The sequence below is a fragment of the Microcebus murinus genome, chromosome 9, assembly GCF_040939455.1.
Source record: "Microcebus murinus isolate Inina chromosome 9, M.murinus_Inina_mat1.0, whole genome shotgun sequence".
NCBI classification, from domain to species: Eukaryota; Metazoa; Chordata; class Mammalia; order Primates; family Cheirogaleidae; genus Microcebus; species Microcebus murinus.
The window spans coordinates 27,953,696-28,075,755 of record NC_134112.1 but is presented as its reverse complement, the minus strand read 5'-3'; the positions used below and the strand labels follow the sequence as shown (position 1 = coordinate 28,075,755).

General features: G+C 35.5%; 2 protein-coding genes and 1 pseudogene across 5 annotated transcripts; 2 read left to right on the top strand and 1 right to left on the bottom strand.

Annotated features, from left to right (window-relative positions):
• The first annotated feature begins 5,657 nt into the window (after positions 1-5,657).
• On the top strand, positions 5,658-98,110 carry STK31 (serine/threonine kinase 31). 3 transcript variants are annotated; one of them, XM_012773323.2, is made up of 24 exons: positions 5,658-5,765; positions 7,652-7,698; positions 7,788-7,840; positions 16,532-16,630; positions 21,749-21,823; positions 23,271-23,429; positions 28,892-29,250; positions 30,213-30,387; positions 44,981-45,096; positions 46,870-47,029; positions 52,406-52,528; positions 57,525-57,704; positions 58,158-58,274; positions 59,302-59,421; positions 60,476-60,607; positions 62,096-62,197; positions 63,872-63,952; positions 68,581-68,706; positions 69,296-69,421; positions 69,606-69,692; positions 70,397-70,546; positions 74,237-74,359; positions 86,916-86,984; positions 97,733-98,110. In XM_012773323.2, the coding sequence occupies exons 1-24, from the start codon at positions 5,716-5,718 to the stop codon at positions 97,958-97,960; spliced, it is 3,057 nt and encodes a 1,018-aa protein (XP_012628777.1). In that variant the 5' UTR covers positions 5,658-5,715; the 3' UTR covers positions 97,961-98,110. The 3 variants fall into 3 exon arrangements, with proteins under 3 accessions (XP_012628777.1, XP_075862289.1, XP_012628776.2); XM_076006174.1 differs by lacking the exon at positions 86,916-86,984 and having other exon boundaries at positions 97,733-97,981; XM_012773322.2 differs by lacking the exon at positions 5,658-5,765 and having other exon boundaries at positions 7,643-7,698.
• LOC105875896 (elongation factor 1-alpha 1 pseudogene) lies at positions 9,252-10,865 on the top strand (annotated as a pseudogene).
• Positions 98,111-117,842: 19,732 nt separating the features above from the next.
• LOC105875944 (PRELI domain containing protein 3B-like) lies at positions 117,843-118,427 on the bottom strand. 2 transcript variants are annotated; one of them, XM_076006172.1, is made up of 2 exons: positions 118,228-118,427; positions 117,843-118,137 (listed from the first exon to the last, which is right to left on the bottom strand). In XM_076006172.1, exons 1-2 carry the CDS (start codon positions 118,425-118,427, stop codon positions 117,843-117,845), a joined length of 495 nt encoding a protein of 164 aa, XP_075862287.1. The 2 variants fall into 2 exon arrangements, with proteins under 2 accessions (XP_075862287.1, XP_075862286.1); XM_076006171.1 differs by having other exon boundaries at positions 117,843-118,427.
• Positions 118,428-122,060: the final 3,633 nt, after the last annotated feature.

Here is a 122,060-nt window from a genome sequence, read left to right as displayed (position 1 = left end):
CATCATGGGTCACTTGTTAGAGTAAGGTTTTATGGAAGCCCAGTGATAAATGGAGTCCTGGCCAAAGGCCATCTCACAGTGGGTAAAATGGGTCCTGTCTCATGCTTTATTTCTATAGTCCCTAAGTATATATAATTGGGATAGATACACTCTGAAGCTGGCAGAACCCTTGGACCTATACTGATAGCTTTTGCTTCTTGCCCCATGCCTTCTTAGATGCTGTAGGACAGAGTTAGTGACCTAGGGGCCTTCTTTGATCAATAGGTTCTGTAGAAGACTTGAACCACACTATTAATCAACTTGAACTAATTGACATTTATAGAACACTCAAACCAATAATGAGAATACATATTATTTTTATTAGTACAAATGGAATGTTTACTAAGATTCACCATATTTTAGGTCATAAGACAAATCTCAATACTTTTAAAATGATTCAGATCATAAAGTATATCCCCTGACCACAATGGAATTAAATTTCAGTAACATATCTCAAAATCTCCAAATATTTGAAAAGTATATAATACATGCAAATATTTCATAGTTCAAAGAAAAAAAAAGGAATAAAAGTATATTTAATTGAATGACAATGAAAACACAATATTTGTGAGATGCAATTAAAGCAGTACTCAGAAATTTACAGCACCAAATGCCTATATCAGTAAAGAAGATTTCAAATCAGTGACCCCAGCCTTTACCTTAAAGAACTAGAAAAACAAGAGTAAGTGAAAACTAAAATAAATGGAAAAAGGAAAATAAAGACCAGAGCATAAATTGAAATAGCAAAGCAACAGAAGAAATCAACAAAACCAAAGCTGTTTTTTTTTGAGAAAACCAATAAAATTGATAAACCTGTAGCCTGACTATTCAGCGAGAGAGAGCAAGAGAGAGAGAGAGAGACCAGATTACCCATTTTAGGAATGAGAGTGGTGACATTACTATAGGTTCTACAGATATTAAAAGGATACTAAGGGAATATTATAAACAGATTTATGCCAATTATTTTAACAATTTACATGAGATGGACAAATTCCTTGAAAAACACTGTGTTGTAAACATGGAAGTCAGTCCCCCTTGTGAGATCAAGGATCATTCATTCCAACATGGCAGTGGAAATTACAGAGAAGCATATGAAATTAAAGGATTATACTCATAGGTCCTAGAGAAAGGAGGGATGACAAGCCACACGGGGCTATTTGGGAGGAGTGAAAGCCAGGGGAGCAGGCTCAGTCAAGTAGGTGGAGAGCTGAGAGTGAGGACCCTGAAGGAGAGCCTTTACTGGGGTTAGAGCAGAGTACACAAGCTAAAGATGTGAGGAGATTTCATTGGTGCTTTTGAATGTTACTAGGTCACAAACAGGGTAGGGCAAGAAGGGGTACCTGTGGCAGGAACTAGCCTTATCACATTGGTATACCTGGTTTTTGGGCAGGGTGCTCATAGCCTGTGGAGATGTTGAGGTATCAGGAAAACATTAAGTTAAAAAATTTTACAATACAGACAAAAACTATCAAGCTCACTCAACAATATTAATAAATAGATAAACTGATTCACCCTATATGACTTTGCTGTTAAAAACCTTACCACAAAGAAAAATTCCAGGGTGAGATGGCTACAGCATGAATTTTACTAAATATTAAAGGAACAAAGAATATCAATTCTATAAGACTTTTCCAGAAAATTGAAGGTGGGAATTCTTTACAACTTACTCTATGTGGAAAGCATTACTCTGATATAAAAACCAGCCAAGGACATTACAAGAAAAGAAAATTTCAGACAAATATTCCTCTTGAACATAAGTGCAAAAATTCTTAACAATTTTAGCAAATCTAATACAAGAACATATCCAAAGAATAATACATCATGACCAATTAGGTTTTATCTCAGAAATGTAGGCTGGTTTAACATTTGAAAATCAAAGTAATCCATCACATTGACAAGCTAAAAAAGAACCACATGATCATCTTAATAGATGTAAAAGAAGTATTTGACAAAATTCAACATACATTCATGATAAAAACTCTCAGCAAGCTAGGAATAAAGGGTAATTTCTTCATTCTGTTACAGGGGATCTACTAAAAACCCACAGCTAACATACTTAATGGTGAAAGGAAAATGCTTTCCTCCTGAGATCAGGAACATGGGAAGGGTATCTGCTCTGGGCACCTCTACTCAATATTATACTTGAGGTTCTAGCCATTTTAATAAGGAAAGATACAAAAGAAAAAAAAAGATTGGAAAGGAGAAAGTAAAACAGTTTTTATTTACATATGACATGATCATCTATGTAGATAATTCTGTTCAATGTATTAAAAAAGCTATCACTAGAAATAGGTGAATTTTTGAAACATTTAAACATGACCAATATTTAAAAAGTATATTTCTATTACACTGATACCTAGTACTAAAAAAAAAAAAAAAACAAAAACAAAAAGTATATTTCTATATATTAGCAACTAAACAACCAGAAATTGAAATTAAGAAAACAATACCATTTACAATAGCATAAAAAAATGAAACCCTTGGGGATAAATCAGAGAAAGATGTGTAAAACTTTTTTATTAAAAAGCACAAAACATTGCTCAGGGAAATAAAAGAAGACATAAATAAGCAGAGATATATGTTGTGTTCATGAATAAGACTCAATATAATTAAGATGTCAATTCTTCTCAAGTTGATGTATAGATTCAATGTAATCCCAATCAAAATCTCAGCAGGCTGTGTATGTGTGTGTGTGTGTGTGTGTATGTGTGTGTAGTCATTGACCAATTGATTCTATAATTCACATAGAACTTCAAAGCTAATACAACATTTAAAAAGAACAATGCTGGAAGGCTTATAGCATCTGTCTTTAAGACTTAACAGTAATGAATGTAGTGTGATATTAGTCTAAAGAAAACAGATCAGGCCGGGCGCTGTGGCTCACGCCTGTAATCCTAGCTCTTGGGAGGCCGAGGCGGGCGGATTGCTCAAGGTCAGGAGTTCAAAACCAGCCTGAGCAAGAGCGAGACCCCGTCTCTACTATAAATAGAAAGAAATTAATTGGCCAACTGATATATATATATATAAATTAGCCGGGCATGGTGGCACATGCCTGTAGTCCCAGCTACCCGGGAGGCTGAGGCAGAAGGATCACTCGAGCCCAGGAGTTTGAGGTTGCTGTGAGCTAGGCTGACGCCACGGCACTCACTCTAGCCTGGGCAATAAAGTGAGACTCTGTCTCAAAAAAAAAGAAAACAGATCAATGTAATGGAATCTAGAAATAGACTTGCACATATATGGTCAATTAATCTTTGAAAATGGTGTAAAGACAATTCAATAAAGAAATGATAATGTTTTCAAATGGTGCTGGAAAAATGGGATATCCATATGTAAAAAAAAATGAACTTTGACTCATGTTTCACATCTTTTAAGAAATTAATTCAAAAGAATTATAAATATAAATATAGAGCCCAAATATGTAAAACTTCTAGAAGAAAATGTAGAAGAAAATTTTTGTGTAGTAGGTTAGAGATTTCTTAGATACTACACAAAAGCAAAATCCAGCTGGGTGCAGTGCCTCATGCTTGTAATCCTAGCACTCTGGAAAGCCAAGGTGGAAGGATCACTTGAGCTCAGGAGTTTGAGACCAGCCTGAATCCTGAGCAAAAGCAAGACCCTGTGTCTACTAAAAACAAAAAAATTAATGGGGCATGGTGTTGTGTTTCTGTAGTCCCAGCTACTCTGGAGGCTGAGGCAGGAAGATCGCTTGAGCTCAGGAGTTTGAGCTTGCAGTGAGCTATGATCATGCCACTGCACCCTAGCGCTGGGGTGCTGGCATGACAGAACAAAAATGTCAAAAAGAAATTCATAATCCATAAGGCAAAACTGATAAATTGGACTCCACTGAAATTAAGAACGTTTGCTCTTTGAAATGCCCTTTTTAGAGAAGCAAAAAACAGCTATAGACTGGGAGACAATATTTGCAAATCTAAAGGAGTTGTATCCATAACATATAAAGAACTGTCAAAACTCAAGAAAACAATCCAGTTAGAAAATGGAAAAAGTTTGAGCAGATACCTCCCCTAAGAAGATATACGGGTGAAAAATAAACATGAAAAGATGCTCAACATTTTTAGTCAATAAGGAAATAAATGCAAATTAAAACCACAAGGAGATACCACTATACATAATATCTAAACACTGGCCATATTAAGTGAGGGTGAGGATATAGAACAACTCTAACTCTTAAACACTAGTGGTGAGAATATATTAATACAATAGCACAGTTACTTTGTAAACAGTCTGGCAGTTTCATAAACACACACAACTCTGTGATCTAGCCATTCCACTCCTAGGTATTAACTCAAGAGAAATGAAACATGTCCATACAAAGACTTGCACACAATAGCAGTTTTAACTGAAACAACTGCAAACTAGAAACAATCCAAATGTCTATCAAAAGATAGATTAAAAAATTGTGTTATATTCATGCAATGGAATAGTAACAGCAATAAAAAGCAATAAACTATTGATATATGGGACAAAATGGATGAATCTCAAAATACTCTATTTAAAATAAACCAGGTAAAAGGCTCACACAGTTTAATTCTATTAATGTTGAAATCTAGAAATGCAAACGAACAGATGGTGACCGAAAGCAGAAAGGTTAGGGAAGGGAGGGGGGAACCAGATATTGTGTTTTTTTTTCTTTTTCCTTCTTTCTTTTTTCTTCTCTTCACAAATACTGTCTTCTCTGGGGCATCAGGTATTATAAATGGGCATAAGGAAACTTTTTAGGGGTGATGGAAAACTTCACCTTGATTGTGGGAGTGATTTCAATGGTGTTATATACATATGTTGACTCAAATATTGCGCACTTTTGATATCTGCAGTTTATTGTATATTAATCATACCTCAGTCAAGCTGTTAAAAATTAACTCGAGGCAATTTTCAATTGTGCAAGTTTTGCCACACAGTGTAGTATCTAGATATAACCTACAGCAAAACTACATTAAGGACTTGCACACAATAGCAGCGTTATCTGAAACAACTGCAAACTAGAAACAATCCAAATGTCTATCAAAAGATAGATAAACAAATTGTGTTATGTTCATGCTTAATGTGAAAAAAGCTGCAACACTAGAGAGATCCACGGATGCTAAGGTGGGTTAAGAAAAGCTACTAATCTGAAAAACGCATTCTTTGTTTACCAAAGTCATTTTCTCCTTTCCGTGGTGCAAAAAGAATGTTGAGATTCTTCTAATTTGTACGTTTTAAAAATTTAAATCTGCGCGAACAAATTAGTAAAGACCAATAAACCTCACGTCGCCATCTTACGTCATTGCTTGAAGCTTTGTTTTTTTTTCTTTTTTTTTTTTATTTTTAGACTGCAGAGTTACATGGTAAAAGCTTTGAAGAACCACCTGTCACTGGCCTGCAGGTGTGGAGAAGTCCCCTTCCCATAAATCCCCAGCGCGCAGCCTCAGTGCGCTGCTCCCCCTGCGTGAGGGTCGGTAGCGCCGAGCGCGCGCCCTCCTGGCCTCTTCCTAGGCCCGAGGCCTTGGCAACCACGTGACTTGGGTGCGGCTCCCGCCAAACCCGGATGATGGCGGAACGCCATGTGCGCAAGCGCAGTGAGGCGCCCCAGCAGGCGAAGCACGCACGGTAAGCTTCTGCACGTGCGCGACGGCGGGCGGAGGGCGAGCCACGGTGGCGGGCGGAGGGCTGAGGCCTGCCATGTGGGGCCAGGGTCACTTTTCTAAAGAGTCTGTGGCGGAAAGTGTGAGGTCAGTAGTAGTCCTTGTAGTAGGTGAGATGGTGGCAGCTTCAAGGACTGTATTTTTGTCGCTGTTTGCGTTTAGGTCTTCAAGCCTGGGATGAGGCCCGTTTCCTGGCCTTCCACCGTCTTTGAGCCGCCACTACCTGCCAGGAGGCAAAACTGGCTTGCAAATAACTCAGGCCTGAGTGATTTTTGGTGAAGACACACAGGCCTGCTCTGGGTTGGAAATCTCTCCTCTCCTTCCTGCAAATTCTGTGCTATTTAGACTTCAAAATCCCCCATAAAGCAAGAAGTGTCAAGGAGCTCCCTTACTTGTTATTTTACAAATTCTCTTCTTGAAGTGGAGATTTAGTCGTTCCATTTGGTGATCCAGGTTTGCAGAAAGTGGGTACGGCATCGATTCCTTCATAATCATCAGGGCCAGTCATTTAAAAATAAGATCTTAAAACTATTGAAGTAGCTTCTTGAAATGTGTGGAGGGATTTCCAAAGTAAACATTTTCATTTCTACTAAGTTTAAGACTTACAATGTCTTCCAGAGAAATATATAATTTCCTTAAACAGATTTAAACTTGTTTTTACAACTTTTTGGTCGATTGAATTTAAAAGGTACTTTTGACTAGTATTAAAGAATCCTTGTTTTGAAGATGTTTTGATGCCACTTAATGTATTTGAATTTTTTTTCTTTTTTCTTTCCTTTCTAAAATTTTAATAGATTTAGGGGGTACAAATTGAATTCTGTTGCATGTATATATTGTGTAGTGGTGAGTGGAGTCTGGGCTTTGGTATACGAAAAAAAATTTTAAGCTGTAACTAAAGAATGAAGTTTTAAAATTTTAGGAATTTTTTTTTCTGTGATGAAGAGTTAATAACTTTTCGTAGTTGAGTGAGTATTTGGAACTTTGGTATAGTGGTGTTTTTGAAGGTCTTTAACACATTGCCACACTAGAAAGAAAATTTTTTCCTTAGGGCTTCAGTGTTTTATTACAAAAACAGAATAAAAACTTCAAAAATAAAATGATCCTTTCTAGTTTAATGAAAAATTTGTTATTTTTTTTATTGTTTTCTGTGCATGAGTTATATGCAACTTGAAAAATAGTTCAGTTAGTAACTAGTTCCCAAGGTAAAGAGACGTGTGAGTCACATGTGTTTCACGAGGCCTGGGGCTCACAACTAGTGTGAGTTAAATACAACTCAAATGGCAGTTATGTCTAAAAAAAATCTATATTTTAATTTTCCTTCAACTTTATGAATGGAAGGTGCAATATTCTAGTGTATTGAGGATAAAATTATATAGTAGTAGACATTTCTTTTGAAATAATTTGTAGTTGGTAAAGTATGATATTATATAATGAAAATTATATTTGAAGTAACGGGCAAAATTGATTTATTTTGCAGTCTTTAATCCCCAGGGTTTCTTCAAAAGTAGTAACCATGGTGCCTTGTATGTAATATTGATTACCAGTCTGAAGCCTTTGTTCTGTTACTTGAAGTGTTTCTCTTTGTTTACATTGTAGAAGTCCTACTCTTGTTTTGGGAGGACGTTAATTTTTTTTAAAAGAATTTGCACATTGTTCCAAAGTATTGATTTATGTAACTGATCAAAATGTATACGAATTATCCATTTCAGTGTGAATTCATAAAAGTTTGGCTAAAGAGATAATTTTAAGGATAGAGATTATATGTGATGAAATTGCATACTACAGTATACTCAAAACAAAAGAATTAATTATTGAAGGAAATATCTTCGAGGTCGTTTTTAAAATAGAGTTTGAATTTTGATAATTTAGGACAAAACATACATGTAAGCATTTGAACATTATGTGGTTTAATGTTTATTCATTATTAGTGGATGGATTATTATAACCTAATTCAAGTTACTGAATTGTTTTAGTTCTTCAGGAGTTGTCAAAATGGATGAAGATACACATTACAATAAAGGTACTGACACTAAAAATTATTTTGGGGTGTAAAAAGCTAGATGATACTGATTAATTTCTAATTTTCTTTGCACTGTGATTTGGTTTTAGTTGAAGATGTGGTTGGAAGTCACGTAGAAGATGCGGTAACATTTTGGGCCCAGGTAAATAGCAGCCAGGTTGATTTCTTCTTCTCCTCTAACCTATGCTAACCCAGGTCCTCCCCACCAAAACCAAAAACACCCCAGGAATAAATATATTTATCAGTATTATTCTCAGTGTCTAATTTTAATTTAATAATTTAGCACAAGGCATTATTACAAGACAAATGGCTACACCTTGGATTTTACCTGAGTTATGAGTAGTATATTCATAATATACCAAGTTAAAAAATTTAAAAAAATCATCAAGATCATGATTTCAGAATTACACACAATTTAATGCCAAGAATGGCTATGTAAATTGCTGACAATCCTGAGAGCTTGTATCTGTGAAGTTACAGCCCCATCTAGGGGTCTTTTATAAGATTGTTTTTTGAAAAATAGTAAAATTTAAAATCTTAGTCATTTTTTTCTGATGGCTTAAATATGAATTTGAAATATAGTACTTTTCTTATTGTAAAGTTGAAAGCACTACTGAAACATTTCTACTTTTCTATGGAAGGCTGCAAGTCAAATAAGTTTATTTAATTTTAAATATAAAGCAAAGCACCAATGTACTTGTGTTCCAGAATTGAAGATCAATCCCTCTAATGAACACAATTACCCACTAATTTTTGATTTTTTGAACTATACATGATATGGGAAGGAGGGGAATTACATTTATCTATACTTCCTATAGCATTGGAATTCCTTTTTGTGGGAGTAGGGTGAATTGGAAATGTCGGAAATACAAGAATTTATGAGCCTAGTGGCTCACACCTATAATCCTAGCACTTTGGGAGGCTGAGGCAGGAGGATCACTGGAGGCTAGGAGTTTGTGACCAGCCTGAGCAATATAATAAGACCCTGTCTCTACAAAAAATAGAAAAGTTAGCTATGTATGGTGGCATGTGCTTGTAGTCCCAGATGCTCAGGGGACTCAGGTAGGAGGATTGCTTGAGCCCCGGATTTTGAAGTTGCAGTGAGCTATGATGATGCCACTGCACTCTAGCCTGGGCAACAGAGCAAGATCCTGTCTCAAAAAAAAATATGAGAAAAAAGTTGTAGAATAATATGATTAACCAAAAGTTTTTAAATACATAGTCATGCTTTGCTTGATGACTGTGTTCTGAGAAATGCATCATTAGGTGATCTTGTCTTTGAGCAAACATCATAGAGTATACTTATGCAAACTGAGATGGTATAGCCTACTATATACCTAGGATATGTGCAATAGCCTATTGCTTCTAAGCTATACACCTGTGCACCATATTACTGGATTGAATACTGTAGGCAGTTACAGCACACTGCTAAGTGTTTGTGTATCTAAAGATGTCTAAACATAGAAAAGTTACAGTAAAAATACAGTATAAAAGATAAAAAATGGCTTTTTCGCAACGGGCTTGCCGCCAGAACACAGGTGCTGTGAAAATCACCCATAAAAGCCAAAATGGGGAAGGAAAAGACTTACATCAACATCGTCGTCATTGGACATGTAGATTCGGGCAAGTCCACCGCTACTGGGCATCTGATCTACAAATGTGGTGGGATCGACAAAAGAACCATCGAAAAATTTGAGGAGGCGGCTGAAATGGGAAAGGGCTCCTTCAGGTATGCGTGGGTCTTGGATAAACTGGAAGCTGAGCGTGAGCATGGTATCACCATTGATATCTCCCTGTGGAAATTTGAGACCAGCAAATACTATATGACTATTATTGATGCCCCAGGACACAGAGACTTCATCAAAAACATGATTACAGGCACATCTCAGGCTGACCGTGCTGTCCTGATTGTTGCTGCTGGTGTCGGTGAATCTGAAGCTGGTATTTCAAAGAATGGGCAGACCCGTGAGCATGCCCTTCTGGCTTACACACTAGGTGTGAAACAACTAATTGTTGGTGTTAACAAAATGGATTCCACTGAGCCGCCCTACAGCCAGAAGAGATACAAGGAAATTGTTAAAGAAGTCAGCACTTACATTAAGAAAATGGGATATAACCCTGACATAGTAGCATTTGTGCCAGTTTCAGGCTGGAATGGTGACAACATGTTGGAGCCAAGTGCTAACGAGCCTTGGTTCAAGAGATAGAAAGTCACCCGTAAAGATGGCAATGCCAGTGGAACCACACTGCTTGAAGCTTTGGATTGCATCCTGCCACCAACTCGTCCAACTGACAAGCCCTTGCGTCTGCCTCTCCAGGATGCCTACAAAATTGGTGGTATTGGCACTGTCCCTGTGGGCCAAGTGGAGACTGGTGTTCTCAAACCCGGCATGGTGGTCACCTTTGCTCCAGTCAATGTTACAACTGAAGTAAAGTCTGTTGAAATGCACCATGAAGCTTTGAGCGAAGCTCTTCCAGGGGACAACGTAGGCTTCAGCGTAAATAATGTGTCTGTGAAAGATGTTCGTTGTGGCAACGTTGCTGGTGACAGCAAAAATGACCCACCAGTGGAAGCAGCAGGCTTCACTGCTCAGGTGATTATCCTGAACCATCCAGGCCAAATTAGCGCTGGCTATGCTCCTGTACTGGATTGTCACACTGCTCACATTGCCTGCAAGTTTGCCGGGCTAAAGGAAAAGATTGATCGCTGCTCTGGAAAGGAGCTGGAGGATGGTCCTAAATTCTTGAAATCTGGTGATGCTGCCATATGGTTCCTGGCAAGCCCATGCGTGTCGAGAGTTTCTCAGACTATCCTCTGGGTCATTTTGCTGTTCGTGATATGAGACAGACAGTTGCTGTGGGTGTCATCAAAGCAGTGGACAAGAAGGCTGCTGGAGCTGGCAAGGTCACCAAATCTTTCCAGAAAACTCAGAAGGCTAAATGAATATTATCCCTAATACCTGCCACCCCACTCTTAATCAGTGGTCTCAGAACTGTTTGTTTCAATTGGCCATTTAAGTTTAATAGTAAAAGACTGGTTGTTAATAACAACGCATCGTAAAACCTTCAGAAGGAAAGGAGAATGTTTTGTGGACCACTTTTGTTTCTTTTTGTGTGGCAGTTTTAAGTTATTAGTTTTTAAAATCAGTACTTTTTAATGGAAACAACTTGACCAAAAATCTGTCACAGAATTTTGAGACCCATTACAACAAAGTTTAATAATAAGAAAAAAAAAAAGATAAATGGTACACCCTTGTAGGGCACTTACCATGAGTGGAGCTTGGAGGCCTAGAACTGCTCTGGGTGAGTCAGTGAGTGAGTGGTGAATGAATGTTGAAGGCCTAGGACATTACTGTGTACCACTGTAGACTTTACAAACACTGTCTATTAAAAAAGTTTTGCTTGATTAGTAAATTAACCTTACTGTAACTTTTTTACTTTATAAAGTTTTAAATTATTTTAACTTTTTGACTCATTTGTAATAACTCAGCTTAAATAATGTACAGCTGTACAAAAATATTTTCTTTATATCCTTATTCTATAAACTTTTTTTTTTTTAAATTTAAATTTTTTACTGTTACAACTTTTTTTGTTAAAAACTAAGACACAAATACGCACATTAGGCTAGGCTTACCCAGAGTCAGGATCATCAACATCAGTTTTCTACCTCCACATCTTGTCCCTTTGGGAGGTCTTCAGGGGCAGTAGCACACATGGAGCTATGATCTTCTGTGATAACAATGTCTTCTTCTGGATACCTCCTGAAGCACCTGCTTGAGGCTCTTTTACAGTTAACTCTTTTTTAATAAGTAGGAGGACTACACTAAGGAAAAAAGTATAGTAAACATATAAGTAAATAGTAAATACATAGTTTTTTATTATTAAGTATTATGTACTGTACATAATTGTGTATGCTATACTTTTATTCAGCTGGTAGCACAGTTGGTTTATTTACAGCAGCATCAAAACACGTGAGTACGGCCGGGCGCTGTGGCTCACGCCTGTAATCCTAGCTCTTGGGAGGCCGAGGCGGGCGGATTGCTCAAGGTCAGGAGTTCAAAACCAGCCTGAGCAAGAGTGAGACCCCGTCTCTACTATAAATACAAAGAAATTAATTGGCCAACTGATATATATATAAAAAATTAGCCGGGCATGGTGGCGCATGCCTGTAGTCCCAGCTACCGGGGAGGCTGAGGCAGAAGGATCACTCGAGCCCAGGAGTTTGAGGTTGCTGTGAGCTAGGCTGACGCCACGGCACTCACTCTAGCCTGGGCAACAAAGTGAGACTCTGTCTCAAAAAAAAAAAAAAAAAAAAAAAAAACACGTGAGTAATGTGTTGTGCTAGGATGTTATGATGGCTACAACATCATGACATCATGAGGCAAGAGGAATTTTTCAGCTTCAGTATAATCTTATGGGACCACTGTTGGATATGCAGTCTGTCACTGACTAAAACATTATAATGTGGCACGTGACTGCATGTAGAAAACATATTGTACAAGGGTGATATTATAGAAAACTTGAAGTAAATTTGTTTCTGCTTATGCACATTTTCTAAAGGGTGCCCACATGTTCTGGTTCTATGTTCGTTTTACTAATAGCACCTGTATTACTCTCGTGTCCCAGGTTGGATGATAAATTTTATGTTTAAGTTCATTTTATAGGAACATAATTTTTAAGCTTGAAGATTTTCTAGACCAGTACTGTATAGTAGAAATATGTGAGTCATATAAGTAATTTTTAATTATTTTTAGCAGCCTCATTGAAGAAAGTAAAAAACAGGTGAAATTATTTTAATATATTTTGTTTAATCCAGTATATCCAACGTATTGTTTCAAAATGTAATCAGCATAAAAATATGAACAGGATATTTTATTTTTCTTTGTTTTAATATTAAGTCTTTGAAATCCACTGTATTAGACTTACATCATATCTCAAATCAGACTGGTCACATTTTAAGTGGATATTGGCTATTGTATTGGTTACTGCCGCTTTGGACTTTGATTTGTTGTTCTTATTTGTGAAACTGTTGACTGAATTTGGAGCTATAATTTAAACCAAGAGTCAGCAAATTTTTTCTGTAAAGGATCAGAGAGTAAATACTGATAACTGTGGGCCATATGGTCTCTGTTGCAACTATTGCACTCTGCCATTTCTGCTGTTGTAGTGCAAAAGCAGCACTAGCAAAAGTGCAAAAGCATGCATAATATATGAACAAATGTGTGTAGCTGTGGTCTAGTAAATTTTATTTGCTAGAACAGGTGGCTGTAATTTGCTAACTTCTGATTTCAATAATGAAATTGAGGCCGCTATAGAAATTTAAACATATTTTAAAAAGGAAACATGCTTGTAATGCATGGAAAGATTAAAAATTAAAATTTCTAATGATATACTAATGAATGTAATGCTTATTTCAAGAAGCAAATTGTAAAATTTGATTGGAGATGGAGTGGGATGTATGTGTGGAGAACAGTAAATAGAGATTTAGAAATATGTGGAGGCAAGTCAGGATAAAGATCACATATATTCTGTTTTCCTGCCACTTGGATTTCTGCTATATAAGCCACTTATAAGAGAACACTTGACAATTATTGGTATGCCCAGACTAATGAGTAGTAGCTGAAGGCATCTGCAGTATTTGACTCCACCTGCTTCTTTCTTTGAAAGAAAGAGCTTCCATTTGTTTTAGTCCATATAGAGTATGATTATGTGGAATATTTTGATGTGTTCTGAACTTCACTTAGAGCACTGATTAGAGAGGGGTTTAGTCACAAGGGCTGCTTCTGATGTTTCTTGGGGTCAGTGTAAATTCAGTTACTGTTCTTTCTATACAGTGACATTCTTATCATGATGTCCTTGGAACTGCTCTTTCAATATTTCTTTTCAGTCATCACAGATAACCAGCCTTGTTGAATATTTTGTTAGTGTATTTCTTTAGGATAGACACATATATGTATGTATATTAACTTTTTATTTCGGAAGAACTTTAGATTTACAGGAAAGTTGCAAAGTTAGTACAAAGGCTTTCTGTATGCTCTTCACCCAATCTCCCTTAAAGCTAACATGTTATATAACCATAGTATAATTCTCAAAGCCAGGAAATTAACATTGGGACAATGCTGTTAACTGAACTATAGCCCCTATTCAAAGTTTAGTGGTTTTTTTTGTCTTTTCTCTGTTTGAGGTTCCAATCCAGGATCCCACATTGTATTTAATTGTGTATCCTTCGTTTCCTTTAACCTTTTTTTTTTTTTTTTGAGACAGAGTCTCACTTTGTTGCCCAGGCTAGAGTGAGTGCCGTGGTGTCAGCCTAGCTCAAAGCAACCTCAAACTCCTGGGCTCAAGCAATCCTACTGCCTCAGCCTCCCTAGTAGCTGGGACTACAGGCATGCGCCACCATGCCCGGCTAAGTTTTTCTATATATATTAGTTGGCCAATTAATTTCTTTCTATTTTTAGTAGAGACAGGTCTCACTCTTGCTCAGGCTGGTTTCAAACTCCTGACCTTGAGCTAACTGCCTGCCTCAGCCTCCTAGAGTGCTAGGATTACAGGCGTGAGCCATCGTGCCTGGCCTTCCTTTAACCTTTTGATAGTTTCTTTGTATTTCATTATTTTTGACACTTTTGATGAGTATTAGTTATTTTTTAGAGTAACCCTTAATTTGGGTTTGTTTGATGATTTCTCATAGATTGGCAAAAATATCACAGAAGTGATACTGTGTCTTTCTCAGCATATAATCTTGGGTTCATGGTGTGATATATCTTATTATTGATGATGTTAACCTTGATCCACTTGGTTAAGTTGCCAACTTCTGGGTGTTTCACTGTAAAGTTATTTTTTATTTTGTAGTTTATAAATATTTTAGGGGGATACATACTGAGACTGTCTAATCTCATTTCTCCTCAACTTTTCACCCATGAATTTTATTATTTATTACTATAGTGCTTGCATAATGATGATTTTGTATTCTCCTCATTCCTCCAACATTTATTTTTTTAATTTTTAATTTTTTAAATTTTTTATTGTTTTTGAGACAGAGTCTCGCTTTGTTGCCCAGGCTAGAGTGCCGTGGCGTCAGCCTAGCTCACAGCAACCTCAAACTCCTGGGCTTAAGCAATCCTGCCTCAGCCTCCCGAGTAGCTGGGACTACAGGCATATATCACCATTCCTGGCTAATTTTTTCCATATTATATTAGTTGGCCAATTAATTTCTTTCTATTTTATAGTAGAGACGGGGTCTCGCTCTTGGTCAGGCTGGTTTCGAACTCCTGACCTCGAGTAATCCTCCTGCCTCGGCCTCCCAGAGTGCTAGGATTACAGGCGTGAGCCACTGCACCCGGCCTCCAACATTTATTAATTGGAATTCTTCTATAAGGAAGAGCTGTCTCTTCTCTGCCATTTATTCATTCATTTATTTATAAGACTCATGGATATTTATTCCATAGCTTATAATTCCAGGTTGTCATTATTAGATAATTATCTAAGTTATTCAACTTTGGTCATTGAGACAAAGTTGGCCAAAGAACACAGGTCGGCTACTTGTCCTTAAACATGCCTCATGCTTTTTTGAGCACTTCTTTCTTTTTATAGATAGGGAGTCTCACTTGTTTCCCAGGCTAGAGTGCAGTGATATCATAGTTTACTGCAGCCTCAATCTTCTGGGCTCAAGTGATTCTCTGGCCTCAGCCACCTGAGTAGCTGGGATGTAGGTGCATACCATTGCACTTGGCTGTTCTTGAAAGAGTACTTCTTTACTTTCTGGCACCATCAGATGTTCTTTTATTAAATATTTCATCTTTTTTTTTTTTTTTTTTTTGTGACAGAGTCTCACTCTGTTGCCCGGGCTAGAGTGCCGTGGCATCAGCCTAGCTCACAGCTTCACAGCAACCTCAAACTCCTGGCCTCAAGCTATCCTCCTGCCTCAGCCTCCCGAGTAGCTGGGACTACAGGCATGCACCACCATGCCCAGTTAATATATGTATATGTATATGTATATGTATATGTATATGTATATGTATATGTATATGTTGTCTAGCCAGTTTCTTTCTATTTTTTTTAGTAGAGATGGGGTCTTGCTCTGCTCAGGCTGGTCTTGAACTCCTGAGCTCAAATGATTCTCCCACCTCGGCCTCCCAGAGTGCTAGGATTACAGGAGTGAGCCACCATGCCTGGCCTCATTTTTTATTATATCTTTTATTAAATATTTTCCAGTCCTAGCTCTGGGATCAGCAGGTCTTTAAGGAATTCTCTCCATATGATTTAATAATATTTGGTATTAATATCTTGTTTGAATTCCAAGTAATTTGAACTCATTGGGAAGTAAACTTTTTCTGTAACCTAGTCTCATTTCTTATAAATAATCTATTTCAATTATGAAAAAATAATGATACAAGAATTTGATTTAGGCCAGGTGCAGTGGCTCATGCCTGTAATCCTAGCACTCTGGGAGGCCGAGGCAGGCGGATAGCTCGAGGTCAGGAGTTTGAAACCAGCCTGAGCAAGAGCAAGACCCCATCTCTACTATAAATAGAAAGAAATTAATTGGCCAACTAGTATATATAGAAAAAATTAGCTGGGCATGGTGGTGCATGCCTGTAGTCCCAGCTACTCGGGAGGCTGAGGCAGGAGGATAGCTTGAGGCCAGGAGTTTGAGGTTGCTGTGAGCTAGGCTGACACCACGGTACTCACTCTAGCCTGGGCAACAAAAGCGAGACTCTGTCTTAAAAAAGAATTTGATTTAATTTTAAATCTCTAAATCTTTTCAGTGTCATGCTTAGTAGAACCCTCAAGTGTTAAATAATATTTTACTGAATCTTATATCCGTTCTTTCTAGAATATCAATAGAAATAAGGAGATCATGACAATTGGTTGTTCACTGTCTGAAGTTTGTCCCCTTGCCAATTCAGTTTTTGGTAATCTTGATCCAAAGAAGGTGAGTCATTCTTGAATATAATTATTTCCTCCCTCTTGTTACTGTTCTGTATCTTAGATTTTATAGTTTTTGGAATTTTTGGTATATTTGAAAGGAAGAGGCTGATTTTTAGAATTTGTATGAGCTACTGTCATAGTAAATTTATTGATTCCAAAATATTTATGGACTGAATATCATTCAGTCTTAAAGAGGAAAGAAATTCTGACAAAAACTACAATATATATATATATGAATCTTGAGGATGTTATGCTGAATAAAATAAGCCAGTCACAAAATTACAAATACGGTATGATTCCACATATATCAGGAATCATATAAGGTTTGTAAAAGTGTTGAACCAGTTTACATCCTTAACATCAATTTGTGAAAATTCTAGTTTCTCCATCTTCACCAAACCATTGTATTGTTGGTCTGCTGAGGTTAACATGTTTTAATATTCTTGTTAGCCATTTGAATATTTTCTTTTGTGACATGTCTATTCAAATATTTTTTCCATTTGTAAACTAGATTATTTGTCTTGATTGATTTGTAGGAATTCTATATGTATTCTTGAGTCTTTTATATGTATTGGTAATGTCTTAGTCTGTGGCTTACCTACCCACTTTGCTGATACCATTTGAAATCTATTAATTTTTCCTTTTTTTGGTATATGCTTTGTTTCCTACTTAAAACCTTTTTACTTCAAGATCATAGATATATCCCGTGTGTGTGTGTGTGTGTGTGTGTGTGTGTGTGTGTGTGTGTGTGTGTTTCTCTAGAAGCTTTTACCTTTTGCATCAAAGGCTGTGGTTATCCCCAGTAAATTATTTGGTTATGATGTGAGGTAGAGATGCAGTTTAGTTTTAGTCCATGTGCATGTCCAGTTATGCCAACACTGTTTATTGAGAAGACCATATTTCCTTTACTCAGTTGTATTGGCATCTTGTTTTAAATCAAATGACTGTATATGAGTATTAACTATCTTTTTCAAAATAATAGATACCTATAATCTTGGATGCGCAGGAATTTACTCTTTGGACATTTCTATAAGTACACAAAGATAATTATTGCAGCATTATTTGTAATAGGCAAAACCAGAGGTTAATTCAGTGTCTTCAATATGTTACAATAGTAGTGGTAATAATAATAGTATTTACTTCCTTCATGAGATAGTATTCTAAGCACTCTGCATATGCTAATTTAATACTCATAGCAACTCTATGAAGCAAGTGTTATCATAGTTTTTTTGGGGAAATTGAGGCACAGCCAGGATAACTTTATGAAAGTCTCTAGCTAGTTAATGTTTGATCAAGTATTAAAACCTACAGAGGCCAGGCGTGGTGGCTCACCTCCTGTAATCTTAGCTCTCTGGGAGGCCGAGGTGGGCGGATTGCTCAAGGTCAGGAGTTCGAAACCAGCCTGAGCAAGAGTGAGACCCCTGTCTCTACTATAAATAGAAAGAAATTAATTGACCAACTAATATATATAGAAAAAATTAGCTGGGCATGGTGGCACATGACTGTAGTCCCAGCTACTTGGGAGGCTGAGGCAGTAGGATTGCTTGAGCCCAGGAGTTTGAGGTTGCTGTGAGCTAGGGTGATGTCATAGCACTCACTCTAGCTTGGGCAACAAAGCGAGACTCTGTCTCAAGAACAAACAAACAAAAAAACAAAAAACCCTACAGAGCTCATCATCTTAACTGTTACCCTGCATTGGAAAAATTAAGGAATTATGTTAGATCCTTATTTTGGAATACTAAGTAATTATTTTTGAGGGTTGGTTCTAGAGTGAGGCAAGTCCAGAATTTAAGGAGGCAGTCTTCTCCTTTACACTTAAGTAAGTGCAGGGTTGGTAACTGAAAGTGAATACTTCCTTAAATTTTGTTCCCTGGGCACCTAGGTTGCCTTAACTTGCTCTAGGCCCTGGTTATTTAAACAAGGGAGGAGATTGCTTTGGTTTGAATGTTTCTGTTCCCATAAAATTCATATGTTGCAACCCTAACCCCTAAGGTGCATCACCTAACCCCTAAGGTGATGGTGATTAGGGATTTGGGAGGTGATTAGGTTAAGAAAATGGAGTCCTCATGAGTAGGATTTGTACCCTTATAAAAGAGACCTCATTACATGCAGAAACTTTACTAGGAAAAAAAAAGAGACCTCAAATAAAAGAGGCCCAAGGGAGCTTGTTTGTTCCTTCCACTATATGAGGACACATGAAGCAGCAAGAAGGCACCATCTGTAAGGAGCAGGCCCTCGTTAGACACCAAATCTGCTGGAGCATTGCTTTTGTACTTCTCAGACTGCAGACATATGACAAATAAATTGTTTATAAGGCACTGAGTCTAAGGTGTTTTGTTATAGCAGCTCAAACAGACTATGACAGAGGTAGATCTCTGTATTCTGATATGGAATAAGGTGCAGAATAGTGTATATAAAATGAGCCCATATGACTAAATAAAAAACAAAGCATAAACATATGTACTAGTGTACTTATATATGTGGAATTAGTATAAATGTAAAATTATTTTCTGGCAGCCCATATTGGAGAGTGATGAGAAGGAAGTCTTATTCTTTATCTCTTTTGATATCTTTTATTTTCTTTTTAATAACTTTTATTGGTTTTGTTTAAAAATAATTAAAATCCAATAAAAATGTAGAATAAAAATTTAGAAGGGAGGAAGGAATGTAGCTTGGAGCTAAGTGTCAAATGGATAAGGTAATGCAATTTGTAAAGTTTTTAGGTTTATTATTATTATTTTTTTGAGACAGAGTCTCACTTTGTTGCCCAGGCTAGAGTGCCATGGTGTCAGCCTAGCTCACAGCAACCTCAAACTCCTGGGCTCAAGCAATCCTTCTGCCTCAGCCTCCCGAGTAGCTGGGACTACAGGCATGCACCACCATGCCCGGCTAATTTTTTCTATATATATTAGTTGGTCAATTAATATTTTTGTTGGCCATTTAATTTCTTGCTCTTACTCAGGCTGGTTTCGAACTCCTGACCTCGAGCAATCCACCCGCCTCGGCCTCCCAGAGTGCTAGGATTACAGGCGTGAACCACTATGCCTGGCCAAGTTTTTAGGTTTTTAGCCTCCCTGTACTCTATGACTATGTTTAATATTGTTATACATTGATTGAGACATAATCCTCTTTTCCTTTGTTGAATATGAAATAAATTACTTATATTATCAAAATTTAAACTAGCAACAATAATAGGCATCTGATTATAAATTATTAATCAGCCTCCTCTGATTATTCATAAATGGATTATACTTTGTAAATTTTCTTTAGGGGTCCAAGTGTTCTGTCCCTCTCACCATGTAAGCTGGTCATAGGCTATGAGTAGTGGAGTTGTGCGAGGAGGAGTTTGGGCCCAGGCACAATGGGAGTGAATGTATAGTTCTGACTATGTTCTAAAGACAAATAGTTCTATTTGGGGTAGACTTGTATGCTATGGTGGTAGTTGTGGTTATTCACAATAATGGGGCCAAGAACTTCAGATTCCTCAGCTTGATTGGGTCCCAGCTCTATTCCTGGAGACAAGCATCCCCAACCCTGCCTCAACTGGGTTGCGATAAACCATTACATTTCTGTCCCTTATCTCATACCAAATTGTTAATCATATTGGTATATTATTACAAAGCCTTGATTAAAGATAATATGATCTTTTGCAGAGTTTGAAATTGTAATAGAACTGTTTTATATCAGCTATTTTTGTTATTCTAATCCTGTTTGCTTACAAATAAATAAGAGGATTAGGAGAGAGTACCATGCCAGTAATGCTCTCTTTTGTTCTCCAGTTGAATGTTAGCTGAAGGAACTAGAATTAAGTACTAATTGAATGTATCTATCCTTTGTAGCATTTGATTTGTTAGATATTCATTTGTGTGTCTAAATTTAGTTGTACTTTGTTGTTTTGGTGAATTGAGTGTTTTTAGGTTGCACATTTTGTATTATTTTTGCTTTAAAATAAATCTGTAAATTATTTTCCTTGTTCAGTGATACATTTTAAATTAATTTTATACTCTATTACCTAATGCAGTGTTTCTCAAACTTTTTTTCATTATTCCCTCTTAGGAAGCATTTTTAGTCTTGTTTTTTTCCTAGTGGGCTTTCTCCCTCAAGATATTTTAATACCACAGATATTCTGTGTATCTATCTATGTTGTCAAGTAGAGTTTAACTTTGGAGAGCTACAGCCATTGTAATATCTAAGATTCTTTCTCTCCAAAAGAACCACTTTTCATCTCTTTAGGAATGATATTGCCCAAATTGAGAATGTGTGATTTAAAGTGGTTATCAACCTGGAGGATTTTGTATCCCCCCTGCCCCCATTCCTACCCCCTGGAGACATTTGGTAATTTTGGGAGACGTTTTTTGGTTGTTACAACTAGAAGTTATGCTACTGGCATCTAGTGGGTAGATGCCAGGGGAAATGCTGGTAAACCTCCTGTAATGCACAGGACAGAGGACGGCCTCCCCTTCTGCCCCAAAGACTCATCCAGTCCCAAATGTCAGTAGTGCTGAGGCTGAGAAAATGATTGAAAGTATATAAATTTTCTCTGCTCTTTTATTAAACATCATTAAACTAAAGTATAAATTTGAAATAAATGAAAGTTCAGTATTAAGAATATTATCTAATTTAATTTTATCCACTTAAAAGCCAATGACCCTTAAATATAAAGTATAAAATCAGGCTGGGTGTGGTGGCTCACACCTGTAATCCCACTATTTTGGGAGGTCGAAGTGGAGCGAGAATCGCTTGAGGCTAAGAGTTTATGACCAGCCTGGGCAGCATAGTGAGACTCCATCTCTACAAAAAAATTAAAAAAAAAATCTAGTTGGGCATGGTGGCACTTGCCTATAGTCCCAGCTGGTTGGTAGGCTGAGGAAGGGGATCCCTTAAAGCCTAGCAGTTCATAGCAGGAGCTGTTACCATGCCACTGCACTCCAGCCTGGGTGACAGAGTACTCACTTAGTACTTACTTGATAGGGTTGTTGTGAAAATTAAATAAGTTATTAATATAAAGTGCTTATTGACACATAGTAAGTGCTTAATAAATGCTAACCTTCATTCCGATCTACTTCACATGCTTTACTTCATTAAAATGCCAAATAATTTTGCTTTCTTTTTCTCTTTGTAGATTTATGGTGGATTATTTTCTGAAGATAAGTGTTGGTACAGATGCAAAGTGCTGAAAATCATCAGTGATGAAAAGGCAGGAAATAAGTGTTCAGTTTTTTTGCTTTAAAGAATATTTATTTTGGTTCCAAAATTTGATGCTTATTTAGCTCTTCATTGCTTATTCATAATCATAATAAGATGTGGTTCATTGAAGTTGTAAATTAATTAAACATACTTTTTCCCTCTAATGAGCACAAAAGAAATTAATTGTTTAAAAACAATTGAGATTTGGGAATATTTCTCTGAATTTAAATTTGAATATAATCACCTGAGATTGTCCAAAAATAGATTATATAATTTGTAGATTATTTTTGGTGACTGGTTGGTTCTTTATATCTTAGTTCTTAATAATTATGCTTGGTTCTTGCTCATAAATAACTTTTACAAGTTCATTCTATTGTGATTGATGAGTAGGAAAACTCGATTGGTCCTGAAGTTAGGTGTATCTTTTATTTAGTTGATATGAGTATAGTTAATAATAAAGATTGGCTTGCTATTTTCTCATGCCTGGGTTAGATGTGATAAATTTTCTTTGTGTTAAGCCATTTTATTTTTTGACATTGTGAATATTTTACATGGGAAGATTTTTTTAAGGAGATTTGGGGAAATGGGATTCTGAATAGCTGTTTGATGGCAATTGCACACTGCAGGCTATGTAAAAGCATCTCTATACAATTGCCTTTAGTGTTTTTTCTGTGTCTGCTTTCTGGATTTAAAATATGTTACATGTGTTTTGTAAAATTATTTTTGGTATAATGTGAGGGGTGAAACAATTTGATTAATGCTCTGAATATCTTTTTGTTTTTAAAACTCATTATTTATTACTATGATAGGTAATGGTTTTATCTTAGTGGGATAGACCTTACCAATAGACCTTTTCCCCATGATTTGACAACTGGAGATCATATTTTGCTTTTGCTTTTGGATTGGCTTTAACTTATAAATTAAAGGATAGAATGACATTTGAGCTTGTAATGAACTATTTTTCTTTTTTAATCTTTTAAACAGATACAGAACTGGAGGTAAGGGTGAATTTGATTAGTTTCCAAGGTTTTGCTGGAATGGATTTAATTTTATAAAAGCTAGTTTGATAACTTTGCCTTTCTTTTCAGATTTTATTGTTTCCAACTTGAACTTAAGAATGTTGATTGATTTTTAACATTAGGAGAGATAGGAGAGGGCCATAATATTCAGAGGTTCATGTTTATTTAAAATACCAATTGTTTAAAAAACCAAAATGAGAAAAGATACTGTTGGAATTTCGCTAGTACCAAATATAGAGATCACTATAATTTCATGGACTATGGATTTTCTTTATTTTGAGGTTATTACTAGAGATTGGATTCTGAATGCATTTTGTCAACTTGAGGTAAAATGCTATCTTGATATACAGGTAATTAACAGAAAGCAGCAAATTGGTGGTTTCTTTGGAGATATTTAATGTAGGTTCAGTATTGGTATTTATCTCTTATTTTTTCCAGTGTCTGGTGAGGTACATTGACTATGGAAATACCGAAATTCTAAATCGGTCTGATATAGTTGAAATTCCTTTGGAGCTGCAATTTTCTAGTGTTGCCAAGAAGTATAGACTTTGGGGACTACAAATTCCTTCTGGTCAAGAAGTTACCCAGTTTGATCAGGCAAGTCAGATTTTAAATATTTTTGTTAATGAAAGTATAACTATATGTTTGAAACAAAATAGAAGTGTAGTTATGTCTCACTGACTTTAACATAAAAGTCTGTACAAATTTGTGAAAAATATGAATTATAAAATAACTCAGAAGCAATTATATAATATTTTAGTACTTATCATTGCTAGGTAAACATTCTTGAATAGAGAAGAGTGATATGTGTGTGTGTGTGTATATATATAGAATAAATGTAAATAGTTTTTTCTGATGTAAAAGATTAAAAGGATAATCTCATATAGTGGAGGAAATATGAATGCAGTTATTCTGTTATTGTTTGTTTTTGAGAAAGTATTTACTACATAAAAGTGATTGTTAATCTAGTCTTGGCTATAAGTATTACACATTTGAAATTGGGGTCATTTAATCAGATTTTGTCATTTTGACAGAGGCTCATACTGTTTGATGTAGTAATTGGCAGTGATCTGCTAATCTGAATTCTAGTTTACATTCACTTCCATTGAATTTTGAAATAGTAACCTAATTCTGGAAGACATCTGATAATTTCAAAAGTAGTCTTATAGAAGTCGTACCTCTTTTTAAATCTTCTGTGCAATAATGGTGGTTCTTTTGGTGAGTTGTAGTGCTGGTGAGGGATATTACATTGCAAAGTAATCAGGTTTGTAATTATTTTAGCAGCTCAGGTGGCTTATGTGAAAAATGGTTTAATCAGTATTATAAGAAATAGTAATTAAGTTTTGGAATATTTTTAATAAAACCTAAATTACAATTTAGGTATTAAGATGAGTATGCAGTTTATTTAGCATTTGAGAAAATGCATGAATAGTAGGGATTCAGAAACATCATATTTGCCTCTTTATTTCTTGTTTTGAGAATCTTGTAGGTGTGTTGGTGCAGTTTTGATTGCACTATAATTACTTATAAAAAACATTTCTACATATAAAACCCAGACTTTTATAAACATAAAGTGTAGATATTAATGTAAAATTTAAGTTTTTGGTTTAAAATCTAAAATTTATTACTTCCTTCTTTAATATAAATGCTTTGACCAAGGTAGAGGCTTGTTTTGAATTTTCTGCATGCTTGGAACCCTAATACCTTAAATTCACAGACCTTTGAATTTGTTTGCTCTTGCCTTATTTTACATGTAAAGAGATTGTGGTCTAGAATAATTAAATGACTTATTTAGTCATAAAGCTAATTAGGGAAAAACTAGGGCTAGAGCTCAAGTCCATGCTATCTTCATAGTAGGAAGATACACAGATTTATGTTGATTGAAACAAACAAGAATCAAGGGGGAAAAAGTTATAGTTCTAGAACTGAAGGAAGAAACTTCAATTAAGAATTTTTTTTTTTTTTTTTTTTTTTTTTTTGAGGCAGAGTCTCACTTTGTTGCCCAGGCTAGAGTGAGTGCCCTGGCATCAGCCTAGCTCACAGCAACCTCAAACTCCTGGGCTCAAGCGATCCTCCTGCCTCAGCCTCCCGAGTAGCTGGGACTACAGGCATGCACCACCATGCCCTGCTAATTTTTGTGTATATTTTTAGTTGGCCAATTAATTTCTTTCCATTTATAGTAGAGACGGGGTCTCGCTCTTGCTCAGGCTGGTTTCGAACTCCTGAACTCAAGCAATCTGCCTGCCTTGGCCTCCCAGAGTGCTAGGATTACAGGCATGAACCACCGCACCCAGCCTAAGAATGTTTTTGTATGCTTCATAGATTCTTTGTAGGTGTACTATATATAAACATTTGTATTTGGATGCTTAATTCTGTAAAAAGATCATTTATTTGAGTTTAGCTAATTGGCAAACTGGATGTTTTCTGGAAAAAAATAGTAATTCTTGATATCTCTGCTTAGAAAGCCACATTTAGTTGTTAATTTTCAGCTCAAAGCTCAAATGTAATCTTCTAAGTGAAGTCTTTGCTAATACCCACCATCCACTCCCTTGCGGCTATTTTAGTCACTCAGTATATAAAGCATGTAGACTTGTAATTTTTTTCTCCCCCATGGGCTAGTGAGTTTGGTAGAGACAAAACTGTTTTGGTTGGAACAAATATTCATTTTTCTGTGTCTAGTCTTTCTGCCTGTTAGATGTTAGATGAGCATCCAGTTTATTTAGCATTTGAGTAAATGGATGAATAGTAGGCATTCAGTAAAAACAAAAACGAGCAAAAATCCTGCACACTTCCAGAAGATGTCCTAGGCACTGAAAATTCCTTCAGCATATTTGTTTAACCAGCAGTTTCACGCCCATGCTGCACACAGTTGAAATTGATAGACTGGTGATTACAAACTGCTGAAGATCAAATGAAGATTAAATTACTATTCTTATATGCCTTTATTTAAAATTTATATGTAGAATAGGGGAATGAAAACTAGAGATTAGAATTTGAGTTTAACAATTTAAAGAACTTTTAGCTTATTTTCTAATATATACAGATAAGATTAGGTAGAATAAATTAGAAATCAAGTGATGCTTTCTGGTTTCTGAATAAAGCTTACCGGTTTGGAAAACAGAATGAAATATATGTTAGGAAAGTAACATAAATCTTTTTTAAATGATTTTGATAGCTCTGTATCCTACATGAATGACTAGATTTATTTGAAAGGTTAAGTTTATGCCTTTTAAATACCTAAATATGTTTTAAAAGTACATGTATGCATCTATCTCCAGTTCACAAGAATTTAGCAGAAAATATAACGCATTTCTCATGATAAAAATTAAATGTTTGATATTTATAAAAGTATATAGCATATATGTTTATGGTAAAGTGTAGTATTAAAACATCCATGTATCATCTCTGCCATGTCATTCTTTTTGTTTCAACTGGAGAGAACACAGAATTTGTTTCAAGTTCAAGGTTCAGTCTTTGTGATTAGATATACTTAAGAGACAATCTGATTTTAAAACTTTATATTGATTGTGATTAGTGAGTATAACCAAAAAGCATTTTACTTAAGAGAGAAGTCTAAAAATCACATTTCTGCATTAAAAAATTCTAAGCAAGGAGTACTGGACCTTTAGGTCCTTCAGCTTTAAGTCAATTAGAACTTTTGTAGAAAGTAGATTATTTCCATTTGCATTCATATGTTGCCCGAAGACAGAGTTTCTTTCTTTTTTTTTTGACAGTTTCTTCAAATATTAATAATTTTTCATATTCCAGCAGTAGTTTTCAAACATTACTTAGGGGTGGAAGTTGTTCTTGAATTTTAGATAGATTTTCGATAATAAGGGTTGAAACCAAGGGTTTTTGTATGAAAGAGGTTAACTAGAAAACTGTATCTGATTGATTAAAATCTTAATGTGATATATTTCAATGAATTACATTTTGAGTTTGTTGGCTTTGCCTGCCTGATCCCATTTGATTGGTAATGAATTCTGGACCATATTTGCTGTTTATATTGGTATTCTTTGTGAATTCAAGCCTCTTGATACAGTGTGTGTATTTCCAAATTTTATGCTTTGAAAAATTTACAAAACCTGTATTTGTTAACCTAAAAAACTTTCTTATTTTGCCTTGTGGATCAAAAAAATTCTTTTTTCTTTTTTTTTGGTAGTGATTGTTGGTGATCCTTGAGCATATATAGTTTGAATTTCCTTCTTTGTCTGTTGAGATGCATTCTTCTAGGCCCAGAGGTTCTTAACCTGGTATTAAATTGTATCACAGTGAAATAACTTCTTTTGTAATCATGTTATGCATTTAACAACATTCTGAGAGGTATCTAAAGATTTCTGTTTTTCTTTCTTTCTTTTTATTTTTCATTTATTTTATTTTTTTTGAGACAAAGTCTCGCTTTGTTGCCCAGGCTAGAGTGAATGCCGTAGCGTCAGCCTAGCTCACAGCAACCTCAAACTCCTGGGCTCAAGCAATCCTTTTGCCTCAGCCTCCTGAGTAGCTGGGACCACAGGCATGCACCACCATGCCTGGCTAATTTTTTCTATATATATTAGTTGGCCAATTAATTTCTTTCTATTTATAGTAGAGACAGGGTCTCGCTCTTGCTCAGCTGGTTTTGAACTCCTGACCTCGAGCAATCTGCCCGCCTCAGCCTCCCAGAGTGTTAGGATTACAGGCGTGAGCCACGGCACCCTGCCTATTTTTCATTTTTGAGTACAAAGATTTTACCAGACTGATAAAGGAGCCCATGACACAAAAAAGATTAAGAGCTCTTGCATAGGTCTGTCTTCTACCCTCTATATTGCTGTATAGCTAAAAAAGATACAGAAAATAGTTAGTCCCTGCTAATATTATTTAGTTTCTTGGACTTTGAATTTTTAAAAAATGTGGCCACCTAGTATTTTCTTGTTTTTAGTTTGGTCTTTGCACACTTGTTTCTCTGATTATTATTGATATGATTTCCTATTTGGTTTGTTTTATTTGTGGGAACTATATTGTTTTTATTTTTATCTTTTTTACTGTGTTGCTTTTGTATTTATCTAGTGGGAATATAACTAAGAATAAAGCTTTTTCCTCTAATAGAGATATAATTCATCAGATTAATTATGTCTTATTTCAAAGAAGATGTGAACCAGTAAATTTGAACAGTACTCACCCATTTTATGTTTTTAAGTTTATGCATTATATATTCTGAAAAATGAGTAATTTCCTTTATATAGTTTACATAGGCTGAAAATCAGGAAAAGAACCTAGAGAAATTTGGGAAGAGTAATTAGATCATATCAAAGTAATTTTAAGAATTATGGCTTTCTAGAGGAGTAGACAAGTTCTTATTAAGTCTCAAGATATTATCTAATCCCAAATATATTTTGGGTATAGTTGTGTTCGGTTCTGTGGATGAGTAATCAACAGTTAAAAGTTAGCAAACACGTAATTTATCATATGGCTTCTCATATACTAGTTGTACAGGTATGGCATCCTTAAAAATCTATTTAAGAGAATTTTGAATATAAGAATTTTTAACATTTCACATTTCATAATTTCAATTTGTTGATTTTTTAAAGAAATTACATTTTGTACTTTGAGTTTCTATTTTTTTGCTCCTATTTTTTGTCTTTAAAACCAGAGTACCTGACTTTGCCTTAAAACTATTTTTAAAATTTTCTTGAAATTGAGTACCTTTTCTAGATAATAAATTCATTTTTATGGGCTATTCCTCCTCAGGATACCATTACATTTAGTTGGGGCTGAAATAATCAATACAATCTGCTGGGTTTAAAAAAAATAGAATATTTAATTAGTATATATTTAAAAATTTATGAACATGACTGTACAAATATTAGCTGTACTTCTGAAAGGGAAGATTTTAACAAGTGTGTAATCAGAATACAGTCATGCACATGCAGAAGTATATTTGCATATAGCCAACAACCAGGTAAGACCACTTATATATAGAATGAAGAAATACGATGCTTGGAAAAGAATGGGAAGAAACAAAGTAAGTGTGGAGAAACATGTTGATATAGCTGGTTTGTCTTCTTTCCTATCTTTCATAGGGCAGAACCTTTTTGGGGAGCTTGATTTTTGAAAAGGAAATAAAAATGAGAATTAAAGCAACCTATCAAGATGGAACAGTTATTGCTCAGGCTGAGTATGGCAGTGTGGATATAGGGGAAGAGGTGGCTAAGAAAGGATTTGCAGAAAAATGCAAACTCACTTCCACTACTAACGTCTGTGAGGAAAAAAAATCGGATCCTGGTCAGTTTGCTCTCAGAAACCTCAAAAGCCCCATTCCCTTGTGGGGACATAGATCAAATCAGTCAACTTTCAGCAGACCGAAGGGGCGCTTAAGTGGGAGGCTGGCTCTTGACTTGAAGAATGAAAATGATGCAGGAAATCATGTGACATTTCCAAAGTAAGAATGTGGTAGGATTTTTAGTTTTAACTAATTTCTAATTCATGGTAGGTATCCTTGTCGTCATAGTGGAGTAGAAGTTAAGGCTTATGCTGTTGGAACCCCTAACTATGTCAGTGATTTTGAGGATGATATTATTTGTTTTTCTCAAACATGTGTTCATCTCTGTTTTAGCAGAATATTTTTATTAAAAGCCATTTTCAAAGAAAAATCATTCCTGAATTGTTTAGTTTACATACCAGCTTCTCAAGCCAACTGTTTTGAATATATTTGTCAAAAATAAAAATGTCTCTAAATCTGAATTATTCAGGCACAGCCAAAATTTCAAATGAGATTTCAAGTTTTTTTCTCTGGCTTCCAGAAAATTTTAGTAAGTTTCAGGGAATTGCCTTTTCTTTTTTAACAAAAGAGCCTCTTTTCTTCTTCCCGTGAAAACTTGTGATGAAATTTGATTATTCCAAAAGAAGTTTACTTTTTAGATCATTTTAAATTATCAACTTAAAGCAGAAAGTCATGTTTGTTATTTATATATGCTAAAACATGATTCTGTATTATGATCCAAGCCTTGGTGATACTGTGTCTTGGATGATGTAGCTGTTTGGTGGGATCTCATCAGTGCCTTAGGTACTAAACTGTCAAATGGGGTGGAGGGTCATGGGGAGGAGGAATTGGAAGAAACTGAAAAAGAAATGCTTTTTACTTTGTTCTTTAGAGTTGATAGTGTTTTGAGGAAGTTGAAATATATTTTCTTTGAGAGTTAGAGGCATTGTTTTAGAAGTATTTAGTTTAAAATCTCATTAGCAATAAGTTATTTTTAAATGTTGAACTAGGTAAAGGTTTTAGTTTCTAAAATTAACTTTAAGATATGGTATAGAAAGCCCAAGATAATTTAGTTTTGATTTATGATCTCTGTCAGCCTTACACAGTTTGTTTTTTAAAATGAGTGAATTTGTTTTTAATAGGGAAAGTTTGGCTGCTGGTGACTTTAATTTAGGGTCCAATGTCAGCCTGGCAAAAATTAAACAGGACCAGAAACTGATTGAAGAAAATGAAAAGCTTAAAACAGAGAAGGATGCTCTTTTTGAAAGTTACAAGGCATTAGAATTGAAAGTAGAACAGACTCTCCAGGAGCTGCAGGTATGTTCAATGGCTTAAGGTAAAGAATATCCAACTGGGAAATCTGTATACTCATATGCTCTTATTTACTTAATTTTCTCACTTTCCTTTTTCTCCACCCCACCCCTCAGTTTTCTCCTTCTTTGCTTATACCTGTATATTTATAGATGAAATTTGTTCTTAAACTCTGAGCCAGTCATCTTTGGATTCCATTGGATGTGTTGGAAAGTTTAATAATTTCTTGTTTACATTTCCCTTTGTGTTCTTAAAAATACTTAACTATGGAAATTTTCAAACATTCCAAAAAGAGAGAGACCTGAATAATTAATTCTCATGTGCCCATCACCCAGTTTTTATAATTATTAAATAATAGCCAATCTTTTTTAAAATTTATACTTCCTGGTTATTTTAAAACAAATCCTGTATGTATTTGGCAAAGGAGGAAAAAACCCATAATCATAATACTATTTCCACTTAAAAATAAGCAATAATGCATTAATATTATTTAATATCCAGGCAGTGTTCAAATTTCCCATATTATACCATGAATGCCCTTTTACAGTTGGTTTCGTGTAATCAGATCCAAGTTAGGCCCATATGTTGCATTTTGGTTGATATATCTTTTACATTGCTTTTATCTGCATCCTTGTGTTGCTTAAGAGGGTTCTTTATTTCCATGTATGTTTGCTTTTATGGCAGTTAAGTCTACAGATTTGCTCAGATTCATGTTCAAATTTTTTTTCCCCCAAGAATACTGTGTGGTTTTCAAATGTGTATTTTTTACTGACACCAAATGTGTTATTCCAACACCAATGTTCTAACATTGACTAGGTGGCTAATAATTCAGTTCAGTTCTGACACTAACTGCTTGTGTTAGTGCAGAACCTACAAGTTAAGGACTCAGTTTCACAAGACTACTGCCACTTCTAGCACCAGCTACAAATCAGGTCCCTAGATTACTTGTACTTCTGCCCACCCACTATAAATTTGGGTGATCCTCCCTAAGGTTAAATAATCGCTAGAACCACTCACAGAACTCAGGAAAGTGCTACACTTACAGTTTTATTATAAAGCATATAACTCAGAAACAGCCAAATAAATCACAGATATGCACAGGGCAAGGCATTGGGGCAGGAGGTACAGAGCTTTCATGCCCTTTCCTGGTGTGTCACCCTCACAGCACATGGATGTATTTACCAACCTAGAAGCTCCCCCAATCTCATTCTGAGAGTTAAAAGTTGAGGTTTCATTATAAAGGCTCAATTTATTAAATCATTGGCCATTGGTAATTAAACTCATTCTCCAGCTCCTCCTCTCTTCCTGGAGGTGGGGGATGGTAGGGCTGAAAGTTTTTATTTTTAATTTCAGTAGATTTTTTTTATTATATGGATGAATTGTATGGTGGTGAAGTCTGGGCTTTTATCTATCACCCAAATAGTATACATTGTACCCAATAGGTAATTTTTCATTCCTCACTCTTTTTTCCATCTTTCCCCTTCTGAGTCTCCACTGTTCATTGTCCCTCTGTATGACTATGCATACCCATAGCTTACTTCCCACTTATAAGTGAGGACATATGGTACTTGGTTTTCCATTGCTGAACTACTTCCCTTTAAAATGTTGAACTAGGTAAAGGTTTTAGTTTCCAGAATTAACTTTTAAGATATGGTATAGAAAACCTAAGATAATTTAGTTTTGATTTGTGATCTCTGTCAGCCTTACACAGTTTGTTTTTTAAAATGAGTGAATTTGTTTTTAATAGGGATAGTTTGGCTATTGGTGACTTTAATTTAGGGTCTAATGTCAGCCTGGCAAAAATTAAACAGGACCAGAAACTGAAGAAAATGAAAAGCTTAGGATCCCTTAGGATGATGGCCTCCAGTATCATACAAGTTGCTGCGAAAGACATTATTTCATTCTTTTTTATGGCTGAGTAGTGCTCCATGGTGTGGAATACTTTTTCTTTATCCACTCATTGGTTTATGAGCACTTAGATTGATTCTATATCTTTGCAATTTGTGAATTGTGCTGCAATGAACATTTAAGTACAGGTGACTTTTTTGATAAAATGATTTCTTTTCCTTTGGATATGTCCCCAGTAGTGAGGTTGTTGGATTGAATGGTAAATATACTTCTAGTTCTTTGAGAAATTTCTATACTGTCATCCATAGAGGTTGTGCTAATCACATTCCCACCAACAGTGTATAATCATTCCTTTTTCATGGTATCCATACCAGCTTCTATTTTTTATTGACTTTTTAATAGTAGCCATTCTGTGGTAAGGTAGTATCTTATTGTGGTTTTAATTTGCATTTCCCTGATGATTAGCGATGTTGAGCATTTTAATGTATTTGTATTTTTTTTTGTCATTTGTGTCTCTTCTTTTGAAAACTGTTTATGTCTTTTGCTCACTTTTTATGTTTTTTTTTTTGTTGTTTGTTTGCTTTTTTTTTTTAATTATTTTTTTTATTTTGGTATATTATGGGGGTACAGATTTTAAGGTTTCAATAAATGCCCATTTCCCCCCCTCCCCCCAAAAGTCTGAGTCTCCATAATGACCATCCCCCAGATGGTGCACATCTCACTCACTATGTATGTATATACCCGCCCCCCTCCCCCCTCCCACCTGCCCAATACCCTATTACTGTAGCACCTATGTGTCCACTTAGGTGCTACTCAGTTAATACCAGTTTGCTGGAGAATATATCTGGTGCTTGTTTTTCCATTCTTGGGATACTTCACTTAGTAGTATGGGTTCCAGCTCTAACCAGGAAAATATAAGGTGTGCTATATCACCATTGTTTCTTAGAGCTGAATAGTACTCCATGGTGTACATATACCACATTTTATTAATCCATTCTTGGATTGATGGGCACTTGGGCTGTTTCCACAGCCTTGCAATTATGAATTGTGCTGCTATAAACATTCGAGTGCAGGTGTCTTTTTTGTAGAGTGTCACTGGATCATTTGGGTAGATGCCCAGCAATGGGATTGCTGGATCAAATGGTAGATTCACTTGTATCGCTTTAAGGTATCTCCATATTGCTTTCCACAGAGGTTGAACTAGTTTGCAGTCCCACCAGCAGTGTAGGAGTGTTCCTCTCTCTCCGCAACCACGCCAGCATTTATTGTTTGGAGATTTTTTGATAAAGGCCATTCTCACTGGGGTTAAGTGATATCTCATTGTGGTTTTGATTTGCATTTCCCTGATGATTAGAGATGTTGAGCATTTCTTCGTATGTTTGTTGGCCATTCTTCTGTCTTCTTTAGAAAAATTTCTGTTCAAGTCCTTTGCCCATTTTTTAATGGGGTTATTTGATTTTTTCTTCCTAATTTTCGTGAGTTCTAAGTATATTCTAGTTATCAGTCCCTTATCGGATGCATAGGATGCAAAAATTTTCTCCCATTCTGTAGGTTGTCTGTTTACTTTCATGACTATTTCTTTGGCTGTGCAGAAGCTTTGTAGTTTGATCATGTCCCATTTATTTATTTTTGTTGCTGCTGTGATTGCCTTTGGGGACTTCTTCATAAACTCTTTGCCCAGGCCGATGTCTAGGAGAGTGTTTCCAACTTTTTCCTCTAGAGTTCTAATAGTTTCATATCTTAGGTTTAAGTCTGTTATCCAGCGTGAGTTGGTTTTTGTGAGATTTTTATGTTTTTTTTCTTGCTTATTTGTTTGAGTTCCTTGTAGATTCTGAATAATAGTCCTTTGTTGGATGTATAGTTTGCGAATATTTCTTCCCATTCTGTAGGTTGTTTATTTACTCTCTTGGTTATTTCTTCTGCTTTGCAGAAACTTTTTAGTTTAAGTCCCACATTTATTTTTGTTACTGTTGCATTTGCTTTTGGGGTCTTAGTCTTAAATTATTTGCCTAGGACAATATCAAGATTAGTTTTTCCTAGGTTTTCTTCTAGAATTTTCATGGTTTCAGGTCTTAATGTATCTTGAGTTAATTTTTGTCTATTGTGAGACACAGGGATCCAGTTTCATTCTTCTGCATGTGGCTATCCAGTTTTCCCAGCACCATTTATTTAATAAGGTGTCCTTTTGCCAGTGTATGTTTTTGTCTGCTTTGTCAAAGATTAGTTGTAGGTATATGGTTTTATTTCTGGGTTCTCTGTTCTGTTTCATCAATCTGTGTGTCTACTTTTATACCAGTAACATGCTGTTTGGGTAATTATAGCCTTGTAGTATAATTGGAAATTGGGTAATGTGATGCCTCCAGCTTTATACTTTTTGCTTAGTGTAGCTTTGGTTATTCAGGGCTTTTTTTTTTTTGTTCCACATGAAATTTAAGATTGGTTTTTCTACTTCTGTGGGAAATGATGTTGACATTTTGATAGTAATTGCATTGAATCCATAGATTACTTTGGGAAGTACAGTCATTTTAACAATATTGATTCTTTCAATCCATAAGCATGGGATGTTTTTATATTTGTTTGTGTCATCCACAGTTTCTTTCATTAGTGTTTTATACTTCACCTTGTAGAGATATTTCACCTCCTTTGTTAAGTATATTCCTAGGTATTTTATTTTATTTTTTACAGCTATTGTAAATGGGATTGAGTTTTGATTTGACAGAGCAGCTAATCTAAAGAGACTTTAGGGCCAGGCACCATGGTGCATACATGTAATCCTAGCACTTTGGGAGGCCAAGGTGGGAGGATCACTTGAGGCCAGGAGTTCAAGACTCAGCTTGGTTGTTATTGGTGTATAGAAATGCTACTGATTTGTGTACATTGATTTTGTAACCTCAGACTTTACTGAATTCACTTTTCAAAACTAGGAATCTTTTGGAGTTTTTAGGGTTTTCTGAGTATATGATCATATCATTGACAAACAGAGATAATCCAACTTCCTCTTTTCCCATTTGGATGCCCTTTTTTTCTTTTTCTTGCCTGATTGCTGTGGCAAGGACTTCTAGTACTATGTTAAATAGAAGACTAGCTAGCAGTTTATTGATTCTGTTCATGTTTTCAAAATCCTAACTTTTTGTTTCTTTGATCCTTTGTATTTTTTAAAATCTCTATTTCATTTAGTTATGCTCATTATTTCTCTTACTAATTTTTGTTTTTCTCCTTTTCTAGTTTCTTGAAGTGAATAATTAGGCTATTTATTTGAAATCTTTCTAATTTTTTGATGTGAGAATTGATTGCTATAACCTTCCTTCTTAAATGCTTTTGTTATCTCATAGGGTTTATATGGTATGTTTTGATTTTCATTTGTTTCAGGAAATTTTAAAATTTCCTCTGGGAGAATATTTAATTTCCATGTGTTTGTACAGTTTCCAAAGTTTCTCTTGTTATTAACTTCTAGTTTTATTCCATTATGGTCTGAGAAGAGACTGGATTCGATTGTTAAAATTTGTTGAGACTTGTTTTGTGTTCTGACATATGGTCTGTCCTGGAGAATGTGCCATGTGCTGATGAGAAGAATGTGTATTCTGTAGCTGTTGAATAAAAAATAAAAAAAAACCAAGGTCCCTTTGGTTTTAATTGCAGATTAAATCCAATGTTTCTTTGTTAATTTTCTGTCTAGATCTGCCTAATATTGACAGAGGGTGTTGAAGTTCTCAACTGTTCTTATATTAGAGTCTGTCTCTCCCTTTAGATCTAATAACTACTTTATATACCTGGGTGCTTTGGTGTTGGGTGCACATGACATTATGAAATATATATTTGGTATTTTCACTGTTTCCTGGCATACAACACCTGAAATCTTTGGAATCTCCAAAGTGCTGTCTGTGTTATGCTAATATTTACTGATAGTTTCAGGTTTGGGCTAGTCAGACAAAGGCATGATTAGAGGGTTGGGACTTTCAGCCTTGCTCACCAACCTATATGGAATGGAGAGGGGCTATAGGTCAAGTCTTCACCAATGGCCAGTGATTTAATCAATCATGCCTGTCATGAAGCCTCCATAAAAACCAAAGAGGACAGGGATCTGAGTGCTTCCAGAGGGCTGATGATGTGGAGATTCCCGAAGGGTGGTGCACCCACAGAGGGCATGGAACCCGTGTGTCCTTTCCCCCATACCTCACCTCACACATCTCTGCATCTCTATCCTTTATAAAAAACCTTAAATGTAAGTAAGTGTTTCCCTCAGTGTTCCACCAAATTAATTGAACCCAAAGAGGTGGTTATGGGCACCCCAACTTGAAGCTGGTTGGTGAGACATGAAAGAGGCCCAGACCTGTGAGTGATGTCTGAAGGAGACTGAGCCCTCACTTTGTGGGATCTTAACACTGTCTCCAGGTAAATAGTGTCTGAATTGAATTAGTGGATACCTAGATGGTGGCCATTTCTTGGTGTGTGGGGAAGAACCCACACTTTTGCTTACAGAAGTCTTCTTTTGTGTTGATGATTGTTGTGTGAAAGCAGAGGAAAACAGTGCATATATATTTGGAATTCCTCTTGCTGAATTGATTCCTTTATTATTATATAATGACCTTCTTTATCTATTTTTACTGTTTCGGACTTAAAGTCTGTGTTACCTGATATAAATATAACTAGTCCTGCTTGCTTTTCATTTCTGTTTGCATGGAATATCTTTTTTTTTGTCCCTTTAATTTCAGTTTAGGTGTTTTTACAGGTGAGTTTCTTGTAGGCAACATATATTTGGGTCATTAAAAAATATCTGTTTAGCCAGTATATATCTTTTATGTGTAAAGTTTGTTCCCCTTACATTCTAGATTATTATTGATATGTGTGGGCTTATTCCTGTCATTTTATTAATTGATTTATTTTGTACATGCTTTACTCCTTTCTTTTTCTGTCTCTCTTTTTTTGTTCCAGACAGAGTCTCACTCTCTTACCTGGGCTAGAGTGCTGTGGTGTCAGCCTAGCTCACAGCAACCTCAAACTTCTGGGCTTAAGTGATCCTTCTGTCTCAGCCTCCCGAGTAGCTGGGACTACAGGCATGTGCCACCATACCCAGCTAATTTTTTCAATATATTTTTTAGTTGGCCAATTAATTTATTTATATTTATAGTAGAGATGGGATCTCGATCTTGCTCAGACTGGTTTCGAACTCCTCAGCTTGAGCTATCTGCCCGCCTCAGCGTCCCAGACTGCTAGGATTACAGGTGTGAGCCACCACGCCCCGCCTCCTTTGTTTTTCTCTAATTGTTCATTACTGTGTTTTAGTGGTTTTCTGTAGGGGTGATATTTGACTCCTTTCTTTTCCTTCTTAACATGTTTACTCTTACAGTAGGTTTTATATTTTTATGTGTTTTTATGATGGTCGATATCATCCTTTTACTTTCAGGTGTAGGACTCCCTTAAGCATTTCTTGTAGGGCCATTCTAGTGGTGTTGAATTTCATTATCTTTTGCTTATCTGGGAAAGACTTTATTTCCCTTTGATAGGTGAAGGTTAACTTGTCTGGCAGTTTTCTTCTTTTGACACTTTGAATATATCATCCTGTTCTCTCCTGGTCTGTAAAGTTTCTACTGAGAAATTCATTGTTATTCTTTTTTTTTTTTTTTTTTTTTTTTTTTTTTTTTTTTTTTTAACCCGCACTACCTGTTGGATCATTGTTATTCTTATTGGAGTTCCTTTACAAATGACCTGACAGATGCCTTTCTCATGCTGTTTTTAGAATTCTCTCTTTGTCTTTGACTTTTGACAGTTTTGTCTTTGACTTCTGATTACAGTATGCAGTGGAGAAAACTTTTTTGAATTGTACCTGTTTGGAGATCTCTGAGCTTCCTGTATTTGAATGTTTGTATCTTTTGCTAGACTTGAGAAATTTTCAGCTATTATTTTGTTAAATAGGTTATCTATTTCTTTTGTTTTCTCTTCACTTTCTGGAATGTTGATAATCAGAATATTTGGTCACTTTATGGTGTCCCATATATCTTGTAGCTTTTGTATATTGTTTTTCATTCTTTTTTCTTTATGTTTTTTCCTGACTGGTATTTCAAAAGACCTGTCTTTAAGTTCTGTAATTCTTTCTTCAGCTTGATCTAGTCTGTTGTTGAAGCTTTTGAATGTATTTTATATTCTATTCAGTGAATTCTTCAGTTCTAGGATCTTTTTGGTTCATTTTTTATGACGTATATTTATTAGTAAATTTTTCATTCACATTCTGTTTTGTGTTTCTGATTTTTTTTTTTTACTGTGTTCTCTTGTATTGTACTGAATTTCTTTAATATCAGTAGTTTGAATTCTTTTTCTCAGATTTGGTAAATTTCTTTTTGAATGGAATCTGTGGCTGGAGAATTATTTTTTTCCTTTGGAGGTGTCATATTTTCTTTTCTTTTGTCCTTACAATTGATATCTGCTTCTGGTGTAATAGTCTCTTCTTCCAGTTTTTTGAATTTGCTTTTGTAGCGGAGGACTTTTTCTTGAAGATGTTTCTATGGTATTGGTTGGATTTGATTCTGGGTGCATGGAGTAGTGGCGTCTCCATATGATTTCTTCGGCTGTAATCAGTGTTGTGGTGTCTGTGCTTTCCTCAGTGGCTTAGGATGAGGTTTTTAGTGGAGGCTGTGGTGAAGTTTTGCCAGGGATAAGGACACCAGATAGTACAGTCCATGGGCCCCAGTGTGGCCAGTGGCAGGCCGAGTGTATGTGTGTTTGGGTCCTAGGGCAGCATACACTGGCACTGCTCTTACTAGGTCCAACTGGGTCATTTCTTTGGTCTCCAGGACGCTTACTTGGATGCCAGTAGTGACAGTAGTGGGCCAGGAGGGCGGGTGGGTCCTCTGGCCTCTGGGCAGCAGGCATGGTATAAATGATAAAAGTAGCTTTGGCTAGGATATTGTATGGCTCTCAAGCATTCAGTGCTGGTGTTAGTGGGTGGCTGTGATGGGCTGGATTGGCTAGTCCTCATGCGTGCAGTTGCCATGTGAGTGGTTGCCAGCTTCAGTGGTAGTGGTAGGTTGGGTGTTCCTGACCTTAGGCCACTGAGAGGAGTACTCAGGTGCCAGTGATTGTGGACTGAATTAGGTTATCCCCAGGCTCCTGGATGGCATGCTCAGGTACTGGGGCTGGGGACAGATCTGGGTTGGGCAGACTTGTCCTCAGGCCCTCTGGTGATTTGGGCAGGTGCTGGCTGTGGTAAGCAGAGGCAGAGTGGTCCCCAGGGCCTGGTGGAATGCTTGGGTGGAGGTAGCACTGGCTGCCCTATAACCCTGCTATGGAGAGGGCGGGGTTCCTTTTAGTGGCAGAAGCTGTATGGAGGCAGCTGATAAATTTATGCTTTGCTTGCATTTGGCCCTGGTAGTGGTAGTTTGCAATGGTGATGGCTGTGGGCAATGGAATTTGTCCTCGGGGTGGATGAAAATGTGTGGCCACCTTTCTTCTAGGGGTGTTGGGATTACTAGCAGTAGTTCCTACCTCTGTCCTAGTGGCAGCAGCTAGCAGCAGTGGTGGCTGTAGGCAGGGGATGTCACTGTGGCTCCAGGGATGTGGAAATATAGGGACTGTTGGGCACCACACTAGGATGCAGTGTGATGAGGCCTGGGGTCTCAAAATAGCACTGTGCTGTGGCTGCTTAGGCCTCATGGGTGTGTGGGACCCAGTGCGAGTTCCTTCTCTGGAGCAGTGGTCTCCACGTAGCTCTCTATTTTAGTCTCTGGGCCCAGAAGGATCCATTGTCTCTCGGATGTCTAGGATTGCAGAAGTTCATGGTGGGAATGTGAGTTACGGGGGGTCTTTTTTTTTTTTTTTTTTTTTGAGACAGAGTCTCGCTTTCTTGCCTAGGCTAGTGTGAGTGCCGTGGCGTCAGCCTAGCTCACAGCAACCTCAAACTCCTGGGCTCAAGCAATCCTACTGCCTCAGCCTCCCGAGTTGCTGGGACTACAGGCACGAGCCACCATGCCCGGCTAATTTTTTATATATATATATTAGTTGGCCAATTGATTTCTTTCTATTTTTATAGTAGAGACGGGGTCTCGCTCAGGCTGGTTTTGAACTCCTGACCTTGAGCAATCCGCCCGCCTCGGCCTCCCAGAGTGCTAGGATTACAAGCGTGAGCCACCGCGCCCGGCCTACGGGGGTCTTTTGCACTGCCTTTCTCTCCACATGATCCTGGCCAAGCTGGCTGCTTTACTTCCCTCTCCAGCTATAGTAGTGGATTTACCTATTCTCCTTGCAGTTTTGTTAGTTTTGACTCATATTTTGATGCTATCTTATTAGTCACATACAGAGAATCAACCCATTTGTCAATATGTAATGTCCGCCTGTCTTTGTCCCTGAAAACTTTTCTTGCTTTGAAATCTGTTGTGTCCAAAATTTGTGTAGCTAACTTTGTTTTCTTTTGATTCTTTCTTAGTGTATCAGTTAATACTTACTTTTTTTTTTTTTTTACCATTTTTAGTGATTGCTCTAAGTTTGCAAGATACATTTACAACTAATTCAAGCCCACTTTCAAGTAACACTATACCACTTCACAGAAGGTACCATGAGCACCTTATTATAATAATGATCCTATCCTATCCTTTAATAGCACCTTATTATAACACCTTATTATAACAATGATCCCTACTGTCCCTTGTATCATTGATGTCCTTCATTTCACTTATATATAAGCATACATAAGCACATATGTTATACATAAGTGTACATAATAAAATACATTGTTGCTATTATTATTTTGAACAAACTGTTATATGTTAGATCAATTGAGAATTAAATAATTTTTTTATTTTACATTCATTTTTTCCTTCTTTGATACTCTTCCTTTTTGTAATGTAGATATGAGTTTCTGACCTATATTATTTTTCTTCTCTTTAAAGAATTTAACATTTCTTGCAAGAAAGGTTTACTGGTACTACATTCCCTCAATTTTTGTTTATCTTAAAAAATCTTTGTTTCATCTTCAGTTTTGAAGGATAATTTTGTAGGGTACAGAATTCTAGGTGGGTGTTTTTTTTCACAACACATTAATATTTCATACCACTCTTTACTTGCTTGTGTGGTTTCTGAGGAGATCTTGAATGCAATCCTTATCTTTACTCCTTTATAGGTAAGGTGTTTTTTCCCCCTCTGGCTTATTTTAGGATTTTTCTTTATCTTTGATTTTCTGTAGCTTAGAAATAATATGCCTGGGTATAATTTTTTTTTTTTTTTGGCATTTATTCTTGCTGTTCTTTGCATTATCTGGATCTGTGGTTTGGTGTCTGACATTAATTTGGGAAAATTCTCAGTTATTCTAGTTTGAGATATTTTTTTTGTTCCCCTCTCTTTTTATCTTTCTAGCATTCTCATTATAGATATGTTATGTCTTTTGTAGTTGTCCCATAATTCTTGGATCTTTTGTTGTTTTTTTAAGTCTTTATTTTCTTTGTTTCTCAATATTGAGCTTTCTGTTGAGGTACCCTGAAGTTCAAAGATATCTTTTCTCAGCCATGTCTAGTCTACTAGTAAGCCCATCAAAGGCATTCTTTATTTCTGTTACAGTGTTTTTGATCTCTAGCATTTCTTTCTGTTTTTCTTAGGATTTCCATGTCTCTGCTTACATTGCCCATCTTGCATGCTATCTGCTTTCTCCTTTAGAACCCTTAGCATATCAACCATAATTATTTTGAATTCCCTCTCTGATAATTCCAACATCCTTTCCACATCTGATTCTGATGTATTCTCTCTTTAAACTATTTTTTTGCCCTCTAGTATGCCTTGTAATTTTTTCCTGATAGCTGATTTATTGGGTGACAGGAAATGCTGTAAATAGGTCTTTAATAATGTAAGGTGTAGGGGGTGTTGTATAGTGCTATAATTAGGTGTTGTATAGTGCTATAATTAGGTCTCAGTCTTTTAGTGAGCCTATGCCTTTGGCCTGTGAATTCATGTATTTCCCAGTTTTTTTCTCCTTTCTTAGGCTAGAGTGGGATGGAATTTTGGGTATTTACCATCTCTCATGTGGCAGGCTAGAGCTGGATAGAGTTGGATGTTTTCTTTCCCCCAGGTCAGTTAGGCTCTGATAAAACCTTAGCAGAGGCCGGGCGCGGTGGCTCACGCTTGTAATCCTAGCACTCTGGGAGGCCGAGGCGGGTGGATTGTTTAAGGTCAGGAGTTCAAAACCAGCCTGAGTGAGACCCTGCCTCTACTATAAAAATAGAAAGAAATTAATTGGCCAGTTAATATATATATATATATAAATTAGCCGGGCATGGTGGCTCGTGCCTGTAGTCCCAGCAACTCAGGAGGCTGAGGCAGTAGGATTGCTTGAGCCCAGGAGTTTGAGGTTGCTGTGAGCTAGGCTGACGCCACGGCACTCACTCTAGCTTAGGCAAGAAAGCGAGACTCTGTCTCAAAAAAAAAAAAACCTTAGCAGATTAAGCTCTGGTTAACTGTTAGGTCATTAAATATGAAATGTCTGATTTCAAATCAAAAGTTTAGTTTATTATACAGTTTATTATCAAGCAGAAAGCAATGTAATTAATCAAAGTATGCGCCTAAACTGTCGACACAGTTTTGCCATTTTAATGGTAGATTGCTTATGCTAGCAGTGAAGAAGCCTGGAGAGCACGTGGCAATGAAATCATGAAAGGCATTTTCCACAGCTTGTTGAGAATTGAATATTTTTCTTTGCAAGAAGTGGTCCAAAGCCTGGAAGAAGTAGTCAGTTGGTGTAAGGTCTGGTGAATATGGTGGATGACAGAGTTTCCAAGTCCAGCCTCTGTAGTTTGAGCAGCATTGTTTTTTGCGACATGTAGTCTTGCAAGAGGATTGGCCTGTCTCTATTGACCAGTATCAGGGGCTTAATCACAAGTATCCTCCTTATTTCATTCAGTTGGTTGCAGTAGACATCCACTGTAATCAATTGACCAGGTTTCATGAAGCTGTATTGGATAAGACCAGCTCTGGACCACCAAACAGACACCATTAACTTTTTTTGATGAATATTTGGTTTTGGACTATGTTTTGGCACTTTATCTTTATCCAATCATTGTGGCAAATGCTTGTGATTGTCAAAAAGAATCCATTTTTCATCACACATAACAATATGATGTAGAAATGGTTTGCCTCATTACAGCAAAGAAAGGCAAGGTTCGAGATGATTTCTCTTCTGATGCTTGTTTAATTCATGTGGTACTCATCTGTCCAGCTTCTTTACCATACCCATTTGTTTCAAATGGTCCAGTATTGTTGGAATAGTAATGTCAAACCTTCCTGTTAATTCACATGTAGGTTGAGATGCATTTATTTCCACTACAGCTTTTAGCTCATCATTATCCACCGTGGTCTCAGGTCACCCACATGGTTCATTTTCAAGATTAAAATCACCAGAATGGACCTTCTCAAACCATGGACATACTGTGCATTCATTAGCCACATCCTTCCCAAACACTTCGTTGATATTTTGAGGTCTCTGCACTGTATTGGTTCCACAATACAACTCATGTTCAAAAATAACATGAATTAGCCATAGTTTCACAAAAATTGCTCTACAAAAAAATTTGAAAGATAATCACAAGCCAAAACGTGCATTTGAAAGAATGAGGATGTGCCTTCACAATAAAAATAAAACAAGAAGTGTCAAAGTGAAATGTCAGAGATATCAACTGTCAAACATACTACTTAAGGAAATCGGACCTTCTATACTTAATAATTTAATATACTTAATTATTGATGTGCTTGTGTTTAAGTCTGCCATCTTTTCTTTTTGTTTTATTTGTTGTTTTAAACACAGTACTCATTATTTATCATCTGATTCCTAGTTTTTTTTATAGAAATGGATTAATAAACTCAAGACATTTGAGAAACAATTTGAGTTAATACTTCTTTTAGGTTTAAATGATTATTTTCTTTAATATGTTACAGTTCTCATTCACATATAATTCATTAGAAACTTCTGTTACAATTTGCTTTTATGGAGTCTTAGCCAAGTATTAAACACAGTTTTCAAAGATTCAAAAACTTCTTGTTTTCTATTTCATAGATTTATATATTTTTGAGCAATTGTTATAATTACAATTATAATTATATAATAATATATGTAATATTATATGTAATTATAATTACAGTGGATATAACAGTTTTAGGAAGAAATATAACTTATAATTTATTTGTCATGATCATTATGCTCAGCAAATGGGAGCAGAAGGCAATGAGCACATGTGAGCATAGCCTACTATTAATAGGCATTCAGTGTACCCTGTTCCTCTCATCTTATTTTACTAAAGTATTGGAGAGAATGTGAGGACTGGAGAGTATGTTGTTTAAATATTAAGTAAAAGTTCTGTGTTTAACTATATAATAATTTGGTGTAGTATAATTAAAATAAAATTTCCAGGTCTTTATCTGTATTACTGATCCATGTGTTATTTGGATAATCATGTAGACATGTATTTGATATATTACTTAGAATCAGAGAGTTTAATCTACCTTTCATAAGGAATTTTTTTTTTACTCCTTTATAATGGCAGAATGACATAATACTTCATCAGAAAAGAAATTGTCATTGATAATCATTTGGAGTCTCTGGTTTTTATGGGACTCTTTTATTTTTTTCAGGTCCCACCTAGAAGGGAAATCAGTGTTTGTTATCCTGCAGCCTAACATTTTTTAACTTTAAAACATTTTTAAAATTATACCTAAAAATCATTTAAATTATAATAGAAGTACAGTTTCCTATTTGGGTCTTACTAGGATGTGTTTGTTTCAGCAAGAGAAAGCAGCTGCTGTGGATTTGACCAAACATTTAGAAAGCACTCTGAAGACTCGTGTAGGTACAAGAATGAAAAATCTGGCAGCTAAGGTGGAAATATTGAAAGAAATCAGGTAGGTAAAAGTAAATTTTTGAGAAGGACATTTTAAAATAATTGCTAATTGGTGCTTTTTAAATATTGCATGCCCACTATTTTTGCTTTGAAATTTAATCTTTATCTTTTTATGACTTTAAAGGGAGAAACTAAAGACAGTTATTTCTGAGATGAGTTTTATATTGTTTTTATCAGTTTTCTCTTGTCATTACCTGGAGCTATAGTGTCCTATGGTCATCTCTGATAGTGAAATTAAAAAACCAACACAATTTAAGTGGTAGTTTGATGAGAAACTACCATGTTGAACTTGGGGTTATTTTCAGGAATACAGCAGGTCCTTGAGTAGTATCGTTTCATTCAATGTCATTTCATATAAAAGCCAATTCCTTGCTGGGGCCACTATTTGTGGAGTTAGTATGTTTTGTCCATGTCTGTGTATGTTTTCTTGCAGTACTGCAATTTCCTTCCATGTCCCAAAGATGTGCATGTTAGGTGAATTGGTGTGTTTAAATTGTCCCAGTATGAGTAAGTGTGGGTAAATTGTGAGTGAGCCCTGTGATGAAATGGTGTGTGTTGTTCAGGGTGGGCTGTCTTTGTGCCCTGAGCTGCCAAGGTAGGCAAGGTAGGCTACCTGCAATGCTGAACTGGAATAGTTGGGTTGGAAAATTAATGAATGAATGAGTACAAATTGTTATAAAAAAATTTATAAAGTATACAGTAATGATACAATATGCACAATAAACAATTCAGTATGAAAGCAGTCAGCAAGCCCACCATATTTATTACTGTTTTTGAACTGCGTGGTGGTAGGAGGTGCTTCTTAAAATTTTTGCTTCTATCACATTTATTCCTTGATTTAATTTACCACCACTATGACTGTTGTCACTCGCTGATTGACCAAAATTCGGGTAAATAATTATGTTGCTTTTATTAATCTTTTAAAAATGTGTGTATAGCACACACACATTTATTTCAGTGTTTAATGTTGGAAGTGTTTTGGGTCTTTATTTAGAAGTTGGTGATTTTTTGTGACCAGAAATATGCCATATGAACTTAACTGTTGTTTATATCAATTAGCTGATGGTAAAATTGGTTTTATTATGAGTCTTTCATTTAAAGATATGTTTACAAATCTAATTATAGACCAAAAGTTGAAGGTCCCTTTGATGTCATTTTAAATTTTTCAGACTTTTGAAGTTGTCTTTTTATAGACTTAAACATTTTTTGGGGGAGCTGGGTATGGTGGCTCACGCCTGTAATCCTAGCACTGTGAGATGGGCAGATTGTTTGAGCTCAGAGTTAGAGACCAGCCTGAGCAAGAGTGAGACCCCATCTCTACTAAAAAATAGAAAGAAATTAGCTGGACAATTAAAAATATGTAGAAAAATTAGCCGGACATAGTGGTGCTTGACTGTAATCCCAGCTACTCGGGAGGCTGATGCAGTAGGATCGCTTAAGCCCAGGAGTTTGAGGTTGCTGTGAGCTAGGCTGACGCCATGGCACTCTAGCCTGGGCAACAGAGTGAGACTCTGTATCAAAAACAAAACAAAGCAAAAAAAATTTTTTTTTCCACAAATATTTTCCTTCTCCACAGTATTTTTTTGTCATAAAGTTAGAACCCTATCCATAACATGTTTTTTAATTAATGATTTTATATAAAGTTTTAAAAGTATATATTCATAGCCACTATTGTAAGTAGTAACTTTTAGATCATTACTATTTATGTATAACTTTTTCTCACACCAGCTTTCTAATTTATTGACCTTTTCCTTTTTGCTGTTTTTTAAAATAGGCGTGTGAGCATCAATGTTCGTTTTGGAAATGACCTTTCGGATGCTATACAAGTATTGGATGAAGGGTGCTTTACTACCCCAGCTTCTTTGAATGAATTAGAGATAATCTGGGCAGAATACAATCAGGCTCAGGAGAAGATTCAAACTTGTCAAAATGCGGTGAGTTGAGAATTTTTCTCTATTACGGTTTTTATCTGTTGAACATAAGGAAATATTATCTTTGGAGAGGCGGAGAACTGCAGATATAATGATACTTTATTTGCATGAAATTTTTTTTTTTTTTGAAACAGAGTCTTATTCTGTTGTCTGGGCTAGAGTGCCATGGGGTCAGCTTAGCTCACAGCAGCCTCACACTTCTGGGCTTAAGCAATCCTTCTGCTTCAGCCTCCCGAGTTGCTGGGACTACAGGCATGTGCCACCATGCCTGGCTAATTTTTTTCTATATATTTTTAGTTGGCCAATTAATTTGTTGCTATTTATAGTAGAGACGGTCTTGCTCTTGCTCAGGCTGGTTTCGAACTCCTGACCTTGAGCGATACACCCGCCTTGGGCTCCCAGAGTGCTAGGATTATAGGCATGAGCCACCGTGCCCGGCCTGCATGAAATCTTTAACTTTTATAGTATCTTCATATTAATAATTGGATTCCTTTATTGCCTTATAAGAAAGATGTGATAGGCAATTGGTGATTGTGGGTAGAGGGTTAACAAAGTCTTTTCCCCTTTCACATGTGAATTTGACCTTTGCTTAACTCCCTCTCTTTATTCTCTTGATAATCTGATAAAATATTTCAAGTCTGTTACTAGACAACATTATTTATGGTAAATATAATTCTTGATTAGCCAATTGCATCTGTACTGGAGGAACTTGTACTACAGGCAGTTGATGGGAACTCTTAAAACTGGGCATGCCCCTTGAGGGACCCTGGAAATATGCTCATGGAGTTGTTATAAGAGGTACTGGTTTTTGGGGAGTGTTTAATATTAAGCTTGTAAAACAGGGTGGTTACTATGCTTGCTAATGTGGACCTTGTCTTCTGGTCTGAGTGGTGTATTTTATGTGGCAGTATTGGGCTCTGCCTTACTACTAAATGTAGCCTTGGCCACCTATTGCTAAGAGGTTGTGTGTGTGTGTTGGGGAGGGATATGAAAATGAAATACTTCATATGATTCTTTATTAGATAAGGTACAAATATGTTTATTTTCTGTTGGATTTTTCTTTAGTTTATTATACTGAGCTGAACAGAACTCCTTGTTTACTTTAAGAAACACCCACAACCATTTTAGCTTTTTGTAGTGCCTGTGAGCTCTATACTTGTGTGTTTGAACTTGTCCCATCATAAGTATTGGTTGTTTCTGCCTCTGTGGATTATATCCTAAAAATCTTACTCCCTATTCATACCTAGATTGGTCAGTTGGCAACCTAACTGGCTCTCAATGAGAAGTGTGAGGAGGATAACTAGGCCTTTGGAAATGCCAGGAATGTTTAGTTAGGAGAAAGGATTAGATTTTGGTTATTTTACATATTAGATACTAACTGGTTGCTTCTGATTGTGAAAGAAAAAAGTGATAGCAGAATTAATAATTTTTAATTTATTTTAAAATTTTAACTATTTAATTAATTTGCTTTTGCAACAGGGTCTTACTCTAATTGTCCAGGCTAGAGTGCAGTGGCATCATCATAGCTAACCCAGCCTCGCATTGTGGGTAGAATGTGGGTAGAGCTACTCATGCTTCAGTCTCCTGATTTAGCTGGGGCTACTGGCACCTGACACCATGCCTGGCTAATTTTTCTATTTTTTGTAGAGACAGAGTCTTGCTGTATTGCGCAGGCTGGTCTCAAACTCCTGGCCTGAAGTGATCATCCATCATGGCCTCACACAGTGCTACGAATACAGGCGTGCACCACTGTGCCCGGCCAGAATTAATAATTTTTTTGCATATCAGTTCAACAGACTTTAATGAGCATCTAATATGTGCCAGGTGCTATGGATAATTTTTTAATCCCTATGAAACACAGGCAATGTTATAGGTACTTTTATTATTTTTTTCTTAACAATAACTTTAAAAATGGGTATTTTTTCTCCCATTGTATAAGTGAGGAAACAAACTCACAAAAGTTAAGGAAATTGCTCAAGATTACATAGTTCTAAATGTTAATATGGAATTTGAACCCAGGCATATCTGACTGGAAAGTATATTCTCTTTCCATTTAAACCACACTGTCAGTATTAAAATACTTCTTCATATATTTTCATGTAATAAAATGAAAAAGAACTGCATTTTTAGTTTTGTTTTTATGGTTTGAGCATAGGAAAGTGATTCAGGATGGAGAGGTAGAGGGCTTAATATGTATTAATACCTTTAGGACTTCATATTCTAGTGTACAAATAGGACGTTTTTTTCTAAGGCAAATATTTGTTTCTAGTACTCATGTTTAGGAATTAAAAGTTCATTTGATAGATTGCAGAGTAGACTGTTGGATAAATACAGAGTAATAACTGCTACTCCAAATGAAGTTGCCATTTATTTTCCTAATTGTACTTAATTTGGGTTTTGGAATACCTACTTTCATTTATGTGTTTTGCATAGTTCCTTAACTTGACTGCCATGTGTTTTTGTTTCTCGACAAAAGAAATAAGCTTGACTTGAGGTTTTTTTTTTTTCATTTATAGTTATAAAATAGTCTGAGCTTAGTCAAGAAAAGATATTGTAAAATTCAGGCTTTTAAGTGCATGTGTTAGACACTGTTATAGGTAATGGAGATACGAATTTCGAAAGACATCCTTTCTATCTTTCTTGGGTACAGGATGAATATATTAATGGATAGTTTCAATACAGAGTGGTAAATACTATAAAGAGATATAATGCATAGGGTTCTTGGATGTCTTTCACATACATGTTTCCAAACATAGCCTCTTGGGCCAATTGGAGGTATTTTTAAAAAAAATTTTCAGTTATATATAGTTACGGAAAAATTTATTTTAAGGTAAGATTTTAATTTTAATTGAAGCGTAATACATAGAAAGGTGCACAGATCATAAGTGTACAATCATTAATCCCTACTCAAAGATAACCTATATTCCAATTTCTAATACTGTGAATTAAGTTTGACTATTTTCAAACTTCATACTCAAGGAATCGTACAGTATATAGTATTTTGTGAATGACTCATTTCAATCAACAGTATGTATGTGAAATTCCTCCATGTTATGACATACAGCAATAATTCATTTTCATGCCTGTATAGTATTCATTCTACTGTTTATAGTTTTGATCTATTAACAATCACGCTGATATAAAGATTGTTGTACATGCCTTTTGGTGCGTATTATGTGTGCATTTCTGTTGGTATACTCTCATAGTAGAATTGTTGCCTTATAAAAAACATACATGGTCTGCTTAGGTAGATGCCCTAAGTGGATATGAGCATCCCCACTGTTCCATATTATATATTTGGTATTCCCTGTACCTCTACTTTAGCCATTCAGAAATGGGGGAATGGGAGGTGTGTGATTTTATTTTCCATTTTCTCAATTAATAATGATGAGCTGTTTGATATCATATTTTGTGAAGTATCTATTGAAGTTTTGGGCTCATTTTTCAATTGAGTTGTATATCTTTTTCTTAATGATTTGTAGGAATTTCTTTTTATTCCTTGACTTTTTGGTTTTTCTTATTTTATTTCATTTTATTTTAATTTTTTAAAAAATTTCATAGTATTACGGGGATACAAATGCTTTGGTTACATAAATTGCCTTTGCACTACCTGAGTCAGAGATACAAGTGTGCCTATCCCCTAGAGAGCACACTGCATCTGTTAGGTGTGAATTTATCCATCCCCTCCTACCCCCTCTCTCTCCCCTCTGCCCCCCTCCCGTCTGAACCCTATGAATGTTACTTCCCATATGTGCACAGTAGTGTTGATCAGTTAGATCAGTTAGTACCAATTTAATGGTGGATACATGTGGTGTTTGTTTTTCTATTCTTTTGATATTTCACTGAGAAGAATGGGCTTCAGCTCCAACCAGGGTAATACAAGGGGTAGTTCACCACTTCTTTATGGCTGAGTAGTATTCCATGGTATATGTATACCACATTTTATTAATCCACTCATTTATTGATGGGCACTTGGGTTGTTTTCACATCTTTGCAATTGTGAATTGTGCTGGTATAAACATTCAAATACAGATGTCTTTTTTATAGAATGTCTTTTTTTCCTTTGGGTAGATACTCAGTAGTGGGATTGCTGGATCAAATGGTAGTTGTACTTCTAGTTCCTTGAGGTATCTCCATACTACTTTTCATAGAGGTTATACTAGTTTGCAGTCCCACCAGCAATGTATGAGTGTTCCTGTCTCTCCGCATCCACACCAACATTTGTTGATTTGGGATTTTTTGATAAAAGCCATCTCAGTAGAGTTAAGTGATAGCTCATTGTGGTTTTGATTTTCATTTCCTTCATGATTAGAGATGTTGATTTTTTTTTTATGTTTCTTTGCCATTAGTCTGTCTTCTTTAGAAAGTTTCTGTTGATGTCGTCTGCCCACATTTTAATGGGGTTGTTTTTTTCTTGCTGATTTTCCTAAGTTCTATATAGATTCTAGTTATCAGCCCTTTATTGGATGTATAGCATGCAAATATTTTCTCCCATTCTGTAGGTTGTGCATCTCTCTAATGATAGTTTCCTTGGCTGTGCAGAAGCTTTTTAATTTGATCAGGTCTCATTTATTTATATTTGTTGTTGCTGTGATTACCGTTGGGGTCTTCTTCATAAATTCTTTGCCTAGGCTGATGTCTATAGAGTTTTTCCAATATTTTCTTTTAGAATTCTTATGGTTTCATGCCTTAGGTTTAAGTCTGTTATCCACTGTGAGTTGATTTTTGTGAGAGGTGAGAGGTGTGGATCCTGTTTTAGTCTTCTACATGTGGCTATCTAATTTTCCCAGCACCATTTATTGAATAGGGATTCTTTTCCCAGTGTATGTTTTTGTCTGCTTTGTCAAAGATCAGATGGCTATATGAGGATGGTTTTATATCTGGGTTTTCAGTCCTGTTCCATTGGTCAGTGTCTTTGTTCTTGTGCCAATATCATGCTGTTTTAGTTACTACAGCCTTGTAGTATTAGCTTGAAGTGGGAGGTTTTATCTTGGTGTTTAACTGTATCTTGAAGGATGAGTAGATGCAGTTGAGTGTGGGATGGGGATAAGAGGAGAAGGCAATGTGTAAGTGATAGGAACTTGTATAATTTTCTCAAAGAAAAACAAAAACTTCATTGTTGTAGAAATAATGGGAAAAATAAAGATTAGTAGAGCAGGATTGTTGAACTTAAATGTTTTATTTTTAATTGAAGGAAAGGAAATTCTTTGTCATTTTGGTGATCTAAGGAGAGAACTATTTGTACTGAATTTTACTATATTTGGAAAATGTAATGTTAAATTTTAGTTCACTTTTTCATGCAGGTGAATGTGTAAAAATATTATATATCATATTATATATGATATATTAATTATGGTTGTTCTTTTTTTCTTTCTCCAGAGTGAAGGGAATATTTTGATTGCCCAAAGAAATGAAGTGCAACAGAAGCTGTGCATGGCAGTTGAAGTTTTTATTCTGGATGTAGATGAGTTACCTCTTAATAAACGCTTAAAAACATTGCAGGTTAGAATTTTAAAACTATATTAAATATATATTAAATATAAGTTTATTATTTAAGAGATAAGATTAGCATATACCTTTAGATTTCAGATAGTACTGTAATGGTGGCAAAAGTTTTTCTTTGCTGAATTCTAATTTCTTTTTAATGGAATTAAAAGTTGATAGTAATATATTTAGTATTTATGTATACATATGTGTTTCTATCCTGCAAATAAGGTAAAATGGCCATGCACTCCAGGTTGCTAGAGCAGTATTCATTGGGGAAACTCATAGAGATAGAAGCAGTAGCAGGCATGTGGGTCACTGTTGCCCATTGCATTTTAGCAAAAAATCTAGTGTGGCTATATACCAGTGTTAGGGGGAGAAGGGACCCTGATCCTTGAGTTATAGGGCTTTTAGGCTGCATGATCAGGGAAATTTCTCTCCTGGTGTGATTACAGGCTAAAATACAATAGCTATATGATGCCCTGTTCTGCTGGCTCAGCAATTACATTAATTTGGGGTGAATGAGCATGACAGTGTTATGTCGTCTAATACCATAGTATTTCTCTCTACTTATTCAGATCTTTTTTTGTCCTTTAATATTTAAAATTTCTTCTAAGAGTCCTAATGCATTATCTTCTTCATTTAATTCCTAGATATTTATACTTTTGATTGCTTTTGTGAATATTATCTTTCCATTTCCATTTTTTGATGGAATAAAAGAACTATTATTGGTTTTTATATATTTATGTCTCTCTGGCAACTCTGCTCAACTCTTTTAGTTCTCATTTGTCTCTTGATACTTTTTGAACTTTTATGTGGTCTTGCCATTTGGAAACAATAAACCTTTCTCTTCTAATCATTTACTTTTTATGTATCTTTGAATTTTTACTGCTTTTGTCAGTAACTCTAGCGCTAAGTTGGCCAGTACCTGTTATCCATTTTGTTTTGGACTGCGGGGAATTAACTTGCTAGAAATTTGGAGAAGAGGATATTTTGGGATATCTGGGCACTGTCTCTTTTTGTACCCTTGGGTAAAGCTGGATTTTTCAGGACACTGTATATGGTTTAGGAACCATTGGAACCCTGGTTTGAAATATTTTCTTAAATGGAATGGCATAAATATACTATAAGTTCTTCCAGCGTGGTGAAGTTAAGCCTTACATATAAAGGGCAGTAATGTAGAAAGAATTTACCTTTCTACAGTGCAACTTCTACCTTACTCTTAAAAGGCCTATTTGTTCTCACTGTTAGTAAATATAGGTTGAGGGTCTGCAACCAAGATTATCTTTAAAGCTCTTTTATTTTTAAAATTTAGTGTTAGAAGAATTTTTGCCTTATCTGTCTTTCCTCCATTTCTAGTATTTCCCCAGGTTACCAAAATATTCATTAAACTTTTCTTTATTTTGCAGAGAAATAATTTGTATTTTTCAAGTACTTAAGAAATATAATGAAGGTCAGTAAAAGAAATTAAGGTTCATGATTTCTGACTTCCTCAGCATTTATTAAGACTTCTTTTGTGGATTACAGTATGTGGTTGTGCCTCCTAAGTTCAAAAAGAAAAAGTATTCTAGGTTTTCTTGGTGGGTAGTTATGAATATATATATATATATCTTTAATTTTTTTTATCTTTGCATAGTTTTTGCTCTGATCAATAGTTCAGTCTTTGAGATATTTTTGTTATATATATATGTTTGTTCCTGTAGTTCTTTCAGTTCAGAGTATTTACTTGCTGTATTATTGGGTGTTAATGTATTCATGATTGTAGTATATTTTAAAATATGCTTTCTTTTTAACTACTGTGTAACCTTATTTTTTCACTTAAGTTGTTTTGGGATAAAATTTTATTTTGTTTCCTTTTTAAATTTCTATCCCACCTTTCTTTTTGGTTAAAATTTGTTTTATGTATCTTTTTTTTCTTTCAACCTTTATTTTAACCTTTTGTATCCAATTTTTAGAGACATTTCTGTACTGGTTATCAAAGACCCCAATCTCTAAATCTGTCTGTTGATTGGTAACTTAATTAATTTACATAAATATACTGTTTCATTAGAACTTATTTCTTAGATCTTATTTTTATGTTTCTGTTTATCATGTTTTTTTTTCTCCTTCCACCTGTGATACTTTAGAACATTCTCATTTGCCTTTAGTGTCTTCCCTCTCTGTCTCTACCTCCCTCTCAAAAACCAACCAACTACAATTGTTGTGTAGGATTTTAGTTACAAGTTGTTGTGAATATTGTGTATGATAGCTTAATTTAATAAACTTTACAGTTATTTTCTCATTCTTATTTCATGGTAAGATATCTTGTTTTATCAAACAAGATATCTTGGCTTTATGTGTTGGAGTATTTTCTCTGAGAATGCTTTCAAAGAAGTCTTTGTGTAGTTGACTTTGTGAGGCAATATAGTTTCAGGATATATTTTATTTGAATCTCACATATAAATACTTTTTAGCTGGCTATAAAATAAGGCCATTTTTCCTTTAGGTCTTTGACAGTAATAATTCATTGTCTTCTTTATTTCCGTAATTGTTGATATCAGTCTAATCTTTGTTCTTCTGTGATTTTTTTTACCCCCTACAAGCTTTAAAATTTTCTCTTGACTTTGTTCTTAAATTGCACCAAAACATATTTAAGTTTGATTTAATCTGAGCCAATTAAGTTTGAGGTTTTAAATATTTCTAGGAAATATTTGATAATTCTTTCTTTCTTTTTTTTTGAAGCAGAGTCTCACTCTGTTGTCTTGGCTAGAGTGCCATGGCATCAACCTAGCTCACAGCAACTTCAAACTCCTGGGCTCAAGCAATCCATCCGCTTCACCCTCCCGAGTAGCTGGGACTACAGGCATGTGTCACCATGCCCGGCTAATTTTTTCTATGTATTTTTCGTTGGCCAATTAATTTCTTTCTATTTTTAGTAGAGATAGGGTATCTTGCTCTTGCTCACGCTGGTTTCGAACTCCTGAGTTTGAGCAATCCACCTGCCTCAGCCTCCTAGAGTGCTAGGATTACAGGCGTGAGCCACCGCACCAGGTCAGATAATTATTTCTTAAGATAGTCCCCACATTTAATTTTTCTCTCATTCTGAGACTTCTGTTTGATAGATATTTAAACCTCTACTTTTTCATCTACATATTCTATTAAACTGGTTTTTTAAAATAATTTTTTCCCTATCTGTGTATTTTTAGAGGGATTCTTGACTTAATTGGTTCTCTAGCTGTATCCCTTCTGCCATTTGGCCAATCCATTATGCTCTTTGTTTCAAAGGTTATTTCTTTCATACCTAATATGTTCAATTGGTTGTTACTTGTAAGTACTTGACTTTATGTTTCCAGTATGCTTTCTTTTTGTTGAGAGCATTTGTTATGCTTATTTTTGAGTTCTCACTGTTATCTGGGCTACTGATTTTTGCTTCCTTTTTGTAAGGTAGCTTAGTTTGTTATACTTTCAAGTTGTTTGTGTTATTTACACATTTCATTCTCCTCTTTACCTCTCCTTAAGATCTCATATTCCCTTAGAACTATAAGCTACCTCAGTCTGTGTTGTTGTGTAGTTGTGTGAAGGACCTGGAGAGGAGTAAAAGCCTGGATCACAACTTTTAAGACTTCAGCTGGGTTTTGGGAGTAAAATGGGTTTGTTCTTGGGGTGCTGAGCTTCTGGTGTTGCAATCTGGGCTTAACTACTCCCTCTTTGCTTCTCTTCTGGATGGTCCAACTCTGTAGTGGCCCACCTACTTCCTCTACGTCAGCCACTGCTGTTTTCCAGGAGCTATCACCCTTAGGTGTAAATGCTACCAGGTACTCAGGGGAAAAGGGAAATAAAGAGAATGCTCAGGGACTGGCCACCTCTTCTGTACTAGTTATCAGTTTTTACATCATCTGTGTTCTTCTGCTGTACTTGTATAAACTGTTGCCTCTTGCTGGTACTGCTACTTTTCTTCCCAATGTGAGGGAGAGAGAAGGGCCTAGGAAGAAGGTTCTCTTTACCCATAGGTTATTCTATGTCGTGGTATAGGCCGCCTCCCACTTGAAGGGAATATATTAATTCAGTGCTGAGCACCAACCATCCAGTACCTTTCCAAGAGTTTCTCAGAGTTTCGTGGTAAAAATTTCTGGAATCTATAGAAGCTTTACTTTAGTCTCTGTAGCATTTCTAGGGTGTAATTCCTAGAGAGATTCAGCAGGTTGTGCTGGCTGCTTCTCTTGTATTTTCCAGGTCATTAAAAAGTACTTTTAAGTGCAGTCATGTGCCACATAATCTCATTTTGGTTAACAACGGACTACATATATGATGGTGTTCCTATAAAATTATAATACCATATTTTTACTATGTTTAGATATACAAATACTTACCAACGTGTTACAGTTACCTACAGTATTCAGTACAGTACCATGCTGTAAAGGTTTGTAGCCTAGCAACCATAGGGTATACCAGATAGCCTAGGTGTGTAGTAGGTTATACCAGATAGCCTAGGTATGTAGTAGGCTATACCATCTAGGTTTGTGTAGGTATACTCTGTGATGTTCACATGACAGCAAAATTGCCTAACAATGCATTTTTTATCCAGAACATTGCCCTATTGTTTAGTGACATGTGACTATACAAATATATGTTTAATGTCTTTACTTGATTGGCATTATTTTATAATTTTGGTGTATGTTTTATTTTTATCTAGCAGTAAGTCTTGGAAACTTTCATGTCAGGACAAACAATAGTGATTTCTTATTTAAAGTTAGGGAAAAGAGGGCAATTTCTAGTTAATTAAAAACTTAAGACTTCAAAGTTTTCTATTTGTAACTAATTCATTAAATAAATTTTTATTATTATGATCCAAATAAATCACTTTCTAGGTAGTTTTGTGTTTTCATCTCTATGTAATGATTCTAAGTTTTACTATAAAATTCTCAAGAATGGGGATTCAGCATACTGCTTTTCTGCCTCGTGGATCCTAGCACAGTGCTTCAATCCTAAGATGCAGTTAATAAACTTTAGTAAACAGAAGTATATCTCTCTGCAGGATTTGTCAACCTCTTTAGAAGCAGTGTATGGACAGGCCAAAGAAGGAACAAATTCTGAAGAAATACTTAAGGAATTTTATGACTGGAAATGTGAAAAAAGACAGGAGTTCACCAATGTTAGAAGTGAAACAGAGGCTTCCTTAAAGCGTCTTGTGGCATGGTTCCAGAGAACCTTAAAGGTAATAAGAGCTCTTGCTCAGGGGGTATTTGTAGCACAGACCAGGGAATATATGTATTTTAAATCATCTCTCTTCCTTGTTCGAGAGCTGACATTGTCTACCTCCTACATATCAGATTTAAACTTGCCACTTAAGCAGTCAGGTTTCTTTATTAGCTTTTATTCAGACTGCTTCTGTTATTAGTCTCGAAAAACACCATCTTGGTCTTGTCCTTGTTTTTTCTCATATTTTTCCTCTGGATTGTCCTTTCAACCTCTCTTAACCACTCATGTATATGTACTTTTTTTCTTCTGGTATATAAGTTTAGGAGGCACTGTATCTTTTTTCTGCATTCTTATTTCCCCTACATTACCCAGGGTATAGCGTAATGCTCTGCTTCAGGTATAAAGGAACAGTGAATCCTAATTGAATTAACCAAATGAGATACTTCATGTTTTTATTTTTCCAAATGAGGTTTTTGATCTATCTGTGGAAGAATCACTGAACTCTGAAGACACAATTAGTAATATTGATGAAATCCTAGAGAAGACTGAGTCAAGTGTCTGCAAAGAGCTAGAAGTATCTCTGATTGTAAGTACTGATATCCTTTATTATTACTTTTTTGTTGACGCAATATGACTTCTCTTGCTAGTTAGTGTTAAGCAATAATATGGTTTCTCTTGCTAGTTAGTAGTAAGACTGGTTTTAGCTTTCCTGATATGTCTGTTTGAAAGAGTAACACGGTCAAGTTCTAATCCAAACCCAATGCAGTTTTATTCTTCCATAAGGTGGTGTTTTCATTTTAATAGGACATTTCACATTAAAAATATAAAATCTTATGTTTAATTCCAGGAAAACTCCTCTTAATTAGAGTGGATCAGCTTTCTATATCACTTAATTCTTGAGTTCATCAATGACTATAAGAAACAACTCCTTAGAGTTTGTGAAAACTTGAAATAAAATCTGGGAAAGCTCTGAAAGTGAACGCACAAGATTGATTAGTAGTCCCCTTCCTCTATTGTGTATATTCTGTGTTGCTGTGTCAAAGTAAAAGTTAGTGTAGCTCCTCCAAAGAGTATTTTGTAATTTTAACATTTCTCATTGGGACTCTTTCCCAGTTATTCAGGCTGCTTTCCAGTGTCTCAGTGGTTATACTTGTCATTTTATGTGTTTGCTTTTTACTTCTTAGAATTTTATTCATATTGGCATTAAAAATACATTATGCATTTTCATATTGTTAAATAGTACTGATTTATATGGTTTTGTCAGATATGATTTTAGAAGTGGTTGTTAACAGATCATTTTTAAACAATAAAATGTTCAAGTTCTGTATATTGTTTAGTTTCTATATTTAGCACATTAATATCCCTGGTTTCCGTTAACACTCTACTTCAGACAGCTTTGGGAATGATAATGGAATAGGGGTAAAATTTCCCATATGAACATGTTTGATATCAATCTCTCTCCTGTCTAGAAAAATTTGTATTTAAGAAATATTCTCAAATGAATATAGAAATTTGTCAAAGGCATAATTTTGAAGTTTAGCCATTGTTATTGAAGGTTTTAACTATTTTGGATACTCCTTTGTGTATAATTCCATGTGTGTGATTTAATTTAGGAGCACGGTGATGCAGACAAGGAGATCATTTTAAATACATATAGTCAAGTACTGCAAAAGATCCGTTCAGAGGAAAGGCTCATTGCCACAGTACAATCTAAGTACAAGGACAGTGTTGAGGTTGGATTATGCTTTCTGTTATTGGTCTTATAAATTGATGCTTTGAATTTTTTAGTACTTAAATTTTTCTCACATAGTTTAATACTCATGAAATTATTTCTTGTTGCTAGAATTTACTATCAGGAAATAAACTGGAAATGGTGATTTTTGTTGATGTAAATGTTGTTTCTTATTGTCTTAAATCTTTGATTTTCTTATGTTAAGAACATAACCTTTATTATTTTCTTTCTGTCTATACAAGTTTACTGTAGAAAATTTGATATGTACAGAAAGATAATAAGAAATAAAAACATTGCTTATAATCCTCTTAGCCTAAGAGATAGTTTCAGAGTATTTCCTTTCTGGGTGATGACATACATGCATACATACATACATATACACACACATGTATAAAATGTGCACTGGATTATATTATAAGCTATTTTGAAGATATTTTCTTTAATATAGTTCATTCATATATTATGAATGTTTTCTAAAACAATGATTTTTCTATACTGTCATTTTTGAGTTACTAAATCACCATCACTATATAATGTACAACATTATCTAACCTCTCATCTGTTTTGCACATTAAGGTTACTTCCAACTTTTTCTTTCATAAACACTATACATATCTTGGCACATAATTTTTTATATATATTTTCTCAGATTTCTAAAATTATAATTAATAACTTAAAAGGAACAGACATTATTAAAACTTGATGTGTAATTGTCAAACTACTTTTGGGAAAGATAATTTCAGTTTACACTCTCACTGGAAATTCTCTTTTCCTCCACACTAATAGCGTGTGTCTCACAGTATGTCTCAGTTTGAAATATTACTTCTGTCTTTGCTAATTTGAGTGCTGGAACTAATATTCTTCTAAACAGAAACACATATAATTAGGAAATCAGTTGGTTGAATTGTCGTGTTGAAAATTATGGTATTTCTTAGTGTCTCAATCTGAACTCAGTAAATACTAGTTGAATCTTTATAGAGAAATAATAAATGGTTAGTAAGTGTTTAATAAATGTCATCTGATGTATTTGAAAATATAGTCACTCTTTCTCTCAGTTTAAAAAGCAGATTACTGAATGTTTAAATAAGAGCCCCAGTGTGGATCATTTGCTGTCCATTAAGAAGACATTGAAAAGCTTAAAAGCTCGACTGAGATGGAAATTGGTTGAAAGGAATAATTTGGAAGAAGTAAGGAAATAGTTGTTTCTTAGTGAACTCTATGTGTACCTAATTTTACTCGGTCTCTGCTTCATAAAAGTATTACATAAATACATTCTTTTAAAAAAGAGAGCCATTACATTCACATTTTATTTTATATACTTAATCTTTTTTCTGTTTATGTAAATAAAAATGAGATTACATTCATAGTATAAACATTTTCCCATGTCATTAAATGTTCTTTAAAAACATTTTATATGTGTGCCTTGGTTTTTAGTAATATGAACATTTTACAATAATTTTTAATATTCTTTTGGTTTGGGCTCTTATAATGTCTATTGTAATACAGACTTACTACATGAAGGTGATAGGGTACTCCTCTGAAGGCAGAATTTTATCATAAAGTATTTTTAAGATCATAGTGTCTTTTTATGGCCAGACATATTTTTTTGCAAGTATTTTAAGTTGTTTTCTTATCATAGTAGAACTGGAAGGATTAGGATGCTCTAATCTGTGCTTACCTTCTCCTTTAGGATTGAAATTTTGTGAATAAGATGGTAATTCTTTATGTTCCCTTGAGGATTCAATTTATGTACATAAGAGATCTATATTATGTATTAATTCACCTTGAATTATCTTCCTGTTATGAGCGCTTAATTGGAATGGAGTGGGGACTATTCTAGAACTAATTTCATAGTTGAAGAATTTTTCAGTTCTGTTCTTGGCTATGGGGAAGTTGATTTTTTTTGTCTAATTTTTCACCTTTTGGATAAATCTAACTTTTAAAATATTGTATACCTTTTAAGTTGGCTTATTTATTATCACTGGAATTTTACTGTGAGTCCTGCATCATCTTTCCTCTAGTACGTGTCACACGTTTACTCATCCTTTTTTTGTTTTGTTTTGTTTTTAACCAAATCTATGTAGAAAACAATTTCAGGGTATTCAGTTGTATTCTGGTTGCTATTTTTTTATTTCAGAATATTATAGGAGTACAAACACTTTGGTTACATAAATTGGCTTTGCACTGTCCTGTCAGAGTTACAAGCGTGCCCATCCCCCAGACAGCGTGCACTGCATCCATTAGTTGTGAATTTACCCATCCCTTCTTCCTTCCTCCCACCTGCCCAACACCTACGAATGTTACTTTCTATGTATGTGCACATAAGTGTTGATTGATTCTGGTTGCTGTTCTTAACATTTATTTTATGATAGTGGTTGGCCATCTTTATAATAAAAAAAATCTACAGTAAGTTAAGAGACAAGAAAAATCTAATTGATTTTATGTCTTTATTTTCTATTCCTTTTGGTAGGTTTTAGAAAAGTCATTGTTAGAATAAACTGATCTAAGTTAATTCAACAAATGTCAGAAGAGTCTGTTGTGGTCTGCTAGGCACTAAAGGACACATAGAAACCAAAGAGTAATTTTCTTTAGAAGTTGCATTAATTCTTAAAGGAAGATTTATTTGTAGTCTACTTTAATAAGCCTGTAAAACTACTTTTTCTTTCTGATTAAAGTCTGACGACCATGATGGATCTGAAATTGAAAAAATAAAACAAGAAATAACTCAGTTACGCAATAGTGTCTTCCAGGAAATTTATCATGAGAGAGAAGAATATGTGAGTAGTTGATTCTTTAAAGTTTAAATTAGATTTTAAAAGTTTTAAAAATTAGATTCTTTAAAGTTTAAATTAGATTTTACTCTAAAAATTGAATTCAAATACCCATTCTATGAAGTAGATTATAAACATAGGCTAGAGGTGATATATTGGCATAATAATGTTTATGTGAATTTAGAAATTAATTTCTGATGACAAAATTTTTCATGATCATTGTACCAATGTGGAAATTACAGAAAATTATAAAGAAAAAAAGATCAGTGTAATTTTCCTACTCAGTGGTAACAGTAGTAATCACCATTAACTTTTTTACTTCCTTTTTGTCTTTTTTTCAACTTCTTTTTAGAATTAAGATTATAGCATAAACTTTTGCATATTGATTTTTTTTCTGTTTAACATAAAACCTAAAGACTTTTTTCTTTCTTACTTTTATTGAGACAGAGTCTCACTCTCTTGCCTGGGCTAGAATGCCATGGCATCAGCCTAGCTCACAGCAAACTCAAACTCCTAGGCTCAAGTGATCCCTCTGCCTCAGCCTCCCGGGTAGCTGGGACTACAAGCACGTGCCACCGTGCCTAGCTAATTTTTTTTTCTATTTTTAGTTGTTTGGCTAATTTCCTTCTATTTATAGTAGAGATGGGGTCTCACTCTTGCTCAGGCTGGTCTCAAACTTCTGAGCTCAAGCATTCCTCCCACCTTGGCCTCCCAGAGTACTAGGATTATAAGTGTAAGCCACTCCACCGGCCTAGACTTTTTTCTTATGCAAAATCTATATGAACATCATTTAAGCATCATATTGCAATGAAAACGTTAGTGGAGCAGCATAATTTAGTTGAAAAACAAAATAAGACTACCTGGTTTTGGGGTAGGAGTGGGGACTTAAATCTTTTAAGTTTCCATTCTACCACTAATTTTTGTGACCTTGGAAAAATTAGTGTATTTGCTCTTCAAAATGCAAATAATATTGTATTTCATGTATGAGAGATGTTATGAGGAAGAAGTTAGTTAAGAAATAGTGCTTTGAAATTAAAAATACTATGAAAATATTAGGTATTTTAAGTATGCTTTATTTAGCAAAATTATCAGACTGTAAATATCTTATGAACTTTGGATTAAAATAGCTGTCTCCTAGAGATTTGACAAGCATCTAAAAGTTTTGCTTAATAAACATGGGATAAGTGATTTTTCTTTTGTAAGGATCCTCAGTTTTCACATTTGCTTTAAAGTGACTTACATAGAGCTGCATATTTATTTTTATCTCAAGGATTTTATGATTTTTTCTTCCTAAATGACATAGCCATTTAAAAAAAGTCACTGTGTTCTTAATATTTTGAGAAATAGTGACAGTTTTATAATTCAAACTGGTATATTACACTTTTTCATTTTAGTTTAGAAGTAAATGCGGATTTTTACTTTAGGCAAGATTTGTGCTTATGTATATATGCAAAGTTTAAAATTGGTAATTTGTCTTCTGTTAGTAAGATGGTAATTTAGATGCAAGGTGACTCTTGTTGGTTTTCACTTGATATTTCTTGAAGAAGGCAAAAATCTGTGATTATGTATCTTATTAGGTATGTAATAAAGCAGATGCTAGTATATTATATTTTCCTGAAGAGCAGCATGTCACAATTGAATATCTATTGATCTACAATAAAAAATATTTTTTAACTTTAGGAGAAGCTGAATAGCTTGGCACAGAAATGGTTCCCTGAGCTGCCTCTGCTTCATCCTGAAATAGGATTACTTAAGTACATGGTAAGCTTTGTTTTCCTTGAGAATTACTACTTTTCAGAGAGTGCTGAAAAGCAATGATGTTAAAATTGTGTCAGTGTTAAATTTATTGTATCCTTTGAATAAAAATATTCCTGATGAGTTTTTTGGATTTTATTTATATTAGAAATTTTTCTCAAGACTTGTCTTTAATAGTTTGCATACTACATATTTTTATTTTTATCTTAATTTGCATGATTTTCTGTTTTCTCTGTTCCTCACCCTCATTCAGTACTTTGCATGACACTTATTTGAATTATGGGTGTTTTTGAAATGATAAAACAAAATTTTAACTGCTGCTTCAAGAGTTAGGATAAAAACAAGATACTGCTAGACCTAAAGAATTTAAGTAGAATGTGTCTTTTAAGTAAAAGGAGGCTGGAACAAAATTGTAGAGAAGTTGAGTGAGGTAGAGAGGCTGAGAATGGGTATGGCTTTCTAGGCAGGCAGGATTCAGTCTGGGAGATCAGCTTATTAGACAGGGGCTGTATGGAGCAGCATTGGTAAACTCTGACTCTCAGAGCAGAATCTGTTAGCTCTGTGTTTTATATTGCCTGCTAAGGATGAGGGATTAGGTGAGGTATTTATTCATTAAGATTGTCATTGAGACTATGATGATAGCTTAAATATAGTACAGAAAGGATGATTACATAGCTATGTGAGTTTATCATAAAAGATTAAGTTCCCTGAATTAAACAATTACAGTAAAGTCTTTCGAGACTAGACTTTAAAATGATGTGAGTTTTTCTGTGCAATTATTTAATGGTAGCTTAGAGACTGTCTCATATAGTGTGGACAGGTGAGTATGTACTGCCATATAGGACTTGAAATTAATTTAAAAAATATGCTAATGTACCTTGTAGAAGACTGTAAAAGGTTTGAATCATGGCTTATGGAACCCATTAATGACTTTAAGATGTTTAATGTATGCTTAGGAATTTTTTGTAGGTTCATATATATATTGTGGGACGCTTAAATATAATGGCGTTTAAAAAGAGACCTATAAAACAATACTATAACTCCTCTTTCTAAAACTACATGGCAATATAGCTTAGCTTGATTTAAAATGTTGACTATCAACATATGCAAATCTATAAATGCAATTCACCACATAAATAAAAGCAAGAACAAAGACCATATGATTCTCTCAATAGATGCAGAAAAAGCATTTGACAAAATCCAGCACACCTTTATGATAAAAACTCTTAACAAAATAGGCATAGATGGGACAAACCTTAAAATTATTAAGGCCATATACTATAAAGCCACAGCCAATATCATACTGAATAGGGAAAAATTGAAAGCATTCCCCCTTAGAACTGGAACCAGACAAGGTTGCCTACTATCTCACTTTGATTCAACATAGTTCTGGAAGTCCTTGCCGGAGTAATCAGACAACAGAGGGGAATTAAGGGCATCCAGATGGTAGCAGAAGAGATCAAACTCTCACTCTTTGCTGATGACATGATATTATATCTAGAAAACCCCAAGGATTCAACCAACAGACTCCTGGAATTGATAAATGAATTCAGTAAAGTCTCAGGATACAAAACTAATGCACACAGATCAGTGGCATTCACATATGCCAATAGTAATTAAGCTGAAAATCAAATCAAAGATGCAACACCTTTCAAAATAGCTTTAAAGAAAATTAAATATCTAGTAATATATTTAATGAAGGAGGTGAGAGACATATATAGGGAGAACTTCGAAACACTGAGAAAAGAAATTGTAGAAGATGTAAACAGATAGAAAAATCTACCATGCTCATGGATTATCAGAATCAATATTGTTAAAATGTCCATACTACCTAAAGTGATCTACCGAATTAATGCAATCCCTATCAAAGTACCATCATCATTCTTTACAGATCTAGAAAAAATAATTCTATGCTTTGTATGGAACCAGAGAAGACCTCCTATAGGCAAAGCAGTCTTAAGCAAAACAAAAAAACAAATTGGGAGGCATTATTCTACCAGACTTCAAGTTTTACTACAAGGCTATAGTAACCAAAAAAGCATGTTACTGGCAGAAGAACAGAGATACAGACCTTTGGAACAGGACTGAGAACCCAGATATGAAAACATCCTCCATATTGTTATCTAGTCTTCGAAAATGCAGGCAAAAATATACATTGGGGAAAAGAATCTCTATTCAATAAATGGTGCTGGGAAAACTGGATAACCACATGCAGAAGATTAAAACTGGGTCTGTACCTCTCACAAAAATCAATGCAAAATGGATAGCAGACTTAAACCTAAGGCATGAAACCTTAAGAATTCTAGAAGAAAATGTTGGGAAAACTCTTTTTTTTTGAGACAGAGTCTCGCTTTGTTGTCCAGGCTAGAGTGAGTGCTGTGGCGTCAGCCTAGCTCACAGCAACCTCAAACTCCTGGGCTCGAGCGATCCTTCTGCCTCAGCCTCCCGAGTAGCTGGGGCTACAGGCATGCGCCACCATGCCCGGCTAATTTTTTTTTTTTTTGAGACAGAGTCTCACTTTGTTGTCCAGGCTAGAGTGAGTGCCGTGGCATCAGCCTAGCTCACAGCAACCTCAAACTCCTGGGCTTGAGTGATCCTTCTGCCTCAGCCTCCCGGGTAGCTGGGACTACAGGCATGTGCCACCATGCCCGGCTAATTTTTTATATATATATCAGTTGGCCAATTAATTTCTTTCTATTTATAGTAGAGACGGGGTCTCGCTCTTGCTCAGGCTGGTTTTGAACTCCTGACCTTGAGCAATCCGCCCGCCTCGGCCTCCCAAGAGCTAGGATTACAGGCGTGAGCCACAGCGCCCGGCCTAATTTTTTATATATATCAGTTGGCCAATTAATTTCTTTCTATTTATAGTAGAGACCGGGGTCTCGCTCTTGCTCAGGCTGGTTTTGAACTCCTGACCTTGAGCAATCCACCCGCCTCGGCCTCCCAAGAGCTAGGATTACAGGCGTGAGCCACCGCGCCCGGCCTGGGAAAACTCTTATAGACATTGGCCTAGGCAAAGAATTTATGAAGATGACCCCCAAAGCAGTCACAGTAGCAACAAAAATAAATAAATGGGACCCTGATCAAATTAAAAAGCTTCTACACAGCCAAGGAAACTCATCAGAGTGAATAGACAACCTACAGAATGGGAGAAAATATTTGCTTTCTACACATCTGATAAAAGGCAGATAATAATCTATATAGAACTTAAGAATCTATGACAAGCATCTATATAGAATTTAAGAAAATCAATAAGAAAAAGTCAAATAATCCCATCAATAAATGGACAAATGACATGAACAGAAACTTTTCCAAAGAAGATAGAAAACATATAAACAGCAAACATATAAAAAAAGATCAACATCTCTAATCATTAGGGAAATGCAAGTCAAAACCACAATGAAATCTCACCTAACTCCCATGAGAATGGTCTTTATCAAAAAGTCCCAAAACAACAAATGGTGGTGTGGATGTGGAGAGATAGGAACACTCTTACACTGCTGGTAGGACTGCAAATTAGTACAACCCTTGTGGAAAAGAATTTGAAGATACCTCAAAGAACTAAAAATAGAAATACCATTTAATCCAGCAATCGCGCTACCAGGCATCTACCCAAAAGAAAAAAAGACATTCTATAAAAAAGACATCTGCACTCAAATGTTTATGGCAGCACAATTCACAATTGTAAAGATGTGAAAACAACCCAAATGCCCATCAATACATGAATGGATTAATAAAATGTGGTATATGTACACTGTGGAATACTACTCATCTACAAAAAACAGTGGTGATCCAGCACATATGTTATCTTATGTTTTCCTGGATAGAGCTTGACCCCATCCTTTGAAGTGAAGTATCACAAGGATGGAAAAACAAGCACCACATGTACTTGCCATCAAATTGGAACTAACTGATCAACACTAAGGTGCTCACATGGTGGTAACATTCATTCGGTGTGGGTCAGATATGGAGGTGGGGGTGGGTAAACTCACAACTAATGAAGATGGAACACTGTATGAGGGAAGGATATGCTTCTAGCCCTGGCTTTGGTGAGACAAAGGCGTTGCTTGTAACCAAAATGTTTGTACCCCCATAATATTCTGAAACAAAAAAAAAATAAAATGTTGACTATCAGATTTTATTGCCAATAATTACTACTTTTAAAAGGTAGCAGAAATATCTAGGAGCATTAAAATATTTGCAAGCCATTTTCACATTTGAGGACTCCACGCAGAGGGAGACATGTTAGAATTATTTCCTAGTCATAATTTTTAGACTTTTCATTCCTGTTTTACAACTGCCTTTATATTTGTCATTATTTTAATATTTTTAGGAAACATGAGTTTTCTCAAGTAAACATTAGGGTTTCTAGGAAACATGTGTGGTTAATCCTAGTCATCTCTAGAATCTGTTCTAGAGCTATAGCAGCAATTAAATGTATGCTGATTACCCTTTGGGAGTTGTTCAAGATCCAGGAACTAGAAAAATACAAAACTTTAAATGTTTTTATTTTATTGGTTTCTCCAGTAGGGTTGATGATGTCCAATTATATAATAGCATGTAACTAATTATGTTGATGATTTAAAGTGCTGGAATTTTTTGGATTTTCAACTGTAATAAAAACTTGTACCTAGAACTCTGGTGGTCTTTTTACTATGAGCTTGGAACGGGATCTTCTTGATGCTGAGCCCATGAAGGAACTTAGCAGCAAGCGACCTTTGGTATGTTCTGAGGTTAATGGGCAGACAATTCTTTTAAAGGTAAGTCTAAGTTCTTCCTTCTGGGAGATTCAGTAGTATAAAGGGGAGTGGTACTGTTACTTTTCAGGAAAGAAAAAAAAACTTTGTTTTATAAAGTATATAAGTTGATAGGCATGATGATTGTACTTCCAGTTTGGTTACTAGAACTAAGTTTTACTAAAGGTTCCCTCATTTCCCTAAGTAGAATATATCTTTAATAGTAGGTACTTGCTTTCCTATTTTGGGTAAACTTATTACTTTCTATACAATAGCCTTTCAAAATTTTTGATTTTATTGCATTTCTCCTTGAAATCTCAGGCTATACAGGCTTCTACTCCTTAATTTCTTTTCATCATTGATTTGGGAAACCATTAATCATGATAATAATATTATTAGGTTGGCCTTACTTGCCACACATTTCTAGAATGTATAGTAAGCTATAGGTAGAATTGTTATTTACTTTCTAAATTATATTTTTCAAAGAAGGTAGAAAATGTACTTATAAACTTAAAAAATAAATTGGATGTAATTTAACTAAGTTGGGAAGATGTATAATTAAAGTGGAAATTTTAATCTTGGAATTACCAGTGCCTCTTTGTTTTGGCACAAGGGCTATTCTGTGGATGTTGACACAGAAGCTAGAGCGATTCAGAGAGCAGCCACCTATCACAGAGCTTGGAGAGAAGCTAAAGAAGAGTCAGGGTTACTACCGTTGATATTCCTGTTTTTGTGCAAGGTAAAGTTCTTATGCTAATCTCTTGCAGAAAACATTTTATTTAAATATGTTTTAACTCCAAGTTTTAGAACAGTAATTCATTCTTCTTAAGGTAAAGCAAAAATTACCTAATAGAAAGAATGTATATTAAAAATATGTTGAAGAATTTTTCGCTTTGAGTCACATTCTCTGTTTTGCCTCTTAGTCTGATCCTATGGCTTATCTGATGGTCCCATACTATCCTAGGGCAAACCTGAGTGCTATTCAAGCCAGTATGCCTTTAACTTCAGAAGTAAGTGAAAACACTATTTCCATGCATGTATTAAATAAGAAAATAATACATATTATTTATACTTCATGCTATATACTATGTAAAATTTTGACTTGTGTTATTCTATTTAATTGTCACATCAACTCTGTGATATGAGTTATCCTGTTACACAGATGAGAAAAAGGCTTAAAGTGACTTGCACAGGGTATGTCTGCCAGAATTGGGGTTTGAAATTAGGTCTTTCTATTTCCAAAGCCTAAGGTTATAGTGATTAAACTGTGTTGCATATAAACTGCCTAGTATAGCATTTAGTTTTTTAAGTGCTTAAATGATAGCTTTAATTTTTATCATTGTATATTTAGGATTAGTAATAACAATAAAGGAGGACCTGATTCTTCCTATGTAGTAACACTATTTTAGTCTCTTCTTTCCTAGATGCTTTACATGGTTGTTATTTGTAATCCAAGTCTTCTTAAGAGACTGTAGAATATACATATGATAACACACACACACACACACACGCACACGCACGAGATCACCAGTTACATAATCAAGGCTTCATCTGGCTTTAGTTCTTTCTCTATGCTGTATTCGTATTAAAGGTTCATTTGGAGGAACCTTTACTCACTTCTCGAACAGTCTTTTAATTAGAGAAAAGGTGGTTCAGGTATTAAAATAAATGATATGCATACTTCCTGACTTCTTTTGTTTGTACTCATCTATAGGAAGCTTTAAAGGTCATGAGAGGTGTTGCCCAGGGCCTACATACATTGCACAAGGCTGACATAATTCATGGATCACTTCATCAGAACAATGTATTTGCTTTAAACCGTGAACAAGGAATTGTTGGAGATTTTGACTTCACCAAATCTGTGGTAAAATAACATAGTTTTATAAATAAGTTATAGATTTATTTAATGTTATTAGGCAGTAGTTCAGCACTTATACATAATGTGCTAATTTATTATAGCATTTGTGCCTTCAGTTAAGGTGTGCCATGTATTATAAGCAATTACCTGTTATCAACTAGGTGCTGGAACTAGAGTTTCTAACTTTTTTCATTGCATATTTTAGCCATAAGTCTTAGGAGCAACTTGACATTATACTCAATGACATTGACAACATTAATCATTTTGTCATCATCAGGAAATATTTAATGATTAGAAAATATGCAAGGAAAGCTAGGTGGCCATCTATCTCCTGGCCTGCCTCTACTGGTGTCCCCCACAAGAGATTAAATTTAAATATACGTATTTCATATTTTTTTATTAATAATATACATTTTTAGAAACCTAGGAACCCTGGGCTTTCCCATTTAGTTTAAGTCCCAATTCAACTACAATGCCTGTTAATTCGGTGCCATATTACCTCAGAATAGGCAGTTTATAGAGATAGCAAAGATAAGACAAAGAGTTGTGAATATTTTTTTTTTTGTTAGAATAAGCAATCCTAAAATACACATGATCATGAGGGACCAATTCCATAATTACTTATTTTAATTGACAAATAAAAATTGTATTTACTGAGTACAACATGTTTTGAAATTTGTATACAGTGTGGAATGGCTAAATCAGCAATTCTCTCTTTAAAAATCACACTTTTACTGAGATATAATTAACATATCATAAAGTGTATAATTCAGTAGTAGTTTTTGGTACATTCACAAAAGTGTGCATTGATCACCACTATCTAATTCCAGAACATTTTTGTCACTCCCCAAAAGAAACTCTGTACTGGTTAGCAGTCACTCTCCACTTCCCCCTCCTCTTGGGCCTTGGAAACCACTAATACACTTCCTATCTCCGTGGATTTGCCTACTCCGGACATCTCATGTAAATGGAATCATACAATATGAAGCCTTTGTGATTGGCTTATTTTACTTAGCATAATGTTTTAAAAGTCCATCCACGTTGTAGCATCAGATTGTAATTCCTTTTTTTGTAGCCAAATAATATTTCATTGCATGGATAATATGACATTTTGTTTATATATTGATTACTTGACATTTGGGTTGTTTACACTTTTTGGTTATCATGGATAAGGCTGCTGTGAACATTAATGTACACGTTTTTGTGTGGACATATTTTCATTTCTCTTAGGAGTGGAATTACTGGATCATATGGTATGGAGCTCTATTTTTCACCTTTTGAGGAGCCAAACTATTTTCTAAAGTGGCTGCATCATTTTACATTGTCATCAACAATGTATAAAGAGTCCAGTTTCTCCATATCTTTGCCAACATTTGTTATTATCTAAGCAATTCCTTTTGACTAGTTTATGTCATAATGCTTTTATACTTTGGTCATCTGTAAGTCATAGGGTAATTCCACCAGTGTTTATGTAGTCTTTTTTTTTTTTGAGACAGAGTCTCACTTTGTTGCCCAGGATAGAGTGAGTGCTGTGGCATCAGACTAGCTCACAGCAATCTCAAACTCCTGGGCTCAAGCAATCCTGCTGCCTCAGCCTCCCGAGTAGCTGGGACTACAGGCTTGCGCCACCATGCCCGGCTAATTTTTTCTATATATATTTTTTAGTTGGTCAGTTCATTTCTTTCTATTTATAGTAGAGATGGGGTCTCACTCTTGCTCAGGCTGGTTTCAAACTCCTGACCTGGAGCAATCTGCCCGCCTTGGCCTCCCAGAGTGCTAGGATTACAGGTGTGAGCCACCATGCCCGGCCTTTATGTAGTCTTAATGGTTTTCATATTATAGCTCAAAAAATGTGAGAAAATGTAAAACTGTAATCAAAAGCTGGATCATGCAGGATTTATGCAGATTGATTTGCTGAAATATTTATTTTAAACATTTATCTGAAAATTAAGATAGCAGCCTAAGAAAAATAATTAAATTATGAGTTTTAAAGGTTCTCAACTTTTAGGGATTCTGGTCAGTTTATCTTTGAGCATACCATTTGCATAACTAGATATTACAACTCCAAGAATTACTCTTCCCTTTTTATACTCATTGGTCACCTGTTATTATTCCCAAAACATTGTTTTAATTTTTAGTTAAAATTATTTGCTCTGAATTATTGATTAAACTCACCTTTTGCTACATTTTTTGTACTACCTTCAGATCAAAGCGTTAATCGGGCAGAGAAATTTGAAAAGTAGTCTAAAGTCAAGATTATTGCCTTTCAGACTTTATAGTGCATATTAGTCATCTGAGAATCTTGTTAAAGTACAGATTATTATTCAGCATTTCTGGGTTGGATATTATGCTTTTTTGACAAGCTCCCAGTTGATGCTGTAGCTCCTGACTTTTGAACCACACTTTAAAAAGCAAGGCTAAAGAGAGTAGGTGGAGAAGAGATAATTAACACTTAGTGATATGTGCTGGGCATTGTGCTAAATAGTTTAATCTTTACAATAACTCCTTAAGGTGGATGTTATTTCCATTTTACAAATTAATTTAGGCTCAAAGAGGTTAAATCCCTACTAAATGAGAGAATGGGGATCGCAACCAAGGTCTGCCGGAATCCAGGGGTCATGCTGTTGTCGCTGATCATCCTTAGACACATTAGAAATGTTAGATTTAGACAATGGTAAGTAAGGAAGTAAAGTACTTTGTAGAATTTCAGCTTAAAACATAATTTAGAATTTTCAGAATTAAAAAATAGCACTGCCACTTACCCTCGTGAAATTTGTTTTTAAAAAGAATATCAGGCCAGGTGCGGTGGCTCACGCTTGTAATCCTAGCACTCTGGGAGGCCAAGGCAGGCGGATTGCTTGAGGTCAGGAGTTTGAAACCAGCCTGAGCAAGAGCGAGACCCCGTCTCTACTATAAAATAGAAAGAAATTAATTGGCCAACTAATATATATAGAAAAAATTAGCCAGGCATGGTGGTGCATGCCTGTAGTCTAAGCTACTCAGGAGGCTGAGGCAGCAGGATTGCTTGAGCCCAGGAGTTTGAAGTTGCTGTGAGCTAGGCTGACGCCACAGCACTCACTCTAGCCTGGGCAACAAAGCGAGACTCTGTCTCAAAAAAAAAGTATCAGATGTTTAATCAAAGAATCAATGGTTTTTAATCTCTTTGAGTCTACAATCTGAATGTAATGAAAGTCTCACTCTTAATTTTATGAGACTGATTTTTTTTTTTTTTTAAAGAGACAAGCTCTTGCTGTGTTGCCCAGGCTATAATGCAGTGGCAGAATCATAGCTCACTGTAACTTTGAACACCTGGGCTTGAGTGATTCTCCTGCCTCAGTCTCCTGAGTAGCTGGGACTACAGGTGTGTGCCACCACATCTGGCTAATTTTTAAACATTTTTTGTAGAGCTAGGGCCTTGCTATGTCACCCATGCTGGTCTTGAACTCCTGGCCTCAAATGATCCTCCTGCCTCAGTCCCCCTAAGTGCTGGAATTACAGGCATGAGCCACCATGCCTGGCCTGAGACTGATTTGTAGGAGCAATTTATGATAGCAAAAATTAGATAAAAATATTTGAAAACAAGAGAATGAAATATTTCAAATGAATTTGTTTTTGTATTGATTAAATGCAAAGTACTTCACAGAAAGTCCCCTCACCTGTGTTGCCTCTAAAATATTTAAAATGTTATTTTTGTAGAGTCAGCGAGCCTCAGTGAACATGGTGGTTGGTGACTTGAGTTTGATGTCACCTGAACTGAAAATGGGAAAGCCTGCTTCTCCAAGTTCAGACTTATATGCTTATGGCTGCCTTTTATTATGGGTATGTTATTTTTTATTGAAATGGATCAGTCATTTATATATATCTATTTCAGTATATAAAGTGATGATTTTACAGTGATTCTCCTTAAAGAGCAGTGGCAGAGTTTTAGTAGAAAAAAATTTTTTAATTGTAATTGTTGTTATATTTCCTATTACCTATTGGTTACTTTCCACACATTGGCTTGATATATATTTTAGGTATCATGCTATTGTCTTGATTTAGTTAAAGTCAAGATTAACACTGAAGGTGATTTGTGTCCTATTATGTTAATATGGAAGCAGTTCATGCATATGTGTAAAATGGATAGCTTTGGGTAAATGTTCCTCCTTTTGATGTAAACCTAGTAGCTGTTTCTTATCCATGGTTTAAGAATTATAAGGGATTAAGTATTGACAAGGGAAGGATGTATGTTGTCATTTCTAATCAATAATGTGCTGGAGATACCAGGCAGGGGTCAGTAAACATTTTCTATAAAGGACCAGGTGGTCCTTTTTAGGCTTTGTGGACTGTATGGTCTCTGTTGCAAGTACTCAATTCTGTTGCTATTGCTCAAAAGCAGCCATAGAAAGTATGTGAACAAATGAGTGTAGCTTTGTTTCAATAATATTTTATTTATAGACATTGGAAACTTGAATTTCATGTAATTTTCATGTGTCATGAAGTAGTATTCCTTTGATTTTCTTTTAAACATTTAAAAATTTGAAATTCATTGTTGATTTATGGGCTGTATAAAAAGAAGTAGTGGGATTGATCTGGTGCAGAGGCCATAGTTTGCTGATCCCTGTTCACCCAGTATAATATAGTCACCAAAAGAAATAAAAGTCATACAGTTTGGAAGTAAAGAAATAAAGCTACCTTTATTTGTAGATGACATGCTTAATTAGAAAATCTTTAGGAATGTACATAAAAGCTACTAGAACTAACAAGTGAGTTTAGACAGGTAGCAGTTTTAATTTCAATATAATTGTTTTTAGATGCAAGCAACAAATTATAGGAAATTGAAATTAAAAAATAATTTACAAAAGTATTAAATACAGAATTTTAAGGGATAAATTTAGCAAAAGACATGCAAGATCTGTACATTAAAAACTACAAAGCATTGTTGACAGAAATTAAAGATATAATAATAAATAAATAGAAAGATACACCATGCTCACAGACTGGAAGACTTAACATTGTATGCATGTCATTTCTTCTCAGGTTGGGCTATAGATTCAATGCAATTTCAACAAAAGTGCTAATAGGCTTCGGTTTTCTTCAGCATAAATTGACAGTTAGATTTTATGATTTATATAAAAATGCAGAGGATCTGGAATAGCCAAAATAATTTTGAAAAAGAACAAGATTGGAGGATTTATGCTACCTGATTTTCAAGACTTAATAAAATTACTGTAAATCAGGATAGTGTGATGTTGCTGTAAAGTTAGACAGAGAGATGAATGGAAGAGAATAGAGACAGTAGAAATAGACCTACACATATTTGATCAATTGATTTTTCACAGAGCTGCCAAAGTAGTTCTCTGAGTGAAAGGAGAGTCTTAAACAAAAGTGATACAAATATAAAGAATAAACTTTGATTCATTCCTTGCATCATGTACAAAAAAATTAACTCAAAATGTATTTTAGACCTAAATGTAAAGTCCAGGTCTCTCAAACTTCTAGAAGAAAACATAGGAGAAAACTTTACTGACTTCATATTTAGCAAAAATTTCTTAAATAGGACACAAAAAGCACCATAAAAAAATCAGTAATTTGGACTTTATCAAAATTCAAAACTTTGCTCTTCAAAAGACATTGTTACAAAAATCAAAGGCGGCCACAGACTGGGGAGGAAATATTTGCAAAACGTATATCTGACTGAAAACTTTGTATTTAGATTATTAAGAGCTCTTACAACTCAATACTAAGACAACTCAAGACTAAGACAACCCAGTTAAAAAACGGGCAAAATGTTTAAACAGGAACTTTACCAAAGAAGATGTCCAGATGGCAAATAAACATGTGAAAAGAACACTTTTAGTCGTTAGGGAATGGCAAATTAAAACCAAAGTGAGGTACCATTACATACCCACCATAATGTCTAATGTTAAAAAGACTATACCAAGTTTTGCTAAGATGTGTTCAACCACTTTGGAACACAATTTGGCAGTTTGTTAAAAGGTTGAACACATACCCACCCTGTGATGCAGACATACCACTCGTAGATATTTAGCCAAGAGAAATGAAAGTATATGTCCACACAAAGACTTGTATGTAAATATTTTAAGATACATTATGTGTAATTGATGAAAACTGGAAACATCTCAAAGTCCATCAGTATATGAATGAGTAAACAATCTGCTATATATCTATGCATTGGAATATTAATCTGTAAAAAAAAAAAAGGATCAAACTGCTATATAGCCAGTAAGATGGATGAATCTTAAAATAGTTATGCCAAGAGAAAGAAGCCAGAGGAAAGAAAGAGTACGTACTTTATGGTTCTATTTATATAAAATTCTAGAAATGCAAATCTATAGCAACAGAAAGGACATCATTGATACCCTAGGCTTTGAGAGTAAAGAAGGGAGGAATAGATTACAAAGGGACATGAGGAAAAACTTTTTGGCACAGTCACCATGTTCACTAGCTTGATTGTGATAATGCTTTTGGAGATGGATAAAAATATCAAAACTCATCAGATTATATACTATAAATGTATATAGTTTATTTGTGCATCACTTGTACATCAGTAAAACTGTTACTAAAAGGTGTTTATACCTACCTAGGTGCAATTGACGAGAATTCTCCTCCTCACCCCCAAAAAAGAATTATTGATGGATTTTAGCTCTATGCTAGCTTGTGTATTTAAAGTTGTCTGATTTCATAGAACCATCTTGCTCATTGAAATGATTAAACTAGCATCATTTTAATCACTGATTCCATAATCCATTTATTCTTTATATCAGAAGGATGAAAGTAAATATCTCAAATATTTTTATGTTTCTGAGAGCTTTCATAAGATATCATATAGATGTGGTAACAGCAGTCTTTATTCTTCCTATTTCCTTTCAAATGATAGTATGAAAAAATTTATTGTTTACCCCAAAATTCATGTGTGCTGTCCCTTTGTAGTCATATCCTCACCACACTCCTTAACCCTTGGCAGCCACTGAGCTTTTTATCACTACACACACACACACACACACACACACACACACACACACACACACACACACACACACACACATATATGTATGTATTTATTTTAAGACAGAGTCTTACTCTCTTGCCTGGGCTAGAGTGCTGTGGCATCATCATAGCTCATAGCAACCTCAAACTCCTGGGCTCAAGAGATCCTCCCGTCTCAGTCTCCCAAGTATGTGGGACTACAGATGGGTACCACCACACCCAGCTAATTTTTTTCTTCTATTTTTAATTGTCTGGCTAATTTTTTCTATTTTTAGTAGAGACAGGGTCTCACTTTTGCTCAGGCTGATCTCGAACACCTGACCTCAAGTGATTTTCCTGCCTTGGCCTCCCAGAGTGCTAGGATTACAGGTTTATCACTATATTTTCTCTTTTTAAGAATGTCATATAGGTAGTATCATATAGTATGTAATCTTTTGAGACTAGCTTTTTTCACTCAGCATAATGCCTTTGAGATTCATCTAAGTTGTCTGCTGTAGTTTTTCCCTTTTTTGTTGCTGAGTAGTATTCTGTTGTTTGGATGTAACAAGTTTGTTTATTTGCTCACATGTTGAGGGATATATGAGTTGTTTCCAGTTTGGGTCATTGCAAATAAAGCCACTGTGAACATAAGTTTTTATTTCTCTAGAGTAAATATATAGGAGTGAGGTTGTTGGGCTAGATTGCAATTGTGTGTATAACTTTATAAGGATCTACCAAACTGTTTTCCAGAGTAGCTGTGCCATTTTTCATTCCTATCAGCAATGTATGAGAGTTTCAGTTGTTCTACATCATTGTCAGCATCTGGTATTATTATTATATTCTATTTTAGCTGTTCTCATAGATATGTCATAGCGTCTTATTGTGGTTTTAATTTTAATTTCTCTAATGTATAATATCGAGTATCTGAGCATCTTTTAATTTGTTTATTATTTGCCTTCCATATATATTCTTTGGTGAAGTGTCTGTTTTTTTTTTTTTTTTTGAGACAGAGTCTCGCTTTGTTATCCAGGCTAGAGTGAGTGCCGTGGCGTCAGCCTAGCTCACAGCAACCTCAAACTCCTGGGCTCAAGCAATCCTCCTGCCTCAGCCTCCCACGTAGCTGGGACTACAGGCATGTGCCACCATGCCCGGCTAGTTTTTTTTTTTTTATATATATATCAGTTGGCCAATTAATTTCTTTCTATTTATAGTAGAGACGGGGTCTCGCTCTTGCTCAGGCTGGTTTTGAACTCCTGACCTTGAGCAATCCGCCCGCCTCGGCCTCCCAAGAGCTAGGATTACAGGCGTGAGCCACAGCGCCCGGCCGGTGAAGTGTCTGTTTAAGTCTTTTGCCCGTTTTTAAATTGAATTAGTTTTTTTCTTACTGAGTTTTGGGCATTCAAAAATATATTCTAGATACAAATCCTTTGTCACATGTCATTTGCAATTGTTTTTCCCATTCTGTAGCTTTTCTTTTCATTCTCTTAACAGTGTCTTTTGTAGAGAAAAAGGTTTTAATTTTGAAGTTTAATTTTTATTGTTTCCCTTTTATGTATCATGCTTTTAATATTGTGTTTAAGAACTCTTTGCATAACCCCACATCATGAAGATTTTTTCTTATGCTTTATAGTTATATGGTCGACATTAGAACTAGGATCTATTTTGATATAATTTTATGTGAAGGTTCATGTTTTTTGCATATGGATTCCCAATTGTCCAACACCGTGTGTTAAAAAGACTATTTTTCTCTATTGAATTGCAGTTGCATCTTTGTCAAATATCAGTTGGCCATTTTCTGTGTGAGTCTATTTCTGGACTCTTTTTTCTGTTTCATTGATCTGTTTACTAATATCATACTGTCTTGATTACTGCATCTTTATAGTCTTAAAATTAGATAGTGTGATTCTTTCCCAAATTTTAGCTATTCTGGTGTCTTTGCCTTTTCATATACATTTTGAACACAGATTGCCTGTATGCATAAAAAATCCTGTGATTTTGATTGAAATTGCATTAAATTTATAGATCAACTTAGAGAGAATTGACATCTTGCAGAATTGACATCTTAACTATGTTGAGTCTTAATTTGTGAACTCCATTTATTTATATCTCCGTTGGTTTCTTTCATTAATATTTTGTTATTTTGAGCATGCAGTTCTCCACATGTGTTGTTAGATTTATATCTAAGAAGTTCATTTTTTTGGAGCAATTTAAAAAAAAAATTTGTTTTCTAGTTTTTCGAGTTCTTTTTTTAAACAATATTTTTATTGATAGTAAAGTTAGTTTAATACCAAAGGTATGTATACTTTGACCTTCCTGCTCAAAGAATTGGGCAGTTTACAATGAAAGCACATAGTGTAAAATATATAAAAGAGCAAAAAATCAAGACCCAAGAACTGAGCTTAAAAAGGTGATATTCAGAGTAAAACTGGAACCATTATCAGAGGATCTTATTTCCAGGGTCATGAAGGGATTATTACTACTTTATGGCTTTTAAAAAATTTTAGAAATAGCAAAAGTAATGGTTTGATATTAAAGCTCTAGAATACTGACTAGATATTTGTGACATATCCATAAGATAGTTTGCTTTGGTTATGAGACCCAGAAAAAATATGGAAATTTTCTGGACTGCCTACAGAAAATTCAGAACTACAGAAAATTCAAATGTTTGAGTGTTGGTGATTCTTGTACCTTCAGCAATAAACCGTATCTTTTAACTGGCACATTTGAAAGGTAGTTTTATCATGAAGTCATCATTTGTATTAAGGTTCTTTATTACTTCTTTAGGTTATTATGAAAAGACTTTTTTAGAAGTCAGTTTTTAAAAAGTAGAGCATTTCTGTCTGATGTGATGTTGAAAACAAATTGCATATCTATTGGGTGTTACTGCTGTGAAGGAGCCGAATAATTTTAAAATAAAGGGAAGTGAATGGCTACTGCATGCAAATGACTCATTTCCAGTGTTGCTGTCTCTAAAATGCAGCTTTTTCTTCTTGCTTTATTTTTCTATTAAAATATACATTTCTTTTATTTATCTTTTATTATTTATTTATCTTTATTATTGTCTGCTACTACCACTAGGAGTGTAAGCTTTTGGGGGGCAGCTCGTGTGTCTTACCACTGTATCTTCAGTGCCTAAAATTGTGACTGGCACAGACTAGGCACTCAAATATTAGTTGAATGAATGTTTAAATTTTATCTACAATCATGTGCTGAAGTATTAGGCTTTTTTTTTTTTTTTTTTTTTAAATAGTACCATGTTTCCTTGGTAAGTTCGTTTACTGACCTCTCATTTATGGCCCCTTGTACATTTTATTTTTTAAAACCTTGTTTGAGGATTTTATTCCAGCTCCTAATATATTTCTAGGAGATGTTTGTGGTCAAATTAGCACTCATTGAACAACCTAAGCTTGCATTTTTCTGGACCTCCTTAACAATTGGAGACCCGTACTTTAATGCAATTTCAGTTACCTGCCCAAACCAAGATTTGTGATTCCCTACAGTTTTTATTTTTCAAAAGTAATAGAACCCAATCGGTATATCCTTCTCTGAACAAGACTTCCTATCCTCTCATTTACTATATCTGCTAATCTTAAATCTCCAGTGTGTTTTATTTACTGTTTTTCTCTTTCTGCAGTCCATCAGTGACCTCCCAGATTCTCTTCTTCTGATTCTCTCAGCCTTGGAATCCATGATACAATACCCAAAATATGCCCTGTAGTCCCTTTTACTCCTGTTCTTCTCTTTAGTCTCTAGGAAAACCCCAGTTCTAGATATGTTATGGCTTGACATTTATGCTTTAAAAAAATTCTTCCCCATTTCTCTTCTTTAAAAAAGTTTTATTTTTATGTATAAATAACTTTTATAAAGAAATATACATTAGATTTTTTTTTTTTTTACATAGTATGACCAAACGTATTTGTTAATTTAAGGACATTATTATGTCTATTTACACATGGTGATAACATCCTCTCTTGTTGGGAGCACGCAGTATGTTGGAACTTAACTAAGTGCTTGAGAAACTTTATCTCATTATATTCTCCTAATAACTATATGAGGGAGCAAATAATTATCCCAACTATAGAAACAAGAATTGGGAGAGTCAGACAGAAAGTACCTCAGTATGTCCCATATCAGAATTTCAGTGTCTTGAGGTTCTGTGCAAGAACAGCCTCTTCCTTCACATCACATATTCTTAAGCCTTAAAGACACATCCTTCACTAAAACCAATGATGAACACAATTGCTGAATGGGAACCAGGGCTTGGAAATAAGTTACTAGTAAACATCATGGCATTGACTACTGTGAAGTCACTTATATTGGATAATGCCTTTGGAAGATGCCTTTTAGGCTTCTTTAGCCTTATCTTCTATGAGCTGTTTGGTAAGAAGTCCTCTTAGAAAGTCTTCCATGTATGTACTTCATACTTATGTTTAGAATATAGCTATACTTTTCACACATTGTGCTTGGTTTTGGCGCTTAATCCAAAACTAAAAGACAGTGGGAGAGTAATATTCCACATTCTGTCATTTCTTGTGGCCTGTGATGAATCCCCCACCTTCCTTGCACCTTAGCAGTGCCTCTCAGGAATATGCCAATTAAGAGAAATGGAGGGAGAAGGGACATGGGTGGCAGTCACCTAAAATCTAGAGGTTTTATGATTCTAACATAATCAAACAGACTTAGGAGAAGTGATCTCATTGCAGAGTTAGATTTAGGAAGATTAAGGGATCCTTGTTGCTGCTGGGTGGGGCTGAAAGTCTAGCTCCTCATTTAGCACTGCTGACACTGGGTCTGATAGGGGCAGTTTTTTGTTCTGTGTTTGTATGGATTAGGGAATATCACCAAAAAGTTTTCTGTTCTGCAAGGCCACCCTTTTCCTAGTGTGGCCAGAGAAGGCAGGATTTTCTTGGTTTTTTTTTTTTTGTGTGTGTAATTTGTGTTGGTTGCTATTTCTGGGTTGTAAACTTTTCTAGCACCCCAGCTAAGATATAGGGGAGTCAAAAAGAAAACCCAAGGAACTCACCATTGTATTGTTCCTCAAGTTGTAATGTCCCTAGCTAATTCACCTTCCTCTTTCCACCTTTTAGAGCTGTCCTATGTTTATTGTATTATATATATCCAGGGTTTTTTAATTTTTTTAAAAAAACTTTTAAGAAGGAGAATTGGTATGCAGTGGGACTACTCCATTTTGACTGGAACTCCTTGAATGCTTTTATACCTTGGGAGCTGAATGCTATTGTAGAATGTTACTACCACATCAGTCTCACTTCACTTGGGTCCTTGGTGATTTGTTCTGGTTCTTTTATCTGCCCACAAGCAGCTTTTTCATATTCCCCTCAAGAATTATTTTAAACCATTTACCTCTTTCCTCAAGCCCCTGCCTAAATCCTATCCCCATTCTTCTCAGTTGATCTTACCTCTTACTTTCTGGAAAAAAATGAGAATTATGGTATGTATTTTTAATCAAATTTTAGCACTTCTACTTACAAACTATAATCGTCCCTCAGTATAGAGGGAAGTGGTTCCAGGACCCCTTTGTATACCAAAATCTGCACATACTGTGGATGTTAGTACTGCAGAACCTGCCTGTGCAAACAGGGGGCCCTCCACATATGTGGGTTTTGCATCCCATGAATACTGTATCTTCTATCCTTGTTTGGTTAGAAAAAAATCTGCATATTAGTGGATCCATGAAGTTCAAACTTGCCTTGATCAAGGGTGCTGTAGTTACCTTCTTACTCAGTCTTCTGTCTTTGCCTCCTATCTCAGAGAATAAAGTGTTCCTTCTCCCCCAGAGCACCCTACGTGTACAGTGTTTATAAAGTCTGCAGGGTAGCGTGCAGTAATTTCCTAGGCCTTTACATTCATGTACCACTCACTCAGTCACTGACTCACCCAGAACAATCTCTAGTCCTGTAAGCTCTATTCGTGGTAAGTTCCCTATTCAGGTGTACCATTTTTTTATGTTTTATACTGTTTTTTGTTTTTTTTTTGAGACAGAGTCTCACTCTGTTGTCCAGGCTAGAGTGCTGTGGTGTCAGCCTAGCTCACAGCAACCTCAAACTTCTGGGCTCAAGCATTCCTGCTGCCTCAGCCTCCCGAGTAGCTGGGACTACAGGTATGCGCCATCATGCCCAGCTAATTTTTTCTACATATATTTTTATTTGTCCAGCTAATTTCTTTCTATTTTTTTTTTTTTTTTTAGTAGAGACAGGGATCTCACTCTTGGTCAGGCTGGTCTTGAACTCCTGAATTCAAGTTATCCTCCTGCCTGGCCTCCCAGAGTGCTAGGATTACAGGCGTGAGCCACCATGCCCAGCCTGGCCTCTGTTCTTCAACTCTTGGTTCCCACCAACTCTTTTTTTCCTGGACACTATCATAGTTGCTTCTCGAAAACACAAATTTGATCATGTTTACAAATGCTTCATTTCTTCCCACTTTTCCCTCACCCTAGTCTGTGCCATCATCTTCATCTTGACTATTGCTACAACCTCCTAGCTTATCTCTCCTTTTGCACTCTTGCTCTCACCCAAGTCCATTTCCCATATGAAAACTAGAGTGAACTTGTTAAAACCTGCTAGATGAAGTCACTCTGTTTCATAGCCTCCAACGACATCACAATCCACGCCAAGTAAAGCCAAAGTCGTCTTCTTTTTTTTTTTTTTTTTAAAGACAGAGCCTCACTTTGTTGCCCTGGCTAGAATGCCCTGGCGTCAGCCTAGCTCACAGCAACCTCAAACTCCTGGGCTTGAGCTATACTCCTGCCTCAGCCTCCCGAGTAGCTGGGACTACAGGCATGCACCACCATACCCGGCTAATTTTTCTATATATTTTTAGTTGGCCAGTTAATTTCTTTCTATTTTTAGTAGAGACGGGGTCTCACTCTTCCTCAGGCTGGTCTCTAACTCCTGATCTTGAGCGATCCACCCGCCTCAGCCTCCCAGAGTGCTAGAATTACAGGCATGAGCCACGATGCCCAGCCGATATTCTGTATTTTTATTGTACCTTTTCTATGTTTAGATACACAAATGCTTACGTGTTCCAGTTGCTTATGGTATTCAATACCATAACATGCTGTGCAGGTTTCTAGCCTAGAAGCAACAGTTTAAGGTTATACCATCTATCCTAGGTGTGTAGTAGGCTTTACCATCTGTTTGTGTAAGTACAATCTTATGTTCACACAAGGATGAAAATGCTTAATGATGCATTTCTCAGAATGTATTCCCATCCATAAGCAATGCATGACTGTAGTTCCGTCAGTTGCTAAGAGAGGGGTTTTAAAGTCCTCAACTATAATTTAAATTTATCTGTTTCTCCTTTCAGTTCTACTTTGTATTTTAAGGCCTTCTTTTGTAATGTGTACATATGTAGGATTGTTATACCTTCTTGGTAGATTTATCCTTTTGTCGTTATATAAAGTCCCTTCTGTACTAATTTTCTTTGCTTTAAAGTGTACTTTATCTTACATTAAAACAGCCATTCCTATGTTTTTTAAAATTAATGTTTGCATGGTATATCTTTTACCATCCTTTTATTCTAAAGGTACCAATGTTGTTGAATTTGGAGTAAGTTTCTTGTAAATAAGATAGGGTTGCATTATGTTTTTCATTTACTCAGCCAGTCTCTGCCTTTTAATTGTGGGGTATTTAGACCATTTACATTTAGGGTAATTATTGATATATTAGGGCTTATGTCGACCATTCTATTAGTGGTTTTATTCTTTTCCTCTGTTTGTTATTCATTTGTTTCCTTTTTCTTGGCTTCCTGTGGGTTACTTGAAAATTTCTTTAGAGTCCATCTTGATATATTTATGTTTTTCTTTTTTAGTTTGAATTCATTTTATTTTTAGACAACCTATATGACGTGTGTTTTAACAAAACAAAACAACACTTCTATTCTGAATAAATCATGATCAAAATAAATGAAAAGCTCAAGATGTCACTTCCATTTGTCTTAAGTTCTGGTATATGTGAATGACAGGCAGCAGCCAGTTATGATGACAGATGATAGATCGAAAATAATTCCCAAATTTGTTAATATTTTTCCATGTCTAAACCATCCTTAAAGAAAATATCATTTGGGGTCACACTGCATCTTCATGGTTGTTCAGCAGAGTAGCTGTGCTATCTTGATTCAAGTTTTTATCAGTAAAGGACTGGTAGTTTTTTATAATAGCAAGAATGTGCTTGAGTTATTCTGCAGCTCCTGTCATAAAATGTTTTACTCTTTCTAGTCTTTGTTCTTCAATTTGCTTTTGATTGATTTCATGTAATCTTTGATGTACTTGTTGTAGGCTTCTTTTGTGAAGCTGGTTTCCTGCAAGTGGTAGTTCATAGTATCAACGCCAGTGATTACTGTACTTTTAGTACCTTCACCCTCAGGGCCTTTAGTAGAAGTATTTCCACCAGTGAGCAAGTCATCTGTGTTATCTTCTGTCCTACTGACAATCCTCCCTTCCGCCTCCAAGCACAGCCTATTTGCAATCACCCCAGATCTTGTAAACGTCAGATACAATAATGACGGTGGCTGGAGGGCGATGACACCAGCACTTATGGCAAAACCCCAGCTATTGGAGCAAGTATGGTGCGACCAGAATGGCACTTGCAGGGAGTAGAAAGCGAGCAGAAAAGTTTATAGTGTTTTTTGAGTGTATCACATTCCAGAGTTTTCCTAATGATTGGTCTGCATATTACAGTATCAGCATTTTACCACTTGGAGTGAAGTATAGAAACCTCACTCCCTCTTTAGGTTCCTTTACTCTCCCTATTCTAAATGTCATGGTCTTGAGTATCAGATGGTGTTCTAATTTGGTTTGAATCATTGTGTGTGATTAGAAAACTCATGATGAGAAGAATAATTTTCAGTATTTACCTATGTTTCTATTCTTTCCATTTTTGTTTCTTCCTTCCTAATGCTTCAGGACTTTTTATTATCATGTCCTTTTTGTTTGGAATACTTCCTTTAACCATTCTTTAAGACTGTATCATTTCTAGTGACAGATTCTTTTCGTTTTTCTTTATCTGATAACATCTTTATTTCACCTTCATTCCTGATGGATAGTTTAATTGGATATATAATTTGTATATAGAATAATTTGAAAATTATTTTCTTTTATCAGTTGTTAGTTCTACTAAGTTTTAACACATTTGCTTATAAGGAAATACTAAAATGTTTATAGTGTGTATATCTCCTCTGACTGATACTTTACGAACCCCAGAAACTATGTGGTTGCTCATGAACAAGGAAATATTATGTAAGTGTTTTTACCCTGCAAGAGTTAGTTAATGTGCTTTCTTTAAGTGAGCTCTTCTCTACTTACCTGGTTCTGAAGTTCCTGATTTGATTCTTTTATAGGATCAATATTTTGATACATTGGGAATTTATTTACTCTTATTTTCTTTGGCAGCTTTCTGTTCAAAATCAGGAGTTTGAGAAAAATGAAGATGGAATCCCAAAAGTGGATCAGTTTCATTTGGTATGTGACCTTTTTGTCATATAGTGGTTTGAAACATACACAGTATTGTAACCTTAAATATTTGACTGAAAATTTCCTCTAGTTTTTGTAAGAATCCAAAATAGCATTGGAAATAAAGAATTATTTAAAAAAAATTCAAGTGCCCTACCTGTGCCACTGCCAGATAACTAACTTAATACTGCTGGATTGTGTGTTGGTTGCACAGATATATGAATAACCTATTAATTAAGGAAAATATTATTTCCTGTAATTCCAAGATCATATTATATTAAAATTTATGTCTTATTATAAGTTTTTAAAATAACTACTTAACTGTATCATTTCTTTATCATTTAAGTATGTTGTTGAGATTGTTTTATCATTCATATATGTTTTTATATTTTTAGTAGGTGTTCTGTACCAGGAATTGTACCAGGTGTTGGGGTTACAAAGATTGTAGCAATAGCCAATAAGTAGAGTATTAAGAAAGTAATTTGAGGAAAGCTGATTTGGGTTCTTCAAAGAAAAGGGGAATCCAGTATGAGTAGATATTAAGAGGTTAAATATGAAAATGAATGAGTCTAGAAAAGTATAATGATCAGGCTCTAAAAGTTCTCATGTATTTTGATAATTTGTACTATAATGAATGAAAACATAATTTTGCTTAACTCTACATAGTCTCCTAATTTATTTGACCACAGAAATATTTTATCTTATAATAATTACTAATATCCCATGAATTAATTTTTAGAAAACACTCCTTAGAAATGATGTTGAGGAGATTTGCCACACTTCTTGGGTAGTAGTAAAAAACATTTTGGACATCTTTTAGGAGATTATAAATCTGCGTTATACTTCTGGCTATTTTAGTAATGGTTTTATGCTTTTGAAAAACCTGTGATAAAAATGTCTTGCTTATTAAATATAAACGAAACAAAACAATAATGCTACATCAGAAGTTAAAGCTTCACCAAAAGTGAATGCCTGGAAGCCCTGCTCTTTCAGGTTTGATAAAAAGATTATCTTGTAGACTTTTATTCAGTGTGATATGTCCTCTGATTGAAGTAATCCATAAGGGGCAAATACAAGGCATGCTAGGGTGCCTTTGAAGGTGGAAATGATGGAACAGCAACATCATAGGGTGTGATAATACAATGGTCTTTGAAATAGTAGCACATAAATTCTGGCTCCCATAATGATGATGATAATGATAGAAGGGCTCCCAGAGATGATCACTTCAAAACTGAGATCAGAAACAGTTGACTTATGTGAAGAAGGTTACCTTACCATGCAGAGGAGCTTCAGTGTGAGATTTTTATAGTGGCAAACTCTGACCAATAACCTATAAAAAGAGGAAAAAGAGAAAGTCACAAAATGTTGGAATTTCACTTGTTTTTGAGAGATTTCAGCTGTGATTCTCTTTTTCCTTTTACATTTTTCCACCTAATTCAATTCCATTGTTTCAGTACTGAAGGTATCCCTTTCCAATAAAAAGTACGATCATCCCTCAGTATCCATGGGGGATACTGGTTCCAGGACTCCTTTGGATACTAAAATCCCTGCATACTCAAGTTCCACAGTTGGTGCAGTGGAACTAACATATAGGAGAAACTGGCCCTTCTTATCTTTGGGTTTTGCATTCTGAGAATACTATATTTTTGATCTGCATTTGGTTGCAGATTCAGAACCCACAGGTATGGAAATCTGACTACATTTATTTATTTTATTTTTTACTTATATATAATATGTCTACATATTTGTGGGGTACATGTGATATTTTATTACATGCATAAAATGTGTACTGATCAAATCAGGGTATTTAGGGTATCCATCACTTTGAATGTTTATCATTTCTGTGTGCCGGGAATATTTCAAATCCTCTGTTCTAGCTATTTCAAAATATTCAAACGTTGTTAACTCTAGTTACGCTACTTTGCTACGGAACGTTAGAACTTATTTCTTCTATCTAACTATTGTACCAATTAACCAACCTCTCTACATCCCCCTAACTCCCACACCTTTCTCAGTTTCTGATAACTACTATTCTACTCTCTACGTCCCTGAGATCATTTTAGCTCCCACATATGAGTGAGAATATGTGATATTTGTTTTTCCGTGCATGGCTTATTTCACTTAACATAATGACCTCCAGTTCCATTCATGTTGCTGTAAATGACAGGATTTTATTCTCTTTTATGACTGAAGAGTATTCCATTGCGTATATATACCACATTTTCTTTCTCCATTCACTAACGTTGATTCCATATCTTTGCGACTGTGAATAGTGCTGCAGTAATCATGAGGGTTCAGGTATGCTTTTGATATACTGATTTCCTTTCCTTTGGATCAATGCCCAGTAGTGGGATTGCTAGCTCCTGTGGAAGTCCTATTTTTACTATTGTGTGGTATCTCCTTACTGTTTTCCATAGTAGCTGTACTAATGTATTTCCACCAAGAATGTATAAGAGTTTAAGAGTTCCTTTTCTTTGCATCTTTGCCAGCATCTGTTATTCGTTTTTTTAATAATAGTCATTCTGAGGTAAGATGATAGCTCATTGTGGTTTTGATTGCATTTCCTTGATTATTAGTGATGTTTAGCATTTTTTATATACTTGTTGGCCATTTTTATGTCTTCTGAGAAATGTCTGTGCATGTCTTTTCCCCACTTTTTAATGGGATTTTTTTTTCTGTTGAGTTGTTTTCTGTATTCCTCCTTTGTTGGAGGAATACTTTGCAAATATTTTTTCCCATTCAATAGGTTGTGTCTTCCTTCTGTTCATTATTTCCTTTGCTATGCATGTGTGCTTTTTAGTTTAATATGTCCCATTGGTCTGTTTGTGTTTACGTTTTTGTTGCCTGTGCTTTTGGGGTCTTAGCCATAAAATCTTTGCCCAGACCAATCTCATGAAGTGTTTCCTGTGTGTTTTCTTCTAGTAGTTTTATAGTTTTAGGTCTTATGTTTAAGTCATTAATCCATCTTGGGTTGATATTTGTGTATGGTGAGATAGGGTTTCAGTTTCATTCTTCTGCATATGGGTATCCAGTTTTCCAGCACCATTTTTTGAAGAGGGTGTCTTTTTTTCTAATGTGTGTTCTTGATACCTTTCTTGAAAGTCAGTGGCTATAAGTAGTTGGATTTATTTATGGGTTCTGTGTTCTGACACATTGGTCTATGTGTCTGTTTTTATGATATACCCTGCTGTTTTGGTTACTGTGGCCTTGTATAATAATATATTAATATTTTTAAGTCAGATAACATGGTGCCTCCAGCTTTATTGTTTTTGCTCAGGATTGATTTGGCTATCCATGCTCTTTTTTAGTTCCATATAAATTTTAGGATTTTTTTTCTATCTGTGAAAAATGACATTGCTATTTTGACAGAGATTGAATCTGTAGGTTGCCTTGGATGGTATGGACATTTTAACAATATTCTTCTGACCAGGAGCATGGAATGTCTTTCCATTTGTTTATGTCCTCTTCACGTTTTTCATTAGTGTTTTATATGAATAGGTTTCCTTGTAGAGGTTTTTCACCTCTTTGGTTACATTTATTTCTAGGTTGTTTTTTTTTTGTAGCTATTAATGATGTTGTTTTCTTTCTCAGCTAGTTAATTATTGGTGTATAGAAACACTACTGATTTTTGCCTATTGGTTTGGTGTTGTGCAATGTTACTGAATTTATTTATTAGCTCTAAGCATTTTTTTGGTAGAGTCCTTAAATTTTTCTCTTAATAGATATAAGATTGTATCATTGTGCAAAGAAGGACAATTTGAGTTTCTCATTTTCAATTTGTATGTCTTTTATTTGTTTCTTTTGCCTGATTGCACTGGCTAGGACTTTTAATAATACTGTGTTGAGTAGGAGTGGTGAAAGTGGACATCCTTATCTTGTTCCAGTTCTTAGAGGAAAGGTTTTCAGTTTTTTCCCATTCAGTATTATGTTAGCTGTATTATGTTAGGATTTGTCATTTTGATGTGATTTTGGATTTGGTTTGCTAGTATTTTATTGATGATTTTTTACATCCATATTCATAGGGATATTGCCCTGTATTTTTCTTTTTTTGTTGTTATGTCCTTATCTGTTCTTGGTATGAGGGTAATGCTGGCCTCATAGAATGAATTAGGGACAATTCCTTCCTCCTCAGTTTTTTTTTCTTTTATTGAGACAGAGTCTCGCTTTGTTGCCCAGACTAGAGTGAGTGCTGTGGCGTCAGCCTAGCTCACAACAACCTCAAACTCCTGGGCTCAAGCGATCCTCCTGCCTCAGCCTCCTGAGTAGGTGGGACTATAGGCATGCAGCACCATGCCCAGCTAATTTTTTCTATATATATTAGTTGGCCAATTAATTTCTTTCTATTTATAGTAGAGACAGGGTCTCACTCTTGCTCAGGTTGGTTTCGAACTCCTGAGCTCAAATGATCTGCCCGCTTCGGCCTCCCAGAGAGCTAGGATTACAGACATGAGCCACTGCGCCTGGCTTCCTCCTCAATTTTTTAGAATAGTTTGAGGAGATTAGTGTTAGCTTGTCTTTGAAAGTTTGGTAGAACTAAGCAGTGAAGGCATTTGGTCCTTGGCTTTCCTTTGATGGGGGACTTTTAATTACTAATTCAATCTACTTAATTGTTCTTGGTCTGTTAAGTTTTTCTGTTTTTTCCAGATTAAATTTTGATGGGTTGTATTTGTCTAGGAATTTATCCATTTCCTCTAGGTTTTCCAGGTGTTAGTGTATGGTTGTTCATAATAGTCTGATGATGTTTTTGTATTTCTGTGATATCAGTTGTAGTGTTTCCTTTTTGCTTCTGATTTTATTTATTTGGATCTTTTTTCTTGGTTTGTCTAGCTAGCAGTTTATTGATTTATTCATATTTTTAAAAAAAACCCCAAATTTTTCTTTTGTTGATCCTTTGTATTTTTTTTTTTAGTTTCTATTTCAGTTAGTTTTGCTTGATCTTTATTATTTATTTCCTTCTACTAATTTAGGATTTGGTTTGTTCTTGCCTTCTCAATTGTTTGAAGTGTGTTAGATTGTTTATTTGGAAGCCTTCTACTTTTCTTTAATATAGGCATTTATTGCTATAAGCTGCTTGGTATCCCATAGGTTTCATTATGTTGTGTTTTGATTTTCATTGTTTCAATTTCCTTCTTAATTTAAAATTTCCTTCTTATCCAAGAATGGATTAATAAAATGTGGTATATGTATACCATGGAGTACTATTCAGCTCTAAGAAACAATGGTGATATAGCATATCTTATATTTTCCTGGTTAGAGCTGGAACCCATACTACTAAGTGAAGTATCCCAAGAATGGAAAAACAAGCACCAGATATATTCACCAGCAAATTCGTATTAACTGAGCAGCACCTAAGTGGACACATAGGTATATAGTAATAGGGTATTGGGCAGGTGGGAGGGGGGAGGGGGGCGGGTATATACATACATAATGAGTGAGATGTGCACCATCTGGGGGATGGTCATGCTGGAGACTCAGACTTGTGGGGGGAGAGGGGGAAAGGGCATTTATTGAAACCTTAAAATCTGTACCCCCATAATATGCTGAAAAAAAAAAGATATTTGAAATAAAATAAAATAAAAAAATAAAAAATGTCCTTCTTATTCTTTGACCCAGTGGTCAGTCATTCAGGAGGATGGCGTTTAACTTCCATATATTGGTACAGTTTCCAAAGTTTCTTTCGTTATTGATTTCTAGTTTTATTCTATTGTGGTCTGGAAAGAGACTAGAGATAAGGTTTTTATTTTTAAAAATTTGTTGAGACTCATTTTGTATCCTGACATATGTTCTATCCTGGAGAATGTTCCATGTGCTGATGAGAAGAATGTGTACTCTGTAGCTGCTGGATGAAATATTCTGTAAATTTCTGTTAAATTCATTTGGTTTCAGTTGCAGTTTAAATCTAACTTTTCTTTGTTAATTTTCTGTGTAGATGATATAATGCTGAGAGTAGGGTGTTGAAGTACCCAACTATTACTGTATTGGAGTCTATCTCTCCCTTTAGATCTAATAATAATTGCTACATATATCTGGGTGCTCCAGTGTTGGGTACATATGTTTTTAGAATTTATTGTATTCTCTTGCAAAATTAATCCCTTTATCATTATATAATGACCTTCTTTTTTACTTTTTGCTATTTTTTAAATTTCAGAGTATTACAGGGGTACAAATGTTTTGGTTACATAAATTGCTTTTGTGCACTTTGAGTCAAAGTTATAAGTGTGCCCATCATCCAGATAGTGTGCATTGTACCTGCTAGGTGTGATTTAGTCATCCCCTCCTCCCCACAATCTACTTAATTTCCAATGAATTTTATTTCCATCTGTGCACACAAGTTATTGTTAGATTAATTCTAACTTAATGGTGAGTACATGTGGTGTTTGTTTTTCCATTCTTGTGATATTTCACTTAGAATGGGCTCCAGTTCCATCCAGGTTAATACTAGAGATATTAGTTCATTTTTTAATGGCTGAGTAGTACTCCGTGGTATACATATGCCATATTTTATTAATCCACTCATGTATTGATGGGCACTTGGGTTATTTCCACATCTTTGCAGTTGTGAATTGTGCTTCTGTAAACATTTGGGTGCAGGTGTCTTTTTTTAATAAAATGTCCTTTTTTATTTTGGGTAAATACCCAGTAGTGGGATTGCTAGATAAAAAAGTAGGTCTACTTTCAGTTCTTTGAGGTATCTCCATACTACTTTCCACAGAGGGAAAGTACTAGTTTGTACTAGTTTGCAGTCCCACCAATAGTGTGTGAGTGTTCCTATCTCTCTCTGTCCATGCCAGCATTTGTTGTTTTGGGACTTTTTTTTTTAGACAGAGTCTTACTCTGTTGCCCAGGCTAGAGTGCTGTGGCATCAGCCCAGTGTATAGCAACCTCAAACTCCTGGGCTCAAGCAATCCTTCTGCCTCAGCCTTCCAAGTAGCTGGGACTACAGGCATGTGCCACCATGTCCAGCTAATTTTTTCTGTATGTTTTTAGTTATCCGGCTAATTTCTTTCTATTTTTAGTACAGATGGGGTCTTGCTCTTGCTCAGGTTGGTCTCAAACTCCTGACCTCGAGTGATCCTCCTGCCTTGGCCTCCCAGAATTCTAGGATTACAGGCATGAGCCACCATGCCCAGCCTGGGACTTTTTGATAAAAGACATTCTCACTGAAATTATTGTGGTTTTTCTGTTTTGACTTACAGTCTGTTTTATCTGATATTAGTAAAGCTATTCATGCTTGCTTTTCATTTCCATTTGCATGGAATAGCTTTTTCTATTTCTTCACTTTTAGTCTATAGGTGTCTTTACAAGTGAGAATAAATTTCTTATGTACAGCATATAGTTGAGTCATGTTTTTTAATAGATTTAGTCAGTCTATATCTTTTTAAGTGAAAAGTTGAATCCATTTACATTCATGGTTATTATTGATATGTGAGGGCTTATTCTTATCATTAATTGATTTCTGGTTGTTTTGTGTGTCTTTTGTTCCTTTCACTCTTATCGTTTATCATCTGATTTAGTGGTTTTCTGTAGTGGTGACATTTGAGTCCTTTCTCTTCCTCCTTTATGTGTTTATTCTACCAGTGTGTTTTATACTTTTGTGTGTTTTCATGATGGTAGATATCCTTTCGCTTCCAGATGTAGGACTCCCTTGAGCATTTGTTGTAGGGATATTTTCTTGGTAATGAATTCCCTCAGCTTTGGCTTATCTGGGAAGGAGTTAATTTCTCCTTCATTTTTGAAGGATAACTTTGCTGGGTATTGATACTATCCTTGGCTGGCATTTTTTGTTTCTTTCAGCACTTTGGTTATATCATTTCATTTTCTTTTGTTTTGTAAAGTTTCTGCTGAGAAATCTGCTGTTAGTGTGAGGGGACTTCCCTTATAAGTGACTGGAAACTTATGCTGTTTTAAGAATTCTCTTTGTGATTGACTTTTTACAGTTCGACCATAGTGGGCTACGTAGAAGACCTTTTTGAATCATATCTGTTTGTGGTTCTCTGAGCCTTCTGTATATGGAAGTGTACGTCTCTTGCTAGACATGGGAAGTTTTCAGCAATTATTTTGTTAAATCAATTTTATTTCTCTTTGGTTTTTTTTTTTCTTTGCATTCTGTGACACATAACATTGGAACATTTGTTTGCTTTGTGAGGCTCCATATGTCATTTAGAGTTTGTTCATTCAGTTTTTAAAATTTAAAGTCTTTAGTTTTTCTTGACTGGTTTATTTCAAAAGACCTGTCTTCAAGTTTTGAAATTACTTCTTTTACTTGATCTAGTCAATTTTAAGCTTTAGAGTGTATTTTTTTAAAATTTAAGTCAATGAATTCTTCAGTTCCAGGAATTTCGTTTGCTTTTCTATTTTTAAATGACATTTGTGTCTTTAGTAAATTTCTCATTCCTATAATAATTTTTATTTCTGATTTATTTTTATTATTTATCTTTGTTCTCATATCTCACTGAGCTTCCTTTATATCAATATTTTGAATTCTTTTTTCTGGGATTTAATAAATTTCTTTTTGATTAGAATCTATTCATGGAAATAATTATTGTGTTTCTTTGAAGGTGTCATATTTTCTTGCTTTTTTATGTTCCTTGTATCCTTATGTTGCTACCAGTGCATCTGGCATAACAGTTGCTGCTTCCAGTTTTTGGATTTGCTTTCATAGGGGAGGACTTTTTCCTGTAGATGTATCTATGGTGTTGGTTGGATAGGGCACTTTGGTTTTGATTCTGGGTGCATGGAGTAGTGTAGTATCCATAAGTTTCTTTGGCTGTAAATAGTTTCAGTGGTATCTGTGATATTTTTCAGTGTCTTAGGGTGCAGTTGTTAGTGAAGGCTATGGGAAAGTTTTGCCGAGGACAGGGATACCAGCTAGGCCAGACCGTGGGCCCTATTGGTGACATCTTTGGCCAAGTGTGCCTGTTCTTGGATCCCAGGATGGCATACATTGACACTGCTGTTAGCGGGTCTGAGTGGGCCATTTCTTTGGTCTCCAGGACTCTTTCTTGGGTGCTGTTAGTGCCAGTAGTAGGCCAGGATTGTGGGTGGGTTCTTATGCCTTTGGGTAGTGGGATTGATGTGGATGATGGCAATAACCATGGCTGGATAACCCTGTGGCTCCCAAGCAGTTTTCACTGATGGTGGTGGTGGTCTCAATGGGCTGGGCAGGCCAGTCCCCATGCCTGCAGGTGGCCTGTGCAGTTGGGTGTTAGCTGTGGTGGTAGTGGCAGGTTGAGTGGGCCTGTCCTCAGTCCTCTCAGTGGAGTGCTCAGGTGCCAGTGGTAGCAGATGAGACAGGATGATTCCCAGATGGCATTCTTGGGCACTGGAGTGGGGTGAAGCTAGGCCAGGAAGGCCTGTTTTCAGGTCCCCTAGTGGTACCTGCAGACACTGGCTCTGGTAAGCAGGAGTAAGGTGATTACAAGGCTCCCTGTGGAATGCATGGGTAGGGGCAGGAGCAGGTGCATTATAGCTTTGCTGCTGAGGTGGCCAAGGTTGCTTTCAGTGGCAGCAGCTGTAAGCAGGCAGCTGGGGAGCCGCAGGTCGTGGTTGTCTTTAGGGCACTTATATGTGCACAGTGGCTGTGCTCTGGGGATGGTGGAGTTGCTGCCAATGGCTCACACTTCAGCCCTGGCAGCAGCAGCCAACAGCATCAGTGATTGTGGGTGAGACTTGTCAAAAAGATTTCAGTGATGTGCAGACACAGGGGCTGTTGGGCCTCTGGGCAGGATGCAGTCAGGTGGTGGCTGGGCTCTCAGAATGGCACTGTGCTGTTATAGCTGCTTAGGACTCAAAGGGTATGTGAGACCCAGCATGAGCTCCCTCTCTGGAGCAATGTCATTGTGTGGTCTCCAGGCAGCTCTCTAGGCTAGTCTTAGGGTCCTTGAAGGTCAAGGGGCTTTCCCTTGGCTAGGATTGCAGAAGTCCATGGTGAGAATGTGGACCTCTGGGAATCTTGCATTTACCTATTCCCTGAATTGAGGAGTCTTCCCAGGTTCCCAGCCAGTCCTGGCTGAGCATACCGCCTTGCTTACCTCTTAGATCAGCAGTTTCCAACCTTTCTGGCATCAGGGACTAGTTTCATAGAAGATAGTTTTTCTGCAGGGGTGGGTGGGGGCAGCAGCAGAGGAGCTCTACACTCCAGGGGTTGGGTACCATAGTCTTAGATGTTTCCTGTAACTTCTTTGTTGAATTTCGGTGCTACCACCTTAGCTGATCTATTCAAAGTGTGATTATCTACTCATTATGTTCATTATTCTTTGTGGAGGAGGCAAGTACCAGATGCCTCTGGTCAGCCATCTTGAAATCCCTCTCAACTTTAATTATTGAAAAAAAAAATCCACATGTTAGTGGACCTATTCAGTTCAAACCCATGCTGTTCAATTCTGAGGCAGGAAGATAACTTTAGGCCAGGAATTTGAGACCAGCCTGAGCAAGACCCTGTCTCTACAAAAAATAAAAAATTAGCTGGGTATGGTGGCACACACCTGTAGTCTCAGCTTTTGGGAGGTTGAGGCAGGAGAATTGCTCAAGTGCAGGAGTTTGAGATTGCAGTGAGCTATGATGACACCACTGCACTCTAGTCTGCGCAACAGAGTGAGACCCTGTTTCAAAAAGAAAAAAATCTAAATAGAAAACTTGATTTAGCTCTATATCATTGACCAAAAGTATTTTTGAATTGAATCTTTCTTTTTCATTATAGGTTTGTCCTTATGTTCATTTGTTTTGATTTTGTTTTTAACATCTGTTTTTCCTTACAGGATGATAATGTCAAATCCCTCCTCTGTAGCTTGATATATTCTAGAAGTTCAATGACAGCTGAGCAAGTTTTGAATGCTGAATGTTTCTTGATACCAAAGGAAAAATCAATTCCAAACCCAGAAAAAGATATTGAATATACCCAATATAAAAAAGAAGAAGAATTAAAGTTGGAGAACTTGGATAAATATGAGGAAAAGACAAGAAATGGTGAAGCCAACTTTGATTGATAAAGTAGTGTTCTGTTGTTGTTAGAGATGTTATTTTTAAAAATCTTTGTTTATTTTGGTTAATAAATCTGGAGATGTTCTGGAATTGGTTGGGTTGTGTCTTTAGTATTCAGATTGTAAAAAATAAAAGATGTTTGGCTGTGCAAAAAATTATATGCTTTGAAATTTTGTTTTACTTGGAGTTTTTAAGGAAGGATTTTCTGATTGTAATTATTTTTTGAAATTGAGTAATTGGAGTAATTAGAGTGTGATACTTATAAGAGAGGTTAGTAGATTACTGGACAATACAGATTACTGTCCTATACAGATTTTCAGTATGTTGGCTAGCTAAGACTTTTTATTCAAGAAATGATAGTTGGCATCTGCTTTGCTTTGTATCCAGTTCTAGAAATATAAAGATAGTATAAAGATAGATAAAACATGGTCATTACATTTATGAAGCCAGCAGTCTATTGAAATATTCAGAGATATAAATAGATTATAATGTAATATGGAATATCCAATCATAGCTCTAGTTTTTATGGAATTATACAGCATAGGTCCTCATCCTGTGGAGGAGGGATTTCAGGGAAAACTTTCTGGAGGAGGTGGTTAAATTCTAAAGGAAGAGTTGTAAAGGTAAAGAGAGGGGCAAGAGTATCTTAAGTAGCAGAGAAAACAAGATGAAAGCACTGAGGGGAGAAACAGTTTTTGCATTTAAAAGGATAAAATATAAGGCAAGGAATAATGAGGTAAGTGACTCATACCTAATTATTTTATAAGAAGTTTGGAGTCATTAAAGAATTATAAACAGCTTTAGCTTCTTCAAAATCCATCTTCTACTTATCATTAGGATAGGGAGTAGGGAGAGACTAGTTAGAAGGTCTAACTTTACAAAATAGGCCAAAATCAGTTGGACTTAGTGATTGAAATGTATGTAGACTAAAGTAGTAAGGCAGAGTCTCTTCTTGCTGTTTGAATATACAGTCTTCTTCCTTATAGAGCCTCAGTTTTATTTGAGGTGGCAGTATACTCAGTAAAACTACATTTACTATTTTCTCTCTTAGTTGAGGACTTTTGACTAAGTTCTTGCAAATAAGGGTCCTTAAAAGGAGCTGACATAACTGGGAGCTGTTTCCTTTTGCCTTTACCCCTAACGTACTTCCTAGAAGCTAACATGATGGTAAGAGTTTGAGCAGCCCCTTTGGATCAAGAGATGATCCTGAGGATGCATGCCATGAACTAGGATGATGAAATGGCAAATTAGAAAGAGTTGGTGTCCCTAATCATTCTGGAACTTCTGTACTAGCCTCTCTGTTATTTTGAGAGAATACTAAACCCCTATATCAAAGTGTGGTTCCTGTAACAGTAGCTTCAGCATCACCTGGGAACTTGTTAGAGATGGAAATTCTTGTCCCTATTCCAAACCTATTAAATCAGAATCTCCATGGGGGTGTGTGGAGTCCAACAATCTGTGTTTTAACAAGCCCTTTAAGTCATTCTGATGAATGCTAATGTGAACCATTGCCACATATTCAAGCCATTGCTACCTTTTGGCTTTCCTATTTTATAGTAGAGCTTAATTTTACATAGTTCAGTAGTAAAGGCACAGGAGCTAGGTTTAAAGCAAACTTGGATAATTAAAGGGAACAAGGATCTACCACTTTATTTACCCTCACTGTTTTAAATAAAGAATTAGACCTGTGTTTAATACTAAGATAGTATTTATTTTACTTCATGTTTTAAAATTGCAAATATTAATGAGTAGTGAGAAATTTTATGTATCTGTTCAGTGACATACTTTCTCTTATATATATGTGTAAGGGCAATGCAAAGGCAAACAGATGTGTTCACTGTCCTCTAGGCAGTCTGTGAATGATGCAGCATGAAATAAGCTCTAATAAGAGCAACAATATATGTCACCAAAAGAAGATGTAGGGGAAAAAAGGATGATGAGGATGAAGAACAGACATTGGACTCATTTTGGAGGAGCACAGTAGAGTTCTGCTTGTTTGGAACTGGAAGAACGTCATTTTGGGCCAAGGAAATTAAGGAAGCTCAAAAGTTTGGTTTGGGAAAGGGCAGGAAATTAGCTGGAGTACAAGATATTTATGAGAGAGTCCAGAAATAAATCTGGAAAAGTATATCTGGGACAGAGGATCTTCAGTTGCTGTTTAAGAGGTAGAACCCTATTATAAATTTAGGAGTATCTGAATTACACAGTCTTGTTTGTTTTAGAATAAAATATCCACAGAGGATGATTTGGGCAAGGAAAGTTTGGATGTAAGGAAAAAGTCAAATCAAGGATGATGAATTTTACTAAAATAAGTGAGACAGAGAAAAGGCCATGTTTTAGATTAGAGTTAAGGTTAGTATAAAGAGTATAAACTTTCTCTGAAGAAATCTGTGAGAAGCCTCTTGTCCCTTTCATAATATCAGTGCTAAGTCATTTCAGCTTGTATTTTAATGCCAACATTAAATTTATTCTTAGTATCTCTCTTTTAACTCAGCAAATAACGTGCTTTACCACACTCAGTTGCTGGTATAATCATACTTCTGCTATTAAAACTATATACAGAAGCAGTTCTCAAATGGTAGAATAAGGAACTATGAATATCTATTCTTCCATAAAAACAGCAAGAACATTGGCAAAAATAATCAAAACCAACTTTTTTAGAATTCTGGATTAACCAAAGGCTTGCAGCAACCTGAAGAACATTCATTCAAGAGAAACGGCTGAATCTTGGTAAGAATAGCAAACTCTGGGTTGTTTAATTTACCATATTCCCATTTCTTTGTAGTAGCGTTATAAACTGGGAGCCTTACCACCATGTTAGCTGTGAAAACCAGCTTCATATAACAGCATAGAATGTTTGGAGAACTCCAAAGGGGCCCATTGCTAGAGAATAGTCACTATTTGACTTCTTTGGCAGCTCCCTGGAAAAGGCCCATTCACAGGGCTTTTCTTTATTTAACCTGATTCAGAGTTTGCTTAGTGGGAAAAATCCTTTTCCTAGGACCTTTGTTGAAAAATAGTTATAGCAGTTGTTTAACATGGCAGCTGCTTGAGGCAGTGAATCCTAGTTGGGACAAATAATAGGAAAATCTGGGGAAGGAGATGTCCTTAGGGTGCCTTGAAAATCTCTGACAAATTTCTGGGCATCTAGAAGGCTGTGTACATGTTCAGGGCTGTGAACATGTCTAGGAAAGATCTGAGAAAGCCCTAATCTTTCATCTCGGGCTGATCATGAAGTTCCAGAAAGCAGCATGAGAAGGCTAAGGCAGAGTTGTAAACTTGCAGAGTGTTGAAGGTTTGCCTGTACATATACATGGAGCCTCTTAGCAAAGGTTGGGAAACTTAATGTTTCCAGGCATTTAAGGAAATATCTGTCTAATCTTTAGGTGGTCACTAAATAAAGCTGCACATGACAAAGGATATAGACTTCACAGAATTAGTCTTAGGAAAGTCACTATTCAAACATCAGCAACAACAAAAACAGGAATAAAAACAAACCCTGGGTTGGGGGAATTATGATTTCTAGAGTTGCCATAGTATAGTGTTTAATATTTCCAGTTTTAGCTTGATGTGGAGGCATGTGCCTGTAGTTCCAGCTACTTGGGAAGCTGGAGTAGGAAGATCACTTAAGCTTGGAATTCAAGGCCAGCCTAGGCAACATGGCAAGTCCCCATATCTTTAAAAACAATAACTCCAATTTTGAGGGGAAAAAAAGACATGCAAAGAAATTGGAAAGTCTTGTCCATATGCAAGAAAAATCAGTCAATAAAAACTGTCTCTGAGGAAGCCTAGATGTTGGACTTAGTATACTATTATGTATTCAAAGAACTAAATTCAAAGGAAACCATATCTAAAGAGGAAGAAAAGCATGAGAACAATATCTCACCAAATAGGAATATCAATGAGGAGATAGGTGTTATAAGAAAGAACAAATAGAAATTAAGGAGCAAAAAAGTACAATAAATGAAGTGAATATGTTATAGGGGCTCAACAGCATATTTTAAATAAAAGAAAAAAAATTGTGATATTAAAGATAGGTTAATTGAGATTAGTCTGAGGAATAGAAAGAAACTAATCAAGAAAACAGAACCTCATAGATTTGTGGGATACTATTAAGCATACCAGTAACACTGGGAATTTCAGAGGGAGAGAGAATATTGGGGCAGAAAGAAAGAATATTTGAAGAAATGATGGCTAAAAATTTCCTGTATCCAGGAAGCTCAGTGAACTTCCAATAGGATAAATTCAAAGAGATTTACAGCCAGACACATCATAATCAATTACTGAAAGCCAAAAGGGAATTTTGAAAGTTGGGAGAAATGACTCATTCTATACAAGGCATCCACTATAAGATAAGCAGTTTTAATCAGAAGCCATGGAGGCAGAGAGAATGCTATCAACAAGAAAATGGAATAGGACTTGCCTGTGCTTGTCTCCTCACAGAAACATCAATTTGACAGCTATTCTTATGTGAAAATACCTTTGCAAAGAGCTAAGGAATCCAGGTGACAGATTGCAGCACCTGGCTATGCCACAGAAATAGGAAAAGACACACTCAAGAGGGTAAGAAGAAGAGTTCCACATTATCTGTGTAGCCTCCTTCTCAAGCCTAGACAGCATAGCATAGAGGTAATCTCTGCTTGAGGGGAGTTAAGTGAGCACTATGCTCTGCAACAAACCCTAGGACCAGCCTAGTCCCTGCAGTTCTAGGCTTCAGGTTCATCCCAGTTCCAGGCCTGCCCCAGAGCCAGGTTAACTCATGGCCTCAGGCTGGCCAATGCAAACTCTGGCCTGGAGACCTGCCTGAGACTTCAGGCCCACCTCACCACCAGGCTTGTCCCCACAGATGTAGGCTATAGATAGAACCTGGTGCTAGGCCAGCCTCTGTGGCCCCAAACTGTAGCAGAATTAGCGTCCTGCCCCTTTCAACTAGTCCCTGGTGCTGGGCCAGCTCCCACAGCTACAGGCTGAAGGACTGCCTTTGAGGACCCAGCTTCCAAGTCTGCCTCAGTGCCAGGCTGGCTCCAGCAACCCTAGGCTCCAGGGCAGCCCCAGGCTCTAGCCTACTTCAGTATTAGGACAGCATCTGTGGAGCAAGCCTCCAGGCTAGTACATGCAGACCCATGTTCCAGTACACATAAGGTTAGGCCCACCTCAGTAGAACTAGTTCCCCAAAGATTACTGTGTTTCCCTGAAAATAAGACAGGGTCTTATATTTATTTTTCCTCAAGAAGACACTCTAGGGCTTATTTTCAGGGAATGTGTTTTGTTTTTTTTTTTTTTTTTAAGTACAATATAACAATCTACATTTCTTCAAATATAGTTAAGTTGTCTTCTTCTGGAACATCATCATAACTCTCCAAACCCCGAATTCCATCCTGAATTTCTTGCGACTCTATTTCCTTAGAACCATTGACCCCAATCTCATGTCGAGCAATAGAGTTCTCATGGGGCAGATGAGAAGGGCTGCTCATCTTCTTTACTGCTCTCCTTTGAAATGCATGGGTTGTGCAGATACGCTGCATAGCCATGCCCATCACTAGGTCTTATTTTTGGGGTAGGGCTTATATTGCGCAAATGCTTAGAAATCCTGCTAGGGCTTATTTTATGGGTAGGTCTTATTTTCAGGGAAACACAGTATAGAGAGATCTTCACCAAGTCACATAATAAATCTCAAAAGCCAAGATAGAATTTTGAAAGCAATAAGAGAAAAGCAACTTGTTAAATACAAGGGAACATTTATAAGACTATCAATGGATTTCTCAGCAGAAAACTTGCAGGTCAGGAGATAGTGGAATGATGTGTATTCAAAGCACTGAAAGAGAAAAGAAACAAAAAAACAAAAACCCCTGCTAGCCAAGAATACTATAGCCTGCAAAGCTCTCCTTCAGAAATGAAGGAGAGGTAAGAACTTTTGCATATATACAAAAGCTGTAGGATTTTATCACAACTAGATCTACTGTACAAGAAATGCTAAAGGGAGTTGTTCAAGTGAAAAGGCGCTAACTACCAACTTGAAAACATATGAATATATAAAACTCACTGTAAAGGTAAGAATACCATCAAATTCAGAATACTGTGATATAGTAATGATGGTGTATGAATCTCTTTTAACTGTAGTATAAAAGTTAAAAGACAAAAATGTTAAAAATAATTATAGCTATAATAATTTGCTAGTAGATACTTGATATATAAAAGATGTAAACTATGACACCAATAATAAAATCTGGGGGAAGGAGTTAAAGTGTAGGGTTTTCATATGTGGTTGAAGCTAAGTTGTTATCAGCTTAAAATAGACTGTTGTAACTATAAGATAGTTTATGTAAACTTTATGGTAACCACAAAACAAAAACCTGTAGTAGATACATACAGGTTAAAGAAAAAGGAATCAAAGCAAAAATCAGTACAAAAATCATCAAACAACAAAAAAATACAGAAAGAATAGAAAAAAGGAATAAAAAACCAAAAAATAATTAACAAAATGTTAAGTCCTTGTCAATAATTACATTGAAGGTATTGTGGATTAACTTTTCCAATCAAAAGATAAGAAGGGCTGAGAATGTTTATGGCAGCACAATTCGCTATTGCAAGGACGTGGAAACAACCCAAGTGCCCGTCAATTCATAAGTGGATTATTAAAATTTGGTATATGTTTACAATGGAATGTTATTCAATTTTAATAAATGACAGTGAGCTAGCACCGCTTATATTGTCCTGGATTGAGCTTAAGTCCATTATCCAAAGTGAGGTGACACAAGATCAGAAGAATGGGCTCCACATGTATTCGCCCCCATCAAATTGATATTGACTGATTAACACTATGGTGCTCGAAGGGTGGTGGTGTTCATGAGGAATTCAGGGGTTGGGGGGGTAGACCCACATCTGAGGGATGTGGTGAGCATTATCGAGGGGAAGGGCATACCTCTAACCCTTGTTCAGGAGAGGCAAAGATATAAAATGCAACCAAAATGTTCGTACTCTCATATTTTCTTGAAATAAAAAGATACGAAGGGCTGAATGGATTAAGATAAAAAAAGATGCAACTATGTGCTGCCTAGAAGAGACTCACTTTATCTTTAAGAACACACATAGGCTGAAAGTGAAGGGATGAAAAATAATGTTCCATGAAATGGGTAGCCAAAGGAGAGCAGGGATGGCTATTCTTAGGTGAAGTAGCCTCTAAGTCAAAAACTGTCACAGTTAAAGAAGGTCATTAAATAATAACAAAGGGGTTAATTCATCAAGAGGATATAACATCTATAAATACTACATTTGACCTTAGCCAAAAGGCCAAGAAGTGATAACAATTGTAAATTTATTGATATATGCATCCACATCAGAGCACCTAGATATATAAGGCAAATATTAACAAAACTGCAGGGAGAAAGAGGCAGCAATGCAATAATAGTAGAAAACTTCAATATTCCACTTTCAACAATGGGGATAGAACATCCAGATAGTCAATAAGAAAATAGGAGACTTGAACAACACTATAGACCAAATAGATCTAACAGACATATACAGAGCATTTCATCTATCAGCAATAGAATACACATTGTTTTTCCCCTCCTTTTTTATTTGCATATATTCATGAGGTGCAAGTGCAATTTTGTTATTTTGATCTATTGCATTGTGGTGAAGTCAAGGCCTTCAGTGCATACAACACTGAAGCAACACACGTTATATCCACCAAGCAATCACTCATCATCCACCTTCTTTCCATCACCCCACCCATCCAAATCTCCGCTGTCCATCGTTCCACACTCTTCTTCCATATATATGTAATATTTATTTCCCGCTTGTGAGAACATGTGGCATTTGTCTTTCTGTGTCTGACTTGTTTTTACTTAAGATAATAGCCTTTAATTCCATCCATGTTGCTGCAAAAGACATGACTTTATTCTTTTTTACAGCTGAATAGTCTATTGTGAATATTTCATTGTGTATATATACCACATTTCCTTTATCCAGTCCTTCACTGCTGGACACTTAGGTTGATTCCATATCTTTGCTATTGTTAACCGTGCTGCAATAAATATATGACTACAGATATATTTTTTATATATTGATTTCTTTTCCTTTGGGTATATAACCAGTAATGAGATTGATGATCATGTGGTAGTTCTATTTTTAGTTCTTTGAGAAACCTCTATACCATTTTTCATAGAAATTGCACTAATTTACATTCCCACCTACAGTGTATAAGTATTCCAGTTTCTCCACATCCTCCTCAACATGTTATATTTTGACTTTTTAGTAATAGCCATTTTGATAGGTATAAGATAATATATCATTTTAATTTTAATTTGCATCTCTCTGATGATTAGTGATGCTGATTAATTTTTCATATGCTTGTTGGCCATTTGTTTGACTTCTTTTGAAAAAGGTCTATTCATGTCCTTAGCCCACTTTTTAATGGGGTTCATTGTTTTTTGTTGTTGAGTTGTTTGAGTTCCTTGTAAATTCTGGGCCTGTCAGATGTATAGTTTTCAAATATTTTCTCCCATTCCATAGGTTGTCTGTTCACTGTTGATTTTTTTTTTTTTTTTTTGCTGTATAGAAGAAGCGTTATAGCTTTAATTAAGTCCCCTTTGTGTATTTTGACTGCCTGCGCTTTTGAAGTCTTAGTCATTAATTCTTTGCCTAGACCAGATGTCCAGAAAAGTTTTCCCTAGGTTTTCTTCTACTAGTTTTATACTTTCAGATCTTACATTCATGTCTTCAATCCATCTTGAGTTGATTTTTGTACATGGTAGGGGATAGGGATCCAGTTTTATTCTTTTGCAAATGCCAATTCAATTTTCCCAGCACCATTTACTGAAAACTGTGTCCTTTGCCAGTATGTCAATATATGTTCTTACCGACTTTGTCAAAAATTACCTGGCTGTAAGTATGAGGCTTTATTTTTGGGTTCTCTATTCTTTTCAATTGATCTGTATGTCTACTTTTATGCCAATGTCATGTTGTTTTGGTTGCTATAGTATTGTAGTATTATTTGAAGTCAGGCAATGTGATGCCTCCAGCTTTGTTCTTTTAGCTCAAGATTGCTTTGGCTATTCAGGCTCTGTTTTTTTTTTTTTATTCCATATGAACTATAGAATTGTTTTTCTAATTCTGTGAAAAATGACATTGGTATTTTGATAGGGATTACACTGAATTTGTAAATTGTAAAATGCCTTAGGCAGTATGGTCATTTTAACAATATTAATTGTATTTATAAGCATGGGATGTTTTTCCATTTTCTTGGTGTCATCTACAATTTCTTTCATCAGTGTTTTGTAATTTTCTTGTAGAGATCTTTTACCTCCTTGATTAAAAACATTCCTTGGTATTTTATTTATTTTTTGCAGCTGTGGTAAATGTCTTCTTAATTTGGTTCTTGCCTAGATTGTTCTTGGTGTATAGAATTACCACTGCTTTCTGTATGCTCATTTGTATCCTGGAACTTCACTGAATTCATTGATCCAATCTAAGAGCTTTTTTGGTAGAGTTTTTAGGGGTTTCTAGGTATAAGATCATATCATCAATGAACAGGGATAATTTGGCTTTCTCTTTTCCAATTTGCCTTTTATTTTTTTCTCTTGCCTGATTACTCTAGTGAGGACTCCCAGGACTATGTTGAATAAGAGTGGTGAAAGTAGGCATCCTTGTCTTATTCCAGTACTTAGGTGGAATGCTTTCTTTTCCCTGTTAAGTATGATGTTTGTGGGTTTGTCATATATAGCCTTTATTATTTTGAAGTTTGTTTCCTCAATGGCTAGTTTGTTGAGGCTTTTTATTGTGAGGAATGCTAAATTTTATCACATGCCTTTTGTGATTCTATTGAGATAATCATATGGTTTTTGCCCTTTTTTCTGTTTATAAGAGGTATCACATTTATTGATTTGCATATGTTGAACCATCCTTGCATCCCTAGTATAAAACCAACTTAATTATGGTGTATTGTCTTTTTTCATGTGCTGTTGGATTTGATTTGCTGTATTTTGTTGAGGATTTTTGTGTCTATCTTCATTAGGGATATTGGTCTGTAGATTTCTTTTTTTTTTCTGTTTTTGTTTGGTTTTGGTGTCAGGGTGACTCTGGCCTCATAGAATAAATTGGGGAGATTTCCTCCTTCCTCAATTTTTTGGAACAGTTTCAGGAAGATTGTTATTATTAACAATTCTTTGTATGTTTGGTAGAATTTGGCTGTGAATCCATTTGTTCTTGGAATTTTGTTGATGAGAGATCTTATTTTATTACTGATTCAATCTTGCTGCTCATTATACATCTGTTCAGGAGTTCTATTTCTCCCTGGTTTATTGCCAGAAGGTTTTATGTTTCAAGGAATTTCTCCATTTCCTGTAGGTTTTCTAGTTTGTGAGCACATAGTTGTTCATAATAGTCTCTGGTGATTTTTTTTTTTTTTTAATTTTTTGGTATCAGTTTTAATGTCTCCTTTTTCACTTCTGAAACTGCTTATTAAGGCATCCTCTCTTCTTGGCTAGTCTAACTAGTGGTTAATCAATTTTATTTATCTTTTCAAAGAACCAAATTTTAATTTTATTGACTTTTTGTACTTTTTTGGTTTTTGTTTTGGTCTCTATTTTATTTTATGCTGTGATCTTTGTTATTTATTTTCTTCTGCTACCTTTGAGTTTGTTTTATTTTTGTTTTCCTAGTTCCTTGAGGTATGACATTATATTGTTGATTTATGATCTTTCTAGTTTTTTATGTAGTTGTTTAATTCTATAAACTTCCCTCTTACCACTGTTATTTCTGTATCCTACAGGTTTTTGGTATGCTGTGTTTTATGTTAATTCATGTAAAAATTTTTTTTACATTTCTGTCTTCATTTCTTTGTTGATCCAGTGATCATTCAGGAGTATGTTGTTTAATTTCCATGTATTTGCATAGTTTCTAAAATTCCTCTTTGTTTTGATTTCTAGCATTATTCTTTGTGATCTGAGAAGATACTTGATATGATTTCAATTTTTAGGAATTTATTAAGACTTGTTTTGTGGCCTAATATGTGGTCTGTCTTGGATAATTTTTTTGGTATTTACTGGTGAGAAAAATGTATATTATGTAGTTGTTGAGCAGAATGTGCCTTATGTCTGTTAAGTCTATTTGGTTTGCTGTCCAATTTAGGTTCAATGTTTTTTTGTTGATTTTCTGTCTTAATGACCATCTAGTGCTGTGCATAGGGTGTTGAGGTACCCCACTATTATTGTATTGCTCTCTGTTTCATTCTTTAGCTCTAGTAATAATTGTTTTGTGAATCTGGAAGCTCAAATGTTTGGTGAGTACATATTTGGGATTATTATATTCTCTTGCTGTATTGATCCCTTTATGATTATATAATGACCTTCATTGTCTTTTTTAAATGTTTTTGATTTAAAGTCTGTTTTATCTGATATAAGTATAGCTCTCCTGCTCACTTTTGGTTTCTGTTTGCATAGAATATCTTTTTCTATCCCTTGACTTTCAGTCTATGTATGTCTTTATGGGTGAAATGAATTTCTTGTAAGCAGCAAGTAGTTGGATCAGATTTTTAAAAATCCATTCTGTCAATCCATATCTTTTTGAGTGGAACATTTAATCCATTTATGTTCAAGGTTAACATTGATATGTGAGGCTTTATTCCTGTCATGTTAATTGTTTTCTAGTTTTATAAATTCTTTGTTTCTTTTTCTATGTCTTTTGTCTTTGTGGTTTGATTTAATTCTGTGATGTTGCTATTTGATTCCTTTCTCTTCCTCCTTTGTGTTGTTATTTTATAAGACCTGTGAGTTATATTTTCATGTTTTTGTGATGTTGCATATTGACTTTTTGTTTCCATGTGTAAGACCCCTTTGAGCATTTTCTGTGGACAAGTCTAGTGGTGACAATTCTCTCAGCCTTTGCTTGTCTTGGAAAGTCTTTATTTCTCCTTCATTTCTGAAGCTTGTTATGGCAGGATATAAAATTCTTGGATGATAATTTTTTTCTTTCAGCACGTTGAAAATGCCATCCATTCTCCTTTTGCTTGTAAAGTTTCTGTTGAGAAGTCCACTGTTAGTCTGATAGGATTTCCTTCATAGGTGACTAGATGCATTTCTATTACTAATTTTAAAATTCATTCTTTCAGTTTGACAGTAGACATTCTGAATGTAATATACTGTGGTGAAGTCCTTTTTGCAATGTATTTGCCTGGGGATTGCTGGACCTCCTATATCTGGATGTTTAACTCTCTTGCTAGCCTTGGAAAGTTTTTGCTGATTATTTTAAATAGGTTTTCTAAACTTCTTGAACTCTCTTACCCCTTGGGAATATTGATAATTTGTAAGTTTGCTCACTTTATGTAGTCCAAGATACTTTTTTTGTTGTTGTTGTTTTTTAAATCGCAAGAGATCTGTTTTCAAGTTCTGAGATCCTTTTTCTCTTTGGTCTAATCTATGTATTTTGTATTTCCTTTAATGAGCTTTTCAGTTCTGGAATTTTTTTTTTTTTTTTAAGATTTCTAGTGTGGATCAGTCGAGATGGCCAACTAGAGAAATCACTTGTTGGATCATCCTGGCTAGAAGGTAGAATATTGGACTGAGGAGAAAGGAGTACAGTTGCAGCTCTGCTGTGGACCACAGGGAGAGACAACAGAGACATCTGGGGATCCAACTGAGAAAAACTGCAAAGCTGAGAAAGAAGGTAGAGAGAAGACAGTGGTGCAGACCAAACCCAGAGAGGTTCAGAGCCAAGTGAAAGGATAAGGGGGCTTCCCCTCCCCGACCTAGATACCTTCGGTGAACAGCAGGACATAAAACTTATTGGAGGTTCTTCCACCCCTCCACAAGCCCAGGCACAGCAGCTCAATAGGAATAGCAGAGTGAACCGGCGAGCCCTAGGAGTTCAGTTGTTGAAAACGGACACTCCATGGGAGAGTGCCACAGGAGACCGAAGTGCCGGCGTTATTACACCTAGACACTTCCTCCTCTGCACCTCCTCCAATCACGGCACTGCAGTAGTTTTAGCTCAGGCTGGCAGACAGCCATGGCCCCTCCCCGGTTGCAACCACGAGAATACTGTGAAACAAGCAGCACACAAACGGCTGCTTCTCTACGGCAGGTGCGTGTTCCTGGTAGAGCCCACCACTGAGAGCGGGGTGCTGCAATTTGTGAGCTTCCTGCGTGCTAGTACTAGGCTTAGACAGGCAGGCCACACCTGGTACCCCCTGGACATGACAGCAGTGCGGGGAGACCCAGGGAGAGCTCTCTGTCCGGGACTGGGGTGGCGAGGAGGCCCTCACCAACATCCACTGTGAGAGTGTCTCAAGGGGCGCTGAGGAAGAGGGATCTGTGAGCGCACCACCCCCACCGCAGATGGGAACCACCATAGTGGATAAGGGTGTGAATTAGCCTCAGCTCTGGTTCCCACAGCAACCAAATGCCTCAGGCACGCTGGATGAAGGGGAGCAGCACCCTACCCCCTTCTCATTACAATGGGGCGTGCAGCGTGCAGCTTGAGCCGAGAAACTTGTGAGTGCCTGCTTCTCCCCAGCAGAGCATGCCCCCGGCAGAGGCCCCTGCAGACAGAGAGGCCTACCTCTCTCCCCTTGGGGTCATGTGGTGGAACAGACAGGCACAACTGGGGATCCCCCTGCCCGCCAGTGTCCTGCAGAGATTCATGCTAGTGGATCAGGCACGCAGATTGAGGGATAGTTTGAGAGCTGATCTTGTGCAGTGAGGGAACTCACACAGACTTATCTGATGGACAGTGCTGTGGAGTTCCAGGGAGCGCATAGGGAAGGTGTTCACCCTACCCTGCAGAGAGACTGTGCTGATGGACCAGGGCACAAGGAGCCTTAGCACTCAAGCGATTAGGCCCTTCCCTCAGGAACAGCCTTCGCAGCTCGGAGAGATTGCTCTGAACTTCATACCAGTGGCTCCCCCTAGCGGCTGGATAAGTAACATCTGAGCCCCATGGAGGTTTTGCATAGTTTCTTAGACTCTCACAATCCAGCTACAATTTGTCTCGCTCCCCCCGCTGCCCCCCCCTCAGAGGGAGTAGAGTATAAGCAACCTCCTGGGAGCTACAGGGTCCCTCCTAAAGCTTGGGGGCATTTGTGTGTCCCACCTAGGGGACCAGAGCTTACCACAGGCACAAAAGACTATCTTGGCAGCTGTCTCTTCCACACAAACTTCAATCAGTGATGGGGGAACAACCCCATACCTAAGCATAGCACCTTCCAACCCAAGCAAACAGGGAGTGGCTGATTTGTGCTCACAAGTACCACCCACCTTCTCAGAGATTAAGCTGGGGGCCCTAACTCATTATACACTGTTGAAATTCTGTCTCAAAAACAAAATTCCAATAAATGCAAAAATAAACATGTAATTTTTTTCCCCTAAAATTCAAAGAAGTACAAATTAACCTTTAGTATATGTCATGCTTAGTAAAGCATGCAAAATTAAAAAAATGTCTAAGTCATAATCTCAGTTAAATTGGTTCAGGTTTTCATTTGTAATAGCGGTTTGAGGTTGGTAGAAAGTAGCTTGTGACCCATAAAAATAATTACCTCCTTTGATCCTAATGGTATCATTCTTAAGAAGTTTATCTTAGGAACATGACTTAACAGCAACAAAAATAAATGTGTGACTGTCCAATTGGAAATCGAATAAATGTAGAGTGAGGGAATTGTTTCATAAAATATTGTACATCAATATAATAGACTGTTACACAGCATGAACTTGAAGACACACACATGCTCATGCATAATGGAAATAATAGGTGTTGTGGTAAAAACTGAATGAAAGTCCTTGATTTAAATATATCCTTAGTTTTTCCACATTTTATAATGAACATTTCCCAAAATACTGCATAGTTAAGAGAATTTTACAGTGAATATCCACACACACATCACTTAAATTCTACCGTTAATGTGGCGTTATGCTTTATCATACGATTATCTACTTTAATTTTTTTATATATATTTTTTTCATTAAAAGTTTAAATCTTCCCCCAGCTATCAAGTAATAGTGTGCTGTTGTTTTGAGAGATTTTTGATTAACAGAGGGGTAACTTCTGTTAAGAGGTTCAGAACAGTTTCTTGAAACAGTTCAGGACAGTTTCTGTGTATGGCCACCAGGTGTAGCTCTGGACCCATGGTGTCCTGCAATCAGCATCTGCAGGGAAGGTTTTAGTGAAGGCAACTTCTAAATGAAACGGGACTTGTTTTGTTTTTTAGGGTGAGGGAGGACAGAATAAATTTATCCTTCATTAAGATCTAAAATAATAAACCTGATACAGAATCGAAAACTGTTTCCTTGAAGGATTTCAAGGACTTGATTTAGGTTATATATTTTCTTTATTGTTCACAAAGTCTCTACCACAGTTTCTCTCACCTGAAATGAGACTTTTTTACTCTACAGCCTTTAGGTAACAATTTTTGGGTTATGCAGCAAATATGTTTATCTTAGCATCTATGTGAAATGATAATTTTAGGAAGGTTTAAGTTAGTCATGGGCATGTAAATATTCAGGCTTTTTGTACAATGAAAATTCATCACAGCTATAAATTTTTCATAGTGTGATTATTTGAATAATGCCTATATCTCTTTAAATATAAACTCCATAAAGTTTGGGACTATACTTAGCATAATACCAGGCATTCAGGAAATATTTGTTGAATGAATAAATTGAAGGAATGATTTGAAACTTAATGTAGAAGGCCATTCTGTAACAATAGGTAAATCTACTCCTTAAGAATGTGCTTGTTTCATTTTTTATTTTCTTTTCATGATCAACTTTAAATAAATTTTATAGTTAAATATAGCTCCTAGACAAAAATATTTTTCTATTTTTAGTTGTAAAAAATAATATACTTATTTTTAAAGGAAAGTAGAGCCTAACTATATATTGAAATCCATTTTAACCAAAAATATTTTCTTTTTTTCTTCCTCTTAACGGAATTTTGGATTTCTCTCTATGTTAGAATATCATCAACTGTCAGTTTTTTTCTACCAACCTGGAAATGAAATCATTGAGGCAAAAATCCAACAGTGTGGTCAGGTAGATTAAACTGTCTACTGGAATAACCAGAAGGAAGGATTTTCTAATTTAAAGTCTTTTTTTTTTTTTTTAAAGAAAAGGCAGTTGATAAGCTGTATTAAAATACAGTTGTTTTTTTCATAAAATAAAATTATTCAGAGTAAAAGGTCTTGGAAGAATATTTATGTAAGTTAAGGAGGTGTCTTTCTCGAGGAATTTAGTGTTGTGTTTTTGAATATCTGATAGGATGATGGAAAGATTCATCAAGGGAAAAGACAAGAATAAATATTAGAGTCATTGTTTTTAGAATGACTTATTTTACAGAAAGGGGAGATTATATAAAAACAAGATCAGAAGCATACTTAGCTAAAGAATTAAATTATTGACATACTATTTTTGTTTTATCATTGTATTCTGCTTTTAGATGTAGTCTTTCAAGTGATACTTTTATTGACAAGGAAAAACCGTTATGTATAGCTTGAAGGACTGGGACTTTGATGGTCTTTTCTGTCTTTCGTTTCCTTGAAAGGTAAGTAATGTCTATGTTGCATACCTGTGTTGTATACCTTCTTTCTTCTTCCTCTCTTTCTTCCTCTTTCCCCTCTTTTCTCCTCCTTAACCCCCTTTCGCCATTGCTAGTTAGTTTAGAGAAAGATAATTAGTTGCTACTGAAAGAATTAAATTGCTGATATTCTGGAAACATAAAATATTTCTTGAAAAAATTGACACTAAGGGACGGACTCAAGTTATTAGCATCATGTTTTCATAACTGCCCCCAAATATTATGCAGATTAATGTTTTGACATTTATTTGCTTTTCCTTGAACGTCATGATTCATTTTTATCTGATATCAGCTCCATTTATAGCAATCAAATGGTAACTGCAAATTACAATTGCTATGACAAACTGCATATGAAAAATGCAAGCATAATTTTGATCATGATTATTGTACTTGCCTGAGTCATGGCTTGCATCATCTTCTGCAATCCAATTTATGATTCACAAAATTTTATTTCCACTACATCCTTTTCAACCCCCACATAAGCATCAGCCATAGAAGATAAATGTGATGAAAATGTTATAGTAGGAAAACCTAGATAATTTCTTTTGGGCGGTTATAAAAAATTTCAGAAGCACTTTCTTTTTCTTTAACAATAAGTTCTATTCCCTACTAAATGAACGCTTTCCTCTTCTGTTTCATTGTGTTTATAAAGTCATGCATAAAGGTTATTTTTAAATTGATTATTAATTAATGAGCTTGACAAAATTGTGTCATTGTATTTTTGCAAGTTGGGAAGAGATGTGGTTTGTTGTAACATGAAAGTAGCACATTTAGAGTGAAAATCTGAGCCTGAGTAGCCAAAAACAGCTTTAATATAATTAAATACACCCTCTTACCCTGATATAACTGTTGATTTAAAAGTGTACTTTGGCTGTCATTTAAATCTATTACTTTCAATTCTCACCTTCTTTTGTGTTAAAAACTTATAAAGTCTGGAAATGTTATTTTGTTTCATAATTGAAGGCTATACAGAATCAATTACCACAGTGAGTGAGGTGGGGTAGGTACCAGGCATTTCACCTGCATTATCTAATTTAATCTTCACAACAACCCTACAAAGATGTGTTACTCCTCTTTTACACAGGAGGAAGGAAAGTGAAGCATGAGAAACTAGATTCTTGGCAAGCATCACATTTATCATAATTGAAATTATGTATGGGACAGCAGGATAAATGCTGAAGACACTAAGAGGTATGAGTCTTTGTCCTAGAAAATCTTCGGTATGGTTGAGGCATAGCATATCTGTGGGGGGAAAATGAGACAAGAATCACTTTCTAAGTGCCATTAATCTTAAAGTGATATCTCCCAGCAAAAGTGAATCAATCTTGGGGTCATCAAAGTGACCTAAGGCTCTCTATCTTAGTAGAGGAGCCCAAAATGAAGTGCAAAGACACTATTTTTGTGAGTCTGTTCACTGCCCATACATTCTTGAGAGGGTTAAAATGTAGATTATTTCCCCTGACTATTTTCTGCAAGTGGCATGGAAGGATAGCCTCTGTACAGGAAATAAAATGTTCTTACCTTAGATATTAAGCCATATATTACTTAACTACCTTGGTAAATGAGAAACTTGTTATTTTCAAGTTTAAAGATCATTTTCTTGAATGACTGAGAAAAAGATTCACTATATATGTAAAGAAATAAATTTCTGTTTCCATGCATATTTAATTTTTTATCAAAATGTTCTATTGTAGGAGGTATGGTCTCTTTAATAGAAATAGCTTGTAATTGAAGTAAATTTTTTAGGCTAAAACCATTGTTAGGGACCATTTCTGTAGAGCAAATATGGAATACAAAATTGACAGTTCTGGCTTGAGTAAGAGATTAAAGTCAGCTAATTGAGGGAAAGCAGACATAGTACATATGCTAGATAGTTTTTGCTTTCACTCTTTATTATCAAGAGTTTCAGAGAGAGAGGGGCATTGTAATTGACAGAGGCATTATTACATGTGGTGAGATTAGAAAGGAAGTGTTAACTAACCTCAGTGTTCCCCAAGTTTTTGTGTTTGTTATATATTTTTGATGAGTAGAATTTTTGGCAGATCATTTGATGGATTTGGAAGATGGGTGTGATTTTTTTTCTTAAAGTTTTGGGAAATAGATGTTACAGTTATTATTATTACAGTTATTATTATTCATTATTACTGCTTAAAACTGTGGACTGTTTTGTCTTCATTCTCCTGTATACTCAGAGGCATTCAGTTATCACATGTTCTAGCAAATAATAAACTTTTTGGCCTCCGGTCGAATGCTGCATTATGCCTCTTATATCTAACTTAGAGCAAATTGTATGTTCTTTGAATTAATCTTGAATATAATCCATAAGTGTAATATATATTATTGTAACAGTATGTGTCCTTATATTCTTACTTATAACAAAAATAAATTTTGTGTGTGTGGTGGCTTACTTGAGAAGGGTTTGTGGTACACCAATGAGCTATTGCCTATATTAAGATAGTCCTACATGGCAAGGAGTAAAGAGACCAATTGGTGCTGGGACAAAGGGACAACTGGCCTCTAGCAATAAAGAAGCTGGGGCCATTGAAGACCATAGTTGCCTAGAAGTTGAGAATCAACTTCTGGGTAGAACTTTTGATGATGGAAGGATTCTGACTGCATTGACAGAGGAAAATTTGATTATATATATATTGCTTTTTAAAAATTAATAAATGAGAGGTATTAAATTTTACCTTAGAATATTTTGTTTCTTTTCTTTTTTTTTTTTTACTCTTTAATACAATAAACTTTTATTTTTGTTGGAGTCATATATTACTCTAGAGGTAATTTTCACTCCAAAAATATTTAAGTACAAAACCAAAACACTGGTTTTTAAAGGTGGTTTATAGCAGAGCAAGTTATCTTATATAAATTAATATCTTTTAAAAGTATATAATTTCTCCTTTTAAAGTGAGTTCTCTCATGCAAACTGTTGAAGTTACAGCAGCAGAGCAATCTCTGCTTTGTTTTGGGGTTGGTCCAAAGACAGGTAGAGTTCCAATGCATGAAAAGCTTTAAAATTCTAATTTAAGGAGAGTCAATGTCAATACCAATTTCCAAGTACTTTTAAGAAAACTTAAATTTTCATATAAATGCTGGAAACCTTAAAATTAGCCATTTCAAACAACACTAATTTCAGATGATCCCTTTATTTAGAAGCCCTGTATCTCTGTTTTGATCAAAAGTAGCCTTAAATCAAAAGTAGCCTTAAACATAGCCTTAAATCAGCTTATTAAAAAAAATATAGTTGTATTTTTTAAATAATGAATAAATATTGCCAGCTTGGAGAGACCTGGGGCACCCAATGTTATCTACCAACTGGTATTATCATTTTTCTACAAATGCTGCTGCTGCCATTAGAGTCCTTATGTTTCCTCTTGCTGAAGCCGTCAGTTCTTCAATCTCGGCATTTAATTTATGTATTACCCATTCCATTACTTCTCGGCCTTTATTAGCATTTGAAGATATGGTACTTGCCATCAGTCCTTCAAGGTAACTGCTAAGGCTGACTCCTTTCACAGTGATTATGGCTTCTTGAGTCAAAACAGTTTTTTCTGGGTCCTGGGGATGTGGTTTGTATATAAGTCTCTCATCTACTGAAACCATATTTGTAAATGAAATATTAGTAGATTTAAGTTCCATTGTTTTCTCTACGGGGTCAACTACAGAATGTTCTTGCACATATGTTTTGGTTCTTGCTGCACCAATAAGAGACTTCACAATGGAAGGCAGTCCCCACTCTGTGCTCAGAAGTCTATGGCAGTGCAACTTTCCGGAGGGATCTACATGTCTGTCCAAGACATCAACTCCCACCACACCCGGGTTCATAGGGTTTGGGTATTCCTGCATTGCAGCTGTGGTAACAGTTTCCCATGGGTGGTCAAAGACATGCTCCGAAGTCCAGATCTTCATAGTGTGGGTGGCCCGCGCGATGCCCGGGCAGCGCTAAGGGACAAGGGGGCAAAGAGGCTACACCTGCCCCCGCCCCACACTCAGCACCTTGGCGCCTGGGCCGGGGCCCTACGTGAGGGACGTCTTGAGGCGCTGCCGAATATTTTGTTTCTTAAAGTTATATTTTTATAATGCTTACTTTTCATTACTATAAGTATGCATATACATTGAAAAACCTAGAAGAATGGAAATAAGAGGAAATAAAATACTGCATTTCAATCACCTACAAAAAAAATCACTTTTTCACATTTTAGTGTTTTCTCTTCCTTTTTTTTATGCACAGCTTTTTTTTTTAAAAAAACACCTATTATGATATTGAATATATAATTCTTTTTGATTAAGACTATTATAGCTATTTTTTATATTATAATAAAGTCTGCACAAACCTTTTAAAAAATGGCTTTAAAGGTACTCTTTTAAGTAAATATGCCATAGGTCATTTAACTTCGTGAATATTGTTTGTTTAATCATTCTGGAAGTTAGGAGGAGATAGCAGGATTAGGTTAGTTGGGTGGACTGGAAGTAGGAGAAGGTGGAACAGAAGTCTAGATTCCAAACTGTTGAGTTAATGATTAAGTAAATATGTCATAGGTCATTTAACTTCGTGAATATTGTTTGTTTAATCATTCTGGAAGTTAGGAGGAGATAGCAGGATTAGGTTAGTTGGGTGGACTGGAAGTAGGAGAAGGTGGAACAGAAATCTAGATTCCAAACTGTTGAGTTAATGATTATTAAAGTTCTCCGAATTAATAGAATTTAGAAGCAACTTAAAGATCAAGGTCCAGGACAAGATTAGCAAAAACTATAATGTTCCATGCTCCATGGACATTGGCAACTGTCTGCAAAATCCCCCAATATTAAGAAATCAATACACTTTCAAATAACCCACAAGTCAAAAAAGAAACCTCAAGGGCAAATTAGAAAGTATTTTTAATTGAATGAAAATAAATCATAACATCAAAATTTTCAGAATGCAGCTAAAGCAGTGCTCACAGGGAAATTTATTGCTTTAAATAGTTATAATGTTAATATAAAAGAAAGAAACTCTAAAATCAGTGATCTAAGTTTCCACTTTAAAAAACTTGGAAAAGAAGAGCAAAACCCCAAAAGAAGTAGAAATGAGGATGTAATGACGAGTGGATATCAATGAAATAGAAAGAAAGCATGATATAAAAATGTCAGTGAAACTCAATGCTGGTTCATTGACAAGATCAATACAAGTCATAAATCTTTAGCTAGATTGATCAAAGAAAAAGAGAAGTTATAAGTTACCAATATTAGATATGAAGATGGGAACAGAACTACAAATCCTACCAAAATTAACAGGTTCATAGGATTATATTATTAACAACTTTATGCCAGCAAATCTAAATATAACCATGTAGATGAAATGGTAAAATGGAAAAATTCCTTGACAGACACAAATTACCACAACTCTCTTGAAAGAAATAGAAAACTGGAATAACTCTATATCAAATAAACAAATTGAGCTCATGATTCAAAACATTTCCACAAAGAAAACTCAGACCAGATGGCCTCACAGAGAAAGTCTATAAAATATCTAACATAAAAATAATATCAATCTCACACAAAATCTTGCAGAAAATAAAAGAAAAGATAATTCTTCCCAACTTTAATGAGCCCAGAATTACCTTAATGCTAAAACCAGAAAAAGACATTACAAGAAAAGAAAACTACAGATCAATAACCCTCACGAGCATAGATTTAAAAATCTTTAACAAAAATATTAGTAAATCAAATCCAGCTATACATAAAAAGGACAATATAACATGACTAAGTGGAGGTTATCACAGGAACTCTCAGTTGGCTTAACATTTGAAAATTTATCAATAAAATTCACCATATTAACAAACTAAAAAGGGAAAACTATATGATCATCTCAGTTGATACAGAAAAAAACCCTTTGACCAAGTTAAATATCCTTTCATGATAATAACTCTCAGTGCACTGGGAATAGAAAGGCACTTATTCAGCCAGATTAGGGGCATTTATGAAAAACATCATTCTGAATGGTGAAAGACTGAATACTTTGCCTCTAAAATTGGGAAAGACAAGGATATCTGCTTTTACCACTTTTGTCTTATATTGTACGGGAGGTTCTAGCCATTGCAATAAGGTAAGAAAAAGATATAGAAAGCATAAAGATTGGAAAGGAAGAAGAAAATAGTCTTTAACTATAGACAACGTTGTTGTCTGTGCAGAAAATCTGATGCCATCTACAAAAAATGCTACTGGAACTAATAAGTGAGTTTATTAAGATTTCAGGATACAAGGTCAACATATAAAAATCAATGGTCTTTCTATAATACTATCAAAAGTAGGAAACTCAAATTAAGCAAACAATATTACTTATAGCATGCAAAAACTTATTATTATTATTATTTTTTGAGACAGTCTCGCTTTGTTGCCCAGGCTAGAGTGAGTGCCGTGGCATCAGCCTAGCTCATGGCAACCTCAAACTCCTGGGCTCAAGCAATCCTTCTGCCTCAGCCTCCTGAGTAACTGGGACTACAGGCATGTGCCACCATGCCCAGCTAATTTTTTCTATATATATTAGTTGGCCAATTAATTTCTATTTATAGTAGAGACGGATCTCATTCTTGCTCAGGCTGGTTTCGAACTCCTGACCTGGAGCAATCTGCCTGACTTGGCCTCCCAGAGTGCTAGGATTATAGGCGTGAGCCACTGTGCCCGGCAGAAAAACTTATAATACTTAGAATAAATTTAACAAAATATGTGCAGAATTTGTATCCTAAAAACTACACAACACTGATTAGAGAATTTTTTTAAAGACCTAAATAATGGAGTTATATACCATGGTTGTAGATCCAAAGACTCAATATCATTAAGATGTTCATGATCTTCAAATTAATTTTAATTCTATTTAAAATTGCAAGAAGCATTTTTGTACAAACTGACAAGCTGACTCTAAAATGCACATGGTAAAGAAAGGATCAAGAATGGCCAAAACAATTTTGAAAGATAAGATCAAAGTTGGAGGACTTAACTCAATTTCAAGACTTACTATAAATCTATAGTAATTAAGAGAGTGTGGTAATGGCATTAGGATAGACACATGTACATCAGCAGAACAGAATAAAGTATCTAGAAATAGATCTACACATTTTGGTCAATTGCCTTTTTTTTCTAAAAAATTCTAAAATTCCTGGTGGACAACACAAAAAATCTTTTTTTGTGTGTGACCTTGGAATAGGCAAAGATTTCTTAGAACACAAAAATCATGAACCATTAAAAAAATTGATAAAAATGAACTTCATCACATTAAAAAACTTCTGCCCTTCAAAAACTGAAAAGGTGAACAAAGTATACCAGCAGAAAATATTCACAATACATCTACTTGACAAATGACTTATATCCAAAATATACGAAGAACATTTATAACTCACTATTAAGAAGTTAAACTACCAAAAATTTTTTAAAGGGGGCAAAATATTTAAAAAGATACTTCATGAAAGAGGATAGACAAATGAAAAATAAGTCCATGAAAAATGCACAGTAGTCATCAGGGAAATGCAAATTAAAACCACAGTGAGATACCATTACACTTCAGTT

What these genes read in the sequence shown, in the direction of transcription:
- STK31 (XM_012773323.2), top strand. Translation starts at nt 5,716, where the DNA reads ATGTGGGGCCAGGGTCACTTTTCTAAAGAGTCTGTGGCGGAAAGTGTG. An exon ending in AAATCATCAGTGATGAAAAG is followed by an intron (nt 21,824 to 23,270) that starts GCAGGAAATAAG and finishes TATTTTTTCCAG; the next exon opens with TGTCTGGTGAGGTACATTGA. An exon ending in TAGGATTACTTAAGTACATG is followed by an intron (nt 63,953 to 68,580) that starts GTAAGCTTTGTT and finishes ACTTGTACCTAG; the next exon opens with AACTCTGGTGGTCTTTTTAC.
- LOC105875944 (XM_076006171.1), bottom strand. Translation starts at nt 118,427, where the DNA reads ATGAAGATCTGGACTTCGGAGCATGTCTTTGACCACCCATGGGAAACT.